At 41.6% G+C, this 123,977-nt stretch overlaps 4 protein-coding genes across 14 annotated transcripts; 3 read left to right on the forward strand and 1 right to left on the reverse strand.

Moving 5' to 3' along the window:
• The first annotated feature begins 31,941 nt into the window (after positions 1-31,941).
• Positions 31,942-45,298, forward strand: LOC311262389 (uncharacterized protein). 6 transcript variants are annotated; one of them, XR_014623244.1, is made up of 14 exons: positions 31,942-32,004; positions 35,942-37,807; positions 38,830-38,952; positions 39,305-39,515; positions 39,599-39,724; positions 40,585-40,626; positions 40,728-40,793; positions 40,933-41,038; positions 41,205-41,279; positions 41,424-41,693; positions 41,772-41,944; positions 44,307-44,371; positions 44,896-44,990; positions 45,131-45,298. XR_014623244.1 is itself a non-coding variant. In XM_084361728.1 (12 exons), the coding sequence occupies exons 8-12, from the start codon at positions 41,681-41,683 to the stop codon at positions 45,262-45,264; spliced, it is 480 nt and encodes a 159-aa protein (XP_084217854.1). In that variant the 5' UTR covers positions 31,942-32,004; positions 35,942-37,807; positions 38,830-38,952; positions 39,305-39,515; positions 39,599-39,724; positions 40,585-40,626; positions 40,728-40,793; positions 40,933-41,680; the 3' UTR covers positions 45,265-45,298. The 6 variants fall into 6 exon arrangements, 2 of the variants coding, with proteins under 2 accessions (XP_084217854.1, XP_084217855.1); XR_014623245.1 differs by having other exon boundaries at positions 41,532-41,693; XR_014623246.1 differs by having other exon boundaries at positions 41,205-41,270; positions 41,532-41,693.
• Positions 45,299-46,546: 1,248 nt separating this feature from the next.
• On the forward strand, positions 46,547-87,090 carry mmadhcb (metabolism of cobalamin associated Db). 2 transcript variants are annotated; one of them, XM_084361441.1, is made up of 8 exons: positions 46,547-46,771; positions 47,239-47,288; positions 56,023-56,167; positions 57,452-57,669; positions 58,884-58,989; positions 66,847-66,977; positions 79,810-79,896; positions 86,463-87,090. In XM_084361441.1, exons 2-8 carry the CDS (start codon positions 47,280-47,282, stop codon positions 86,655-86,657), a joined length of 891 nt encoding a protein of 296 aa, XP_084217567.1. In that variant the 5' UTR covers positions 46,547-46,771; positions 47,239-47,279; the 3' UTR covers positions 86,658-87,090. The 2 variants fall into 2 exon arrangements, with proteins under 2 accessions (XP_084217567.1, XP_084217568.1); XM_084361442.1 differs by lacking the exon at positions 46,547-46,771 and adding an exon at positions 47,031-47,156.
• A 429-nt stretch (positions 87,091-87,519) lies between these two features.
• On the forward strand, positions 87,520-97,078 carry LOC311262789 (uncharacterized protein). 5 transcript variants are annotated; one of them, XM_084362507.1, is made up of 12 exons: positions 87,520-90,229; positions 91,358-91,446; positions 91,550-91,630; positions 91,761-91,934; positions 92,056-92,681; positions 92,878-93,205; positions 93,389-94,160; positions 94,323-94,532; positions 94,654-94,943; positions 95,028-95,168; positions 95,270-95,428; positions 95,515-97,078. In XM_084362507.1, the coding sequence occupies exons 4-9, from the start codon at positions 91,839-91,841 to the stop codon at positions 94,938-94,940; spliced, it is 2,319 nt and encodes a 772-aa protein (XP_084218633.1). In that variant the 5' UTR covers positions 87,520-90,229; positions 91,358-91,446; positions 91,550-91,630; positions 91,761-91,838; the 3' UTR covers positions 94,941-94,943; positions 95,028-95,168; positions 95,270-95,428; positions 95,515-97,078. The 5 variants fall into 5 exon arrangements, with proteins under 5 accessions (XP_084218633.1, XP_084218630.1, XP_084218629.1 ...); XM_084362504.1 differs by having other exon boundaries at positions 87,520-88,493; positions 89,981-90,229; positions 91,358-91,630; XM_084362503.1 differs by having other exon boundaries at positions 91,358-91,630.
• A 10,430-nt stretch (positions 97,079-107,508) lies between these two features.
• LOC311262710 (uncharacterized protein) lies at positions 107,509-109,401 on the reverse strand. Its single transcript, XM_084362309.1, has 7 exons — positions 109,305-109,401; positions 109,165-109,212; positions 108,993-109,073; positions 108,826-108,903; positions 108,618-108,687; positions 108,059-108,119; positions 107,509-107,559 (listed from the first exon to the last, which is right to left on the reverse strand). The coding sequence occupies exons 1-7, from the start codon at positions 109,314-109,316 to the stop codon at positions 107,544-107,546; spliced, it is 366 nt and encodes a 121-aa protein (XP_084218435.1). The 5' UTR covers positions 109,317-109,401; the 3' UTR covers positions 107,509-107,543.
• Between the last annotated feature and the right edge of the window lie 14,576 nt (positions 109,402-123,977).

Below are 123,977 nucleotides of genomic sequence, written 5' to 3' on the forward strand. Positions count from 1 at the left end.
CCCTATTAAAGAAAAAGTGACTTACAACTTAGGCATTGTTATTTGCAAGAATGTTGAACAAAGGTGTATATTTAACTTTATATTATTATATTATTGAAAATACAAAACTGAAACTAAACTTGCTGTTTATGAGAGATATTTCTCTATATGGCAGGGTCCTATTATCAAAAGCAGAAGGGATATCTAGATCAGTCTAAGTCTCTTTGTCTGTCAGTATCCCAACAAATGTGACTAAGAAGTTGGATATGATATATGATTAAATCTGGAGGAAAAAAAAACATTATCTCAAAAAAGGAGGTATTAGATGTAATAGAGAAAAGGGTGGTCTTGAGGTCTTGGATTTCAGTATCTTGAATAATCCTTTTACGTGGGTTATAGAATTTTTTTTTTGTAATTATCTTTTTATTGATATCAAAATACATAATTCCTTCCACAAATTACATCCTGTATAATGTCTTCTAGACATACAATGCAGTACAAGAACTCCGTACAGGAGATGCAAACCCTAAACATACACAATCTCATTTATAGTCATCCATACAGCAGGATTACACAAAGACAAGTACAGGTTTGTTTTCTTTTTTTCCAGTGCTTTCTCATTTCCATTCCCTTTTAACAGAGTCATTTTCCTCTTAATGGAGGACACTGAAACACAATCATGTGAACAAATGAACAATTTAAAGTCTGTAGCAAGAACCAAGGGGTCTATAGGATACAGTACTTCTCCTTGACAAAGTCTGATCTCAGTGGTGATTGTAAGGGAAATTCTCCTTGTTGAAGTAGAGAGTTGCTAATTCTCTGAAGAACTTCAGAATCAGTATCATGAATCAGACCTCTTTAATACATGCTACATGGAGAGAAGACCCAAAGTGTTCTCTCCCGTCTTCCAAATGTTTCTGACTTAAATACAAACAGAGTGGGGGGTTACAACATTTCTTCCCAGAACAATGACCCCTTGATGTTTGGTGGATCGTCTCTTTCCCAGGACAGTGACCCTTTGATGCTTCATTAGAATGTAAATGTCATCTACCATCTATCTTCCTGTAACACCTCAGACGAGAGGCAATTGTCTCTCGTCTGACTTTATGACACTTACAGCAAGTGACATCCTGATATGGTGTTTACAGTATATGTCTTACTGAATGGAAAACTATTTAATTTCTCACATTCCTCCCTTTTGACACAAAGTGTCAACACAACATTTCTGGGAATTAAATTCAAAATTCAAATAAAACAAAACCATTAACAACAACCAGCAACAACAAACAACGACAAAAAATCACTTAATTTGACCTCAAAAATTCTCTTCGTTACAGTACATAGAAAATACAACAACACACAATCAATTAGTTCATCAGCATTGAACTCCAAAAATCTGTAATCATTTTTTTCAAACTAGTGCTGCTTTTTTGTTGTATTTCTTGATCAGCTGGGCTACTGTGGTTGTTCTGATGTCATCTTCTTCTGGGGTCATTTGCCTCTGTGTAGTCGGCATGCCAATGTCACTTTTGTCCTCTGTGTCTTCTCGCACCCTCGTTGATAACAGTCCACTGCCATCCTTCTGTGATGGATGGGTGTCTAAGTATCAGTATAATGACATCAGTTTGACTGGTGATTGCAAGTGAATCAGCGGTGGTGTGATACGTATGAATATATGAGGACGTTTGGAGTCCAATTGTTGCAAGCTTGTGAATTTGCAGGAACAGCTCTCATCTTGCTGTTAGGCTGAAGACCAGGATTGGTCTACAACGCTTGTGGTGACCAACCCAACGATGAAACTGTAGCCACGATCGTCCACCAGAAGTCCTCATCACTTTCCCCACAAGTTAAATTGTCTTCTTCTCAGAAGAATAATCACTGGAGAAGGTTTGCACTCGGATTCCTGGATCTGGATTCACGTCTCTCCCTCAGCTATCCAGACACAGTTGGAGTCATTCACAGGTCTCCCGGCTAGATGTGGAGTCAGGCTCAGATGGGGCAGCTTTTACCTGAGGGAAGAAAAGCTTCAAGACATAGTTAAGCTCACAACAATATTTTAACATGTCATCATCCATTCCTGTCAGAGTTAACCTGTTTTGAGGAAACAGGCTGTTCATCATTCTCATAGGACGGCCAGTCAGTACCTCATAAGGAGACAATCGAGTTGTCTTATGTGGGCGGTCTCTCATAAACATTAATGCAAGAGGTAAAACCTCAACTATTAATAAATTTGTTTCTGCCACTAACTTTGTTAGTTTTGTTTTTAGGGTCTGGTTAGCCTGCTCTACTGCACCTCCACTAGCTGGATGGTAGGCACAATGTGTTTTCAGGTTTATCTGCAGGCTTTTGGAGAGGCTTTGAATCACACTATTTACAAAATGAGACCCATTATCGCTTGTTAATTTTGAGGGAAGACCCCAACGTGGAATTATTTCTCTCAACAATGCTTTTGCTACTGCGACAGCTGTAGCATGTTTACATGGGAAACATTCGATCCATTTTGAAAACATGTCAACAATAACAAGGCAATATTTATATCCCCTACATGGAGTAAGTTCAATAAAATCCATCATTAAATGCTCAAAGGGACCTTCAGGTTTAGGATGGGCTGACAGGGGCATTGCTACACCTCTGCCAACATTGTTAGTTGCACAAATTACACAATTTTTACAAAACTTTTCAGCAAAAGTTAAAAATCCTGGCGCATACCACAATCTATTTACAATATCCAACATTCCCCCTTTTGATACATGGTCATGATCATGTGTCAATTTTGCCAGAAAAGGGAATATGGATTTTGGCCGTTCGCGCCAACCCAGAGGCCAAATGCGAGTTCATTACACTTTTTCTTTTTCCATAGTTTTTCAGCTCCTATTTGAAGTAAAGAGACATCATTAAGGGAAAACACATCATGTTGGACATACAAAGGCATTTGCAATGTGGGGGAGACAGGTGAAAGAGCAGCTGTCTTTGCAGCTGCATTGCCCTGTGATACTGGATCAACAGCACCTGTATGAGCTTGACATTTGCATACCACTACAGAGACAGGTAGAAGTAATGCAGACAAGAGGTTACTGATGAGACTTCTATGTGCTATAAGTTCGCTGTAGAAGTAAAGAAACCTTGATTTTCACATAAAGAGTAGAAGTTATGACACACATTAAATGCATATTGAAAATCAGTGTAAACTGTGAGGTCCTGTCCTGTTCCTAGAATGAAAAACATGATTTATTGCAAAATATTCAGCTGCCTGAGCAGACAGGAAGTTTAGCATTTTCAACTATGGCATTTTCAGTACATATTGCATATGAGACACAAGGGGATCCATCGGTTGGATTTCTCATAGCAGAACCATCTACAAAGAAGACAAAGTTAGGGTTAATAAGGGGTGTGTCAAATAATGCATCCTGTGGTTTTGACACAGACATGGATGTGGTTCTCCATCTTGAGCTGTAGGGAGCAAAGTTGATGGGTTAAGGCCAGTACAATGTTTTAGGGTGACATGAGACATTGTTAGTAGCACATTTGTTAGTGCAATACTCATGCTTTGATTAGGTGAGTAGTTTTTCTCCGTGTTAAAAAAGCAGACAGCATGCAGAACATTAACAGTTAGAGGACAGATAACTTCTTTAGTAGCAACTGCTACAGCTCTTACACAATCTTACTATAGCTCTCTCTGTGGTGTAAAGTTATTCTAATTAATGACCTATTAAGCCCTGTTTGCCACCATGGGCTCAGTAAGGGTTTTGGCATAAACCACCACATTCAGAAAGAGTAGTGTTTTTTTCTTTTTTCAAATTTGTGATCCTTACGCAAATTCTAGGGTTTGATAGGCCTAAACAAAAACAAAAAATTGTTTCAAGCTTGATTTAAGTCAGTAGAGGCTGTCTCTGCCTCAAAAGTCAGTCAAAGTCAGTCTTGGTCAAATGTTTTCACCCATGTGTGATGTCATACAAGGGTTGGGAGATCTCCACAAAATTAAGAATCTATAGACAACAATAGCCTGCTAAATCCAATAAGGCAATCGTTTGTTTTTCCCGTTCGCAGTTTTGAAACATCCAAGATTGTCTGGATGTGGTCAGGACCCAATTTTCGACCCTGCAGAGTATAATAGCGCATTAAATTTTGTGAAATAAGTTGCAACTTCGTCCTTCTAAACTTCAGGACCGTTTTCTGCCAGAAAACAAAGTGGAGACACTGTCTCAGTTCTTGACAATATCCCTGTATCGTAAAACACATATACAAAGTATCAATATACTAAACAAGAGCACTACCACACAATGGCTGTTAATGCAACAAGTTCTCAGCTCCATAGCAAACAGAGTTGGACTGGAGAAGAAACCCTATGGCATCTTCATCCAAGAATAAAGCTTACCATTGAAAGAGAAAGCAACCCAGAACTGTGAGTCAGGATGAACAGGAATGCTAAAATCTGCATTTGTTAAATCAATAACTGAACCCCCACCATCTGATAGAAATTTTGACATGAGTGTTATAACATCTGCTGGATGCTCAACAACTTCACACCTATAGTGTTTTACTGCTCTCCACCCCCCATTTGGTTTCTTTACAGGCAAGATGGGGGAGTTACATGGTGAAATTAGGGATTTCAACAATGGCACCTTGAATTATAATATACTTTTTTGACAGGAGCAATGTCTTTAAAAGCTTTAGGCTGAGTGGATATTGTCTTTTATCTAGTCTAAAAGTTGATTTTGACTGGACAATAATTATAATAATAATAATTTGTATCTTTTATATTCCCAAAAATCCAAACATGCTTAGAGCCCTCAAACTATCAGATACTGTTTGAAGCAATGCTTAGTCTTTAGTAGTCAATCAGTGTTTCTCTCTGTCTCTTTGTCTATGTGTGTGTGTGTGTGTGTGTGTGTGTGTGTGTGTGTGTGTGTGTGTGTGTGTCATCATTATTTGTGTCTAAATGTTTTTCTCTATGTGTTGCTCAATACTCTGACCTTCCTCCACTGTCTCCTTTTGCTGTGTCACGGGGAATCCTGGAGAATGAAACAGACACCTTTAGGTGGTGCATGTGGCCAGGATTCTTCTGGATCTCGTTCCTCTTGCTGATTAAGCTCAGGGGTAGCACCATCATATGATGTATGCCCATAGCCTTCTTATCTGCAGCATCTGTCTTTTTGTCAGTTCTGTTGCACTCTCCTTGACGCGTTGGATGTGAACCCAGTCTGCTTCTCCTCTTGCTGTTCTGTTGAGACTGCCATCTTTGTCCAGGACTCTGTGGTCCACCCATCTCCAGTCTTTTGGGTGCCAGATAGTTCCTGCAACCTCCTTGAATTTGTTCGGCTGACATAGGGAACATCATCCCCTCTATGATCTTGACTCCGCAACCAGTAGTCAACAGAAGCTGCTATTGGAGAAAACAGTCTTTTTTGGAGAAGAAGGGTTAATTTGTGTCTCTTTAGGAGATAGGGAGAGGGCTGACAGGTCAGGGTGTATTGGTGCCCCTCCCCCTCCCTTGCAGAGTCTTCCTGGGGTTCTTGACCTCATGTGGAGAAGGTGTCGTTGAAGGAAGTGCTGTAGGTGTGGAGACAGTATATGGAGGAGGCCCATTCCTAATTCTGGCCCTACATTCTTGTTTCTCCTTCTTCCTCTTGCTCAAACTTTCTTTTCCAATTATTTCAATCCTGCTACTGATTTTGCAAAAAAAATCATCTGTCTATCTTTTCCTACATTCCTTTTACCTTTTCTTCTAACATACTCTACACCATCTTAACATTCTGTAATTTGCCTTTCACTGAAAACACCCAATGGGTGACATAGTGCCAAAGTTTAACATCCTCAACCACATTATTTCCCCATTTGTCTGCCCTTATTTCAGCAGGGCCTGTAAGACAGTCAGCTAGAGTTTTTAATTTCCCAGTTTTGTTCCTCCTGTTTTCAATTGACTCACTGGGAAAGATGTGCTTAAACTTCCAATGGGCTTATCATTCACACAAAACTTCACAATCACACTGATCTTCCCATACAATTGTATGGTTGGATCTCATCAAGTAGACACTAACTTTGGGTAAACTTATTCAGTCAGGTGGTTTGTATGACACATCTGTTCTGAGCAACGCACCCTTGTAGCATACAAGCTGTATACTAGTCACAGAATGTCACCACAAAGTTTATTCTTTACATTCTTATTTCGTATATATATATATTTTCACTCATACGCCCATTTTATTGTAGTGGGGCCTATCATATCATATACTGTATAATATCATTATATCACAGTATTTCAAATAGGATCATATTATTATTATATTATATTATTATATTACGTGTTATCAGGTTTGCACCCAACACTCCTATTCAATTTCTTAGTTGCCTATAAGGATTAGCTAGAACTCCTTCAGCCTCTTGAAATTACAATATATATATATTATAATCAATTATTTTGCAAGCTTTACTTAGTAGATTACAACAGCCTCTTGCTGTGTTGTTACTTTAGTTTCTTTAGTTCTCTTTTTTTGTTCTTTCTCTTTTTCTAGTCCAATACCCCAGGGTCTTACATGGAACAAAACACACAAATAGCCAATACCCCCAGGGACTTATATGGCAAAAGGCGACCCCCAGGATCCCTTACACATGTGAACTCACTACCTATGTGAGCAACCTAGGTTTAAAATTAGAGCAAATGATTCATAACACCGTACTCACTTATGAGATGGAGCGTCCGCTGTCCGCCACCCGTGCCTGACTTCAGGTGCGATCCAGTCCTCCGTTTGTCGGAGCGGAACTTTCCCTGAGTCTCCTTGAAACTCCTGCCGACAGTTTAACCTTCAGTCCAGGCTCAGGCGTCAATCAGCAGAGCGTCCATCCCATCCTCGTCGCCAAATTGTAAGGGAAATTCTCCTTGTTGAAGTAGAGAGTTGCTAATTCTCTGAAGAACTTCAGAATCAGTATTATGAATCAGATCTCTTTAATACATGCTACATGGAGAGAAGACCCAAAGTGTTCTCTCCCGTCTTCCAAATGTTTCTGACTTAAATACAAACAGAGTGGGGGGTTACAACATTTCTTCCCAGAACAATGACCCCTTGATGTTTGGTGGATCGTCTCTTTCCCAGGACAGTGACCCTTTGATGCTTCATTAGAATGTAAATGTCATCTACCATCTATCTTCAGATAGATTCACCTCAGACAAGAGGCAATTGTCTCTCATCTGACTTTATGACACTTACAGCAAAAGGGGTTTCTCCCCTTTTGCTCTCACATCCTGATATGGTGTTTACAGTATATTTCTTACTGAATGGAAAACTATTTAATTTCTCAAATGATACAAAGTCAACCCAGTTTTTCCAGAAATTCTTAAATTTACCAGATTCTGATCTGACCGAAAAAGTCAGCCTTTCCATCATATAAATATTATGCATTACCTCAACCCAATCTTTCCCGTTAGGTGTCTGTCTTCAGCCATTAGCAACCAACATGATCCTAAACATATATTTGTCTACTGAATTTGTAAGTCTTTCGTTCCCTTTTCCCAGGTATAATATGTCAAATGTACACAAAAATTCCACCCTCAAGATTTTCTCCTTACAATTCTTCAAAATCCTGCCAGTAAGGTATAACAGAGGGGCATTCCCAAAAAACATGGAAATGATTGTCATTATCTTCTCCACATAATCTCCAACATTTTGTATCCTGATATTTTTTTTGTGCTGGTGTAATAAAATATCTCACTATGTTCTTCCAGCCTATTCTCTCCATGAAAGTGAACAAGTTGTTTTCCACTGTTGCTCATTGATCTCCTCCCATTCCTCCTCTGATAACATCCTTCCAGCCTCTTTTTCCCACTTGTCTTTTATATATGCTGTATCGTTACCTTTTAAATTTTCCACTCCTTTGTATAATTTTGAGATTAACTTTTTACCCAAATCTGATTCATATGCTAAAATACACAATTTAATAATTCACGATTCTAGCTCATCTAAATGAATCTTTCTTATTATTTGCTCTAAATAATGCCTCATTTGTAAATATCTGTAGAAATCCTGATTGTTTAAGCCATATTGGTTCTTTAAATCCTGAAAGCTTTTAATAACCTTTAAAACCTTTTAAATCTTGTTAGTCCCATTTCCCATCTACTAAACCTCTTTATCTGTTGTATTAGGTATGAAATCTGAATCATGTGCAATCCATCTCAATAACTAACTCTGTTCTGTCAGGCCATTCTTTGATATAATCTGAGACCAATATATTAAGGGATAAACCCAGCCATGGATTCAGCTCCTCTTTAAGATGTTTCCTTAATTAAGTATCATTTATTATGGCCTGTAATGGAATAGTGGCCGACGTGCAACATTCAATGTCCTTCCATCTCGCCACATATGAGGGATTGCACAGGTTCTACAGAGTTTTTATCAGTGCAGCATGATAATAGCTCTTAACCTACCTTTAACCCTTGGTAACTGTAAAGTTCTGAATCTAATCCATGGTCTTTTCGCTTGCCAAATGTAACTTGAGATAAATGTATCCCATTCTATGAAATCTTTGTCTTTCAATTCTGCTGGAAGAGTTTGGAATAAATATAGCAACCTTGGAAGAACATTCATTTTCATCACTTCTATTCTTGAAGCTAAAAAAGGATCATAATTTATAGACTTCAATTGAGATAGGTCTTGAGGCAGAGTTACTCCCAAATATTTCATAGATTTTGAATCTCAATTGAATTTGAAACTTTCTCTGATGGTTTGATCTGACGTATAGTTAAAGGCGAGAACCTGTGTTTTTCTCACATTTGATTTATAGCCAGATAATAAACCAAAATGTTCAAGTGTTGCCATGAGTACTGGAAGAGACAGGGTGGGTTGCGATAGATATATTAATACATCATCCGCAAATAATGCTATTTTCTGTTTGCCTCCCTCCATGTGTATACCTTTTATATTTTAATTTTGTTTTATCCATTGACTCAGAGGCTCTAAATAAATAGCAAAAAGGAGAGGGCTAATTGAGCAGCCTTGATGGCACCCACATTCTAATGTGAGAGAATTTGAGAGATTGCCATTGATTTTGATCCTAGCTGTGGGTTTACTATAAAGTGATTGTATGGTTTTGATAAATGTTTCATGAAAGCCAAACTGCTTCAGCACCTTATATAGCTTCCTATATAAGCTCACCTGACAGAGTCAGATGCCTTTTCTGCGTCCAATCCCCATACTACTGCCCAATACTATGCTAATCTTTTTCTCATAATGTTTTGCATTACATGTAATGTGCGTCTAATATTGTCCTGTCTCTGTCTCTGTTTTATAAAACCAGTTTGGTCTTAATCAAATCAAATCAAATCAAATCAAATTTTATTTGTATAGCCCAAATTCACAAATCACAGTTTGCCTCAGAGGGCTTTACAATCTGTACAGAGACGACACCCTCTGTCCTTCGACCCTCGATTCGAGTGAGGAAAAACTTGCCCCCCAAAAAAAGCCCTTTTAACAGGGAAAAAAAATGCGGAAGAAACCTCAGGAAGAGCCACAGAGGAGGGATCCCTCTCCCAGGACGGACAGACGTGCAATAGATGTCGTATGTACAGAGCAGATCAACGAGATCACAATGTATACAATTATAATAGATGGTTGACAGGAATGAAAGTACATAAAGAGGTATTACAGCAATAATAATGAAATGCACATAATGGAAATGTGACTACTAGTAATAACAGTAGTAGTGGTTAACGGTAAGGATAGTATGTAGTAATGCATTACAATAATAGTAGTGAAACGTATGTAACAGAGATATGACTAATATTAGCAACATTAGTGGTGGGTGTCAGGCAGGGCCATGGCAGTAGGCGCATCCACGATCCACGACCCGGGCGCGGCCAGGATCCATGAGAGCCTGTAGGACTAGAAAGCACAAGGACTCCGGGGAAGAAGTGAAATCAGTGACATGCAGAGATGGGGCTGTATACAGGCATTATGTATACAGATGGAGAGGAGAGGAGGAGAGAGAAGCTCAGTGTATCATTTGTCCCCCGGACTGGGCCTATAGCAGCATAACTAAGAGCTGGTCCAAGGCGGGCCTGGGCCAGCCCTAACTATAAGCTATATCGAAAAGGAAGGTCTTCAGTCTACTCTTAAAGGTAGAGAGGGTGTCCACCTCCCGGACCAAAACAGGAAGATGGTTCCACAGAAGAGGAGCTTGATAACTGAAGGCTCTGGCTCCCATTCTGCTTTTGGAGACTTTAGGAACTACAAGTAATCCTGCGTTCTGGGAGCGTAATGCTCTAGTTGGGTAATAGGGTAGTATGAGCTCCTGGAGATATGATGGTGCCTGACCATTAACAGCTTTGTAGGTGAGGAGAAGGATTTTAAACTCTATTCTTGATTTTACAGGGAGCCAGTGCAGAGAGGCCAATACAGGAGTAATATGATCTCTTTTCTTAGTTCCTGTCAGTACACGTGCTGCAGCATTCTGGACCAGCTGGAGACTCTTTAGAGACTTGTTAGGGCAGCCTAATAATAGAGAATTACAATAGTCCAGCCTGGAAGTACCAAATGCATGGACTAGCTTTTCTGCGTCTTTTTGAGAGGATGGGCCTGATGTTTGCAATGTTACGTAGATGAAAAAATGCAGACCTTGAAATTTGTTTTATGTGGGAGTTGAAGGACATATCTTGATGAAAGATAACTCCCAGATTCCTGACGGTGGTGCTGGAGGCCAAGTTAATGCCATCGAAACTAGCTATATCATTAGATAATGCATCTCTAAAGGTGTTTAGGACCAAGTACTATAACTTCGGTATTATCTGAAACAGCAGAAAAATGCAGGTCATCCAGGTCTTAATGTCCTTGAGACATGCATGGAGTTTAGTTAGCTGATTAGTTTCATCTGGCTTTATTGATAAGTATAACTGGGTATCATCTGCATAACAATGAAAGTTTATGGAGTGTTTCCGAATTTTATTTCCTAGAGGGAGCATATATAAGGTGAATGGTATGGGTCCAAGCACGGAGCCTTGAGGAACACCATGACTAACCTTGGTATACAGGGATGACTCATCATTAATATGTACAAACTGAAATCGATCCGATAAATAGGACTTAAACCAGTTTAATGCGGATCCTTTAATGCCAATTAAGTGTTCCAGTCTCTGTAGTAGAATGTGATGATCAATGGTATCAAATGCAGCACTAAGATCTAGCAAGACCAGGACAGAGACAAGTCCTTTGTCAGAAGCGATTAGGAGGTCATTTGTAACTTTCACCAGTGCCGTCTCTGTGCTATGATGTGCTCTAAAACCTGATTGAAAATCCTCATATAAACTATTGTTATGAAGAAAGTCACATAGCTGGTTGGCGACTGCTTTCTCAAGGATCTTGGAGAGGAAAGGGAGGTTGGATATAGGTCTATAGTTGGCTAAAGCTTCTGGATCAAGATTAGGCTTTTTAAGAAGTGGTCTAATTACAGCTAGTTTAAAGGACTGTGGTACGTATCCTGTTAATAGAGACAGGTTGATCATTTCTAGTAGAGATGAGCTTATTAAAGGTAAAGTTTCTTTCAGCAACCTAGTTGGGATGGGGTCTAGGAGACAAGTTGTTGGTCTAGATGAAGAAATCATCGAAGTTAGTTGGTGGAGGTCAATGGGAGAGAAGCAGTCTAAATATAAGTCAGAATTTGCAACTGTTTCTGAGGGGTCTGTGTTTAAAGATACAATAGTGCCAGTTGAGGGTGATGATGGATTTTGTCTCTAATAGTTAAAATTTTATCATTAAAGAAGCTCATGAAGTCATTACTACTGAGCGTTGTAGGAATACATGGTTCAGTAGAGCTGTGACTTTCTGTCAGCCTGGCTACAGTGCTGAAAAGAAACCTGGTGTTGTTTTTATTTTCCTCTATTAATGACGAGTAATAGTTTGCTCTGGCATTGCGGAGGGCCTTCCTATATATTTTAAGGCTATCTTTCCAGGCTAAGCGAGATTCTTCCAAATTGGTGGAACGCCATTTCCTTTCAAATTTCCGTGATGTTTGCTTCAATTTGCGGGTATCTGAGTTATACCAAGGTGCTAACCTCCTGTGTTTTATAGGTTTCTTTTTCAGAGGGGCAATAGAGTCCAGTGTTGTTCGCAATGAGCCTGCAGTGCTATCAACAGGATGATCGATTTGTGAGGAACTGAGGTTAGCGGAGGAGTCCTCTATTATATTAAGACATGGCATTGAATTAAGTGCCAGCGGTATAATTTCCTTAAATTTAGCTACAGCACTATCAGATAGACATCTAGTGAAGGAGTTTTTGCCTAATGGTGTGTAGTCCAGTAATAGAACTTCAAAAGTTATTAAGTGATGGTCTGATAAAAGAGGATTCTGTGGAGAAACTGTTAGATTTTCAATCTCGATACCATAAGCTAGAACAAGGTCAAGGGTGTGGTCAAAACAGTGAGTTGGTTTATGTACACACTGAGAGAAGCCAAAAGAGTCTAATAATGAGATAAGAGAATTCAGATAAAAATTCTGAGTAAGGACCAGGTGCTAGATACACTACAACAAATAGAACTGGCTGTAAAGTTTTCCACGTTGGATGTGAAAGACTAAAAACTAGGCTTTCAAATGAGTTATAATTTAATTTAGGTTTAGGATTGATTGACAGACTTAAGTCATAAATAGCTGCAACACCACCTCCTCGGCCGGAGCCTCGAGGAATGTGAGTATTAATATGACTAGGGGGAGTGGATTCATTCAGGCTGACATATTCTTCAGGATGCAGCCAGGTTTCAGTAAGACAGAATAAATCAATATTACAATCTGAAATTAAGTCATTTACTAATACAGCTTTCGATGACAGGGATCTGATGTTTAGGAGTCCACATTTAATTCTCTTGTCTTGTTTTGAAATTGCAGAGTTGCTGTTAATTTTTATTAGATTTTCATGCACAACTCCTCTTCTGCTGACTTTTGATTTGATTAATTTAGGTGGTCGGGGGGCAGACACAGTCTCAATAAAGTTTTGGGTGTGCAACTGATCTAGTGGAAGCTCAGAGAAGCGTGTAAGACTGCAGCTCGGCCTCCTGGTCTCAACTCTGGGTTGTCAGGCTGGTGGTTGGCTAATAAAATGGGTCAGATTCCTAGAGATGAGAGCCGCTCCGTCCAAAGTGGGATGGATGCCGACTCTCCTAATCAGACCGGGTTTTCCCCAGAAAGTCCGCCAATTATCAACAAAGCCCACATCGTTTGCTGGACACCACCTCGACAGCCAGCGGTTGAATGATGACATGGGGCTAAACATGTCATCACTGGTCAGGTTTGGCAGGGGCCCAGAGAAAACTACGGAGTCCGACATTGTTTTGGCATAGGTACACACGACTCAACATTAATCTTAGTGACTTCCGACTGGCGTAGCCGGGAGTCATTACCGCCGACATGTATTATGATCTTACTATATTTACGTTTAGCTTTAGCCAGCAGTTTCAAATTTGATTCAATGTCGTCTCTGGCCCCTGGGATGCATTTCACTATGGTCGCTGGTGCCGCTAACTTCACGTTTCGTACTATGGAGCTGCCAATAACCAGAGTTGGTTTCTCAGCGGGTGTGTCGCTGAGTGGAGAAAATCTGTTAGAAACGTGAAGCTGCAGATGGTGTACCGTGGGCTTTGCCTTGGTACTATGCTTCTTTCGACTAGCCAGCCAGCCGCCCTGCTCTCCCGGCTGCTTGGGAGTTGCCGAGGGACGGCTAACTGAAGCTACGTTAACTGAAGCTACGGTTGCTCGGTCCGCACTACCTAAGGGGGCCTGGCTAACTGCAGCAGTTACAGTCGGAGTTTCCATGCTGTGGAGCCTAGCCTCCAACTCACTGAGCCTCGCCTCCAACACTACAAATAAACTACACTTAGTACATGTACCAGTATCACTAAGGGAGGCAGAGGTGTAACTCAACATCTGGCACACCAAGCAAGAGAAAAGAGGAGAGAGAGAGGGAGAGAGAGAAGCCATCGCTACCTGATAGCGGCTAAGCTAGGATACAATAGATTAGCTAGCAGAGCTAAGAGAGCTACAAACAGCAGTAAGTTTAGCGACTAAGCTATAAACACAGAGTACTGTTGAATGCTTTAGTGGACTAGTACGTGCTTAATTGTAAGCGGGAATTCGGCCCGCTGCAGTAAGGAATATAACAATAATCTGCTCGGACAAGCCGGAGCAGCACAGGTACGCTATCACTATCAGTAACACAACAACAGGAAATGACGCAGTGACGCAATGACGCCACACGCTTACCGTGCTTAAGCAGCATATGAATTATGTCTGGCAGAATTGTTTCTAGACGTCTGGCCAGGATAGCATCTCATCTCATCTCATCTTCTTCCGCTTTGTCTGGGGTCGGGTCGCGGTGGCAGCAGGCTCAGTAGGGAGCTCCAGACCTCCTTCTCACCAGCAACACTTTCCAGCTCCTCCGGGAGGATCCCGAGGTGTTCCCAGGCCAGATGAGATATGTAGACTCTCCAGCGAGTTCTGGGTCTGCCCTGTGGTCTCCTCCCAGTTGGACATGCCCAGAAAACCTCCATGGGGAGGCGCCCAGGAGGCATCCTAATCAGATGCCCGAACCACCTCAACTGGCTCCTCTCGACGTGAAGGAGCAGCAGCTCTACTCCGAGCTCCCTCCGGATGTCTGAGCTCCTTATCCTGTCCATGAATATCACAAACAGGATTGGAGACAAGGGGCAGTCCTGGCGGAGTCCAACACCCACTGTAAACGTATTCGACTTTGTGCCGAGTATACGGACACAAGTCTCACTTTGGTCATACAAGGACCGGATAGCTCGTACCAATGGCCCCGGTACCCTATACTCCCTCAGTACCCCCCACAGAACTCCCCGGGGGACCCGGTCGAAGGCCTTCTCCAAGTCTACAAAACACATGAAGACTGGATGGGCAAGCTCCCATGACCCTGCAGCAAGCCTGCAAGGGTTAAGAGCTGATCCACTGTTCCATGGCCAGGACGGAATCTGCATTGTTCCTCCTGAGTCAGAGGTTCGACGATCGGACGAACCCTCCTTTCCAGCACCCTGGAATAAACTTTCCCAGGGAGGCTGAGCAGTGTGATACCCCGATAATTGGCACACACTCTCTGGTCCCCCTTTTTAAAAATGGGAACCACCACTCCGGTCTGCCACTCCAGAGGTACCTCCACGCGACACTGCAAAGACGTGTCAGCCATGACAGCCCAACAATGTCCAGAGCCTTCAGCATCTCGGGGCGAATCCCATCCACCCCTGGTGCCTTGCCACTGGGGAGCTTTTTGACTACCTCAGTCACCTCTGCCAGGGACTTCCCCCGAGTCTTCAGACTCTGCCTCAGTTACAGAGGACGTGTTAGTCGGGTTCAGGAGGTCCTCAAAGTGTTCCTTCCACCGCCTGACGATATCCCCAGTTCCCCGGTTCAACAGGTCCCCTCCCCGACTGAAAACAGTCTGGGCTGAGGCCCGCTTCCCTTTTCTGAGCTGCCGGATGGTTTGCCAGAACTTCCTTGAGGCTGACCAAAAGTCCTTCTCCATAGCCTCACCGAACTCCTCCCACACCCGGGTTTTTGCTTTAGCGACCGCCGAAGCTGCAGCCCTCCTGGCCACCCGGTACCAGTCTGCTGTTTCAGGAGACCCCTGGGCCAGCCAAGCCTGAAAGGCCTCCTTTTCCAGCTTGACGGCCTCCTTTACCGCTGGTGTCCACCAGCGGGTCCTTGGTTTGCCGCCCCGACTGGCACGGATGACAGTCTGACCACAGCTCTTAGCGGCCGCCTTTACAATGGAGGCTCTGAACATGGTCCATTCGGATTCCATGTCCCCAGTCTCCCCGGGGATGAGCGAAAAGTTCTTCCGGAGGTGGGAGTTGAAGACCTGACGGACCGGGGCCTCCGCCAGACGTTCCCAGTTCACCCTCACTACCCGTTTGGGTTTCCCAGGTCTGTCTGGCAGCCTCCCCCGCCACCTGATCCAACTCACCACCAGGTGGTGATCAGTTGACAGCTCCACTCCCCTCTTCACCTGAGTGTCCAAGACATACGGCCGCAGGTCCGATGACACGACCACAAAGTCTATCATCGATCTTTGGCCTAAGGTGGCCTGGTACCAGGTACACTTATGAGCCACCCTATGCTCGAACATGGTGTTCGTTATGGCCAATCCATGACTAGCACAGAAGTCCAATAACAGAACACCCTTCGGATTCAGATCGGGCAGGCCGTACATGGGATCTTTTTGAACCACTCTTAGTCTGGTCCCTCCCCTGAGACCAAGTTGCCTTGGGAGACCCTACCAGGAGCTAATGCCCCGGACAACATAGCTCCCAGGATCACAGGGACACACAAACCCCTCCACCACGGTAAGGTGGCGATTCATCGGAGGAGACAGGCTAGCAGAGAATAGTCTATAGTCTTGGTTAAGAATGCTAACCGGTCTGTATTTAGAGCAATCCAACTTATCCTTTCCTTCTTTGGGAACAACAGAAATAAAGGCTTCCCTCCATGAATTTGGAATTTCTCCTTCCTTTAGCACCCAATTAAATGAATTTTTTAACAGTGGGATTGTCTTGAAATTGCTGATTTTATTTCTTCTGCTGTGATTTCTTATGTCAGAGGCAAGTTTTGGTCCTCTGTTACTGCTGCTGTATCTGCTTGGGCGCAGACGCTTTTCTGCTTGCTCTCGCTTCTGCTTGCCTTTTTTCCACTATTATTCTCTTTTTTTCTTCACTGAGAGATTACAGGCAGTGACTCCTGGATATTTAGAAACCACTGGGAGCAAAATTAATTGGAGATAAAGTACATTGCTGGCTCATTTCAACATTTTTTCCGAACTCTTCAACACTTTCTGAACGAGGCCTAAGAGGTAGCACAAGCCTGTTAGCAGCTAACTGGCAACAGGATGCCACCCTTCACCACTGACGATTTCCGTCAGTGCGGTGAAAACATGAAGGTTCTCGATTTTCCAAAGGATATGGTTCCTGACATGACAGCGAGAATCCCTGGTATTGTTGCAGCAATCCAACTGTCAAAAAGATCATTTTGCATACGGGGATGAATGATATTGTGAAGCAGCAGTCTGAAATGCTCAAACAAGATTTTACTGATCTGTTGAGCACAGTCAGCTCCCTGGATGTTGAGGTTTTAATCAGTGGCCCCCTTCCACCAGTCAGAAGAGGTGCTGAGAGATTCAGCAGATTGATGGCACTGAACACATGGCTTTCCAAAGCATGTAATGTCCATTCTATGCATTTTTGGGACAACTTCAATTTCTTTTGGGACCGCATACATCTTTTTAAGCAAGATGGACTCTTCCTAAATAGGTCAGGAGTCAAATTGTTTATGTCCAACATATCTTTCTGCCTGCGTCACCAATCTCTTCCCTCCACCAAGGACAAGAGGCAAGACAGGCCGAAACAAACAGGAGATAATCACGAAGGAAACCGAGCACAGCCCCCAGCTGAAGTGAGCTCCACTCATGAGAGACGTCAGGGTGAACAGGAAGAGGATTCTCTCTGTGAGGTTCAACTGTCTACACCACCCCAAACCCCACCCAGTTCACCATCTACTGTGGGCATGTTGTCGCCTTCGTCCCCCCTCATGGAGTTCACTGACCAAATGAACAAGCTGGTCATCGCTGGGACACAGTTTACCCCACGCCCTACTGCAATTTTCTCTCCTCTCATTCCCCTGAAACACCCTCGGCCTTCAGTAAGGTTAGGAGTTAGAGTTAAAGTTAGGACACGCACCACCCCCACCCATTCCATACAGGCATCATCCTCCCCAAGCTGATTAGAGCTCAGCACACTTAGATCTTTCTGTCTCTTACTGCTGATGTTTTATGGGTCCAGGCTCTAAAGATGTCACTCCTGACTATTTCCAGCAAAAGTCGGGGCCCAGTGTACTAGAAGCTTCTTCAGTTCATGTTATGACCGGTAATAGAAAAAGAATGTTTAAATTGCCAAGAAACAGGGTAATGTCAAATTTAACATTCATTCCATGTCAGCTGCAGTCAGTCCATAGTTGTATAGATACTGCTTCTAGCACATTGAATCTAGCTGTATTAAATGTCAGGTCATTAGCATGTAAATCATTTTTAATTCATGATTATATTGTACAGAACCGTCTTGACTTTATGTTCTTAACTGAAACCTGGTTAGGCCAAGACAACAGTGCAGCAGTTCTTATTGAATCAACGCCTCCTAACTTCAGTATCATAAGTGAAGCTAGAGTGGACAAGAAAGGAGGTGGAGTCGCCATTTTGTTTAATGAAAATTTCCAATGCAGGAAAATATTGTATGGTAACTTCAACTCCTTTGAATACATTGCTGTTCAGTTGAGAGCCTCCTGTCGTGCAGTATTACTAACCATTTACAGGCCCCCGAGATATAATGCACTGTTTTTTGACGATTTTTTCCAAATTACTGCATTGAGTTTGACTGTGTGGTTATAGTGGGTGATTTTAACATTCATATTGATAATGTGAAAGATGGATGTGCAAAGGAACTCTTGAATACTCTGGATATCTTTGGACTTTCTCAGCATGTGACAGATCCAACACATAACAAGGGCCACATTTTAGATCTAATTATTTCCAAGGGTCTAAACATTTCTGATGTTGTGGTGAGTGATGTTGCTCTTTCTGATCATTACTGTCTTCAGTTTAAAATGACCATCCCTGCTAATTGCAGCAAAGGAGAAGCAGAGGTGATAAGAAAGCGGTCTATTAACAATAGCACCGGTGCATTATTCACTCAGTCTTTTACGTCATCACCAACTCTGCCCTAAGACTCGAAAAACCAAACTCCAGGTACATCATGACATTTATAAAGAGAGTCTTCACATCTATAACCAAGAATTGAAAAAGGCAAGGCAGTTTTTTTTCTCTGAGATTATTAAAAATAATACCAACAATGCCCGCACCTTATTCACTGTTGTCGACAGACTGACAAATCCCTCAGTATATGTTCCTCCTGAACTGCTGTCCAACAAATCATGCAATGACTTTGCAGCCTTTTTTACAGATAAAATTCAGAGGATAAGACAAACAGTAAGTGGCTCCTTCTCAGGAAACTTGGTTATGTCACCAGTTCCTCCTCAATCTTCTAGACATCTAGAACATTTTCAACTCGTAGACCATGCATCTCTGAAACTAACGGTTAAGAATTTAAAATTTATGACCTGCTGCCTTGATATGCTGCCTACAAATTTGTTGAAAAATGTTTTTAACTGTGTTGCACCAGACATGTTGAGGATAGTAAATATTTTTCTTTTATCAGGACTATTTCCCAAGGCCTTGAAAACTGCAGTAATTAAACCTCTTTTAAAAAAGCCTAACCTGGATGCTTCAGTATTAAGTAACTACAGACCCATATCAAACCTTGCATTTTTGTCAAAGATAATTGAGAGAGTTGTTTATCAACAAATTCACTCTTTCTTGACCCAAAACAATCTCTTCAACGCTTTCCAGTCTGGTTTTCGACCACACCACAGCACTGGAACTGCACTTATTAAGGTGTTAAATGACATACGCCTTAATACTGATGCATCAAAAAATTCAGTGTTGGTATTACTGGATCTTAGTGCTGAATTGGCTCAAATCTTATTTAGAAGATCAAGACTTCTTTGTGTCGCTAGGTAATTGTGAATCTGAGCGAACAAAGATGACATGTGGAGTCCCCCAAGGCTCTATTCTCAGGCCACTTTTGTTTAATATCTACATGCTCCCACTGGCCCAGATCATGGAGTATCATAACATCTCTTACCACTCATATGCTGATGACACACAGCTCTACATCACAGTGTCACCATACAGTAGTAGCGACTCAAAAGTTCCCCTGTTTCCATGATGGGACCTTGGCTGGCCCTTGGCTGGTACTTGGCTGGTCCTATCCTGGTAGCCTACAGCAGTGATTCTCAACCAGGGGTCCGCGGACCCTTAGTGGTCCGTGGTGTAATTGCAAGGGGTCCGTGAAAATAAAATATCTCTTAAACAAGATCCTATGACATTTATAATACAAACTTAACAGGATCTGCATCCTTTTCCAATTATGAGCCCCCTAGTGTTTCACTACACCATTCATTTCTTAACAATGCTTTTATTGTGAAATATTTGCAGGAAGCTGATGTGGTAAAACTCATTAGCTTGTAAGGTTCAGGTTAGCGCTTGAAATTAAGCTAATGTTACAAACAAATTAAGGAGATGATAAGCACAGTTATACAAAGAAGAAGAAGAAAAAGAAGAAGACGACTTGACAACATGGAGAGATGGCTCAAATTAAAAGAAAGACCGCTTGTTTCGGACTAAGCAGACTCTGGGCCACCGGAAAAGAAAAAGAAAACAGATAGCAAAAAGAGACTTCATAAAGAAGAATACATCAGGTTGGGATTTACAGTAACTGATTCGGACCCTCAGCAGCCTCTGTGTTTTTTATGTGGAGAGGTACTTTCAAACCATGCCATGAAACCAGCACACATGCAGCGGCATCTGAGCTACAGGCATCAATCGTCAGTGGGCAAGACTGCTGACATTTTCACGTGGAAAAATTGTCCGAGTTCAGGGGGGCGCAAAATCACATGCAAGTCAGACTTCAGCAACTTCCCTTCAAGCTTCTTACCATGTAGCTTTGCTTGTAAATGTTTTGTTACATATTTCTGGAAACGGCATAACTATGCTGTTGTGTTACTTCATGCCAAGAAGCTGCATGGGTATGATTTTTTTGTTCTGGAAGTTGCTACTGACTGCTCATATTTGCCTCAAAGAGTGAATAAATGCCAAAATGCAAGTTTCTGCTGTTTCTATCAAATTGCACCCCCAATTTGAGGAGGGGGGGGGGGGGGGTCCTCAGGGTCGATCTAAAATATGCAGGGGTTAGGGTTAGGGTTAGTGTTAGGGGGTTAGGGTTAGGGTTAGGGTTAGAGAACCACTGGCCTACAGGTCCATGGGGGTAGTGTAATCCCCCGCGATGACGTCATCAGTGAGGCTCCGGCCCTAAGCAGCCTGAGTGAAAACCAGCTGCAATGCCTCTTTTGTCCACGGGGAGGAGCAGCGATTTTAATGCTCTGCTCTCAGTAGTCTAAACCAGTGGTCAATAATCAGATGGACAATAAGTATTTCACTTTGATGTGACCAAGAATAAACTATTTTCAAGGTCTTTGTTGTCTTTGTACAGAGAGAATATGAGATTTACTTATAGTAGTGGTGTGTGTGTGTACACCGAGGGGCCGACAGAGGTTTACTGTATCTTCAACAATTTCTACTGGCACTGTCCCACATGAAAACCTGCACGGTCTTGTCTTATAACAGAGCGCTGTACGGCCCGAGTCAGACGAGCCGCTGTCTCCGATGTAAAAGAAAAAAAAAAAAAAAAACTTATGAACTTTTGAAAAGCTGCCGAAAAATCTAATGACAATGGCTAAATTAAAGTAAGGCTAAATAGTTGCTGCTCTGCTCTGCTCATGCCGCTCTCACGCTCTCTCTCCCTCTGCACCGAGCAAAACTTCACTTCCCTGCCTGCCACTTCTTTCTGTAATTTTGATGCACATTTGTTTTTACAAGTTTCCATCGTATTTGTATCACAATAAATCCTAAGCAAATGTTTATTATAGCAGCAAAAGGAAATGCTATTTTTTTTAGTTAATTTTCATTTCTTTCAGTGGAGTTTCCACTAATCTCGCTCTCACAAATTGTTTGTGTATCTTTTTTTACATAACATTGGTCATTGCTAATGACATACACAATAATTAATCTAGCATACTTTCATTAAATACATCAATTCAAGCTAAAATTTAAGAGTCTATAATTAGGCTATTCTGAGCCTGATCTATTTATACCAGAGATTTTCTAATGAAGTTAATACTTTTTTTAAAAATGTCACCTGGGGTAAAACTCCCCCTGCCACTTTTTGCATTTGTATAGCTCACAGCATTTTCATTTAGATCACTAAATCAAAGTGATGTTGCAGGACCAAAAATTGGGAAATTGTTTGACTTATTAATTTTGCAACAGTGGGTCTTACAGGGTTATAATCATTTTTCCAGAGTAATTTGCCCAACACTGTGGCTGCTGATGAAATGGTAACAGGAGATAGCCTAGCTCAGTAGAAGTTCAGGCCCACAGCCTTCCAATAACCTCCCCCTCATAGCCAGCTGCATTTTGGCTCTCTGATTTGTGTGACAATGGGAGACCAAATGCCCACTCAGTGCAAACAAAAGGTTGAGCAATTATAATGCTAATTCAGCTTGCTTACTAGATACTTTCAACTTGTAGTACAGCACACCACACATCACACATCCTAACACACATAAAATCCTGTTTAGTAGATAAAAACATGAGCATCAGCAACATCCCTAACTGATATTGCTAATTCCCTGGCCTAAGTCATAAGGCATGTACTGAATACCTGCACAGCTGCAAACATCTTCCAAAATTCTTTTCATCACCTGAAATTATTCCTCTTTAAATGGAGATTCACAATGATTACATTGTGATCAAATAGGCTATTTGACAGGAGGTATTACTAGCATTCATTTCCGAATAAAACAGTGGCCAGCACATAGGCCTGTTATAATGTCATGGCTCAAATCTAATGATGATTATGTATGTAATTGCGGTTTCATGAATTTTGACTGACCACCAGAGGTGCTTTAAGTGCCGCCTCTTGCGGTCAGTGGAAATTCAGATAACATCAGAATGACTGTGGGCGATGAGAATTTTGTGAGAGAAGCGCCATCTCCTGGTCATACCCTGTATTTCAATGAATGGGAGGAGTTACAGTAAAACATTGACACTCCCATGAGAAAGAGGGGGGCCACCCCAGCGGCAGGGATTTGAAGGGGATTTGGAGGGAAGTTGGCTGGAAGACGTAGGCCATTTGGCTGGCTTTCAGCCTGAAGGGGAACTTTTAAACCGCTACTACTGTATGACTACAGTCCATTACAGTCGCTGAGTGAATGTATCCAACAAGTCACTCAGTGGATGGGCCAGAACTTTCTTCAGCTCAATGCTGAAAAGACAGAAGTCATTGTTTTTGGTCCCAAAAACGCAAGGCTTGAGGTCAGTGGCCAACTTCACTCAATTACACTAAAAACCACTGACCAAGCCAGAAATCTGGGTGTAGTTATGGACTCAGACCTGAATTTTAACAGCCACATAAAGACTATCACTAAATCAGCCTATTATCATCTCAAAAGCATTGCACGAATTAAAGGACTTCTGTCTAAACAAGACATGGAAAAACTAGTTCATGCATTTATTCTTAGTAGGTTAGATTATTTGTAATGGTGTCTTTATGGGTCTCAGTAAAAAATCAATCAAGAAGCTGCAGCTCATCCAGAATGCTGCTGCTAGAGTCCTGACCAACAGCAGGAAAATGGACCATATCACACCTGTCCTTAAATCCCTGCACTGGCTCCCTGTGAGCCAAAGGATAGAGTTTAAAATCCTGTTACTGGTCTACAAATCACTAAATGGTCTTGGACCTAAATACATGTCAGAGCTGCTGGTGGGATATGAAGCATCCAGAGCCCTCAGGTCATCAGGGACAGGTCTACTCAGTGTCCCCAGGGTCAGAACCAAGCAGGGTGAAGCTGCATTTAGCTTCCATGGTCCTCACCTGTGGAACAAACTCCCTGAACGCCTGAGGTGTGCAGAAACTGTCAGCTCATTTAAATCAGGGCTGAAAACATTACTGTTTACTGCAGCTTTTGTATAGTGTAAGACCTTTCTGTTTGCCACTGCCTTTCACCAAAGCAAATTTAAGGCTTTGAACTGCACTGTAACTCTTATTTTCTCTGTGACTTTTGTTTTCTATTATTGTGTGTAGGAAATCTATTCTATTTTAGCCTACTTTCCTATTTCTTAACTTGTTTTAATGTTTTGTTTTAATGTCTTCTTCTTAACTTGTTTTAATGTTTTGTTTTAATGTCTATTTCTTAACTTGTTTTAATGTTTTGTTTTAATATATTTTAAATGTTTTTAATGTAATTGTATGCGCCTGTAAAGCACTTTGAGTTGCCTTGTGTCTGAATTGTGCTATACAAATAAACTTGCCTTGCCTTGCCTTGGTAAATGTATGGACTCTTATAATAAAAGTATCTGGTCCTTATTATTGATCTTTGATTGAGAATATAATTTTTTATAATATGCTTCGAACCATTTATGGATGTTATCGGTCTTATATTTTATTGAATTAGTAGAGGAATCCCTAATTTTGTAAATATTATTATTTGCCTCTTGCTTTTTCAACCTATAGGCCAAAAGCTTAGCAGATTTCATCCTTCTTTGTAAAATCGTTGTTTCTTTATGTTCTTTTTCTAGTCTTTTCAGATCCAATTGTAATTTTTTGAGTTTTTCCTGTTTTTGCTTTTTTAAATATATTGACTTGGCAATTAATTTCCCTCTAATTACAGCTTTACACGCATCCCACAGCTGTCAGGTGGGTCTCCTGCAACAAGCCACCCCCACCCCATCTTTTCTCATCTTACCTCGTATCTTAGACCTTTTAATTGGGTTAAGTATCCCATTCACGTTGTATGAGGCTATCTTTAATGATTTTTTCTGAGTCACCATATTCACTATTTTTTTCACCCATTTCTTGTCCCCCCATCCACTCACTCCCTGGATACCCCTTATGCTACAGAAACGGCAAACTGCCCTGAACAGAATAAAACACAAATCAAAAACCTCTTCTAATGAAATAGTGATGAATATGTATCCCTTGCGTGGGGTCTGCATTTCGACCCTTACTAAGCCCTGATGACTAATTAGCTCCAAGGGATGACCTCTCCCTCCTGGGTGGAGTGGGCCCTCTTTACAGCAGTTAGCTTTGTCCATATGTATTTGACATCTCCAAAAACGGAGTAGCCCAGACCTTTATAAAATACGTCGAGGAAATCACCATGTCAAATTGGAGAGACTGTGAAGAGCACAGTCCAAATGAACAAAAGCTGATCAGTCCTCATCTTTAAGCCCTGTGTCCATTAATCCTTGTACTGATTTCTCCTGAAAGTTTGCAGTCTTTGTTTATAGACTGTCTCCTTGGATGTTTGTCCCTTCTTTGCACAGCTGGCCTGCCAGGTTAGGGGTTTGATCCTCTCCAGTCCAGTCACCTGAAGACCCCTCTTCGCCATGTCCTTAATCACCTCTTCTGCCGTATTGTAGAGACAGTTTCCCCCTCGTAAAACATCTGCAGTCACGCTGGAAATGGCACCTGGAAGCGTATTTTCTTCTCTTTAAAAATGTTTTTTGCCTCTGTGTATTCCTTCCATTTTCTCAGTACCTCCGGAGCGTAATCGTGGTTTAGAATAGAAACACATTCTTCCTCTCGTACATGAAGCCTTTTTTCTGCCATGCTGTCTTTATTATCTCTTCTTTATTTTTGAAACTCATAAACTTCACCACGACTGATCTCGGGGGGGAACCTGGGGAGGGATGTAACACCAGAGCCCGGTGAGCCCTCTCAATCTGGAGGTGAAAGGACTGAGGCAACTCCAGCTTTTCTCTCAGAACGGTCTCAAAAAAGTCAGTCATCGACAGAGCGTTGTCTTCCACTCCCTCCTTGACCCCATGAATCCTTACATTCTCCCTCTTCGTGCGTCCCTCTTGATCCACCAGCCTCGCTTCAAACTGTTTCTGTGGCTCTATGAGTGTATCATCCTCAATGTACAGTAGACGCTCCTCTGCTTCCACTATCCGTCTTTCGGCGTTATCAATCCTGTTGTTTGCCACCCTGATATCTTCTTTAATTATATTATTATATTTAAATGGCTTTTAACATCTTGCCAGAGGACTACAGTTGGAAATTAGCCTCTGGCTAACACTGGCACTTTTACGGTTACGTTCATTAATGTGCACTGTCCTCCTTAAATAAAAAAAAATTCTTTAGGGGGGTGTGAGTTTTCACATGAAAATCTCGCAGCTCTTAAGTATTATTTCCAGGTTCGCCATACCTTGAGTGGACTGTGCCTCTTCGTTTTGGCTACTCAGGCTCACTTCTTTCACACCTGTTGACTGGGTTAGCTCTTCATCCTGATCCGTTAGCTCTGATGCTAACGTATCTTGTTTGTTGTCCCCTCCGACGTCTAACTCAGGTTTTTGAGACTTTCTTCTATATATCATAATGCTCTTTCTGGAAAATATTTACCATTCTGTTGTTTGCCTATTGACACATAAATGGGGCTTTTAAAACTCAAAGTCGGGGAGCTCACTTTTTATGCTGCTGCCATGATGGAGGTGCACCGGAAGTATCGGGTTATAGAATTTTTAAAGAATCCCAACAGTATTTGGAATGATTTTCCTCATATTTATTATTTATTTATTTTAGGGCCAGGACTCGATTAAAAAAATTAATCTAATTAATTAGAGGCTTTGTAATTAATTAATCGAAATTAATCGCATTTTTAATCGCATATAAATATTTGACCTGAGAACAGTGAGAAGCACTTTTTTTCATATGGGTTTTAGTATACCATTGAATAATGACTGAATACATGAGCTTAAGCAACAAAACATTGTTTATTTTTTTTTCAAGGTGGTACTTAACCAAGACCAACAGACTAGGGATTCAGCAGCGGCAAGGATTGCTCGGTAAAGTTTTAACTTTCACTTTCACTTTCAAGGCCGGCCTGAGAGAGGAGCTGGACAGCGTGCTGTGGTTGGTGTAACGCGTTGAAAGTCCAGCTGTCTTGCTTATGTTGCTATATGTTGCCAGGGCGGATCAGAGCGCCGTCCCTAGCTGCTCTCATGTGTCCAGTCACAGACATGATCTGACGACTTTCAAGGCCGGCCTGAGAGAGGAGCTGGACAGCGGTGCTGTCTTGCTTATGTTGCTATTGCCAGGGCGCCAGTGTCGGCGGCTTTTTAACTCGTTAAATAATTGTGCTCCAGTATAATCGGTACGCCTGAAACTCAGTGAGAAACGTTCCGCGGTGCAAAAATAAGTGCGATTAAAATGCGTTAATTTTTGTGTAATTAATTAATCTTAATTAACGCGTTAAAGTCTCGGCCCTAATTTATTTATTTGGTATATATCCCAGCGGGCACCTTGACGTCAATTTGATGTTGAGGATTAGTCAAGATTTTGACTACCATCATAAATAGCCTACAGGAGCTTTGACATCCTTATGGTTGTAAAGAGGTTCAACAAAGGGATCAATCCCACATCGGGTTACTGCGCTATATATCGTAAGTCAATATCTGGAAGCATGGCATTGAATTGATGTCAAATTGATGTCCCAATAAAACTGCTGTGAGGGTATGTTTTTGTTTTGTTTTGTTTTTTTGCTTAGGGATGATAACAGACTGTCAATCAGCAGCTATTAAACTTTCAATCTATATATTCAATGGACAAAATACGTCTAAATTGACATCAGCTGAAGTCACACACATTCCGGTGAGCCCCATACGAAAAAAAAAAAATGAATGGGTTTCAATTTTCTGGTCCCAGTCGTTGGATTCCAGATGTTGTTTGTGGATTTATTAATTTTTTTCTTTGCACGAAAAAATTGCATTTAAATTCACAAACAAATCGATATATTGAGATTTATTGAATTTCTTGAGTATGATGATAACTTCATCAGATGAAACAAAACAAACTGGAACACTGGCTTAACTTTGTGTAAAAAAACACTTTTAGGGTATTAATCTTATTATTAATATCAATTAATTCATAATAACATTTTGATTAATGTATTATATTATAATCCATTAATTAAATAAATAATTATAAATAAAAATACAAATAATATAAGAAAAAATAAACAAGCATATATTATTTTATGTTATTTATTTAATAATATAATAGTTCAATATATACAATTGATTAATTAAGTGTTCTAATTATTATTATTATTTTTTAATTTATTATATTATCATACATTCATAAAAAAATATATAAATAATGAAATGCAGCGAGGTATCATCTGGAGTCGCGAACAGCGCATACAGTAGGTACTACTTCGTTGTGGCCGAGTTCACGCCTTTTTTCAACACCTTTTTAGTGGAGGATCAATTGTGTTTTCATGAGAAGCGGCAATGTGCCCAAACAACCACCAGGTGGCATCTGTGAGCAGGAGGACGACAACATGCAGCAGCAGGGAGCAGTGACCATGAACGGGGAATGGACAGAGTTGCCTGATTTATGTTTCTGTTCGTTGTTGCTTAAATACAAGAATGTAGCTAATAATACCTCACCCACTCCACACCTCATTCCAACTCCTTCCTTCAGCCTGTCGCTACAGGGTCCCTCTAGCAAGGACAAACTTAGTGAGTTGTTGATGATGTTGATGGCGGATGAGATGAATGATTTTTTTCACTATGAAGCCTTTTAAAGTACGCACAGCCTACAGAAGTTTCAACGTCCATACAAGCATTTAAGAAATGATTCTTATCAGTTCCATAATTCAGCGAGAATTTTTACTCAAAGAAAAAATGTATAAAGATCAGTTTTTAGGTTGAAGACACGACAGCAGCACGTATGTCCAGACGCTGGTGTGTCAGCTGGGGCAGCGGGTCGGTGATAAATAAGACACATGAAATAATTGTGACTGACGTATAGCTCCCCTGGTACCGAATATCAATAGATGATAACCAGAAAAAAACAAAACAACGTTCTATTGATCTGATTCACCGGCTTCATGGACGTCGGAACTATTTTCTGAGATGGCGGGATTTTTGTTGGGAGGGGCGGGGGAAGCACGCACTTTTATCAATGATTAAGGATTTGATTTGAAGTTATTTTATAATGGCGTGCAGTTATAACAGAACTAGAATGGATGAACACGGCATCTTTATTGTTAAGAAAATGAAACTTTGATCACTAAATCAAGCCATTTAAGGAACATAACAGCATTATTTGTACCCTTGAATGAAAAAAAGAAAAGTCTGCGCTCCTGACTCAGGGCTTTCATGCATATCCAAAAGTGGACCTTCTCTCAGTTGACCCACTGATGAAGGTTTTAAGCAGGGTCGAGACATCGCTCTCACCCATAAGGTCACTGTGAACGTTCATAACGGTCAAATGTGTTAGTCTCTCCTGCGTCATGGTGCGCAGCCAGGTATTCAGCCTGCGCAGGGCTGAGAAAGAGCGCTCGGATGCCGCGACAGATATTGGCAGGGCCAGGCACAGCTTAATGAGCTTCTCCACCTCTCTCGTGGAAAGGGGGTCAGTTCCGAGGAGCCCACATCCACTCGTTTCCCCTGAGCCGCCTCAAGAACTGCCTGCTCTCGCCCTGCAGCTATGCGGAGTCCTTCCTGATCAAAACGCCGCTCCGCCTCGGAGCGCACCAGGTCCATATGCACATCCTGGATGGTGCTTACTTCTCGTATCTTCCCGTGGGTAGGGAGGCTGATGGGGTGCGTGAGTTCCGACGTCTATGACCGGCTTTCTTTCTTTCAGTTGTGGTGTCAGAATTTAACACAAATATTTGTGCTTTCTATTCCTTATATTTTCTACAACAGGCTTATAGAAAGAAGAACGACGCCACGTCATGTCAGACAGTTTTCTCTAGCTTTATTAAAATACATAATCAGCAGCTTCACAGTAGTCGGATATACAGAAGGTTATTTAAAGCGGAGTGAGTCCCTGAAGCAGTCTCCCTGCAGGAGGAGATCCCTTGGCCAAGTGATCAATGTATTTGTTGCAGACCTCTTTGCTGTCCTCAGCGCGCGGGTTAGGGGGTGGGGGCGCTGGCGTAGCAAGCTTTTCAAAAGTGTGGGGGATGGATGTGGTCTTTCCAGTTAAGCAACTTGTTCCAGATGCCTTAACATTTGCATTCCCCCATACTGAGGAATGTGTGTAGGGGACGAGAAGTAAGCACCATCCAGGATGTGTCCATCCTGCATTCGGAGGTGGAGAAGCTCATTAAGCTGTGTCTGGCCCTGCCAATGGCCGCGTTTCTCAGATTCGTTAAGAAGCTCTTAAGTGCTAAGATATTTCTTTTTTAGGAGCGCTCTTAAGAACGCTGTGAAAGAAGGATGTGTTTCCCAGAGTCGCTCTTAGCTTAAGAAGATCTTTCACTATGAATGAAATGTAAGATCGAGCTGACCCACTCTTAACAGCCTTCTTAGCGACCAAATGCTCAGTGATCAAGCCGCCTCAGGGAAATTTATATCCTCCACTTTTCGAAATAATAAAACAATGCTCAATGTTGAAATGCGCTCATAGCTGCGGGCCACTGGCGCAAGAAACATTGGTTAATAGAAGGAAAAAAAACTTTTTATTGAATTACACGTTTTCCACAGCTTTCCACACACATCTGCATATGAGTTTATAGTACTACACATAAAAATACAACAACCCTGTGGCATTTCACAGATATCAAGGAAACAGATGTATTAAACTCAGCTGAACCTCATCCAGAGAGGCTTCACCTGCTACTCTATATAAATGCGTTGCCAAAGTCCGCACGTGTGAGAAACCATGGCTGCAATACAGCACATTCTCGCTGCGAACCAACAGCGTCGCCGTGCGCGAAGCCAGACGGTTTACATAAATGCATACGTGCGTCAGCACTTCTCCCCACTGGACGTGCTGTCAGACCGGGCTGTCCAGGCAAAGTACCGGCTGCCCCGTGCGGAGATCCAACGGCTGATCACTCGGTGTCTCCACACATCCAGAGAGCAACCCGCTGCAATTTTGCCCTCAGCCCGGAGGTGCAGCTCCTGGCTGCGCTGCGTTTTTACGCAGTGGGGAGCTCCCTGGAGTTTCATTTTCTTAACAATAAAGATGCCGTGTTCATCCATCTAGTTCTGTTATAACTGCACGCCATTATAAAATAACTTTAAATCAAATCCTTAATCATTGATAAAAGTGCGTGCTTCCCCCGCCCCCCCTCTCAGAAAATAGTTCCGACGTCCATGAAGCCGGTGAATCAGATCAATAGAACGTTTTTGTTTTTTTTCTGGTTATCATCTATTGATATTCGGTACGCTACAGTTGTGGTGTCAGAATTTAATGTATTTTATGTACACAAGCAGGAAAGCTGGTGAGAATTAATGCTCATTTGCTCATTTATTTGCTCAAACTTGGAGCTATATGTGATCATAATGATGACGAGAAAAGAAAACACATTAACTAAGGGTAGTGCCTTTACAGAGATTCGAACTCATACTAGCAGAAGATTCTGCTTACTTAGGGAGCTGCTCTACCGGGGGAGCCATACGTCTGTTATAACACACATCCGCGTCTGGACATACGTGCTGCTGTCGTGTCTTCAACCTAAGAACTGATCTTTATACATTTTTTCGTTGAGTAAAAATCCTCTCTGAATTGTGGAACTGATAAGAATAATTTCTTAAATGCTTATATGGACGTAGAAACTTCTGTAGGCTGTGCGTAATTGTTTCTGCCTCCGCTTATTAGCCGTGGCTGCAGCGAGCAAGCAAAATCACAACCTCAGATGTCTTTAGGGTATCAGATTTTATTATAGGCTATTCTTATATTTAAGCAACATCCAGTCAGGCCGTGATATAGGCTCACGGGGGCGGACTGGGACAATAATTCAGGTCGGCAATTTTACCAGTAAACAAATGTTCCTTAAAAAACGACTAATGTAGTTTAGCTCTACTGTAAAACAAAGAAAGCACAAGTGATTATCCAAGGTCACCCAGATAATTGAGGTGTCCCACCGCTGTGAAACAATCAGTCTGAATCAATCTGATACGGTTTAGCAGTCCCCCTCTCCATTCACTCTACCTGTAGCCTAAAACAGCGCCACTCTCCATTGCAGCTACATTGTGGTCAAATGTGGAATTGTCCCAAAATCGTTTGAGCTGCAATTCAGTACTATGCTTCCACCTAGTGGCTACAGTTGTCACTGACATTTCACGCGTTGCGTGAATCTCGCTCCCCGCGAGTGAAATGGCCACTTTGAAGTAGTACCTACTGTAGGTATCTGTGTCAAGTGCACAGTGCACAGATATCAGCCATCTCATTTGACAAATCACCTCGGATACAGATGACAGGCACACAGGAGGACTCTGATTGGACAGTTGTGTGTGCATCTATTTTTGGCCTCCATATAAAGCCACTGGTGCTGCTACCCTTGGACCTCATCTAGGTAAGTACCTGTCATATCTACATTAGCATACTGAAATTGTTAATAAAAGTGGATTTTAATGAAGCTAGGTATTACTTTCTCTCTTATGATCACCATTACGAAAAATAAATGTAATTGTTTATGGTCCGTCTGTTTCAGCAATATTAATCCGGAGGCACTTGGCCGCGGATTATGGAGTAACGTTAGTGGAGCCAACAGTTAACGAGTAGCCAAGCTAACTGCTAACAGAGGTCCGTTAGCTGTTAGCGGCAATGCTATAGGGGTCCATGGGTATAGAATATGTCTGTCTAGCTAACAGTAACAATATATAATATAGTGTTCTTATAATATATAAGAACACTCAGCTAATGGCTCAAACGTTAGGCCGAGCGAGATGCTAACTGTCGAACCTTGGCCTTTTGTTCGGTCGCGGCGCGAACGGTAGCCATTTTGTCTCCCGGTGCGAGCTAAAGGAACATTAGGCTGCGCTCTATAAGCTAACAGCAGTGACTTTGCTTTTTTGGCCTTTTGTTCTGTCACGGCGCGAACGGTAGCCATTCTGTCTCCCGGTGTGAGCTAACGGCACTACGCAGCTCTGGTATATAAAACATTAGGCTGCTCTCTAAGCTAACAGCAGTGACTTTGCTTTTTTGGCCTTTTGTTCTGTCACGGTGCGAACGGTAGCCATTTTGTCTCCCGGTGGCGAGCTAACGGCACTACTCCACTCTGGTATATAAAACATTAGGCTGCGCTCTAAGCTAACAGCAGTGACTTTGCTTTTTTGGCCTTTTGTTCTGTCACGGCGCAAATGGTAGCCATTTTGTCTCCCGGTGCGAGCTAACGGCACTACTCAGCTCTGGTATATAAAACATTAGGCTGCGCTCTAAGCTAACAGCAGTGACTTTGCTTTTTTGGCCTTTTGTTCTGTAACGGCGCGAACGGTAGCCATTTTGTCTCCCGGTGCGAGCTAATGGAACTACTCAGCTCTGGTATATAAAACATTAGGCTGGGCTCTAAGCTAACAGCAGTGACTTTGCTTTTTTGGCCTTTTGTTCAGTCACGGCGCGAACGGTAGCCATTTTGTCTCCCGGTGCGAACTCTACTGTCATGTATGGATCCTTGACACAGGTCAGATTTTTAATAGGAGACATTGGCCGCGTTTCCCAGATTCGTTAAGAAGCTCTTAAGTGCTAAGATCTTCTTAGGAGCGCTCTTAAGAACGCTGTGAAAGAAGGATGCGTTTCCCAGAGTCGCTCTTAGCTTAAGAAGATCTTTCACTAAGAAGGAAATGTAAGATCGAGCTGACCCACTCTTAACAGCCTTCTTAGCGACCAAATGCTCAGTGATCAAGCCGCGTCAGGGAAATTTATATCATCCACTTTGCGAAATAATAAAACAATGCTCAATGTTGAAATGCGCTCATAGCTGCGGACCACTGGCGCAAGAAAAAAAAATAGAAAATGGTAGATGAAAAAAAAACCCTTTTTATTGAATTACACGTTTAAGTTTTCCGCAACATCTGCATATATGAGTTTATAGTACTACACATAAAAAACAACAACCCTGTGGCATTTCACAGATATCAAGGGAACAGATGTATTAAACTCAGCTGAACCTCATCCAGAGAGGCTCCACCTGCTACTCTATATAAATGCGTTGCCAAAGTCCGCGCGTGTGAGAAACCATGGCTGCAATACAGCACATTCTCGCTGCGAACCAACAGCGTCGCCGTGCGCGAAGCTAGACGGTTTACATAAATGTATACGTGCGTCAGCACTTCTCCCCACTGGACGCGCTGTCAGACCGGGCTGTCCAGGCAAAGTACCGGCTGCCTCGTGCGGAGATCCAACGGCTGATCACTCTGTGCTGCACCTCCGGGCTGAAAATTGCAGCGGGTTGCTCTCTGGATGTGTGGAGACACCAGAGTGATCAGCCGTTGGATCTCTTTGCCTGGACAGCCCGGTCTGACAGCACACACACACACACACACACACACACACACACATAAAGAGGTGGGTGATCGATCTGCCTGGCATCGATTGATTCAGCACAGCAGCAGCGCGGTGGACAGCTCCCACTAAGAGCTTCTTAAGAGGCTTCTTTGGCTTGATCTTAAGGTTCTCCTAAGAAGGCAGTTAAGAACGCGTCTGGGAAACACCCGTATCTTAGCGCTCCTTCTTAGCCGAACCCTTCTTAAGAGCCTTCTTAAGTCCTTAAGAACGATCAAATCTGGGAAACGCGGCCATTAACGTTACACTCGCGATTTGGGGATTTAAAAAAAGTGTAAGAACACATTCTGTACAAGTACATTAACACAAGCTGAAAGCTTTATTTCTTATCTGTCTACTTGTTCAGTTTGTGACTAGTATTTAATACTCCCTTCTGTCTGCCATATAAACAGTTTCTCCTTGTGTTTGTCTGTGATAAAATGTGATTACATGTTTTTTTTTATGTAGTTAAAAAAATATACTTTTATGATACACGTTTACAACCTGCCTTAATTAAATGGAAAAGGAAGCATTTTCATACATGACTATTTTTTGCTTTTGGTAATAAATGTGCATTCAGATGTTAAAATCCTGTACATTGATGATGAAGTTAATGTCATTTTTACTTGTGTGGTATATTTATTGTCATATGCTATTTAGTTTGTCAGAATATTAATTTTTTGCGTCGTAAGATGCGAATAACTGTGAAATTTCCTACACATACCTGCAAACTTGTCACTTTTCTGCAACAATTGCCATTTTCTTGGTCAATTGGGTCATTCATGAGAACTGCGTAGAACCAGAGTTTTTTTTGGGGGGGGGGGGCTGCCCTGAAGGCTAGAATTGTGAAACATTATTGGATTATTCTTATAATTGACATTTCTCTGGGGCAATCGGAATCTCAGCACTTGCTTCATAATCTTGAAGCACACAGCGCCAACTGAGGTCGTCTTTGGATGAGACGCCTGGCCAGTGTTGGCAACTTTCTCGCTAGATTTATCGACTTTTCAGACTCTCTTGGCGACTTTATTTCTAAAAAGCGACTAGCGACAAATTTGGTGACTTATGCAGATCATCAGGGGAAAAGCGAGAAATATTATATTGTAATTCTCATGCTGCTCAGAGTCATCGCAGTCCGCGGCTCCTCTGCAGCAGCGCCAGGGCAGGAGCAGACACCGCCACCACCCTCTGTGGATTTGAGACCGGATAGTTGCCGTTTAATCTGTTTTGATCTGTTAATTCTCTGACTTCATAGTCTTAGTCTAGTCGCAGTTCCACTGGTACTTCATCAGTGACAACCCGAAGCTGCTGAGTCTAGATCTTCTCTCTCACTCTTTCTCTCCAGATTGGGATGTTCCTCTATCTTGTGACAGTGCACATAGTTCGTTTGATCTTCTCCCTCCCTTTACCGTTTTTACGTCAAATATATTTGTCTCTGTAGTGAGTCTGAGATTATTTGGTAAAGTATGCGTATTTTTGTTAAGTCACGCTCAAATCTCCTGCTCTGGCATACATTCACCTAGAAACACCATTTGAACTTTTAAAATGTAGGCAAAAGTCCTGTGTATGAGAGGTGTCTTCAACTTTTTTCCTACGATGTGGAGTTTTTGAAAGCTGACCCTTTTAAATTCAATGAGAACAGGTGAAAAGTTTGAAAAAAATATTTCAAAAATGGACATCTCTGGTAGGGCTGAATGATATGGACAAAGTTTCATATCTCGATATTCATGCCAGATATCTCAATACGGGTTCGGTGAAAACCAAGCATTTTTCAGAAAAATAGAGACGATTTTAAGCCAGAAATTTTGTTGCAAATGTCTCAAAATAGCAACACTTTACGCACAAATGCATAAAATAGGAATTTGTCAAAGGTGGAAACAGTGTTTGCTGCACAAGACATTATGAGCTTGTTGATCTATTTTCAAAACAATTTTGAAACTGTTCAATTTTGATTTTTATATCTCCTGCAGCTCCTGGTCAGCTTACTGGTATGATGGCATATTTTCGGAACTGGAGGAAGCGTAATGCTGAAGTAGCTGCTTTGGCTGAAGAGTCCCCTGATTGTGAGGATGCTCTGTCTGGAATGTTAGAAAGTGGTTCAAGTGTGGTTGAGGATGGAGCCTATCTGCATAATGATGATGGCGATGATGGCGATGATGATGATGTGTCAGATTTTGAGCAGTTGTCTGACACAGAATCTGACATTCAGTTTGAGCCCTCTGCTGAAGAAACCCGTCCTGATCTGGGTGAGGAACTTGCTGCCTGGGCCACCAGAAACCGCTGCAAGCGATTGGCCTTGAATGAAATGCTGGATATACTGAGACGTCAAGGACATCGGCTACCCAAAGATGCCCGAACGCTGCTGAATACGCCAAAACAAGTGGCAACAGTTGAAAAATGTGGTGGACACTATGCGCATTTCGGTATTGCTTCTGGCATTTTGAAACTGCTATCTCAGAATCCTGTCATATGTGAGGACAACATAGATCTGTGCTTCAACATCGATGGTGTACCTCTTTTAAGTAATCCAACACACAAATGTGGCCTATACTCTGCAGGTTTTGGGACTTTTCACCTTTCATTGTAGCCCTCTATTGTGGAAAATCAAAACCAAATAATGTTGAGGAGTACTTGTCTGACTTTATCCTTGAGATTCAACAGTTGCAGCAAGAAGGCATAGTACATAGTGGCACAACACATCAAGTGTCTGTAAGAGCATTCATATGTGATGCACCTGCCAGGGCATTTTTGAAGTGCATAAAAAACCACAACAGTTACAATGCCTGTGAGCGATGCACAACAAGAGGCACTTACGAAGGAAGGGTTGTACTTGGTCCCAAAGAGCCAGGTGCCATAGAAAGGACTGAAGAGGAGTTCTGTCAGTTTGCATACAAAGATCATCAAATTAAAAAATCCCCACTGACTATAGGAGGAATCTCATGTATCCATCAGTTTCCACTGGACTATATGCACTTGGTGTGTTTGGGTGTGGTAAGGAGAATGCTTAATTTCATGAGGCAAGGACCTAAAACATGCAGGTTGTCATTGCAACAAAGGAACATTATTTCAAATCATCTGGACTCCTATAAGGGACAACTGCCAAGAGAGTTTGCACGACAGCCCAGGGGTTTGCAAGAACTTGACAGATGGAAGGCCACAGAGTTGAGACAGTTCCTCCTTTACACAGGACCACTTGTTTTGAGGAAAGTTGTTTCCCCTGCTCTCTACACACATTTTCTTTCACTGATGGTTATCATGTCAATTTTGTTAAACTCTGATGTGCGCAACCACTATCTAGGGTATGCAAGAGAAGGATTTATGGAACAACCTTCACTGTGTACAATGTGCATTCGCTGATTCACCTGCCAGATGATGTCGAACATTTCCAGTGTCCTCTGGATGATGTCTCAAGCTTTCCCTTTAAAAATTACCTCCAAACACTGAAGAAAATGGTCAGGCAATCAAAAAATCCAATTGCTCTGAAAAATGCAGACGTGTGAACAAAGAAAAGTTCACTTGTGTATCTGACACGTCAAGGGATGGCTGTTTCCTTCTTGAGAATGGGGACTTTGTGTTTATAAAGGAAAAATGTGCAGATGGCTCCTTCGTCTGTGATGTCATACACCTTGATGATACAGAGAGCTTCTTTGATGATCCCTGTGATTCCAAGCTTCTTAACATTGCTCGTGTTAGAGATAGAAGCAGAGCGAAGCGTCAACGGATCCTGAGGCAGCAGCTGCATCGTAAAGTTGTTTGCCTGCCGGTTAACCATGAAACCAACTCCGGATGTGTTCTATTTCCGATGCTGCATGATCTGGAGCGATGCTGAATATTATGTGAGTTTAATCTAGTGTATTGTTGCTATATCGCTAATATTGCCAATACTAAACTAACATATTCAGGGTTTGTACTGGTGCTTGCATCATGCAAGGTCTACAAAAAAGATTTGCAGTTTTGTGCAATGGGAGAGTCTGCACTCTCCAGTCACATGAAATGTAAGTTAAGACTTTTTGAGTACTTTGGCCAACTCTGCATGTTAACACTGTGTTTATCCTAACAGCTAATGTTAGCTAAATTAGCAGTTTTATAGACTAAATTATATAAAATGTAGGGTTGTCAAAATTAACGTGTTCACCAAAGACTGTAGAAAAAACGTACGCGTTTACACACGTAATTAATATGGAAACCATAACACGCTAAAGAATAATCAACGCACAATTAGTCACGTTAAGTGACCTAGTTAAGTTAGCGCCTGACTGTCTGTGTCGTCACACATGCAGCCGGGTAGCAATAGAGAAGGATGGCCGAGGAGAAGGCCGAATTTGATGCAATTTGGACTGATGTCAGCAGACGAGTCACTCACACTGGTTAACACCAGAGCTGAAAGTGCCAGAGTCAGAAACGGGACTGTTCAGTTTGTCTCTGTAACGTCACACCAGGCACTGACATCTGTAAGAGCTTAGTATGAAAGTATGAAAAGGGAATATTCACTTTTCTCCACTTTTTATTACTTACTTCTAATAAAGTAAGATTAGATGGCAAGCCAAGACTTCTTACAGATGGGTGACACATTTTGAAACATAAAAAATGTATATCAAAGAACATTACAGGGTGTTCTCAGGTCTCTCTTTGTCTCAGTGTGAGTGTGCCTGAAGAATGCCAAGTGGCTTCCCTTTTTTTTTGGATAAAACTTTGTGTTCTCCTTTTAATTTCTAAACTTTTTTGCTATTATGAAACATAATTTTAGATGTTTATAGCATAATACAATGTACATAAGTGTGATTAAAAAGTAAGTAAGTAGTGCTTGAATTTGAGCTTGAAAAATGTGTACGAACCCTGCATATTGTATGTGTTGCAGACCAGTGGGACCTGGGTACTGTGACTTTGCCATCCAAGAGTCTCGAGTTGGTGTCGGCTAATCCTCCACCCTTGCATTGTTACTGCCTGTTCTGGTGTTTTTTGGCCTCTTTGTTGTACAGTGGTAAGTCTCTGTTTTTGTGTGCATTCTCTTGTATAAAGCTAATTCCCAAGTTTCTCAAGAATTTCTGATGCTGAGACACCTCAGATTACTCCATTATTGATGTGTAAACAGACAAACTCATCAATAGCGACTTACAAAGTGCAATGGTGGAGAAGGTGACATGAATACACAAACGGGGCAAATGGTTGATGCTAGAAGAACAAGGATATGTTTGTAACTTGCAAAACAAGTAAGCAACATAGCATCTAAATCGTGAACGAGAAGACTCAAAGGCACTGTAGCATGTAAGACCCAGACAGGGTAGTTTGAGGGACAGACTAAAAATACATATATGTATGTGTGTTGTATGTAGTTCTTAACTGTACAGGTTCCCAATATGTGGGCCCGAGCTGTGTGGAAGGAGAGAGGTCGGGAGGAGGAGGGAGTCATCCCCCTGTCTTGGATCAAGGACAGTACAGTTTCCTGGCCACCTGGAACTGATGCAACCAAAGCCATTCAGAGGATGGACAAACCAGACAAAAGCTGGAGGAAATTTGTGCTCTCGAAAGTCAAATTCACTTCAAGTATGTTCATATCAGTTGGTACTTACTTTATATTTCACCTTTCATGAATATTAATGCTGATGTATCACTTTCATTTATACCAGTGGGAAAAGAAGAGTGTGAGAGGTATGAACTTACTACGGCTGCTGAGGTCAGTGATGATGAGGAGCTAGGTCTTTCCCGGCCCAAGCGGGTAGTCAAGAAGAAGACCCTTGAAGACTTTGTTGAAGGTATAAATATGAAACATCTGTAAAGCATGTCATATTTAGATGATGTTTGACCAGTGTTGGGAACATTACTTTAAAAAAAGTAATTGGTTACTCAACACTTGTTCCAGAAAGTTAATGAGTTAGTAACTGAATTACTCTGTCATAAAAGTAACCCGTTACCAGGGAAAGTAGCTATTTGTGTTTATAATATAAAAAAAAGTTGCTATATGTCAAAGAATTTGGATTTTTCTGAGCAGTTTTCTCAAATCAGTTGAAAAGAGTTAAACAGGGAGTAGAAAGGTAGTTCAACATAACACACCCCCTCCCCTCCGCTTGGTGGCGAAGTTTAACAACTTCTTTTAGTGGCGGCTCAACCACATAAAGCACACAAACCCATGCTATCGATCAGTGAACACACTGAACATGACAGCCCAAAATAATAGAGCACCGAGTGCTCGATCAAATACATCACAACCAGCTAGCTCTACAGCTAACAATGGCAGCAGCACCGGTCTCCGGCACCGACCGGTGCTGGTCTCCACTCCTCACTGCTGCTTCTGTCGGTGGGGGTGGAGACGCAGACCAACTTAACTCCGACCCCATTTGGATGAGCAGAAGCAAACACTGTTCATGAAAAGTAGGCTAGTGCGCCATTCAGCGAGTCTGAACGCAACTGAAGCCTTGCATAGTTCAGTCAATCAATTCTTGGTATCCCACCGCATTTAATGTTCAGTAACGGTAATTGGAGTTATTGGATTACTCCGTTACTGAAGAAATAACGGTGTTACCTTTATTCCCAAAACTGTATTTGACACTGTGACTTGAAAGCAGGAACATAGCATTGTGAGTGAGTTTATGTGGCTTTTCAATGTGTTATGCAGATGATGAAGAGGGAACTTCTGAGACATCTTGCCATGGACGTAGTAAGTGACTACAAGATCTATAACCAGAACCCTATTTGCAAACTAGAATGTACATGTTGAGAGTCTAACTGCACGTGGTGTGACTGATTGCAATTCTACAGATTTTTCAGTGAGTAAATCACAGAGCTCAATTTCCTGTGGTGAGGCAGATTCATCTTCAGAACGTAGTAAGTATACAGTATATACTATCTATATATCTTAACGAGTACCAAAATAATCTGAGTTTAGTTATGCCAATTGTCTGAGTAGAGATTGGGTAGTGTTTTTTTTTTTTTTAATGTAGCATCATTATTTACAATCCAACAGGCCCTCTCCTGCCAACAGTACCAAAGAAATTGATCAGATCCTTGTCCAGTGTCCAGGACAATCGGAAATCTCTGGAAACCATGGAAACACCATTGAGTCACAGCAGGTTCAGTTACATGTCACTAGTGCCACTGGAGTGGTTAGGGTTAGCTAAGTTTATACTTCCGTTCATGTAAATTGAGTTTTTTCTTTTCTTGTTTTTTTCTCTTGCTGTTTATTTTTATTATTTTGTTGTCTATTTTGTTTTTAAGTATAAATCTATCAATCAACAGATCCAGGTCCAGCAATCGGGGATCTCGCCAGGGTGAAACCATAGAAACACCAACACATCGCAACAGGTCCAGATCGTACGGGTGCTTTAAATCCTTGAAAGTGCTTGAATTTCAATGTTGCTGAGAAGTGCTTGGATTTTAGTTTAAGTGCTTGAAAGTGCTTGACATTATAACTCTGTCAAAATAATCAAGATTTGTATTTTTTCCATAATTGCACAGCCCTAACCATCGGAGATATCATCAAGAAAGTTACAGATCCAGGTCCAGCAATCAGAGATCTCGCCATCAATCAAAATAATACTGATTATTTCTGCCATAATTGTATAGCTCTACTTATCAGAGATCTCGCCAGGAGAGGACCATGTCAATACGTGTCAATACGTGACAGCAGGTCCAGATCAACATCAGTGCATCACTACAGATCCAGGTCATGCGATCAAGGGTTGGCAAGATCCCAGAGGGGAAATGCCTTCCCAATGGAACCGGAGAGTAAGTATGTACTAAACAGAAAATACTGCATGTTGTACAGAATATGAAGTGATAATCACTCTTTGGTCTGACATTCAGAGTTCCAAAAGAGAGTGCTCTTTTTGCTCACGGACATTAGAGCAAAACTCTCTGAAGTTGGCCAGCAATCTGTGTCTCAGGACTCACTGTTTCACCTGGAAGTCATTGACTCCATGGATGACCTTTATGAGCTCAACAGAAAGCTGAAATCTGATGAGACAAGAAAACCGATGGTAAGTTGGTTAAAAAAATATAAAATTCTTTGCAAATCCATATTGTTTTTTTTTTTGCATATATATGTGTTGAAGTATCTATCAGCTATCCATCATCTGTCATCGATCTGTCAGCTGTCATCTATCAGCTATCTATCAGCTATCTATCAGCTAGATGATAGATGATAGCCATCTGTCATCTATCGGCTATCTGTCATCTATCGGCTATCTGTCATCTATCAGCTATCTGTCATCTATCATCAATCATCTATCAGCTATCAGCTATCTATCAGCTATCTGTCATCAATCTATCATCTATCAGCTATCTATCAGCTATCTGTCTAGATCGATGACAGATGATAGCTGATAGATGATTGATGATAGATAGCTGATAGATAGCTGATAGATGATAGATCGATGACAGATAGCTGATAGATAGCTGATAGATGACAGATAGCTGATAGCTGATAGATAGCTGATAAATGATAGATAGCTGATAGATCGATGACAGATAGCTAATAGATGATAGCCATCTACAGGTATTAGCCATGAGGACGTGTACATATTCACGTTCATGACAATCGGAATGCTCTCCCTGGGATATGGAATGTTCATGCAACTTCGGAAGCTGAGAAAGATCGCTGCCGAGCAGACCAGTGTGAGGGCTGACAACGCCAAAACTCGGAGTGCTGTGGTGGAGATGCGATCTGGCATCTCCACAATTTGCGAGTACATGGGAAAGATGCGAGCAGACGTGGCTTCTAATCGAGAGGTCTTGGTGAAGCTAAGCGCGGCGAAAGCTCCAGAAGAGATGGATGAATAAAGACGGCAATACGGGCTCTCACACCATCCCAGTTAACAACCAAATAACTGAAACTAACCTATATCGATTGGACCACCCTATGACCGTGTTACACTCCAGGCAACAAGTAGAGACTGTCGTTCACTCATGATGGACTAATATAGACACTGTGCAGACACACACGTAGTCTGTTGACTGTCTAGAGCTGGACTGCAGCTCTGTTCACTGCATGCTGCTGTAACATGAATGTCAAAATACAAAAGAAATATAATTTGTGGAAATAATGTATTCTGTGGGTAACGGGGGCGGGACTAGATAAGCATCTGCTTCTCCCGCTTTCCCTTTCGGTCATGTGTACTACCTGATTTTAACTAAGATGATGTGTGATGATGACTGTCTAATAACATGCCGAAATAAATAAATAAATAAATCTGTCATCTATCGGCTATCTGTCATCTATCGGCTATCTGTCATCTATCAGCTATCTATCATCAATCATCTATCAGCTATCTATCAGCTATCTATCAGCTATCTGTCATCTATCAGCTATCAGCTATCTGTCATCTATCAGCTATCTATCATCAATCAGCTATCTGTCATCGATCTATCATCTATCAGCTATCTGTCATTGATCTATCATCTATCAGCTATCTGTCTAGATAGATGACAGATGATAGCTGATAGATGATTGATGATAGATAGCTGATAGATAGATGATAGATCGTTGACAGATAGCTGATAGATGACAGATAGCTGAAAGATAGCTGATAGCTGATAGATCGATGACAGATAGCTAATAGATGATAGCTATCTGTCATCTATCGGCTATCTGTCATCTATCGGCTATCTGTCATCTATCAGCTATCTGTCATCTATCAGCTATCTATCATCAATCATCTATCAGCTATCTATCAGCTATCTGTCATTGATCTATCATCTATCAGCTATCTATCAGCTATCTGTCATCTATCAGCTATCTATCATCAATCATCTATCAGCTATCTGTCATCGATCTATCTATCAGCTATCTGTCTAGATCGATGACAGATGATAGCTGATAGATCTTGATAATAGATAGCTGATAGATAGCTGATAGATCGATGACAGATAGATGATAGCCATCTGTCATCTATCGGCTATCAGCTATCTGTCATCTATCAGCTATCTATCATCAATCAGCTATCTGTCATCGATCTATCATCTATCAGTCATTGATCTATCATCTATCAGCTATCTGTCTAGATCGATGACAGATGATAGCTGATAGATAGCTGATAGATAGATGATAGATCGATGACAGATAGCTGATAGCTGATAGATCGATGACAGATAGCTAATAGATGATAGCCATCTGTCATCTATCAGCTATCTGTCATCGATCTATCATCTGATAGATGATAGATCGATGACAGATGATGGATAGCTGATAGACGACAGATGTCAGCTGATAGCTGACAGATCGATGACAGATAGCTATCATCTGTCACCGATCTATCATCTGATAGATTTCAAAATAACCCCTGTAAGTGTATGTGTATTTATACATATTTAAATATAATGTATGGAAAATTATGTCTTCAGACCACTCAAATGACAAAGATTGGTGGGGCGGACATTCGCGAAAACGTCGGCAACATCATGAAGAGGTCAGTCCTGTTTATCTATTAATCCTGGAAGACTGGTCAACAGCCAATAGTGTGCCACCCCCTAAGTCCCAAAAGTAGAACTATCACAGCCCTTGATTTTAAATGATTTAAGCATTCCCAAATTTTACCTTGTTTCTGTTTGTCTGTGGATTTATATTTCATCATTTGATGTAGTTTAATGTGGTTAAATGTGTGAAAATGTCTGTCTGGTGTGTTTTGGTGGTTCATTTGTGAAAGATACAAGGAGCACAGTGAAGAGTTACGCTTCCTTGTTTTTGACATTCCACTCACAGCAACAAAAACCTTTTGTATGAATAAGTCAAAAGTTTGTATACTTCCACGTAACCTGGCCTGACCTTTATGTTTCTTCTTTTTTTTTGTTTATTTTTTCTTCTGTATGTTTTTGGTAAAACTTTTATACTATCTGACCCCAGGAATAATGGCAGCAGTGAAACTGCAGTTAATGGGGATCACAATAAACAATAACCTCGATTTAATAGCATTTGTGTGTATGTGTTTGACAGAGTCCTGACAAATAAAATAATGGCAGGACTAAATATGGACGGTGGTGGTGGCAAGGGTGCCTTCAGAAAAATGGCCCTTTGCAAGGTCATGATTGGTAAGTAGAATTTCTTTTTGTGCACGACCTAGGATTTTGACATTTGCCACATGATGTTGAAATAAGTTATTTTGATAAATGTTTGATCCTCAATCAAAAAACTGACTGTCCTCAACACTTGTAAAATGTCCTTTTTTAAGATGCCATTAAGAAGTCACAGCCTGAAGCTAGTGAGGCGGCCATTGTGTTGAGGATGGGGACCTATCTGCGGTCAGCGCCTGACCGAAAAGGTGGTGGTGGGCGCAAGACCACTGCAGCTGAACCTGATGAGTAGGCTGCAGCTGAGATTAAAGTTGTTTGATTTGTTACTGTGTTGATATTATTTGTTTGTTGTTGTTGTTGTTGTTGTTGTTGTTGTTGTTGTTGTTGTTGTTAGGGGTGCCATTTAGCTCAGTGGGTAGAGGAGGTGTCCCATGTACAAAGGCCTCGTCCTCGCTGCAGTGGACGCGGGTTGGACTCCCGGCCTAGGTCCTTTTGCTGCGTGTCACTCCCCATCTCTCTCTCATCCTGTTTCCTTTCACATATTCAGCTGTGCTATCAATAAAGCCATAAAAGGCCAAAAAAAAACTTTAAAAAAAAAAAAAATTTGTTGTTAAATGAAAAAACAATAAAATGTTTTGTTCATACATATGCTTGATCATTGAGCTACTATTGTAGCAAAAACAAATACATGTAGCACAACTCAGTATAGACAAGGTCCAAGGTCTTGTGCATGAAATACTGCATAAATGCAAAGATCTCGCATAGTCTTGTATTGCTTTGTTTTGGACTCACAGGATCTTCATCAGTTTTTAATCCTGATGAAGATCCTGTCAGACCAAGTCTAGATTAAGCCAATTCTAGCAATACAAGATGGTGTGTGGGATCTTTCCATCTGTGCATTTTCATTTTCTTTTTTTTCCACAAAAGCTTGACATTGAAATGATGTCAAAATAACATCAATATCATTATTTGGCTGAAAGCTTAAAGAACCTTAACATTGAAACGATGTCAAAATAACATCAATATCATCATTATTTGACGCAAATTTGACATCAATCAAATTGATGTCAAAGTTTGACATCATGTTGATTTACGTTTTTGACCAAATCAGGATGCAATTTTGATATCAAGGTTTGATGTCATCTTGATGTTGCATTGACATCACATGCCCGCTGGGATGTGTATATATATATATATATATACACACATATACATACACGTGTGTGTGTGTGTGTGTATAATATATATACCTATCAGCCACAACATTAAAACTACTGACAGGTGACATGAATAACATTGATCATCTCATCACAATGCGATGTTCAGCTGGGAAACCTTGGGTGCTTGACACGCACCACCCATCCAAACACTGTTGTGGACCAAGTACACCCCCTCATTACAACAACATTCCCAGATGGCAGTGGCCCCCCAGCAGGACAATGTGCAGTAAGGACTCAAGAACAATTACACGACATCAATGATGATAATGTTCCTCCTGACCGGTGGGTGGCGGTAATGTGCATCGAAATCGTTTGTCAACCGCCAAAGGAGACCAATCTCTCAACAGCGCATGCGCGAATTCAAGGTGACTCGAGCGTTGGAAGAATGGTGGATTTTCAGTTGTGCTAATCCTAGTTTTTAATGAATTCTCTCTATAAAAGCGTCAGTACGTGTAATAAAAATATCACATAACGCTATCAGATAGAAGTGGGACGTCTTTTTACTTAAGACTCCTAACGCTGTATCTGGCCGCTGATTAACACTGTCAATTACAAGTTAGTTTGAACTTAGAAGTTAAGGTAAGTTCAGGTTTTTTCCCCTCATTCGTTAGCTCCCAGTAATCGGTAGCGTTAGCAACGTTACTATTGAAATATTTCGATTGTTACACCGAAATCTGTGTCCCGACAGATTCAATGATGCAAGAGGATAAACTGTAGTAGATGGATCGAGACGTTGACCAAATATTGTCAGATGGCGTTGTCTTTATTAGAAAAAGCACGATCTTTAGTAGCAGCTGTCTTAATATAGTATGTGGCAGGAAACGTATACAGCGTTAACGTTGTTAGCATGGCGAGCAGGAATTCTATTGATGTCTCTGAAGCTGATGTATCTCACAGAATGTTTAGTGACACGGTTTAATGGACGCTGAAGGCTAAAGCGTCCACGCGTTTTATCTTTCCCTAGGTGAGGTTCTGACATTAGTTGTGTTAAAAGAATAGTCGTTTTTGGAATTGGCTCCTGACTGTTTAATCATCTACTCTTACAGAAACGTAAGTGGACACTGCAAGAGAACGGAGGCAGACAAGGATGGCCAGTGTAAGTCAAGTGTGTAAGACAGAAATGTATTTGGCTCTGAGAGAAATAGAAATAGCTATTTGGGGCGATATGGCGCCCCACATTTTTCGACACCCTGTCGTAAATACAAATCTCGTATTTTCAGATGTAATGTAAGTGTTACCCTCAAACTTCTGCAATGTCGTAACAATGAAATGTCTTGAAAACATGTCTTGCAGTAAACATGCATGCAAAGACGTTTTTTTTTTTTTTTTTTTGCCGTGCGGTTTTGCACAGGCCTGCACTCAGCTCAGAGCAGTAGCATGTCAAGTAAACCAGAACTACAATGTAACTGTGCATATGGCTCGTCAAATTGGTAAAGGTTTTTCCTTGGTGTGTTTTCACCTTCTGTACAATTGTTTCGTACTGTGTGCAGTGTCCCAGATTATGATTAACCCCTCTCGCGAGTTGGTATGACATGGGCATAACTGTGTTTGTTTGAGTGAGTAAAACAGGAGGGCAGAAGATGGCTACGAGTAGGTCAGAACTAACTATGTACAATCGTTGGCCAATGATTGGTACAATCTAATAAAATCCAAATGTTCAAAGTCCACTTTTATGATGCCTATAATGTTCAGTTCAGTCACAGAGGTGTTAAATCAACATCATGTTTTAGCATGGAGTCAAAAGGCAGTAAACATGTTGTTTTTAATGGTCATCCTCTCTCAGGGTTCTTATGGTCATGAAAAACCTGGAAAAGTCATGGAATTTTAAAATGCAATTTCCAGGCCCTGGAAAAGTTATGGAAAACAATATTTTTAATTTTTTTAAACAAAATCGACGTGTCGTAATAAAACGTAAATTGCCACGGACTGTCATGATATTTTGGTGCTGTGTAAAGTTTATTCAATCTGGCTCAGTCTGTGTTACCGGGCATGTGGCGTGCAAGCGCGTAGGACCTGCAGGCCCACCCACTAGCCTGGAGTTGCTTCTGCTAGCAAACGGACAATGCCGACAAAATGCCAGGGAAGTGCAGCTTCAATAATACATGGCTTTTTAAGGATAAATACCAATTATGGCTGGCAAAAGACACTGACCCATGACGTACTGATTACTTTAGTGTCGGACACGGTTTGGAATGAAAGGGAGAAAATATGACAGAGTAACAGGGCGAATATCGGTAGTATATAGATTTTTTTTTGTTTTGAAGAAGTTAGTTTTGGTGGCAGCCCTTTGTTGTTAAGGCGGCCGCCTTAACAGGAAAGCACTGCGGGAAACCCTGCTCTTGTACTAAATGGGAAGGGGAAAAAATGCAATCAGAAAGGCAATAGGCCTACAATAAAATGTAGTCCAGATCAATACAACCTCTAACTCTGACTTCTATAATAAATAGAGTTGAATTTACACATATATGACATTGGCAACAAAAAAATATACATTATAAACTCTGTAAAGGTAGGTTGTTTTATTTCCTCATTGATTCAGGCTGTATCAAAGCGCAATATTTATTAAATGTTTACTGAGGATTGTCTAAAATTACTTTTTATGCTCCATCAATCATTTCTTTGAACAGCCGTGTTTGCCCTCACAGTCAGATATTGCATGTCATTTTTTTTGTGAGTGAAAGTTATTTTTCTTTAGAATACTGTAACTGTGCACACAAGACAATGGGTGTCACAATTTTGATATTAAATCGAAAATTGATCAAAATGAGCCCTCAATTTCGACAATCAAAATCAAATGCAGGATCGAAACAGAGTCTAGCAAGTGCAAAATGGTGTTCATCGTGCATTCAGGTGCATGTCTGAAAGCTATATTGCTTCTTACGGCAAAGGATATGCGCCCACATGTGAGACATCATGGTGTGTTCAAGTGCACCTCATAAAAAATGTAAAGGACAGTTGTTAGGGCATAAAAGTCTAAGTCTATAGCATAGCTGTCAGTGCTGAAAAAAATTAAATTATATCAACAATCGAATAGAATTGTGACCTTAAAATCACGGATTTGGAGAATGGTGACACCCCTACACAAAAGACAGCTGTCACTTTGTTTAAAGCACTTCTCCTAAAATATTTATTGCAAATTCTGGGGTTGACCTGGGCTGATATTGAGCATTTTTCCAGCATCGATATCATTGAATTTTCTGTCAGATTGCCGGAAAAAATAAAAGTTTTTAAAAATGTGCTACATTGGCTCTGTTGCATCATCCTCTCACACACTGTCCTGGCCACAAAACTATCTAATTGTACTCAAATAAAGTTCCTTGAAAATTCTACTTTAAAAACAGTACTTGAGTACTGCACTGTAACATAATTCCAATAATATTAGAGATTATATGTTAAAATTTCTGAGTGAGCAGGATCCTGGGATTACTAGAAAGTATTTGAAATGAAGCTACTGAGCGTTTTAAGTGATTCTAGTTTGAAGGTGCAGAAAGGTGCTAGGGTCACAGTAGTTTTTAAACAAGAAAATGGAGGAAAAGCTTGTTCTGGCTGTGTGTGTTTATCCTGCGCTTTATCAGCCAGAACCTCTCATAACAGAGTCCATTTGTGGGTGCAAATTGTTTGAACACTGAATGTTGATTGTGAGTGTTGTGCTTTTATCACCCTACATGTTGTAAACTTATTATTAGCTGTCGTCAATCTAAACCAACGTGCAGCACTTTTTCTCTCAGCACACAAGCGCTTCATCCCAGGGCTCCCAAGCGCACTGCCAGCATTTTTCTTCCCAAAAATTACATGATTGGTTGCCTGAGAAAAAGCAGTGGTGACAACACAGATGCTTTTCTGTAAACTAAAGAGATTTCCAACTTGAAGCATCCAGAGTGGATGCACAGAAAAACACAAAGCGCTCAGAAAAAAGACCCTGGGAGCAGTGTGTATTCTCTTGGTGGCTACATGCAGCTGCATATGCTGGTTCCTCATTAGAAACAATTCTAAAACGATGCGTGAACTCAGAAAAAAACATTATGTGGACACAGACCCTAACTCAGGCTCCTTTTTTAAAGATATAGACGGTATGTGCACATTCTGCGTATACATTGTGGCTGCAGCAGCTCTTTGACTAGAAATGCATCATCTTGCCTATTCTTTTTCCTCTCTCATGCCATTCTCAGCAAAAATAGACAATGAAAATTATCAGTTGAAACATCAGGTGACATTGATCACTGAAAAAGAGTCAGACATGACAAAAAAATCATTTTGAAAAACAGATCAGCATAAAAAAATAACAAAATAAAATTAATGGCTGTTTTGTTTCTCTGTAGAACTCTGTAGGTTTTTTGATGTGGGGTTGTATTAGGTACTTATCCCTAGTCAGTGTATTACCTGCAGTAGATGACTGTCCGCTCATCCCCTCTGTGGAGAAGCAGTGCGAATCACCAGCAGGGAAGCAGAGCATTGTACTGCTGTAAATGGTATCGGCAGCAAGACATGTGTTAACCACTTAAAAGAAGACCCGCTAAAATAAAGATATGTATCCGATTAAGTGTACTCTATATTTAACATTTTTGCTGCTTTACATTGCCGTCAGACGGTTTTCCATTGGCACTACATTCCCTCAACTGTACAACACATGTATTCCTACGAACAAGCACAGCTGTGCCTGCCTCATATCAACTGTTTGGGTCAGAAAGTGCTCTTGTGAAGTTATACTGATAAAACTTTATCCAAAGATTTCAAAGATGGTGTATACTTGTGTTTCTCTGGGCTGTTTCAACACATCTGTATACTGGGGTCTCATTTACAAAACTCTGGAGAATCCACACTAAATGTTTGCGTACATACAAATGAGGAAATGTACCCCAAAATATATTCTTTTTTTTATTTATTTTTTTATACTTTTTTAAAATGTATTTATTTACATGCACAAAGAACGTGAGATCATCATGGGTGTTACAGTTAAAATGAAAGTGTTCTTTTACACATACATCATGGTATAATGTCATACTATTCAAGGTGCATACACAGTATATTTCTCCAACTGAAGTCTTAAAACAAAAGTTAGTCTCTCCATACAGTAAATTTCTGTAACAAAAGAGAAATCTAAATCCACCCCAATTATTTTACTTATCTCGATAGCCTCCTCTCTCCAGAATGACTGGATTTTCGGACAGGACCAAAAAACATGAAAGTGATTAGCCTTAGAGGTTCCACATTGTCTCCAACAGAAGCCTCGGCTCTGTGTGCCTGTTTGCAGTGCTGTTATTTTAGGAGTTATAAAAAATCTCACTACATTCTTCCAGCCGAACTCTCAGTGATCTTGAGTTTGCAGTGGTCGCTTGTGTCTCACATATTTCCATCCAAATCTCTTCTGATATTTGTGTTTCTGTCTCCCTCTCCCATTTTTGTTTAATGGATAATGTAGAATGATTTTTAGAGGCTTGTATACTTCCGTATATTCTTGTCTTTTTTTTGGTATGCATCATGAAATATAGAAATCAAATTCTGTTCCTTCTCCTCTTTGACCTGTAATTTTTTATTATAATAGTCTCTGACTTGCAGGTATCTATAGAAGTCCTGGTTTTCCAGTCCAAATGTGTCTGAAATTAACTCATAACTCTGACATTTTCTGTTTTGAGGTGAGGGAACAGAGAGACGTGATACCTCTCCTAACCCATTGTTTAAAGCCCCCGTCCAATCTAGCAGGTTCAAATTCTGGATTGTATGCTACCCAATTCAAGACCCTAGCCTGTTTCTCTATTCCTCAAAACCTTAAACCATAGCTTAAGAGTGAATAAAGTTCATCGATTCAAGCTGTTATAATGTCTTTCAGCTTGGCTTTTATTTCCTATTATAGCTTGTATTGGAATTTTAATCTGTGTAATTTCCAAGCTTTTCCACTTGGATTCATAATTTGGAGCGCATCAGTATACTAAGGGTTTCAATTGCGCAGCATAATAACAATCCTGTAAGCATGGTAAACATTGCACTGATGTTTTCTGATGTAATATGACTCACCACTTGTAGTGTTCTCCTTAAATTATCCTGTGTCTGTCTATTTATTACAAAGCCTGTTTGATCTAAATCTACCAGCTTTGGGACAATGAATTCCAGTCTCTTAGATAGGATTGAAGCAAATAATTTATAGTCTACATTCAAGACTGATATTGGTCTGTATGAGCTGCATTCCTTTTTATCTTTTCCTTCTTTCGGGATGATCGAGATAACTGCTTCCTTCCATGATTAGGGGGCTTCCCCTGTTCTCATTGTATGATTAATACAGTTAAGCAGAACAGGTGTTATTTGAAGTTTAAATGTTTTATACCACTGGGGCGGATATCCATCTGAACCCGGAGCCTTTCAATCTTGAAATGCTCAAACGGCTGCAATTTTTTGTTGTGTTTTTCGCTCTATTTGGCTGCAAATGCAAACATCAAAAGCAGGCTAGGCTATAATACAGCCACGTGGAAACGTTAAACGCAATTAGCCTTGATAAGAAAACATTACGCCTATCAAAATAATGTTCAGACGCATTGCGCGATTCAGAGGCATTCGGACGCATAGGCCCATTTTATTTTTATTATTTTAATACGTTGTGCAGAGAAGGGAGACTAGTGTCGGACACGGTTTGGAATGAAAGGGAGAAAACATGACAGAGTAACACGGTGAATATCGCTAGTATATAGATTTTTTTGTTTTTTTTTGTTTTGAAGACGTTAGTTTAGGCGGCAGCCCTTAATTGTTGAGGCGGCCGCCTTAACAGGAAAGCGCTGCGGGAAACCCTGCCATCTAATATTACCTTTGTTTGGTAAATTGAAGTTGTTTTTCAATTTCCTCATCATACATGCCATTTATATCTTGTTTAATTTTGTTTATTCTAGTTAAAATCTGAGGATCTTTTTGTTCAGTGTGTCTGATTTCTAATGACCTTATTTCCTCTTGTAATTCAACAAGTCTTCTGTTTTTCCTTTTTCCGAAAAGCCGTGAGGGCAATAATTTTACCTCAAATGACTGCCTTTGCTGCATCCCATAAAGTATTTGGAGACACCTCTCCATTACCATTATTTTGTAAATATGTTTCAAATTCCTGTTGAATCTGTTTCTGCACTGTTTTATCATTAATTAAAATGCTCGTATTAAGTCTCCAAAGTGTATTTTTCCGTTGATTAGTTAGGTGCAGGGTTAGGTACATCCCTGAGTGATCAGACACGTCCCTAATCCCTATTTTACAGTCCCTGACTCTGTGCCAGTCTGATTTATATATAAATAAATAATCCATTCGTGAATATACAGAGTGACATGGGGATTTATAGGTGAATTGTTTTTCTCCTGGATTGGACTCTCCATACGTCAATCAGACCCAGCTCTGCAAGCATCCGCTGGACTAAAATGGCATTTGGACTTTTCTTTTGGCGATGATAAGATGTATCTAATTTAGGTTGAAGTTGGACATTAAGATCACCACCATAAATTAGAATTCCCTGTGTTTCCAAGACTATCAATTCAAATAATTTCTTGAAAAACATTTTTTTGCTCCCTGGGGGGCATACACATTAAGTAAAGTTACTTCTTCATTGTCTAATTTGTCCTTTTCTAAAACAAATCTTCCTTTCTTCTCTTTCACTTCTGAAATAAATTCAAAATGTACTGCATTATGGATCAGTATAGCCACTCCCCTCCTAAGGCCTGATTTATGAGATGAGTAATAGGTATTTTGAAATCAAAGTTTTTTTTTTATTTTTTATGTTCTAAAGAAGACAGATGAGTCTCTTGCCAAAAAACTACCTGCAGCTTTTCTTATTTCATTTTAGCTATAATTTTACTCCTTTTAATCGGATTATGCAGCCTATTGACATTTAGCGTGACTATCTAATATTCCTGATGATGCATTTACTCTTTTCAGACTGTGTACACCTGTGTAACATTACCCATGATATCCCAAACAAGAACAATGAACAACAAAATAGAAAAACACAAACCAAAAACTTCCAAGTCCGAAGGTCAAATAAAACCCCAGGTTGAGAGGACATCCTTGCGTCCGTCGAGGGCCTCTCGTCGGTATCAAAGAAGATACTAGTCTGCACCAGTAACATTTTCAAGTCAGTTTCCCCATAAGCGGTATGAAGTTCCATCTTATCAAGCTCAGTAAATAATAATATTAAGTCTCTTTGTAAATTGGCAGAGATTTGAGAAACAAGTATTGTCTTCTCAGGTATAAGGAGGGGAATAAGCACTTTTAGGAAAGAAAAATTAAGTTCCTTTGTAGACTGAAAATTAAACTGCAAAAGAGAATCTCCGCTGCATCAACGCTGCAAAGTCTGGCTCCTTAACGTTTTCCATAGGGAATCCTCTCTTCAGGTCTTTAGCCGCCTATGCCGCACTCTCGTAGACCTGGGTGCTGCTGTCAAAAAGCACCTTCAGCTTAACTGGATGTGGCATTTGGAAGCAGATTCCTTTGGCTTTCATCTCTTACAGTATCCCCACATATGCTTTTCTTTTCTTCAAAATCTTGGGAGGGTAATCTTGATAAAAAAAAATCCTTTTCCCCTCGTAGCAAACATCTTTCTTTCTCCACGCAGTATGCAATACCTGTTCTTTCACTCTGAACTCGAGGAAGCAAATCACCAGTGATCTAGGCGGTGCGTCTTGGGGAGGCTTTGGGGCAAGTGCCCAGTGGCAGCGCTGTATTCCGAGGTCCATGTCCATGACCGGCAGGCCGACTCCTGATTTTATTAGCTTCGTTACGAACTCTGATAGATTGGACCCCTCTGATTCCTCCGATACTCCGTATATACGGAGATTGTTCTGGCGTATGCGTGCTTCTAGCTCTGCTAGCTTAGCCTGCGGGGCCTCTTGGCTCTCTAGCGCCTGGGTGAGAGCCTCCTTCGCTGCCGTGTCCCATTCTTCAATGTCGGCTATACGCTCCTGGAGTTTCCGTTTGATTTCTCCTCTAAACTCGTTCAACTCCTTCATGTCGTTAAGAAAGGAAAGTCGGAATTCACTCATTTCACTTTTTAGATCCGACCTGAGAGCACGAATCTCGTTAGATGGCCTGCATGCTGGGGCTAGCTATTTCTTCGTCAGCGTCGCCATTGTTCTCATAGTTTTCCTCCTCGCTGTATGTTTCTTCGACTGTCTCTCCTTTATCATGTCTTGAGCCTTGTTAACATTTAGTCTTTTTTTGTTTATCCCCTTCCATGCTAAGTTTCAGTACAGTTTTTTTTTATCTTAATGTTCTTCAAAGGGGATAAATATTTGACCGGTTGGGAGCGGGGTTTTTAGGCTGCCATTCGATTCAGCGCCACCGAAGTCCCCCACGCCAAAATATATTCTGATTGATCAAACCTGCCGTACTGCTCATCGATGGTTCTTTACAGTGAATCATAGCCATAGTGAAGCAGGTGAGCAGCAGAGTCCTGCGGTGTGCTGTGGCATTGTGGCTGCGCATAGAGAAACTTTCTTTTGTTTATCTGATTGGCTCTACTGATTGGGCCTTATAGAGACCACTGATCAAACTTTTTACAATGCAAATTGGATGATATGTTTGTTTAACAATTAGATCACCCTTACTGTTGGCAATTAATTTTAGAGTAAATCCTGGAATCACTGGAATATCATTTGCTTTCACCTGTACTGGCCTGTACGGGCTGCACTCAGAAGAGTAGCACTGCTGTGCATGGGGTATCTTCTGTTGTTTGGCATTTAAATATAGATTTCATTGAGATCTTTGTTTTTTTTCATTATGAATGCAGTACACACTCGAAAAATAAATACTATGTAGGTGTGATGTGTGACAAAGAGATTAGCATTGATGTGTTTGCATGTGATGTGTTCAGGTGCTGTGCAGCAGAGCCAGGCTGGTCACTTACCTCCCAGGTCTTCATGTCTTGGTGCATCGTGTGGCTGGAGCCAGAACCTTTTCTACTGCTGGATCCTCGGGCTCTGATGAACCACACGTAGCCATCACTACTTCTGACATGGGTATGCCATTGATTTGCATATATTTTCCATGTTATCTGTCCATCCATCCGTCCTATTTTTGTGAACGCATTATCTCATGAAAACCCTGACAGAATTTCTTCTAATTTGGCACAAAGATCCGCTTTGACTCAAGTTTGACCCAAATACATTTCTTTGGTCAAAGGTCAAGATCAGTGTGACCTCAATAAACACGTTTTGCCGTAACTCAAGAGTTCATACCCTAATTAAAATTTCACAAAACTGTCTACTAGGATAACATGATAAAGCTTGTTGGTTTTGCTGACACTGAGCTTCAGTTGATTGTTGTTGTTGCAGCATGTGATTAGGCTCTCTATCAATTTCCTGTAAAGACAGCATATTTCTCACTGGAAATTATTCACTGGAATCATACATGGCAATGTAGTGATAACTCCCATCACAGTGCAATAGAAAGACACAGAAATGTTGAAATTGATGCTACATGACCAGAGAAAACAGAGAAAAAAGGGCTGTGGTAGTCCCTTTTGCCCAGAAGGTAGAAAACCTACAACAACCAGAATGCATTGTGCCGCACATGACCAACTAACACCTCCGCTGATGGGTGACATACTGCAAGTTGGGTGGGGCTTGGTTTTAGCTTGTCATACATTTTGAAACAAGGAAAAGTAAGGCTGCTATCTAGTAAACAATATTGTATTACATTGAAACAGTCCACTAAAATATGTTTCTGAAAACATTTGAGGAGAGAAATAGACAATGAACAGGATCATTGTTCGTATATGATCAGCACTGGCTTGTTTTATAGTTTGATCACAGTGGTTTAGACAGTTTGATCAGAGTTTGGTGAGACATCCCTCACTTGATCCAAGAAAGGGATAGAGAGATGCCCCTCTCTCTGGAGGTCTGACTACACTGTTCGTGTCCATGGATGTGGACATAGAAAATGCACATCGACAATCTGTAGTTGATACAACAGCCCTAACGTTTTGCTGGCAAAAAAGTGGGGAGTGCAGGCAAAAGATTAACATTGTTCATTTGCATATACGACTGAATTTGTACTGATACAATCTTGATTAAAATCGGCAGACTTCTCATTTAATAGCCTTTATTAAGGCATTGCTTAATATGTTATGAGTGTGGACGGACACGGATGTAAACTGCAACTTGACAGAATGGCAGAGGCATACAAACCTGAAGTGGTAATTCTAGTTTTGTTTTACACCAAACATTTTTTGACATGTATTCGCTGTGAAAGCAACTTTATCATGCACTGTGTACTTTTGCTCACATTTCTCCCTCGTTAAGGACTGCGGACAGTGTGGCCTGATGAGGGCATGGGGCCTTTTGGAGCTCAAGACCAGCGCTTCCAGCTACCTGGTAATGTGGGTTTTGACTGCCACCTGGAAGAACGAGCAGAGCAGAAGAAAAACCTAGAATACAATATGGTCCCTGATGTGCTGTGTCCCCTGTCCAGCAGTGAGAGACATGAGTTCATACTGACTCAGTTCATCGGAGACTTCTTTGTAAGTGAAATAATGTTGAAATCAGGAAAAACTGCTAGGCAGGCACCACAAATATCTTTCCATCTTTCCAGTTTAACCACTGTTGGTGTTACGGAATATAGTTGATATGTGATCCATATTCACGTATACACAAGGTTCATCACACGTGAACCTAAGGTTTAACCATCACATTGGGTAATACAATGTATGATGACCTCATGCAGATATCCTGAGAAAAACATTAGACTTAAAAAAGATTAACATTATACTGTATATTTGCAAGACAGAAAACTCAGATATTCTCTAAAACTAAAGTAAATTTATGGGGGAAAAAACTCAGTCACCACATGGACGCGATGTGGTAATTGCTCGACATAGCACCACCAGGAGGATCTTGGTCTCTGCACGTTCACAAGCTTGGATTCTGAGGGGGCTGGAGCATCCCCCAAAATTTGGCATGATGGAAACCATCACTGCATTCAAAACATTAAAAGTGTTTAATTTACCGGTGAGATATATACATATACACACACACACACACACACACACTGATCAGGCATAACATTATGACTACCTGCCTAATATTGTGAAGGTATCCCTTGTGCAGCCATAACATCTCTGACCTGTCAAGACATGGACTTAAGACCTCTGAGGGTGTCCTGTGGTGTCTGGCACCAGGGCGTTTTTTAGTGGATCCTCTGGGTCCTGTATGATGGGGGGTGGGGCCTCAATGGATCAGACCTGCTCCAGCACATCTTCCAGATGCTCGATCAGATTGGGATCTGGGGAATTTGGAGGCCCGGTCAACACCTTGGGCCCTTTATTGTGTTCCTCGAGCTATCCCTGAGCAGTGTTTGCAGTGAGTCAGGACACATTGTCCTGCTGGGGGGCCACTGCCATTGGGTAGTGTTGTTGTGATGAGGGGGTGTACTTGGTCAACAACAGTATTTGGATGGGTGGTGCGTGTCGAGTGGCATTCACATAAATGCCAGCACCCAAGGTTTCCCAGCAGAACATCGCATTGTGATTCGATGATCAATGTTATTCATGTCACCTGTCTTACCTGTTTTAATGTTGTGGCTGATCGGTGTATACACACACACACACATACACATACACACACTATATATACAGTATATGCACTGGCTTTTCTGACACCTCTTTTTGTGTGTGTGTGTGTGTGTGTGTGTGTGTGTGTGTGTGTGCGTGTGCGCGTGTGCGCGCACTCATTGCAGGAAAAAGATGATCCAGCCATGTCTCTGAATGTCAGTAGAGCTGAAGAGTACTTTAAATCCAGTGTGGAGTGTGCCATACAGTATTGCCCGGAACTACTAAAGAAAGGTACTGCCATGATACTGCACACTGCATAAATGGCCTCGTAATAATAGTAGTAGTAGTAATAATGATAATAGTAATACATTTTATTTATATAGCACTTTTCATGATACTCAATTACACTTTTATAACATTTTTTACTACACTACATTTTTTGCTACATCACAATTTAAAAGGAACAACGCATTAAGAGGTGCCTTTCTAGTCAACCCACTACTCAAAGCACTTGCAGTGCTTTTCAAATTCACCCATTCACACACACATTTATACACTGATGGCAGAGCCTGCCATGCAAAGTGCTGACCTGCTCATGAGGAGCGATACAGAGCTTCCTGTCTGAAGCGCCTCACAATATATTTCTGCGCCGACACGGTATAATTACTCACATAATGATGGAACAGCCATTTGGTGCAATTTCGGGATCAGTATCTTACCCAAGGATACTTATACATGCAGCTAGGGGGAAAAACTGACCACTCGTCTGATGAGAATACGACCCTCTCTACCTCCTGAACCACAGCTGCTCCTCTGTCCATCCTACCTTTGAGGTGGTGTGACTGCATGTCAGTAATCAGAATCAGAAATACTTAATTGATCTAGCTGCTCCCATTCAAAGTTCAGAATAAGCCAAAAATAATTATTATAATGATAATAAGAATAAGAATAAGAATGAATGAATGAATAAATGGTGTAAACAAGAACAACAAAAACAAAACAAAAATACAGAAAATGTACACTCCACTAGAATCAATATAAATATATACAGAGCAATAAATAATGCCAAAGTTGAAAACACATTTGCCATTGCACACTGTTTGTCTTAAATTGCAAATTAGAGAGAAACAAAGCGTCCAGAGTCCTCCTATTGACTCAGAGTGTCTGACACTCGGAGCGAGGAGTTGAACAGTTTGATGGCCACAGGTAGGAATGATTTCCTGTGGCGCTCTGTGGTGCATCTTGGTGGGATTGGTCCAGTTTATTATCAGTGTGGACTCCCACATACTTATAATCCTCCACAATGTCCACACTGACCCCCTAGATGGAAACAGGTCAATGGCACCTTGGTCCTCCTCAGGTCCACAACCAGTTCCTTGGTCTTTGTCACATTGAGCTGTAGATGGTTCCGCTCACACCATGTGACAAAGTTGTCCACAGTAATCCTGTACTCATCCTCTCCTCCGCTGCTCCAAGACGAGTCTCTCCAGGGTCTTCATGATGTGGGAGGTCAGTGCAACAGGTCTGTAGTCCTTGAAGCCACAGGGACACGTCCCCGTCTGCACAGGGACAAGGCAGGACATCCTCCACATCACAGGGACCCTCTGTAGACTCAGGCTCATGCTGACGACATGGTGAAGTACTCCACATAGCTGGGGGGCACAGGCTTTGAGTACCTTGGGGCTGACACCATCAGGACCCACAGCCTTGCCCGAGTGGGAGTCTCACCAGCTGTCTCCTAACATGGTCAGCTGTGATGCTCACTGTAGAGGTGACAGGTAGGGGAGGGGGAGGGGGAGAGTCAATTGATTGTAGTGTGTAGTGAGTCTGGAGACCAGGGGAGGAGGAGTGGGGAGGGATCTCACGGGAGGATGAAAGGCTGTTAGGAGGAGGAGGGATTGGAGAAGGTGGTAGTTGGTAGCAGTAGGATTGATGGTGGTGTTATCGGGGGGTACAGGAGCCTCGGTATCAAATCTGTTAAAAAACAGATTAAGTTTGTTGCTCGTGTTGTTCTGCTGAAGTTTCTGCTCCAGCTTCCTCCTGTAGTTTTCTTTACCCTCCCTGATCGTCACCTTTAGATGTCCCTGTATTGTTCTCACCTCCTCCCTGTTGCCGCTTACCGCTCCCGGTGCAGTCCCTGTCAGCCCTAACAGTCTCATAGCCCTCGATGGAAACGTTGTTGTCAGGAATGTCCTGGCGCAGCCATGTCTCCGTAAAGCACATTAAACTACACTCCCGGTACTCCCTCTGACTCCTGGCTAGTGCTGTTAGCTCCTCCATCTTGTAAGTTAGCAATCTCACGTTACCCATGAGAGCCGCCTTTATTCCTACCCTGCAGCCTCTGTGTGTCCTTCTCCATATCTCTTGAAGGATGTCTGTTGATCTGGACGTCATGCCGGCCGGCTTTATAGCGAAGAGCTGATCCCTTGTATAAACAATGCGGCTGTGTAGTTGCTGTGCAACAATGGCTCCGCTGAATGAAAGAAGTACTTTCAGAGCAAAAATAAAGGCCAAAACTCTCTCAACCAGCATGTTTGGAGAGGGCACAGCTTAAGTAAAAAGCTAAAAACAAAAAGAGTCAAAATGATATATTAAATACAAGCATAAAAGCATAAGAAGAGTAAGTATGAAAGTATAAAAGTATGAAAACAAACAGGAGCGCCCGCAACAGGCTGCATGCAGGGTAGCGCATGCACACTAACACTAGTATATCTTTGGGAAGAAGATACTGAAACCAAAATCACTCCCGATAGCTGTTTGATTGGAGTGTGTATGAATAGCTGAGCACAGACATATTGAGTGCCTAGTGTGAATTAGTCCTAAAACCCTGAATTTTGAATAGGTTTTTGGTTAATTGCCTTAAATAAGGTCTGTGGTTAACTTAAGCTGAAAACATTTTCACGTTTTGCTCTGCGAAATAAAATATTTCATTTCATACACCACATTTGAATTATAAAGCATTTATGTATCTTTGAAAAGGCGGTTGCTAACAAGTGGCTAAATTAGACTACAGAAGTTGTCGTGGACTTTATACGCCACTATGCTGAAAACACGAGAGACTCATCTACTACTACTTAGTTGCAAACTAGTTTAACTCTAACTTTAGAACTTGTAGATTGATCAGTTTATAGTGAAGGACTTTTTACCTCTGGGGATCTTATTTATGCTTCAAAAATAATAAAAGTGGTATCATCAGTATCATAAACTTCCAATTTACACAAGTTCCAATTTTGTTGGAATTTGTTGATTCTTTTTAATAACTATAATTGACAGCATACACAATTTTTTTTGTATAATTTTTTTAATGGAAATTTCAATGGTATGTTGTTAGTAAAACATTAAATATTAAAAAAATATATGCCCACCTTGCCTGCGGGAGGTGGGAATAGGAATGGGGTCATTTATTTAGACTCGCTAATTTTGATGGAAAAGCGTTGTAACTAAAATTTTCTCCAAAACTGCACCAGGTTACAGGAACCTTTTCCAGTGTCACTCAAACAAATCTCAAAATAGAGTGCTCCATTACTGCACAATTTATGTACAAATGAATTCCAGTATCCACTTAACATGTTATAAGCTGTTATATTGAGTGACCTGTTGGTGAAATGAAGATGCTGTAATTTCAGGTTCCTCCTGTTAAGCATTTATTCAGTGTATACTGTTGTATCCGGGGCTCTTAACTGTGATAGGTATAAAAACAAGAAGTCTGCAATTTGCTGCAATCGACGTGTAACAGAAATAACAATTGGCTGCTCTGGTTCAGAAAACAGAGCCCCTGTGTTGTTATTTGTAAATTTTAACCCCCTGCTATAATGTTTTACTTTTCCAAAAGGAAAAGATACGGTCGTGGTCAAAAGTTTACACACTTGTAAAGAACATGTACAGTATATCGTGGCAATCTTGAAAATGCTTTGATAAACTCTAATTTTTCTGTGATGGAAAGAGTGGAATACTTTGTCACAAAAAACATTCATGAAGTTTGGTTCAGTTATGAATTTATCATAGGTTTTCTGAAAATATGACCAAATCTGCTGGGTCAAAAATATACATATGGTAATACTAATATTTGGTTAAATATCCCTTGGCTATTTTCACCTCTATTAGATGCTTTTGATAGCCATCAACAAGCTGAATTTTTAACCACTCCTCTTGACAGGATTGGTGAAGTTCAACTAAATTTGTTGGCTTCTTGGCACAGACTTGTTTTTTCAGCACAGTCCACCTGTTCTCAAAGGGGTTCAATTCAGGACTTGCAAAGATTGTTCCAAAACCTCAGTTCTAGCCTGATTGATCCATTCCTTTACCATTTCTGGTGTGTGTTTGGAATCATTGTCCCATTGGAACACCCAACTGCACTGAAGACCCAATCTTCTGCTGATGATTTTATGTTTTCCTGAAGAATTTTGAGTTAATCCTCCTTCTTAATTACTCCATTCACTTTCGTGACAGCAACAGATCCACTGGCAGCAAAACAGCACGTTACACTACCAGCACCATGCTTGACAGTAGGTATAGTGTTCTTGGGGTTAAAGGCCTCACCTTCTCGCCTCCAGACATATTGCTGCTCATTGTGGCCAAACAACTACATTTTTGTTTCATCTGACCACAGAGTTTTTCTCCAGAAGGATTTTTCTTTGTCCATGTGATCAGCAGCAAACTTTAGTCAAGCTTTAAGGTGCCGTGTCTGGAGCAAGGGATTCTTTCTTGCACGGCTGCCGCTCAGCCTACGTTGATGCAAAACACCTGTCTTCCAGCAGCTCCTAATTCAATTGCAGAATTGCTCTTCTGTGATTTTTGGTTGACTCTTGACCATCCTGACCAATTTTGTCTCAGCAGCAGGTGATAGTTTATGTTTTCTTCCTGACTGTGGCAGTGACATAACTGTGCCATGCACTTTATACTTACAGTTGTTTGTACAGTTGATCTTGGGACCTGTAACTGCTTTGAAATGGTTCCAAGTGACTTCCCTGACCTGTTCAAATCAATAACGTGCTCTTTCAGATCAATGCTGAGCTCCTTAGACTTTCCTATTGTAGTGTTCGTGGCTGTGTCTATCAATCGAGCCCTATTAAAATGGGCCCAGAAAAGCCATCAGCTGTTATCAATCAGAATCACTCAGAAGAAGTTAAGAGGCCATGCTACAAAGAAAATGTGATTCACACAGCTTTCTAAAATCACCAAAATTGATTGTTAATGTTACTGTTTGTGTATTTTGAGCCAGCAGATTTTTTCACAAAAACATTCATAAAGTCTGCTTTTACAGAAGTCTTCTGAAAAAAGTAGTATGTGTTCCTCTCATTCCATCACAGACAAATGAGAGCTGTAGAAATCATTGACACTGAAGACTGCCATGATATACAGGTGCATATCAAAAAATGAGAATATCATGGAAATTAAATTTAATTCAAAAAGTGAAACTTTAATATATTCTATATTCATTACACATAAAATGAAATATTTCAAGCCTTTTTTTTTGTTCTAATTTAGATGATTACGGCTTACAGCTCGTGATCGAAAATCCACTGTCCATGAAATATTACAAAATTACATTAAACCAAATTTAGAATAAAAGGGATTTATAATACAGAAATGACAACCTTCTGAAAAGTATGTGCATTTATGTATTCAATACTTGGTCGGGGCTCTGTGTTTCAAATTACTGCATCAATGTGGCGTGGCATGGAGGCGATCAGCCTGTGGCACTGCTGAGGTGTTATAGAAGCCCAGGTTTAGTAGCGGCCTTCAGCTCATCTGTATTGTTGGGTCTGGTCTCTCTCATCTTCCTCCAGTACGGTTCAGGTCAGGCAAGTTGGCTGGCCAATCAAGTACAGTAAATTACTATTATTAATTCAAGTGTATGTAAACTTTTGACCACAACTTTCAAAAGCTAAAGCCTTATCGTCAACTGGAGTGATGTCTCTGTCTTTGCTCAGTTTGTGCCTGCTTGTGCCTGTGTGGACTCAGACAGAGAGGCCCAACCAGTCTAGGCAGATGGCCGCTCACCATTGAGTCTGGTTTGGCGTCAAGGTTTCTGCCTGTTAAAAGAAAGTTTTTCTCCCAACTAGGGTTGTCACGATACCAGAATTTCAGTAGTCGATACCAATACCTGTGAATTTCCACGATTCTCGATACTAATTCGATACCACAATTTAAAAAAAAACAAAAGAACCCATGTACTTTTAAATTCACTAATTTATTGAAAACTGCTTCAAACTGTCAAGTATTTAACACCACTGTGCTTCAACATCTTTTTGCACAGAATTTAAATTGCAGTACCAGCTGCCAACTGCCAAAAGGTACTTTTAGTTTAAATAACATAAGGTAAGAGACTGTCAGACAGTATCTCATCATGTCACCTTACGTATAATGACGCAGACCGTACCGTTACATTACGTTAAACATCTACATGAGTGAGCAACTGAGCGAGAGTAGAAGCCTGCGTCCCAGCTGACTCTCATGCCCAAATGACAGAACGTAGGCATATTCGGGTTTACGTATGACGTGACACAACACTGATAGTAAACGGAAACTCACTCGAAACTCACTTGAATTCTCTAAACAAGTCGGGGTGCCTGTCTTTGAGGTGTTTGGCCATGTTTGACGTGCTTCCTCCTTTCGTTTGAAAACTTCTGAGGCACTGTTTGCATGTCGGCTTGTTTGAGTCTAGAATTGCTCCGTATTCATCCGCCTCGAATGCAAAATATTTCCACGCGCGACTCTTAGTACCTGTCTTGTCGACGAGCCGATGTGTTGTGCTTTCACTCTCACTTGCTGAAGCCATTTTTTCTAAGACGGCAGGTTTCCTTCTTCAGCACCGCTGACTGCTCTGTGCTGCTCACACGCGTATACTGCCCCCGTCAGTTCTGCCAAGAATCGACACGGCACGCCGAGTGAAAAATTGTATATTCGGTTCTGACGTTATCAGAAAAAAGCAAGTATCGTATTATTTTTTTCGTGTCGGCATCGAATTGGTACCGAAGTATCGGTTCTTGTGACAACCCTACTCCCAACTGTTGGGTCTCTATACAAATACTAATTAAAGAGTATGGTCTACCCTGCTTCATTTGGAAAGTATCCTTAGTAAGGGGGTCACGATTTCGTTTTTATATCGTAATTGATCGAAATTAATTCACAATCTCGAACTTCGAATTAAAAAATAGAATCGTCATGCGGCCACGCCCCCATGTCACGTCCGGTCGGCTTGCCAAGGGGAAAAAACACAGCCAGTCAAATGATAGCATAGTGTTACACTATTCCTGTTCGGCTCCCGGACCTTGGTTGGGAAGCACAGGGGAGATGATTTCCTCCAGGGCCGAAGTTTATGTTTACCTTCGGGGTGAACCCCCCTTTCACATGTTAAGCTGGTCGGGAAATAATACCAGGGAGCTTTGCTGTATCTTGAGGAGCCGTCGCCTTTATTCACAGCCAAACTGCAGCCTATACTGTACACTTTATTGCTGTCGCTACTACTGCTACTCCTTTCGCTTCTCCTTCCTCTCCCATTCATTCACTGTTCGCACGTACGCACGCTCCCTCACTCTCGCTCGCCCACTTACACCTTACGCACCTTATGTCCAACTGTTCAGAAATAGTTTAAGACACTTAGTTATTGTTACAGTATGTTGTTAATAAATGTTTCAAATTTGACAATGTAGTGTGGTACATTGCTAACAAAGGTCAGATATTATATTGCATAAAAGTCTAGTCTAAAAATGGCATAGCAACCTGTGCTTTAAAAAAACTAAATGTAAAAATCGAGAATCGAATCGAACCGTGACCTTAGAATCGAAAATTGAATCGAATCAAGGATTTGGAGAATCATGACACCCCTAATCCTTAGATAACTTTTGTTGTGAATTGGTGCTATACAAATATAGATTAACTCACTAAGGAAGAGTGAAAGCTCTCAGAAAGCATGGCCGTAAAGGACAGAAAAACTCAGTAAAACTCTCACACTGAGTTGAATTCAAACAAGTGCATTAGGTAAATAGGAGAAAATATTTAGTTCTTTCTTTCAGTTCGGGCTGGTGTCCCGTCCCGTGATCAGGCTTAAAACCAGCCAATTCTTGCATCTGTAATGGCTCTTATTGCTGGTAAGAAGCAGTGTTTCTGTCTGATGTGTATGTCTCCTGATAATGTGATGAACAGATTTCCAGTCCATGTTTCCTGATGCTCCAACTTCTGAAATGACGGTCGTCACAGTGACTCAAAAGACACAGAATGATATGACATCGTGGTGTGCTGATGTTGAGCAGGAGAGAGAGCAGATGCTTGACAAGGTGAGCTGCTAGAATATATCAAGTAGTAATGATGCTGCTGTAGAAAAGCTTTTTTTCCTTGTCTGGCAGTTCATACTGCTTGGTCAAAGTTATGCTTATATATACTGCATACAGGTGGGGTGGGGGTTGGTGGGCTCAGAGTAGGTTGTGTTAATAATACTTAAGATGATACTCAAAGGGATAAGAGGATAATGATGATATCAAGAAGAATAGCTGGACCTACAAGCAGATAATAGTTCAAGCACCTGATGCAACACTGTATAAAAGGTGCACCATCAGGAGGCCATCTCTGAGTAGGGCTTAGACACCTCATTTGATATCTGGTATAGCGGTATCATGCAAAATCTGCTCAACCCTGGAGTACAAGTACCATGGAGTCCAACCTTGCTCTAAAACTAATCTTAACAAATTATTTGGCACCTCATTCACAACTATTGAAGTGTAGGAGCTGTTCTCTGCAATAGACACCTTAAAGGTTAAAATAAAATTGTACCTATACAATTATGTTTCCTGTTAATGTTCACATTAGAAAGAACATAGTAGATACTTGGGTGTAACTCCAGTTCTGTGAGTGTGCACGTAGCCCTTGGACAGACTCCGCTTTTGGTTTACCCTCCTTGATGCTCCACCTCAGCACTTGAGAAAAAAATTTATGCGCTCATTACCCTGTCAGGGCATACCATCCGCTCCCTATAACACCCCAGTGCCAAGCTGGAGTGTTGCACAGGACACAAAGTGTGCAGATGTTCCTCTGTACAAAGAAAGAAACCTTCTAACAAATGACCATGAACCTCAGCCTGCTTACCATAAAAATACCTTGACAAGTGGGTAACTCGAACCTGTCTAAGCCATCATGATCTGCCGCAATTGTGGCTGCAATAACCCCCAGAGTGGATGCAGCCTGACCTTTCTTGAACAGCTCCTGTAGGAAATCCAGGATACACTGTAGGTAGCACAAATGTGGATTGAGGTCCTTGGCCTCACATCAGCCAGCAAAAAACCTGCCAACATTTAGAGTAAGTCGTGGAAGTGGATGGGGTACCCTGAATGGTCAGTACGACTGTGGGTGGAAGACACAGACTGCTAAAACCACATTCACATTACAGGATTTTAGTCTTGATTTTGCTGTTGTAGACGGTTTTTGGAGATAGCCGACAAAAAGATCACATCAGAGGCAGATCGTCTGAGCTCAGGAACAGCTTGCAGGTGTGCTGCTGACGTCTGCTTCTGATTCGCTGACAGGTCAGAGAGCCAGGAACGAGCTGCTGTCATCTGTAGTAGCTCTCTGAACATAATCAGAATACAGAATGAATGCACATGTACGATTTCTGAATTCACAATACATACACACAAGCATTCATTTTATTAAACCACTATACGGTCAGGCAGTCATATGTTTGTTAGTGCAAAAATAAACCTTGCTGCCCGCACATCCTAATCCACTCTGTCACCCATATTATTTTATTTTTCTTTCTGTTTTTTTTTTCGTTGCAAATCAGCACACAAACAACTTCGACTGTTTGGACCACGTCATTCCTGTGTCACGTCTTGCATGTTTGAGCTTGTAGTGTGTTACCCCATGTATCTGATAAGTCATGTAGTGTGAAAGTGGCAGTGTATGGAATCTTTAATTTTCTATATTACTCCACACAGCTACTCTTTTATCAATTAATACAAGCAGTAAGATGAATCTTAATTCCCCTTTTATTTAGAAAGTCCTCATGTGTTTTTGTGAAGGCTACAGTTATTTTCTGTACAAGTTCTAAAGTTGCATTTTCATACAGTCATTCCCCAGGCCCAGCACCAGAGAAATACTCTGTCACTCTCTGTCTTCTCTTTATACATCCATGGCAGTGTCCTAAAAATTATGAAAGCGCTTATTGGATGAAAAAATTAGTATGCGTCCCAGAGTGCAGGATGAGTCATCAACATTTTTTTATTGTTTTCTAGGGAATTACTAACTCCAAAATACTGTTAAGTGTCCTCAAAGTTACTTTTTTAAAGTAGAAAAACACAATAGACTAATAATATTAAATGTAAAAGCACTAAATGCTGACAAATGCCTAATAGATTAACAATAAAAATAAAATCTTTATTTCTTTCTTTCAAACCATCTGTCTTCTCTGGCCAAGATGTTTACACTGTTGTCCTCAAAGGAATGATTTTTCTCCTTCAGATGTAAGAGTTTCTCAGATGTTCCTGCGACAAAGGGGAATGACGATGTTGTTACGTTTTCTCGTCTCCTCCTCTCTGTGTCCTCTGGATCATTTAGTGGTTTTGTCAAAGGTCCAGTTTGAGTAACCACAGGTTTTAGGTGCTCCCCTGATGTGCTTCTGTTCCTTCTCCTTCCCCTCTGTCTTAGTGGGCACGGTCTCAGCCAGATAGTTTAAGGTTCTGATGAGCCCCAGCTTGTGCACCAGTGGCTAATGAGAGTTGAACAGCAAGAACTGATCTGTGTGTGTAGGTTTTCTGTACACCTCAATGTTGAGGCTTCTGTCTTCTTCTATGTGTACTGCACAGTCCAAGGGCAGACTGTCTCCTCTGACATCTTCCCGTGTTAACTTGATGTTGTTGTCCACAGCATTTACACTACTGTTCAAAAGTGTGGGGTCACCCAGACAATTTTATGTTTTCCATGAAACTCTTTTTTCATTATCTTTTTATTTATTTTGAACATTTCAGTAACATAACAGACAATCAAGGAAATAAGGAAAGAAAAAACAAACAGAACAAAACAACAAAACAAAACAGCAAATTAAATCAAATCAGTCCATGGTCACAGTTCACAGTTCATCCTTTGTGAATGTTATGTAAACATGCCAAACCCTATTATGATATGGTAGTGTCAGAGGTCCATAAGCGGTTCCCATATCCTTCGGAAAGCATCCCTCTTATTCTTTAGGGCGTATGTGGATTGTTCCAGTCTTAAAGTTTCATTTAAGATTTGTTTAAACAGATTAAATGATGGGGGCCTTTGTTGATTCCAATGGAGCAAGATGCATTTCTTTGCTATATAGGACATTATGATAATCCTCTTCCTGCGTGTGGCGTCCAGTGTCTTGTCCAATTCTGTACCAAAGAGGTACAGTGTTGGTGTAATGTCCAGCGGGGTTTTCACAACCTTAACAGTTAGATGATGTACCGCCTTCCAGAAATGTTTTAATTTCCTGCATTCCCAAAAAACATGCATAATTGACCCTTTATATGTTTTACAACGATGACATCTGGGTGATGAGTTAGGAAACATTTTACTTAAAAGAACTTGGGGCAGGATCAAGAAATAAGACTCAATAGTGACACGGCCGTTGCGGCCGTTAGGGTAACTGCAGCCATCAGCCAAGCCGACGAGGGAGCGCGCATGAACTCTTCACAGCAGTGCAGCTGATGCCTTATCCTCTACACACACAAGGCAGCCGGAAGGCCGGCTCACTGTGTGTAGCGACACACAAGTGCGGCAATTTACCGTTACGGTTGATGCCATCTGAAAGGCACAGGCGAAAGCAAAGACGGCATATTGGGGGACAGAAATATCGTCTAACAAACAAACCGTTAGCCTGTGGCTACAGCCAGCCGCTAACGTCACCTCCCGGATAACAGGTTGGGCTTTTGGTCCCATATATAAAGGGACATATTTCTAACTATTCGGTTTCAGACTAAAGGACCGTGGAAAATGTGCAGTCTCTAACTATTCAGTGTTACACAGCGGTGTAACATGTAACTTAGCGGTAAACATGTAACTTAGCGGCTAAGTTACATGTTTGCAGCTAACTCTACTTTGCAGGTAAGGTGACTCCCGAGTCCCCGGTGATCTCATATGATTTTCAAATCAAGCTCTAAACATGACCTGTAATGTTTTCTTACCTGGTTACTAGGAAATGAGCCATGAGCATCTGTTTTCAGTCCCAATTCAAGTTGAAGCTGCCTCCATGAGCCGAACGCGTATCCGATGTGTATTCAGGTGCCAGCCCAGTTTTGGTCGTAATTTCGTTTCGACTCACGACATGCCGCTGATAAAATCTTCTTTTTCTTCCTAGTATTAATTTTTAGTGGACTTTGTGTGGTAGTGGGTCGTTTGCTGGCCGTAGCAGAATCCATTACTACCCAAACATTAGCTTGATAGAGATAAAAGAGGTTAACATTTTGTTTATAGATTTAAAGAATGTTTTATCCAAGTAACAGGGCAGTGACTGAAATAAATAACTAAAACGGGGCAGAACATTCATTTTAATTACATTAATTTGTCCAAGAAATGAGATGGGGAGCATTTTCCAATGTTCTAATTCTTCCTTAACCTTTTTAAGCAATGGAATGTAATTTATGAGGTAAAGATCTTTAAGTTTTAGAGCCACATTCACCCCAAGATATTTAAAGCTGTTTTAAGCCCAGGTGAACAGTTAGATGGCCCTGAGTCTATTAGAAACTGATGAATTAATAAATAAAGCATTGGATTTTGTCAGATTGATTTTATAGCCTGATGTTGTTCCAAATTTAGTGTAAAGGTCTAATACTGCTGGGATTGATCACTCGGGGCTGGTTAAGTATAGGATTATATCATCAGCATATAGTGAAATTTTGTTCTTTGTTTATATATATTATATTATAATATATGGTATATTGATACCAGCAATCTCTTCATTAGCCCGTATGGCTTCTGCGAGTGGTTCAATTGCCAAGTTAAATAAAAATGGAGATAAAGGGCACCCCTGCCGGCAGCCTCTAAACAAATCAAATTTTTCAGTGAGTGTACCATTTATACATATTTGGGCTTGTGGATTGCTATACATAGTTCTGACCCACCCAATACATATTTCTTCAAGGTTAAATTTCTTGGCAAGAACTCCCCGAGAACGGCAAACAAATATGACCACTCGACCCTATCAAACGCTTTTTCTGCGTCAAGCGAAAGTAGTAGGGCTGTTCTGTTGTGTAGGGCCGGTCAATTATATTTAATAGCCTCCGGATATTGTCAGATGCATAGCGTGCCTTCACAAAGCCGGACTGGTCGGGATTAATAATCTGGGGCAACAGGTCTTCCAGCCTGCGTGCAATTAATTTTGATAATATCTCAAAGTCAACTGGAAGTAATGAAATTGGGCAAAATGATGCGCATTCAGCAGCATCCTTGTCCTTATTGTGTATTAATGATATTATTGCTGTCTTCATAGTGTCAGTAAGAGCGCCATTTTCAAAAAAATCTGTAACCATGGGCATAAAAAGTGGCTTGATTTGCACCCAGAAAGCCTTATAGAATTCTACAGAATATCCGTCTAAACCTGGAGTTTTTCCGGAGGGCATTGACTTGATTGCTTGTAGCACCTCCTCTGGGGTGAATGGAGAACTCAGCTGCTCCTTTTCGTGCTCTGAGATAGCAGGTAGGGATACTCTTTCCAAAAATCTGTGGATATCCGTTTCGGAGGGATTTTCTGACGCGTAAAGCTGTGTATAAAAATCAAGAAATGAGGACTTAATTGATTGTGTATCATATTTCAACTGGCCTGCCACATTATGTGTACACTTTATTGTGTTTCCTGCATGTTCTTTTTTGAGTTGATAGGCTAGAAGTCTACTTGGCTTGTTACCATATTCATGATATTGCTGTCTGGTAAAGAACAAAAGTTTTTTCATATGCTCTGTTTGAATGAGATTAAGATTAGTTCTGGCTGCATTTAGTTTTCTCAAGTGTTCCTCTGTAGGAGATTGTTTATGGCATTGTTCCAAATTGATTAACTCTTTCTTAAGTTGTTCTGTTTGTTTAAAAATAGATTTTTTGCAGATGTGTAAGAGATCAACTGGCCCTTAATTACTGCTTTAGCTGCATCCCACATCACTGCCGGAGTAACAGGGGAGGACGCATTATCTTGTCTGTACTGCTCTAACCATTTTCTAATATTATTACAAGCTTCAAAGTCTGTGAGGAGTGAGGCATTAAATCTCCATTGTTTGGTTTGATTTGTCTGCTGGGGAAGGGATAACCGCAGGTAGACTGGGGAGTGGTCTGATATAAGAATGGGCCCTATATCATATGAAACTATGGATGAGAGATGATCCTGAGGTAAAAAAATAAAAATTAAAAAAAAAGTCTAATCGTGAGTATGATTTGCCGAATAGAAAGTGTACTCTGTCCTTGTAGGATTAAGTTCTCTCCAGACATCGACCAGGCCTACATCAGCCGAGGCTAACCTCACAGTCTTCGAAGCATTGGGGTAAGACAGTGTGGTTGAGGATTTTTCTAAGTTACTTTCCATATAACAATTGAAATCTCCGGCAACTATTCCAAAGTCTGTACTATATTGATTAAATAGGGTGATCATATCCATCATGAATTTAGGGTTATCCTCGTTTGGTGCATATACGTTCAGCGATGTCAGTTCTTGTCCATATAGCATCCCCCGAATTAGTGTCCGCCCTCATAGTCGCTATTTTGCTCCTTAAATATAAAAGGCAATTTTTTATAAATAACTATTGCTGTTCCCCTTTTATTGCTGGAAATAAGCCTGCCCGACCCAATCTCTAAAGTTTTTTGTGCTCCTCATTGGACAAATGAGTTTCCTGAAGGAAAGCTATGCCTGCTTTTTCCTTTTTTAAGAATGTAAGAACTTTCTTCTGCTTAATTGGGTGGCCAAGGCCTCTGACATTAAAAGTTATTACATTAAGTGTACTAGACGTACTGAGTTTTGCATGTTGTATTGGTTTCGTGTGACCATGATACAGTAAAAGTAAAGGGAAAAACAATATAAGACTAACAGACTAATAAAAAAAATTTTAACATAAGTAGAGCATCAAAAACGAAAGTATTCAGCCATTAGTATTATTTAAAACACAACTTGAAACAGATTTTGATTAATAACAAGGTTCGTAGAGCCTATACACCTGCTGCTCGCATCCCATCTTAATACCATTGCTCTCTTCTATTTACCATGCTAAAAAAGTATCATGTCCAAAATGAAGGGACAGTCATATACAGAGACTGCAAGTGTTGACGGAAAATAAATAAATAAAATAGAATAAAATAAAAATAAAACAAGTTTTGCACTGTCTGTTTGATAGTAACCAGTATGTGCCTGCTGTTAATTGTTCATATTTCCCACTGTCGTTGAGCAAATTGGCTTAAGTGGCCACCACTAAGCCCGGTGATGAGCCTATTTGCCTGCACACAAGTTAGTGCACTCACCCCTCTCCATGTATGAGAAGCGATTCAAACCTGGTCATGTGTAGGCTATTTGGCGTAGATTTTATGGTAGAATTCCTCAGCCTCTTGTGGGGAGGAAAACATCTGGATCTTCCCGTTGTGTAGCACTCTCAGCCTGCACGGTTGGAGGTAAAATCCTCGGAAGGTCCCTATGTCATATCGGGCCGATATTTGCGTTTTTTACGCGTATCTGCATCGGCCGATTCGCGCGTGGGTCCGACGATGTTTTTTTCCGCGGCATGATTTACAGACAGGCATCCACGGGCAGCTCTGTGTTGCCGGAAGACTCTGCAGCACATGCAGACGCGTTACCCCTCCCCCACTGGAAGAGTGGTGAAAGCAGCATTGCTGCTGCTTCAGAACAACGGTAAGTTTTAAACTTTCAATTAGCCTCTAACTGTTAAACTTAGTTGAAATATTAGTAATGAAGTAATATTAGTAGTAATGTCAAAGTTGTCAATTCAGTTCCATGGTGTTTGTAGGAGTTTAAATCAGCGAACGCCGGGCTGAGATGCGTGTCGTGTGTGTGTGTGTCTGTGTGTCTCCCTCAGCAGAGCAGAGTGGAGCAGCCATTGCGGGGCTATCAGAGGTCTTTAGCGTGTGCTAGAAGAACTTTAATGATGAGAGAAATGTTTTATATGTAGTACTAGTTTGTGTCAGTGTTTCGTGAAAACGTGTTTAGAGCCGTTTGCTGCCGTTATCAATCCAGCGGTGGAGTTTTCAGTCAGCGTCAGCTCAGCTGACGTGTGTGTGTGTGTGTGTTGAGGGGGCGCGTCTCACTGGGGAGGAGCAGCCATCACATCGATGAGAGATTTAACTGAAACTATGAGAGAAATGTTTTGTACATGGTTGAATATTTATTCCTTTTAAAGTTGATAATACCGTTTAAAACTTAACTGACATCACACTTATTTTCCTGCTGATTTATGTTCTGGTGTTGCCAAACCTGACAGCATAGTAGCCTAAGACATGATCACTATTTTGTGCAGAAAAAATGAATTATACCTGTCTTATCAGCAAGCAATGCATCATCAAGGCTGTGTTGTAGATATTGATGAAAGGGTGATGATATGGGTGATATGACTGTAAGATGATGCCAAAAATATTGATACTAATCTGTGTTTTTATTTATTCTTCATACAGATGGCTGAACGCAAGAGCTCAGTGTGGCAACATTTTATTGAGCCCACTTCAGGGAAGGCTAGGTGTGTCATCTGTAATTCATTGGTGAGCATGGGGGCTGAAAAAGGAAAGGCTAAAAATACCTCAAATATGTGGAGCCACCTGAAACGTCACCACCTTGAGGCCTACAATGAAGCAGTTAAAGAAAGGGACGAAAGAGCAGCAACTTCTGCTTCTGCTTCTTCTTCTTCAGCCAGTTCCACACAGCCTACTGTTGTACAGATGTTTGATGCCCAAAGGAAATGGCCTAATTCTGACACCAGGTCCAAAAAAGTGGATCTTGCCATAGTTGAGATGATTGCCACAGACAATCAGCCATTTACAGTTGTCTCTGGTGTTGGTTTTAAAAGGTTGGTGGCACTGCTGGAGCCCAGATACTCCCTTAAAACTGAAAAGTATTATCGCACTGACCTTTTTGAAGATGTACACACTAAGGTAGAGAACAAAATCAAGGAGTTGGTCACGTTGGACAGTCCTTATTTGGCATTTACAACGGACTGTTGGTCTGGGGAGACGGAATCCCTAATGAGCCTGACCTGTCATTTCATTGACAAAGATTGGCAACGGAAACAAATTGTCCTCAATGTAAAAGCCATGTATTGCTCTCACACAGGTGAATACATTAGCGATATGTTCCTCAGTCTGCTGAAACATTGGGACATCGACACAGAGAGAGTTGTGCTTGTGCTTCGTGATAGTGGTGCCAACATGATCAAAGGGATGAGGCTTGCCGAAGTACCTGATCTCAGCTGCAGTGCTCACACACTTCAGCTGGTGGTTAATGATGGGATCAACAGCCAGCGAGCAGTGGCAGACATCATTGCCAAATTGAAATCTTCAGCTACCCACTTTAACCATTCAGTGCTGGCCAAACAGCGTTTGCGGAAAATTCAAAAAGAGCTTGACCTCCCCCAGCACAGAATAATCCAGTCGGTGCCAACACGCTGGAACTCCACACTTCACATGCTGGAGCAGAAGCGAGCACTTAATGTATATTCAGGGGAACATGGAAAAATGTCTGTCTTAACAGCAGATCAGTGGGCTCTTGTGGACAATCTGATTGCCACACTGCTAGGTCCTTGCAACACTGCTAGATCCTCGTTACAAAGGTCATGCCTTGGCTCCTGGCACCCTGAGCAGCGCAAAGGACTGGATAAAGGAAGAGCATGCCACTCTGTCTGAGGCTGAAAAACAGAAAACGGCAGAAGATCAAGGAGGCCAAGATCCAAAACGGAGAAGGGCAGAGGAACAAGAGGAGGAAGTCACTGGTCCATCTGACATGCTAGAACAGATGTATGGCAAACTTCTTGGGGCACATGAACCAACCCCAGAGGAGACTGATGAGGAGGAGCAGCAGTTCACGCTGCAGCTTGATCAATACTTGAGGGAGCCACTGATGGCAGACAGGTCACTGTGGCAGACAGGCCAGTCACTTGAATGGTGGAGGCAGAATGCATCCAGATTGTACCTTCTTGCTCCACTTGCCAGAAAATTTCTCAGTCCACCCCCCTCCTCTGTTCCCAGTGAGAGGGTATTCAGTGAGGTCAGCCAGATATATGAGAAGAAGAGGTCCAGGCTGACAGGAGAAAATGCAGAGCGCCTCTGTTTCCTCCATTATGACCTACAGCTCCTAAACTGGGATTATTAAGAACTTTCAGTGAGGGGTGTGTGGAGTAACTAAAGAGTATTAGAAGTGGACCAAAGTGCATATTATGCACAATTCTTTTTACATTGTTTTTTTTTTTTTGTTGTATTGCTGTTTACACTTTCCTTATCTTAGGAGAGCCATTTGCACTTTAACATTAAGTATTGTGCAGTGTGCACACTATGCTGCTTGTTCGTTACTGTGTGCAATACTTCAGTTGTTTTAATTATGCTTAAATATTTGTTTTATTTTATTTCATACTTGAGTAATTGAGTTCATGTGAAAGTTTGTGTGGTTAACTTGAACAAAGCTGTTGAATTCTGTGGACAATAGGTGTTTTATTTATCCTTAAGTTAAAATATTTGTTTTATTTTATTTTACTATTTATCTATTTAATTTTACTGTTCAATAAATGTTTGTTTAAACTTGAGACCTGTTATCATTGTGTCATTTTTTTTAATGTAAATTGAGGGAGCAAAAGCAGTATCGGCCCCAAAAATAGGCCTAAGAAAATCGGCAGTCCATAATCGGTCATCGGCTAAGGGTGATGGAAAGAAATCAGTATCGGCATCGGCCCTAAAAAAAACCATATCGTTCGATCCCTAGTGCCCAGCCACTGGGGTATCGTATCGTTTATAAAGTCCAAAAGAGGATGCTTACCCTCAGCTCCCTCCTTAAGACCAAACGGCCGGATATTTTTCCACCTCCCACGGTTTTCCAAGTCCTCTTTTTTAGTATGTATTTCTGATTAATTCAATGTTATCTTCATTGAAAAAAACAGAAATGTCCCTATTTTTGAAAGAAAAGCACTAAGTGACCCCAAACTTGAATGGCAGTGTATATGTTCTGTGAAGGCTTCCACTTCCCTTGCTTGATTTTGACCCAGGTGTCGTCCACATACCTGAACCAGTGGCTTGGAGCAGTTCCTGTGAAGGTAATCAAGGCTCTGCTCTCAACTTCTTCCATGTAGAGGTTGTCCACTATTGGGGACACCGGTGAGCCCATGACACAGCCATGCTTCTGTCTGTAAAAGCCTTCACTGTACTGGAAGTAGGTGGTCATCAGACAGAGGTCAAGTAATTAACATGCAGCTTCCACAGTCTAGCAAAGCCTGGAAACAAAGGAAAAGTGTGCCTACCCCAGCAGTCAAGCAAGGCACACCTGGTTGTTACATTTCTCTGGATTAAAAACTTTTTTTTCCCATTGGCTGAAAGTGTACTTGAACGCACGCTGTAGTTCCAGCGCGAAAATCATGATGTCTGGAGACTTTTAAGTACAGCTGCATGCCTGCAACTCGCCACATTGCTGGAAGCACTAGCTTTCTCCTGTGCAGCAGTTACTCAAAGGGAGCACCCAAACATCTGGATTTTACCTTCGCTTAAGCCACAGGTTTCAACATCTCTGGACGAGCTTTGTGTTTACTAAATACGTTCCGAAGCCAGAGGAGATGTGGCGTAATCCAGCCTCTTATCCCTGCAGAAGTGACAATTCTCCCTCAAGAAAAAACAGACTGGTGCCGAACCCCCTTTTCCTCGTCCATGTCAAATCTGCTGTTTCTGCGGACGGACACACTCAAATCGAATGCAATCAAAAGTGAGGTTTAATTAAATGCCTGGGCAGATCCTATATATTGCTACATGCTTGTAGCTATTGTACATGCTTGAAAGCTGCATGTATTTGAGTTTTGTGGACAGCCGAGTCCACTTTGCTGCTGTTTTATGCTGTGAAACATTGTAATTGCTGTTTGCCTTGTCTTTGTGCTCATATGATTTTAAGGGCACGTGGTAAGATGACAGGTGCGGTTCAACCATTGTTTCATTCGAGTCTTGCGGTCACCTTCTGACCAGCCCCTGGTGTGACGTACACGTCCCCCATCTTGAGCTCTTGGATGATGTGATCTTGCTCACGTCTGCCCTCTCTCTGTCTCTCTCTCTCTGTCTCTCTCTATCGCTCTCTGTCTCTCTCTCATATTCACACGCACATTGAAGTATTATTGATCAATTTTGCTAATGATAAATAAATTCTGTTATTGTACAGAACACTTTCCTGTCATTATTTGTGCATGTGTATTGTGGTAACAACTGGTTGTGAAGGTCAGTGCTTGGATTAATTTCCTTCACTGTTCCTTTAATGTTAAATATTATATAAATATTTTACATTTTAACATGAACATCTTTCATTTCAGACTGTTTTCTTGTTTGGTTATTGGTCCTTGATTCCAAGGTCGTTCCCTATAATTATTAATTTATATTCATAGATATTTTAATTAATTACTAATTGTAATTATTCATTGCCAATAACCAAACCTGCCCTACCAGTGTACCCAACAGCTTGCTACTCCCTCACAATGAAGGGGGGCCCAATAATGGCTTAACCAAATATTGACTTGCTTTCTTGTCTCCACAATAGTGGAAAGAGCAGGAGAGCAGAATTAATGTTATTCAATGTATTCCCATAATTTCATCAGAAATGCATTAAATAAAGCTAATGAGATACTAATAATGCCATGTCTCCCTATTGTCAGTGGTGAGAGTGTGCAGGTATTGTGTGTGTGTGTACGTGTGTCTGTGTGTGTGTGCGCGTGTGTGTAGTAAGGAAGGTGGGAGGGACGGGCTTTCTTTGTTATTGTTTGATCTTTTATGTGTAAAACACTTTGTGCTGCACGCCTGTGTATGAAAAGTGCTATATAAATAAAGTTTTGATTTGATTTGAATAAGAGGACTTGTTGACAATATCAAATCAGTAAATCATCAGTGAAACACAATTACTAATAGTGAAGACACTGACTAAGACTAAGTTGTTCCCCTGCTGTACAGTTTGTTGATGGAGCCAAGGAGGTCTGCTACGCCCTGCAGAAAGAAGGATTCTGGGCTGACTTTATTGAACCATCTTCAGGCTTGGGGGTAAGATACCACAATCATTACTGTAGGGGTGACATATAGTTAAGGAAGGGGTTTGATAGCGTTTTATTGAATCTGAATCCAGTTCCAAATACGTTTATCAAATTTGATCCCCTCATCTATTCTTTTTAGGTAGTTTGTTTGGTGGAATTAAGACCTCTTTAAGACAGTTAAAAATAATTGTTTTTATGTTCACTCAGATCAAACCTAAACTACAGAGATCTCACCACATATTTAGTCACTGACATGCACTAACCACCATTAGAAACTGAACTCTAACTTTAGCTATGAGGGAAAAAGGTGATCCTCAATTATTGTCTTTTATATGTTTCTGTGACTTGTGTATCCACAAGGTTTAAATGAAGGCAGTCAGCCATGTTGAGTCAATCAGTCTTGTTTACACCTGTGTTGCTGAATCAGCACAATGTTTGTCAGTCCATCCAGGAATTTATTGGCTTTTTATGGGATTGTTCCAGCAGGAGAAGCTGGAAATGCAGTTCTACCAAGGGTTAGGCTTAGGAACAATCACAGTCGGTCTGCGCCGCTGTTCTGTGTAGTTGCATATCTGGGCAGTAGCACATCAGGCTACGGTATAGACTAGTAAGGCATGCATCTATGCAGAGCCTATACTGTAGATAGACGCAGAAACATGAATCAAGCTTTACTTGACAATGCAACAAATTGCATTTTAATGAGGGGACAAGCTACAGACTACAGTCCAATTCCAATGTCCCATTTAAGGTCTTGAGGCTTGAACCCTCAGACATAGTTGACGTCACCTAATAAGTGTTTTAGTGAAGTTGCAAGGGCCTGAAATGGTATAAATATAAATGGGACAGTATTTTGCAACATTTCACTTTAACTTGTGGACATTTTATTTTACATATTGAAATATATACAGTAATGTTTATAAATCTGAAACCGCTAGTCAAAATAATATTTTTAATTTGTTTCAAATGTAATACTATTTTTTCATTATAAATGATAATACCAGCATTACAGTTTGAGTGAAAAGTTGAATCTTTCAAAAATGTCAATGAATTTCTAAATATCGTTGTATTTGGTATGCCCCCCTTTGGCTTTAATCACAACATGCGCTCGAGCTGGCGTGGAGTCCACAAGTTTTTGCAACAAAAAAAACAAAAAAGGTCTGGAAGGAGCCTTCATGCACTTGATGGTTTTCCCAGTGGGACAGCCCAAATCCCTTACACTCCATGATGCACCTTAAAGTCAGTTTGTGTGGACATTGGGATGAGGCATTCAAAGTCTACATGTCTTCCAGATCTACCTTAATCTAGAGGTGGCATGGATGCATTGAGAACCCTTTGAAAAATGTGAACAGATGCAACTCGATGTTAAGAGCCATGTTTCCGTGGTAATTTCCACCAACCAGGGGGTTCAGTTTTTCTGGTTTTGTTTCACACCCGAACAGGTATTTTTGCTTTTCCACCAGCAAAAGTTCCAGATAGTACATTACCCTTCTGTTGATGTACCAACACGCTTTATGATACTAAAGGGGCGGTTAAAACACTGCTGACCATTGATTGTTCAATTGGATCAACCAGCGTCATCTTGTTGTTTACACTAGGATTTGCATGTAGGATTTCCCAAACTCTGGGGCACTCTGGTAGCTCACCTGGTGGCGCTTGCGCCCCATGTACGGAGGCTGTAGTCCTCAGTAGCGACACAGGTTTAATTCCAGCCTGTGGCCCTTTGCTGCATGTCATCCCCCTTTGTCTCTCTCCCCCATTCCCCATCACACTCGCTGTTCTATCTCAACAAGGCGAAAAGCCAAAAAATAAAGTAAAAAAAGGATTTCCCAAAGTCTTGTCTATTTTTTTTAATTTTGGTCTTGCTGTCAGCAGCCTTTTCTCAGAAAAGCTTGTTTACTTGTTGTAATGAACAATCACAGGTTTGTGCTGTGTGCAGAGTGCAGCGAATGTGTGGTCGAGCAATAGGAAGAAAGCAGAAGGACAAATAAATGGATGCGAGTGGGCAGTGAGTCAGTTAATAAATTAGTGTCTCAAGAATCAAGACCATTCTCTCCCGTTGTTTCCCAAGTGCTGGAAAAGGGAAAGGGGTCACATCCAAAAATCAGCCAGTAACGACCCCACCTGCATTTAGGAGGACTTTCGGCAGTGGAAACGCAAAACGCATCTTGTGTTTATGTGCAGTTATCATGGGCTATGTGCAGGTTCAAAGGGCTCTTTCCCAAAAGTAAAACATGGTTCATAATTGGTGGTTATCTCAACAGTATTGGGAAGTGAGTTTCCAGAGATCAGAAGAGTTAATTTAAATGCTAAACCCTGTTACATTAAGAAGCCACTGCAACACAGCTCTGTGACAGGTGTGGTCTAAGGTAAGATTGTATGCTACTGGAGGCTTTTTAGTACTATAACAGTCCTATCTGAACTTTCACATTAAAATTTCCTTTTAGCTATTGAATTCTAATGGCAGGAATTTTATTCTACAGTGAACACAGCTGAGTGGTATGATATGGTAACGGATGACATCCATCTTAAGTCTGAATATTAGTAAGATCTAAGTCACAGTCAATGTATATTTTTGTATAATCGGTCCTAGGTGATGTGAATAGACATGAAGTCATATATCTGTATGCTAATGTTATAGTGAATAATAAACAGTTATTTAACCTCAATATCTTTTTGATATCAACTAAAATGTCTCTGAAGTACTAAGTACTGAAAGACTGCATAAAGTGTCTGGCCGGATTCACAGTCTTCTTGTATATTTGATCTTTAATCAAATAGTTTTTGATTTAAGTCAAATGTTGCCAGTTTTAGACTGCATTTATTTAGACAAAGTTCTTGTAAAGCTATTTTTGTTTAGACAACATTTAACATTGGATAGCTTTAGCTTCTTTTGTTAAAGTAAAAATATTGTTTAACAGGTAACACTTTTTGATTTCTCAAAGTAAGCTAATAAAAACGTGTATTGGTATTGTTCCTTAAACTGTGGCATCGTATGAGCATTAGTATCAACAAAATGAAATACCCAGAACCAGTGATAGGTACGCGTCCTGCTTCTCTGAAGCATTAAAATGTGAAAGGATGCAGTACACTCATTATCGATTCGACTAGGAAATGCCATACTTGTTCCTTTTGTAATGTGTAATTGTGAACAACAAATCATGTTGAAATAATGATAAAAGAAAAGTTGCCGGTCAAAAAGGATTAAAAATATCCGCTGGTCATCAGTTTCTTCCTTCTGCGCGCTGTATGCATAGTCTCAGTCATCATGACGTCCTACTTTGAGCTACAACAAGGACCAATCCTTGACACACAGATTTCATTTCAACAACTAAAGCTACAGACTTGGTGAATTTATGAATTAACTAACAATAGCCCACTGTCAAGAATGATCAACTTGATTCTGTTTTCACTCATGTCTGCCCTAGCCCTAGATCTGACATTGTTTTGTTTTCAGATTTGTGATTTTATTTGTTACATTTTCAAATGATCCACAGGTGGTCATTTGAGTTGGTCCCGGGGACAAACTACAAGGAAAACTTATCAACATCACTGCAGAACTTCATCTAACTTTAAAGTCTAAAAAGGTATCTCTGCATTATACCTGAGAATTCATGGAAGAGCAAGTACACAACAGAGCATGTGAGCGGTGAAGAGCGGTGAGAATTTCCACTCCTCGCTCACAGTGGTGTTCGTTCTTCCGACTCAAAGCTGCTCCAGGCTGTTCCACTCACTATCGCTCCACACTCCACTCCAATATTCAGCCAGCTACACTGAAATCGCCCACCGCTCAGTCCAAAAACGACAAAAATCTGCAAAATTAAGTGTAGCCTAATTGGCAGCTTAGATGAGGGGATCACCGCCGCGCGTAATGACAGAGGGTAGAAATTAGCATCAATAATCTTCTTTAACTATTAAATATACTAAGTGTGTGTGGAACAGAAATGGGTAAGTCACATCAAATACACAGCTCAACAATTGGGGATGAGGCCAGCCAGCTCCTTTGTTCTCAGGGCAAAGGCCTCACAGGTGAGCTGGCTGCCTATAGACTCCAGACTCAATGGATGTGAGGTGGAGGGAGGTGGGTTTGTTTTTTCTGGGGTTTTTTTACAGAGAGGAATTATGACACTTCCACATGTGTAGTAATTAAACCGTTTAGCACAAAGTATGGATAAAAATTATGAAACTTTTCGGATGAGATGACCTTGAGGGTACGCTCGAGTGCGACACCTGCTGGTGTTTTTTGGTAAATGAACAACATGGATTTTAAAAGGGGAAAATAAAGGTTGTGATTGGATCTCCAGTGTGGAGAGAGGATTTACACTCAATGTCCTGTGAACATCACACTGGAACGAAGTCTGTCACTGACATAATCTTAACAATGATACTATTATGATTTGTATGCTTGCTGGCGATGGAATGAGTTTCGCAATGGGCGGACATACTGTAGGCTAGTGGGATAACTGTAGATTCATTGATAAGACTGTCAGGCACACACAAAGCCAGTAATAGCCTACACTGTTTTCGGCATATAATAATGCTGTGTGACGCTAACACTCAGTTAATGTAGCTACGAACCAACTTCCACTCCATATTTATCCATAAATGGACGAAGACGTCCTGAACCAGCTGTCATATCAATTTGCCGCCTGATCCACCTGTCTGTATACCTCTGTGTAGGTTCCACCATGTCATGAGACAAACATGCAAGAAGTCGCGCAGTTTATTGTGTTTAACCGGCGAAGAGCTGTCATTACGCGCGACTATTACGCACGGCGGAGGTGATCCCCTCATCTAAGCTGCCAATTAGGCTACACTTAACAGTTACCACTACAACTCCTGAGAGTGGTGGGACAAGAAGTCCTCTTGCCCTCTTGCGCCTGGGTGTAGCTGGGATGATCAGGACAGTAGAAAAGAACCATAAAGGGGCCGCTGCCACCTGCCAAATATGCCCGGGGTTGGAGATCTCAGGGTCGGATTGAGTCAGCACAGTCTATGGCTATAATTCAATTCATTGGGCTTTTATTTTGAAGTTCAGTGTTATTTAAGATCAGAAGCGGGAGTGAAGCTGACCTCATCCTCTGCTTCAAAGAGGGACAGCCTGTCGGACAGTCTCTGCTCCGTGTCCGGAGCCCGGTTGGGACCGGAGACGGGCGGCAGAACACGCTGTGAAAATGATCTGACTGAATGGAAGCGAAGCGCTACAGCGTGCGCAGCCGAGACAGAGACCCAGCGCAGCGAGGAGATGAACTAAACGATGAGCTTGTCGCTAATGTGTAAAAATAAACACAGCTTTGAATATGTATTAATGTGCTCAAAACACAACATTTACAAAGAAGATTTTTTTTATAGGCCATTCATCAACTGTCTACGGCTAAAACTTAATTCACTGGGCTTTTATTTTGAAGTCCAGTCACTTCCGGTCTGTCATCGGCCTTAATGTGCTGTTTAAGATCAAAAAACGAAAATACAATCAAAATTTAACTGTAATTTGATTTTGGTTTCCTCGTTTTTTCGTTTTAAAACCAAAAACCAAAAAACGAAAAAACCAGCCTAAATTTTGTTTTTTTGGTTTTTGGTTTGAAACGGAAAACCAAATTACCAGCTTACTTTCGTTTTCTGACAGTTCGGTTTAAAGGAAAAATCAAACTAACGAAACGTACACGGACCGTGAAAGCTTTTTTTATTGTGTTCATTTATCACTCAGTCACTCTTGTCTTTTGTGTTACATGAGCAAAATTCAAAGCCGCTGATAAAATGGATTCAGATTTAATAAAGCGATAAATGTAGTTGTGTAAAGATTTTGCAAATCCTTTTGACCCATATTCAATGGATTTAAATATACAAGATGAGATGTTCACTGTTCACACTGATAAACCTTAATTGTTTTTGTGGGGCATCCAGGTAGCTCAGTTAGTGGAGTGTTCGCCCCATGTACAGAGGCTGTGTCTTTGCTGCAGGGGCAAAAAAAAAAAAAACATAAAACTTGTAATATACTGTATGTACTTGTTCTGAATTTGATACCTGCAGCATGTTCCAAAAAAGTTTGAACATGAGCATGTTAACCAGTCTTTTTGACCACCTTTTCCTTTAACAACACCGAGTCAAGCATATGAGAACCGAGGGCTGTAATTGTTGAAGTTTTGAAAGAGAAATTATTTCTCTATGGATATATGACTTCAGCTGCTTATCAGCCTGGGGTCTCAGTTGTCATAGTTTGTGTTTCATTATGCGGCAAAAATGTTCAATGGAAGGCAGGTCTGGACTGCAAGCACTCTTTATTATGTAGCCACACTTTTGTATTGTGCAGGATGTGACAGAATTGTCTTGCTCAAATAAACAGGCACATCCCTGAAAAAGACATCATCTGGATGGCAAAAAAAATGCTGCTCCAGAACCTGTACATACCTTTCAGCATTATTGGTGCCTTTTTTTTCTTTTCTTTTTTTATTTACCTTTTACACAGCCTCTTGACATTTTTTTAAATCAGGGTTGTAAGCAACTGCTATTTTTCTGGGGATAGATGTGATCAGATAACTATATAATAACTACATGATAAGTGTGTGTGTTCATTTGCAGTTCTTTGGCTCATACACCAACAACACACTGTTTGAGACAGACGACCGATACCGTCAGCTGGGCTTTCAGATCGAGGACCTCGGCTGCTGCAGAGTAATCCGGCACTCTTTGTGGGGGACACATGTTTTTGTGGGTGTAATATTTACCAACGCATCACCCAATAGCCTTATCATGCAGAAGTTACAGGGCAACTAAACAAGCTCAGCGACACTGGGTTGCCAGTTGAACTGAAAACTAAACTAAAAACGTATATGGACTGTCTGTTAAAATGATAAAGCTTTTGTCAAAAACATCATTACTAGATTATTTTGGAGCTTCACAAACTAACACGTTTGTGTTAGTAAAAGTTGATATTGATTGGGGATTGGCATAAGTACTTGAGCACTCAATTGGACAGTACTTATTCAATGTATAGAATCACATTTTTTGCTTGTTTAATAAAAAAATAAACATATACAGCATAAAATGTTATTTTCCCTGTTTTGTATTAAGGTAGGCTAACCTTAACCCCTACTGAGTAGTATGCATCAATGAAAATAAGATGCTCATTCCCAATATTGATAGATATTTATAGATTCCAAGCTACTGAAATGCTGCAGTTATCTCAATAAAGTTTGTCTTAACTGTACTGCAAGTGGTTACTTTTTAATTTCAAATCCCTCTCTGCAAGGTCTTTCTTTCTCTCCTTCAACTCATGCTTAATCAGTAAAACCTTCTAATTCTGACAAGTTATAATACTACCTTCAATAGTGTCATTTCTCTGTGTGTGTGTATATATATATATATATTTCTATATATATATATATATTTCTATCTATATATATATATATAGGTCCGGGGCATATGTGGAGGAGGCAGGCTGAGAAGGGAGCAGGATGGGGCGTTGCCAGGCAGTGGCTGTGTCCAAATTCAGGGGCTGCAGCCCACGAAGTGCGCATTTGAAGACCAATTATGTCACAACGCTGCACGAAGGCTGTCCAAATTCAGAGGCTCCTTCAAACGCAGCCCACAAATGCAGCCTGGCCTTCCCTCTTTTCAGAGGACGCACCGCTACTATCCTTCACGGCCTGTTATATCCCAAGATTCTTTGCGCACCGCTGCTCAGTCCCGAAACAGAAGAGGAAGCAAGAGAAAATGGCGACATCAAGTGGCGCAGACATGACATTCAAATTTAAGTAATGGGTTCATACTCGGTTTTTAGTCATGTAAACATCCAACGCCAGATATGTTAAACTTCAAGGGACTTTAAAACCTCCAAATTTCAACTTTCAGTTAAAATACGTGAAGCTGGTAATGCTATGGTAAATATAGTTACTATTCACCAATGGGTTAATGTTTACTTTGTAATGTTAATGACTCAATTTAGATTTGACACATTTTGTCGTTAATTTTTTTACACACACAAATAAATGTACACGTTTGATAGATTTGAACCAAAACAGACTTGCATCTCTTCATTCACAATCGTGGCGTAACCCGCAGATTCCACTGGATACGGTACAGCTACAGTACGGCTGCGTTACGGCTCTGGTACGATTGTGCTCCGTCGTCCTCGTCCGGCAACCCCCACCAGTTGCGTTTTGAGCAGCTTCGCCGATCAGCTGGAGAAACGAAACCGAGGAATTCCCGCGATAATTACATAATCACACACGACCGCAGTTATATGTATGTGTTATAAACACAACAACACGAAGTGTTCCCGACCGACGGATTAGAAGAAGAGCTCGTATTTGTCTCTTTTTTGAGGTTTTTGTGTTTGTATCAACACGGAGTGTTTTATTTTGAAAATCAACCAGATGTCTTGTTGTTGTTTCGTGTCTGACTTCCTGTCTGCTCTGTGCTAAATTCGGCTGAATTGCTGCGTTGTGTTGCGGCGTCCGCCAGAATAGAAGTCTTGCGTATCTGCTCCGCAGGGCTGCGGACTGCCGGAGCTGGGACGCAGCAGACACGCAGCGCAGCGGACCTGGTGGAAGTTAACACATAGACTAGAGTGCTACGGATCAGTCGTACCGTATCCAGTGGAATCTGTGGGTAAGGGTAAGGGGTGGGAACATCTGGTGAGGCAACCAGGAAATACTCCGAAGGCTAGACCGTCCCATTTAACAATGGTGGACGAGGCTTTCAAAGACCTGTCCAAAAGACCCGGCCCTTGTGGACCGCAAAGGCTAGGTCCTTGAAGGCTGCAGCCCCTGAATTTGGACACAGCCAGAGACTGGTGGAGCAGAGTGGGGTCGGAGAGCAGAGCAGGCAGGCGGGTGCTGAAACAGAGGAAAAAAGGTCAAAAACGTGTTTCTTATCAAGTTCTGGGTTTATGAGCTAGAGTCGAGCTGTATACTGACTGAACAGTGGCTAGGATCTGGCATTGAGTGTGTGGCAGGACTGAGTAGAAGTAGGCTGAGATACAGCTGATGGGGCTCTGCTCTGTCTTGGCACACCTGAAACCACTCTGCTCACCACATACACACACACTCAGCAGATGTAACAGGGGTGTCTTTTTTTCTTTTTTTTAAAAAATGAACAAGAAAGACGAAAGGGCTGTCTTTAAAGGTTATTTCTATCCTGAGCATGAAAAGGATTGACTGTACCATACTTGGCTATTCTGCAACCAGTACTAACCTGGGACTTTATTTATGAAACTTGCATACAATCAGTTTTGATCTTAAGTATGACTTAAATAGAAAACTACACCAATGGTTATTTATGAAAACTGTTCTGAGACATGGAAATAATCGTATCTCTAAGCAAAGTGTAGACTTGACTGATGTAATTTTCCTGCTGGTTATTGCAGTTTGGGATGCATATGCATCGCTGGCTCTGGTGAGCTTTGCATTAGATTATAAAGTGCCCTACATAACTTTGTAGGAAATTCAAAGGTAATATTTACAATATCAATGTGATATCCCCATCTTCAGAGGGGAATAAGGTCCCAGAAAACTGTTTGAAGCTTCACTTTAATATTTTCACACTGTAAATTAACAGCAAAGAACTAGCAGCAGGGTTATTTTACTGTTAATTCCATGTTCTACTACTGTAAACTACTTTAACACACCATATGAATTCTATACATTTAACTAAATAATTAAAATGCAGCAATAAAAATATTCAACGGAAAAGAAGAGAGTGAGAAAATATACATTCAGTTATGGACATTTATTTTAAAAAAGGCAGCCCTGAAATAAATAATTACTTCATACAAACAAATTGTTTTTTTTCCGTTACAGTTGGAAATTTTATGTATGCGTAACAAAACATGGCAGTTATCGATTATTTCAATGGAGGTGATACCACAAAATAAGCTTTTTAAAATAAATTGGAGAATGATTCAACTTGCCACTGAGTGTCACTGCACAATTTGTCAGTGGGATTAAAAAAAAACATCAGTCCCCCAGAAATTTACATGGTAGAAAATCTAGCCAGTCTGCCATTAGTGGTAGACACGACATTTAGGCATTGACAAAATGCATCTTTCCTCAAAACAACTAACAAAAAAGTTTGAACAGTGGTGTCTGTGTCTACAGTAATAATAATAATTAAAACTGCAAGCAGTGATGAACGGGCCCTCGCCCCCACACGTACGTCGGAGGCCTGTGGCGCCGTCGGAGGCCGCGCGCCCAGATGTGTATTCACCCTTTGCCTTTGGAAATTTCCTGCCTAAGTGGGATACGTGTCACACAAAACACAAAGTGATAAGGACTTCCTGCGTGATGGCGAAGGATCACAATTGACCGTACCATCACGCCCACCAGGTGTAAAACAGGCTGTTGAAGGTAGGATGCTACTGAGTGAATGTGAAGTCTGTGGTGTTAAATCTGTAGGACGAGTTAGTGAAAGTATGAGACTTAGAAATTGGGATCGCACAGAATGGGAAAAGCCATAAGGGGGTCATTGAAATTAATCACACTGCCACGCCCACCAGGAATAACGTAGACGAAAGCTTTTCACAACTTTTCATCATCAAGGTATGAAGATGCTTCTGAGTGAATGTGAAGTCTGTGGTGTTAAATCTGTAGGAGGAGTTAGTTAATGTACGAGGCTTAGAAAAGGATTTCTACAGAATGGGAACAGCCATAAGGGGTCATTGCACTGCCACGCCCACCAGGTATATCGGAGGCGAAAGCTTTTCACAAGGTGTCATCATCAAGGTCTGAAGATGATATGTAGTGAGTGTGAAGTCTGTGGCGTTAAATCTGTAGGACAAGTTACATAAAGTACAAGGCGAAAACATGTACTTTATGTACATGGGAAAAGCCATAAGAGGGGCGTTAGGGGGCGCTACTGAGCTGTCGTGCTGCGCATGAGGGCAGTTGTGGTATTGAATTAATGTACTCATGGGTAAGGAGCTACAGGCCAAATTTGGTGAGTCTGCGAACATCCTAAAGTCCCAAAAAATTTGTCGGAAAAAATGAAATTCGCCGCACGCCGTTCAAGATGGCCGACTTCCTGTTGCAGCTAAAATTCTGAAAAAAAGAATTCCTGGCTAAATCCTTAAGACCCATGACACCTGCGTATTTCAAGATGATTGGAGAAAAAGTTCGCGGGGACAAAACAGCGTTAGGTGGTGCTATGGAGTCCCCTGGCGACACCCATCCCCAATCACGTTGAAATCAGATAGCAGCACGCAAATATGATGTATGTTCCAAGTGTGCTGAGTTTTGGGGTATGTTCAGGACTCCAAAAATGCGATCTCGTGGAAGGAAGAATAATAACTAAAACTGCAAGCAGTGATGAACGGGCCCTCGTCCCCGCACATACATCGGGCTGTGGCGCCGTCGGAGGCCTGTGTGCCCAGATGTGTGCTTGCCCATTGCCTGTGGAAATGTTCTACCTACTGTAAATGGGATACGTGTCACACAACAAAAAATTTCGCTTCATATTTTATGTAACTTGTCCTACAGATTGAACACCACATACTTTACACTCACTACATATCATCTTCAGACCTTGATGATGACACCTTGTGAAAAGCTTTTTGACTTTGTCATCGGTAAGTAATGAGGATTTACATGCTGATATTTATATTATTAATATATTCAACTATATTAAAATGTACAGGGCTCCACTTAAGGTTCTCTTTTTCTTTTTGTCAGTTTACAAAGCCACGGTTTGGTGGCTCTCATGGTGTCGCTTTAAAGCCAAACCTGAGTTTGGCTGGGAAGCATGCAACTAAGGTAATGTAAGGAGAGTGACACAGCTTGAATTTGAATTTGCAATATATGCGATCTGATCCTATTACTATAATACCTAATAATGATAGATTGTTTTATTATAATGTTGTAAACTGTGCTCTTATTCTCTCAGCCCGTCAGTAGAACATCTGAGCCATCCAGCACTATCACAAGTGCGATTGCAAGAAGGACGCCTTCCCCTTCCCGCAGGATGTTCATTCAGACTGTCTCTCCTCTTTCACTTCCTCCCTCTCCTGTGCCTTTAACCGCCTCAACTTCCTCCATTCCACCAGCCACTGCCAGAGCTGTAAGAAACTAAATTAAGTTGTTTTCTTCACATTGACATTTTACTAAACTCAAAACAAGTATTCTTCATGAGTGGATTGTAATCATATCTATATATGTACTTTTTAAAAATGATAAATTAGGAAGTGCCATCTGCCGCCTCCTCCTGTATCTCCTCTGGTACCTCCTCTGCTCCTCTCGCCCCTGTGACCTCTGCATCTGCCTCTGCTGGTGTCTCCTCTGCTGCTCCATCTGTGGCTGGTCCTTCAGCTCAGCCTGCACCTGATACTCTGCCACTGGCTGAAAATGTGGAGACTGCTCCTGGGTCAGAGCCTGGCTGGCTGCCCACAAAGCTGATCAAGACCATACCAGTTCAAGATCAGAAATGGATCTCAGCAGCTCTCTGGAAGAACCAGCGGCTGCGCACTGACCTCAGACTGTGGTATGATCCACCAGAGCCAGCCCTCATTTATCATCAGGTCCCCAATCCAGAGCGCTTCTTTGCTCACCGCCTTCTCTTGTGGATGCCATACCACCTATGGAAGGTCAGCCTGAGCTGTCCTGTGTGTGGAAAGCAGCTCACAAGCTATGGAGCCCACAAGAGAGCCCGCCACGTTCTGGATGTCGACAGGTATTACCTGTTGATAACAGAGACTCTCTGGTGCAGTTCGGTTGGTTGCAAAACAACCTACCTTTCCACCAGCAAGACTGTCTTGGATCAGCTGGATTTGGCACACAGGCTGGAGTTCAGACTGATCCTGACTCGAAAGTGAGTACACTGAGATAATTTAGCTTAGGTCACAGATGTTTGTCATTGAACACACAACAGATGAATTGTTTTTTGTGATGAGAATTATTGTTTGAATTTTGAGCTGACTCAGATCTCCTTCCTCCAGTTCTAAATTAACGCAAAATTATTTGAACAGTTTTAATATGTGTCTCTTTCTGTCTCTTTCCCAATACAGATACGCTTGTGATATGCGGGTGATTCGCTTTCTGAGGGAGAGGGCGCTCGGTAACAGTCCCACCCGCTTGGTTAGACAGCTGAGGGAAAACCACAGCGAGGAGTGGCTTAAGCGCCTCTGCCGGTACCTTGGGGCATGCTCGGACTTAGCGGCCCGGCCAAGCCTGCTCCCTGTCAAGTTCCAGGAACCACCTGAGCCAGTGGATATTCCCTCACACAGGTGGATGTTGGCTGTTTACGGACGAGACATCCTCAGCAGGCTGGACCACATCAAAGCCAGCATTACATCCGTCTTTGGCAGTATCCTGAAATTGGACTCTACAAAGAAGGTAAATGTTTTTGACTGTTAACACCGTAAATTACTACATTATAAACAAAAGTAGTCTAAAATACAACATTAGCAGTAGGCCTACATACAATTTAGAAGAGAAACATAGTACTATTATACTAGCGCTCACATATAAATTCAACAATTTATTTAATCGTTCACTGTCTTTTCTGTTTCATTACAGATCACCAAGAAGCTGTCAGGCATTGCCAAGGGGACCGCCCTGTGGCTTACAACCGTGAGCAACGAGAGAGGTCAAATCCTAATCAGTGTCCTGACTGCTCAGGAGGGTTCTGGCTTGGACATCATGGCAAGAGACCTCATCTGCAGGTACAGAAATGCTGGTGTGGCTCCTCCTCAGCTACTCTATGTAGACTGTGACTGTTGTCGGGAGGACAGAGGAGAGACCAAGTTGAAGGAAAGATATGGTGGGTGGCCAGACCTGGTTGTCAAGCTCGACATATACCACTTCATGCGGCGACTGGCATCTGGGTGTACAAAGGATGCACATCCTTTGTACCCTATCTTCATGGCCAAACTGTCGAGCTGCATTTTTGAGTGGGACAGAGGAGATGTTGCCTTGCTGCGTCAAGCCAAGCGGGAGCAGCTGAGACAGGAAGCTATCCCTGGCATCACAGACAGTATAGTGGACCAGCAGATCACCAAGGAGGAACTGGCCCTGCACTGTAGAAGGCAGACAAGAGGAGAGAGGCAGACCATCGTTATGATAGAGCAACTCCTTAACGAGTTGATCGGGGTCAAGGGCAGAGACTTTCTTGGTGTCCCTCTTTTGGACCAGGAGAAGATGCAGCACATCTGGCATGAACCAGGTGTGCTGCTCTATACGCAGACTGGCACCACCACCAAGGCAGGAATTGTCCTGCCAAACTACAGATGTGCAAGGGGGTCCACATCGCTTGAGTCATTTCACCTACATGTGAACAGGTTCATTCCAGGTTAGGATGAATCATTATTCATCAAATATTTACAGTTTAGCATTTTACTTTATTGTTTTCATCACCAGTATCTTGGAAACAGTGACACAATTAATGTTTTCAAATGACCAAACACAACAAATTAACATGCAGTTGTGCTCACATTTGTACTACTACCTTAAGGAACGAGTGCCAACAGCTTGAATTTCCAGCTGTACCTCCTGGAAGGTCTCAATAGATGGAACCAGGACCGTGAAGCTGCATCCCTGGCAGTCAAGCCTCCCTCCCTGCTCAGCTACTCCGGAGACCTTGTTCACTGCGTGAACACGCTCAGTGTCAAGGTGCTTGGAAGGAAGCTCGACCCCTCTTTTCAGCCACCTGCTGTTTACACTGGTTAGTTTTAGCTTTCCATCACGATGAAGCTATTTGTTATATACATTAAATAGAACAATCTTTTTTATGAATTTTGTGAGAGCCAATTTTCCTCTTTCTGTTATTGTCTTGTCTGTCCCAGGGGAGCTAATAGGTATAGATTACCTATTCCGCCAGACAGGAAAGGCCTTACAGAATGCACATGCTGACTCAGAGGAGACCAATCAGATGCTGGAGGATGTCGGCACTGAGGAAGAGCTGCAAGATGAGGGCTTTGAAGACACTGGCTTTGACCCAACAGTTGAAGTTCTGGCCCTGTCCTCTGACCCCTCATCTGTCACCACCAGCTCAGCCCACATTCCTCCGACCCCTCCGCAGGCCTCTGCTGGTCCTACGCAACCCATCACCTTTGCGGCACCTCAACAGTAGCTGGTAAGTGTTTTTTTATGTGACATATCATCTGTTTTACTTGTGGTGTAGTGTGAATTTTTATTTCAATTGTATCGATTGTTTCAGGCTTTCACTTTGCTGACCAAAAGGTCCTCAGCCACCAGCTCAGTCTCTGTCCCTCCTCTCCCCACCACCCTCACAACCACTTGGTCTGCTGCTACAGCTACTGCAGGGTCACAAACTCCAGCAGCACCTGAGCAACAGCTGGTAAGTCTTTTTGTGAAATGTTGTGTCAAAAAGGTGTCAGTGGTCTTATTGTTTTGCTTGTCATTGTATTATTTTGATGATTATTTTATTACATTTAACAGATATTGTATGAGCACACCACGTCCTCTGGCCCATCTGCTGCCCCCAGCACAGCCGCTGCCCCTCCCTACATCACCATCCTACCAAACATTCTGTCCACTCAAACCGCTGCTCCCTCTGGGGCACCTGCCATGACCCGAGCAGCACCTGAGCAACAGCTGGTAAGGCATTTTGTGACTAGTTAGACAGTGACAGATGTGTTACTTTTCTGCCTGTGATATTGATTTTGATGTACCTTATTTTCCAGCAGGCTGTTGATGAGCACGGTATCCCAGGGATGGACCGAGTGGATAGCCTGGCAGAGTACTTGGTGGGGCTTCGGACTGAAACTGGCCAGACACTGAGCAACCAGCAGGCCAGTACAATTGTCGCCCTTTGGCAGAACCTCCTGCCATATGACCAGCAAAGGGTGGTGTATGCTGCGCGGCACCAGGTGCGTCTGACCACAGGACGCTTCAGGTCTTCAAAAAAGAGACCTGAATTTACACCAGGTGTGGAGAGCATGACGCGTTGCTCCTTGGCGTCTTCGGGATCCCCTGCCCAGTGGCCAGACTGTAGTCGGCTAGTAGAATCCATCTGTGTCAAGCTGTGTAGCGTTCACAAGAGCCCAAAAAAACAGGGCAGTTGCTCACTGACAAGATGGACTCTGATCGTAACTGACTACGGGAAGATCAGGCAGCTGGTCCTGGGTAATGCCACGGTTATGCAGGGCACTACTCTGCAGTTGTTTGAGATAAATCAAACAACGCTGGTTCAGTGGCACAACAAGAGACTGAAGAGGCAGGACAGTAGTATTCTGCTCCAAGGGGTCAACTTGCCTGCCTCTATTCCAGTTGCTCCTGCGCCTCTCCCACCTGTACAGGTGCGCCCCACAGCTGCACCCCCACGCCCTGGACCCCAGCATCAGTACCACTTGCCTCGGAGTACAGCAGGACAGGCGGTGGTCAAGAGGAAGTCTGCAGCTCAGAGGCAGTTGTTCCCTCAGCCGGCACCTCCACCTACATCTGCCACTTTGCCTGTTGTCCCGAACCCCAGCCCTGTCATCGCTCCACTTATTGTAATGATCCCACAAGCACCTGGAGCCCAACAGATCGCTCCTTCTGTCCCGCTTCTCTCCCCACCACCTGCCCGCAGGACTTACACCCGGACAGTTGACAAAAATAAGTGTAGTCAGTGCCAACAGCCCCGCAATCGAGAAACTGGTCACAGCCAGTATTATGGCTACATATACTGTCCCCAGAAAGCAAACATGCCAGTCGAGCAATGGATGGAGGAGATGCGGAGAAAAAGGGCAGAAAAAAAATAGATTTGTCTCTGTGTGTACATATTGTAAATAGTTTTAAAAGAAAATAAATGTCTTGTTATATTTTAGTCTTGTTCTGATAGTTTCCTAGCCTTATTTATCTTCTACTTTTAGTTTATTTATTTTATTTTATATACTTGTTTGATTTTTTTCTTAGTATTTCAGGTTAGTCAGGCCTCCAATAATCAACAATGTAGTATTAATCAGTATATACTGTGCACATTCAGTCTCAACAATACAAGGGCTCGACTATATTGACTGAATAAAATCTGTTTTTCTGTAAAAAAGCTAACTGCATTATAGTTAGTAGTTTGCATTATAGTGTGCTATAGTTTTAGGTGTGTACACACACAGAATTAAGGTGTGAAGTTTGTTATTTCTACCAAAAATGTCAAGCAAACTTAAGCTGCAAAAATGAAAATTATTGCAGTACTTGCAATGCTTGTATTCACTGGTCAGAAAGGTTCAATATATTCTAGCCAAAATAAATGCAAAACATGTGTGTCTACCTGTGGTGATTTTTTACAAATGATTCTTACATTGCTATATAAAGTTTATTATTATTTCATTAGTAATAACATTTTGACATTGTGTAAGCATCAAACAACACAATTAACTGCTATTTGGTTGTATGACATTCACAAGAAGCCCCTATCCAATTTGTATCACTTATTAAGTGATATTTGATAGATTTATAACACTTGGCAATTTTGGGTAGCAACATGTTCCAGTCGGGAACCGAACCGGTAACCTCTGGGTCCACAGCTTCCTGCCATACTCCAGTTAAGTGACATGTTTGGTCATATTTCTCAAAATAATAGAGAGAAAACAGTGTCCAATAACTTCTGATGGGCAGAAGAGACACTAATAACTATCAGTTCACTTCATTTCTCTGAATTTCTCAATTTTTCCTCTTTTTCCTTCATTTTTCTTCTTCCCCCTTCTCCCCCTTCTTTCCTTCTTCTTCCCCCCCCTATACAGACTATTGTTCCCCAGCTTTAGCGGAGTGGGTAGAGCAGCAGGCTGGTTCAAAACCCCAGCTCCCCTGGGCGGAACTGAGCTTCAGGCCGAAGTATCCTTGAGCAAGATACTGAACCCCAACATTGCTCCTGGCGTGCAGTTGGCACCCTGTGGGGCAGCCTCTGACACCAGAAGGGCCCTGCAATGAGCCGGCGACCATCCAGCCTGGGATAGGCTCCTGCAACCCGCAACCCCCAAATGGGGGAATATAGCGGCAACATCTCCCACGACCCACATAGGATTAAGCGGCAAAAGAAAATGAGATGAGATGAGACGCTGGAATCAGAGGAAGAATGTTAAACTGGATCAAGAATTTTTTATGTAACCGGACAATTCAAGTGAAGATTGGAAATGAACTATCAGATGAGCTTGAGGTGGAGAATGGAACCCCTCAAGGAAGCGTGATAAGTCCAGTTCTTTTTAATATTCTCGCTAATGGCATGTTTAGTAGAGTGGCGATAGGATTTGGATTTTCATTATTTGCAGATGATGGAGCTATCTGGAAGCGAGGGAGGAACCTCCCCCACCTGTTTAATCAAATTCAAGGTGCTTTAGAGAGAGTGACTGAGTGGGCTAATGATTGGGGTTTTAAAATGTCTACGGATAAAACTAAATATATGGTGTTTGGAAATAAGAAAAGTATGCCGTCACAACAAATACAATTGTACAATAACAATCTTAAAAAGTCAAGTATTTTAAATTTCTAGGAATGTGGTTGGATGAAAGGATGATGGGGAATAAACATATTGAAATGGTTTCGATTAAGTATGGGAAAATAATAAATGTCCTTAGGTGTGTGGCTGGATCTGATAGAGAATCAATGATGAAGATTTACAGAGCAATGATTAGATCAGCTATAGATTATGGATGTATGGTTTATGGATCAGCAGCTTCTTCAGTGATCAGTAAACTTGACAGAGTCCAAGCAAAAGCCCTAAGAGTGTGCTGTGGAGCATTCAGTACAACTCCAGTATCAGCGTTATTAATAGAAATGGGGGAGATGCCATTAGAAATCAGGAGGTATAAACTTGGTTTGAGATATTTAAATGAAGCTCAAAGGACAAAATGAAATGCTATCAACAAAAAACCTTCTGAATGAACACTGGGAGTTTATGGGAATATCAAAAAAGACTAAAACTAATTTTGCAGAAAAATTAAAATGTGTGGCGCGGGAAATTGGAATTATGGGTATTAGCGTATGTCCTCCAGTATGTCGTCCAGTTGTTCCATCATGGTTGATTCCAGATCCCATTGTTGACCTAAAGTTGTTGAATTAAAGCAAATCAAGGATGTCAGAGGCAGGGCCGTAGCCACCATTGAGGACACCGAGGTCATGTCCTCGGTACTTTTTTCCTTAAGTTTCGTTTCATTAAAACCGAAAGTAAACACGGTCGCGACGTGACTGCAGGTCTATTTTTAGAATGGCAATTAAATGAATCGGAGCAAAGATGCAACGTAGTGGTAAGAGGCTGCATCAATCCAAGTTATCATTTGCTGCTGCAAGAAAGGCAGAGGATGATCAGGCAAAGAGGAGGAAAGGTGAGAATTGTAATAAGCTGAGAGAATGAGAAAAGTAGCGAACGAGCCTACAGATGCAACAGACAGCCAATAGAGATGCTAGCCTGAGCAGGATCTCCACTCTCTCTCTCGTTCTCTCTCTCTCTCTCTTTCTCTCTCTGTCTCAAATTCAAATTCGCTTTATTGGCATGAATGTTACGAGAACTATGTTGCCAAAGCATCAAGAATCAAAGAACCAAAACAAATACAACTCACAGAATCAAATATATACAAATAAAATAAAAAAATAAATAATAAAATAAAATAAAAAAGTATATATGCATTTATACTGTATACCCTGTTTGTGTGTGTGCTGATGAAGTGCTGTCTCTCTCTTATACACAGATTGGGTGTCATTAGGCAGTTACAAGTTGTTATATATAATGAAAAATATATATATACAGTTCATATGAAATGATGATGATAATAATAATAATACATAAAATAAAGAAATGAAAAACAACAACAACAATATTATATCATAGCAATAATGGTTGTGTCTGTCTCTCTCTCTCTCTCTCTGTCTCTCTCTTTCTCTCTCTCTCTCTCACTCACTCACTCACTCAATCACTCACCATAGCCTATACCAAACACTTCATGTATACAGTTACAGATCATCTTAGTTGTAGTTTTTTGTGAGGCAGCAACACCACACACACACACACACTCAAATACTTCAGTTATAGTTTTATATATATTTATTTTACGATTACAGCAACGCATTCATACAAAGACACTAAAATAAATGTTTCATCAGCAACATGGTACTGTGTGTTTGTTTTGTTTTTTCCGGGGGGGGGTCAACATTCGGTCCTGCCGAATGTTGACCTCGGTATTTCAAAAATCCTGGCTACGGCCCTGGTCAGCGGTTGTAGTAAAAGAGGTAAAAGTCTGGCAGCAACTATAATGGGGAGATCATCTACAAATTTATACAGATGGATCAAAGGATCACAAAAGTGGGAAAGTGGCAGTTGGTATTAGCATACCTGAAATCGGCTATAAAAAAGGATATAGAATTAAGATGGATTGAGGACAATAAACAGGGAAAATCAATCATATGCAGTGATTCAGCAGCAACTCTAACTACAATAAAAGAAACTAAATCTAAGTCCAGACCGGATGTAGTTGTAGAAATTTTACAGTCTTTGTTCAGAGTTCGCAAGGCAGGATATGAGGTGGGGTTTCTTTGGGTTCCGCCACATATGGGTGTGAAAGGGAATGAGGAGGCGGATGAGGTGGCAAAGAAGGCAGTGAAGGAGGAAAGAGTTCAAATTCATTTACAATATGGGGCACCAGAGTACACAGAAAGAATAAACAGGTCTCTAAAAGAGATGTGGCAAAAATCTTGGGAGAAGGAAAGGAAGGGCAGGGCGTACTTTTCAGTGCAGGAGAGTGTAATAATAGTCAAGTGCACTTTTAGATGCAGTAGGAAAGACGCGGTAGTAATATCAAGATTGAGGTTTGGACACTGTGGGCTGAGGAGTGGGCTGGCTCTGATTGGTAAACATCCTGATGGCAAATGTGAGTGTGGAGATAGTGAGACAGTAAAACATGTACTCCTGTGCAAAATATACTCCAGACAAAGAAAGTCTCTCTTCAGGAAACTTGGAGCAGATGGGGAAACTGTTTTTAATATGCGGACGCTTCTGAATCTGGATACTTGGATTAAAACAAAGAAATTGGTGGACTATCTTCATAAAACAGGGCTGTTCAAAAGGATATGATGTAGGTCTCAATAATAAACAGTAGGGGCAGCAATACACCATAGCTGTGTCTAGTCTGCCTAACTAAAGAAGAAGAAGAACAGATGTTGTTCTGTTGGTCCAACCTGCAGAGCTCACTCTTTAATCGACATTTATTTATTTATTTATTTATTTATTTATTTATTTCGGCATGTTATTAGACAGTCATCATCACACATCATCTTAGTTAAAATCAGGTAGTACACATGGCCGAAAGGGAAAGCGGGAGAAGCAGATGCTTATCTAGTCCCGCCCCCGTTACCCACAGAATACATTATTTCCACAAATTATATTTCTTTTGTATTTTGACGTACATGTTACAGCAGCATGCAGTGAACAGAGCTGCAGTCCAGCTCTAGACAGTCAACAGACTACGTGTGTGTCTGCACAGTGTCTATATTGGTCCATCATGAGTGAACAACAGTCTCTACTTGTTGCCTGGAGTGTAACACAGTCATAAGGTGATCCAATCGATATAGGTTAGTTTCAGTTATTTGGTTGTTAACTGGGATGGTGTGAGAGCCCTTATTGCCGTCTTTATTCATCCATCTCTTCTGCAGCTTTCGCCGCGCTTAGCTTCACCAAGACCTCTTGGTTAGAAGCCACGTCTGCTCGCATCTTTCCCATGTACTCGCACATTGTGGAGATGCCAGATCGCATCTCCACCACAGCACTCCGAGTTTTGGCGTTGTCAGCCCTCACACTGGTCTGCTCGGCAGCAATCTTTCTCAGCTTCCGAAGTTGCATGAACATTCCATATCCCAGGGAGAGCATTCCGATTGTCATGAACGTGAATATGTACACGTCCTCAACGTCCTCTATATCCATTACGGCAAGGCACAAGACTCTCCATTTTCCCCATCCATCCATTGTGTAGCCGGCCATGAAGGTCCCGTCCGGGCATGTAGGCTCACCAGAACCAGTACGCCTTGTTGAGAACACTCTGTCGATTGCATTCAGACAGGTAGACATTCATCTACCTGTCTGTGTCTAGCGATTTAGCAAGGTGAGGAATATGATAGTTTTCGTACATGCTGCTTTGAAAGTACTGCTCCTGAAGTGACTGGGTTACAGTGTGTGAGTGAAGAGTCTTTGACACAGCCTGCATGTTGACTTAATATTTGCTGTGTTTATTTTCAGATGCCGCGTGGAAAGAACTGGAAGCGTTCCTTGGTGGCTAAGCGGAGGGAGCTGAAGTGGAGGGCTGGCCAGATCACCCCGCTACCGGCCACTGAGGATCGGAGTTTATGTAAGTATCTCATGATTGTCTCCTTTCAGTGTCTGTGTGTGTAGTACAGCCAGTACCAATATGTGTGGAAATGTATTCATGTCGTTTCTGAGTGAGAGTTTGTGTGTTTCTGTGGGAGTAATGGCGCTTATTTGTGTTGTCAATAGACGCTTGCACCGGTCTCAGGCATCATGTTCACGCATGGCCCATCTGTCCTGTTACGGGAAAGCAACACAAGTTGGTCATGCCGGCGCGGTCCCCCAATAAGCAGGTAAGAGTGCATGCATGAAGGAATGAATGATAACACAATGGAGAAACGCATCCTCCATGCACGCCTCATGATGGAAATAGAAATCTGACTGTGTGGTGTCGTTGTAGTTGGTGCTGGTGGTTGGTGACTCCCATCTGCGCAGCTGTGTGGATGGCTTTGTGGCGCTTCCAGAGGGCCGGTGTTTCGGATTAACGCGGGGCTATGTTAACTGGCGACCATGAGCCGAATGCGTCAGTGGTTGCCGTAGCCACAGCAGATGTTGAAAACGGGAAGAGAAGATGTAGCTGTCCTCGGATATGCCTCTGTGTTCAGGTTGTCTCTGTGCAAAACTTACCCGATCCGTGGTGGGCTCCTGTTTGAGTAAACGTGCTTAATCCTCAATCGCAAGTTGATCTGGCCAACTCTGCGTCCAAAAGGTGGCTGTGTGTGTGCTGTGAGGAGTGAAATAGGCTGTACTGCCAAACACCTGTGTGGCTTTGTTGGCATGGTGGGCTGATTGACGTGCTCCGGTGTTTAATTTTCCCTCAATCAATGTGAGTTCGAGTCCCACATATTTTTTTTCTTTCTCTTTTTTTCTTTCGTTTAAAAGGGGTTTCATAGTTCTTCTATGTGATGCATGTTTACTCAAATAGGAAGCGAAGACAAGTAAGTGTATTTAATGACGATTTATTAGAGATTAACATTCACAGGAAGAGCAACTCTCCCTTTTCCTGTTTACAACGTCTTCCGTAACAACCAGCAACGTTGATACAGCGATTGAGGATTAAGCACGTTTACTCAAACAGGAGCCCACCATGGATCGGGTTAGTTTTGCACAGAGACAACCTGCACACAGAGGCATATCCGAAGACAGCTACTTCTTCTCTTCCCGTTTTCAACATCTGCTGTGGCTACGGCAACCACTGACGCATTCGGCTCATGGTCAACACCGGGTCGAGTTCGGGTTCATGTCGACGCCAGGCGCCACTGCAGCTGACCTGCGCCTGGAGGCTCAGCAGGCACGTCTGCCTGTGGAGCCCGACGCTGTGTGCGTGCTGGCTCCGGGGAACGACCTGACTGCGTCCCACACCTTCACCCAGGCAGGGTTGGATTTTGCCAGCCTCCTTCATGCCGTCTGCAGTTGGTGGGAAAAGGTAAGCCTTTTCGGTGTCGGCTACATTTGTAGTGAATGCTTGTAGTGAATGCCTCGAAAACATCGTTATATGTGTTGTTTTGGGCGGCGCTGTTGTGTTATGATTAGTATAACCGCTGTTTATGGATGCTCATGAAGTAATACTTTCAGCTGGAATGTCGTGTGTAATAAGTGTCTGTGTTTTGTAGGTTTACGTTGTGGGCTTTCCTCCGCAGCGCACTGTTGATCAGTCGCCGCAGGCTCACCTGAGTGACGCGTATCGCCAGCACGCTTGTGCTTTAGGTATGTGTTTACCACAGCTATCTGTTGCATGTCAATGTAGCTGTTGTTTTAGACAAGCAGCGATGAAGAGCAGCGCTAACTGCTATGCATGTGTTATAGACAGCTGTGATGAAGAGCTGCACTAACTGCTAGGCATTGTTGAGCTATTGTAGACCCAGCAGGTCACCTAATTGGCTGATTGGCTATTGTCACCATACATGAGCTATGTCATGAATATGCTGCTTATCTTGTTTAGGTGTCAAGTACTATGACATCGCTGAAGACTTCCCGTTTAGCCAGCGGGAGCTGTGGGGAGGCGATGGTGTAAGTACAGACATTATATGTGAGGTAATATTGATTATATTACCTCACAGAGGAGGCTGCACTTCACTCAGGTTTGTGAATGAATACTTGTGTTTATGTAGTCTGTGTTATAGTGTTAGGTAGTATATGATTGCTATGTATCCTTGGGATAACCACGCTGACATCACTACAATTAGTGGCTAGACATTGAAATGACATGTCGTTGTTGTTTCAACTTGTGTGTACATCAGGCATGTGATTTTTCCAGAAATCCAGATTGGGGGGGTCGTCAGGGCCACCAGGATGCTCCAAGCACTGGCCCGGTGGGGCCAGCATGGATTAAAGTTCTCCGTCGCTAGGACGGATTTCATTCAAACTTAACAGAGGCGACTTGTGAGATCAATGTAGACCGTCGGAGAACTGTTGGCTGATGTTTATTGACAGATTGTCACACTCTACAGCCAATGGTATCGGTAACAGCGTGTGCGCGCCTGACCAATGACAGTGCAGGGACCCACACGGGACGGGATCTCAACACGGAGTGGTGCTAAAGTTTAGCTGCTTAGCTAGCAAGGACTTGTCGCGCTGCTACTTATCAACTGAGTTTAGTCAGCACGTGAGAACTCGTCTGACACGGAGAGTCTCCTGTTGTGTGCTACATGTGTGAAATAACAACTATAGTCTGGACTTTGTCTGCAGTGTATCTGTGTAAATGGCTTCATTCAGCGTCTCTCCCTCCCCTCGAGGAGGGTATGTCTGCAGACCCGCAGTTCTAGGCCCCTCATGTTTTTGCGACAGTGCCACCTACTGGGAGGAGTATGTGCCTGCAGTACCGGAGGCTGCAGTTTCAGGACCGTTCCGTGACAGCGCCACCTATCGAACTGGATGACAGCAAAATACTACTTCCTGTCTAACTATGGTATTAAAGGGTTATTCCACCCAAATGCCAATGTAATTGTGATTCATTATTAAAGGCTTATTCCACCCAAATGCCAAAATAATTGTGATTCATTATTAAAGGCTTATTCCACCCAAATGCCAAAGTAATTGTGATTCATTATTAAAGGCTTATTCCACCCAAATGCCAAAGTAATTGTGATGCACTATTAAAGGCTTATTCCACCCAAATGCTAAAGTAATTGTGATTCATTATTAAAGGCTTATTCCACCCAAATGCCAAAGTAATTGTGAGTCATTATTAAAGGGTTATTCCACCCAAATGCCAAAGTAATTGTGATTCATTATTAAAGGGTTATTCCACCCAAATGCCAAAGTAATTGTGATTCATTATCACAATGATGTGATCACAATGATTATCACATGATTTTATGCCAATATCAAAAATATCAACTTTCGTGAACATCCTTTTATTAAAACAAATACAAGTTTTGACACATTCGTCACACTTTATCGTCAAAAAAGTTTCAGCATCAGTGTGGAGTACTACATATTTTTTGGTAAACACAAACATTCTAGCTGCCTAGCCTCCATTCCTCACTCCCTGCTCATCTCGCCGAGAAAATAAAGAGGAAAAAAAAAAAAAGTCTTCAATAAAAAAAAAAAAATGAAGACAGAAAAGAAAAAAAAACGTCAACACTGTTGCCTCTGTGGGGAGGAGGGTATGTCTGCAGACCCTGAGGCTGCAGATTCAGACCCACAGTTCTGGGACCGCAGTTCTCGGCCCCTCATGTTTTTGCGACAAACTCCCCGCCTGTAGAATCCCTAGATAGAGAGATGCAAGAAAACAGAGCAGAAATAACATGTAATTACATGTTATTGACATATTCAACCCCCAGATTGTGAAGTAGGTAACAGCCCTACATACCAATTGAATGGTTTCCCTTCTTTCTTTAATTGTCTGTATTCCTCTGTTGAACTCCTCCACTTCACTGAAATAGTAAATGGACAACATAATCACTGCTGGGTTAACAGAAATATTGGAAACACTTAAGGCACATTAATCAACATAACTACTTCTGAAGGTATTAATATTAAATAGTTGATAAAGATTTGTGTAAAAATGTAATTCTTACCTCTGATGATAAAGCTGACCAGTGAGGAAGACCTGCTCAGCCTCCTGCAAGGACAGTTTTTGCAGCACAGACAGGCCATATATGATGGCCTTCCAAAAGAGAATGGTTACTTTAAAAATATATATATAATTTAAAGGTAGGGTGGATGATGTTTTCCTGGAGCATTTTTTAACCCTTTTTACCATATTGCCTAAAATCTCCTTCACACACAGATTGAAATCAATGAACTACATGATATGACACATACACCAAAAAAAATAGTCGCCTGTGGGATGGGCAGGACTGAAAAAACTCCATCCAATCGTCTTGAACGTCACGCTCAAGACAATTGGATGGTGATATGTCTATCAACCTCAACTGCCATTCCCCCCCCCCGCGCGTACTCCTCTTCAGGCACGAACGAATCGCGCGTCCTCAGAGGCTTGGCTACTGGCTAGTTGGCTACATGTCACATAGCACGGGCTGCTCATAGGCCCTATTTCTACTTGATAGGTAAGATAACATTATGTCTTTATGATTTTTGAGAGTAGTCATTGGTTTCTGGCATTATGTTGTAATTTTAACGAGGGATGTCCCGGATCCGATCACGTAATTTTCAATGGATTGTAGTGTTGTAAACACTGCCAGGGATTACAGTTCTCCACCGCTACGTCGGATTTCCATCAATTGAAATGTCAGTTTCCAAATTTCAGTAAATAGTTAAAATGGTTTAGGAAGCAATCAGGCCACTGCATGACAGAGTCAAGTTGAAACGACACTTCTCTATCACCGCTGCACCGGATTACCTGCACCCTGTGATACAGAGAAGAAGATTAGCTAGCTAGTGTTAGCCTCTGTTTGCTGCTCCTCAAATGTCTCTGACTCTGGGGCATAAAATGTGATCGGGACATCCCTAATTTTAACAAATATCCATTCAGTTTGAGGATAAAGCGAATTGGACGAATTGCAATGTTAGTAAATTGTTAGTAAATTGACGCGTGAACCCTCGGGAACAAGCGATGCGCGTTCCGGTACTCTGGAGGCGTGGCTTCGGGGGGGAAGGCTGAGGAAAGGGGTTTGGACTTTTGAATTGTTTTTTTTCTAAATGCTGTGTGCTCGAACCGTTTTTCCAACATCATCCACCCTACCTTTAAATACACCATTATACCAATGCTGAACAGCAAGCCATTATACACGGGTCCATACACAAGTAGCACCATTGTAGCTGAAAGTGCAGGAACACACACACAAATACATTACATGGTTAGACCTACCTCTGGAAATAGAACACTTAAGATGAACTGGACTTCATCCATGAAGCCCAGTTGTGTTGGTGTTTTGTGCAAAACTGCCTTCAGAAAGACAAAAAGGGTGTCCTGTTGTTCCTCACTGTCAAGGTAGACAGGCACCTGCAATGAGGACTTCTGATGAAACCACTTAGAAGGCTTCACTTTGAGTACACCCTATTGGAAAACCAAGGCACAGAAACAATTACTTTGTGGGAATTGGATCTTTGAGTCTATTGTATGATAGTTGTTAATCACTGAACAGACAGTAAATGTCAGTTACATTAAAAGCATGCATACCCCCTGTGTTGGAGGGGTTGCGGTATAACAGGGGACTTTTCCCACATCTTCTGGGATTGCCCTAAATTGCAATAATTCTGGGAGAATGTGAAGCGACAAATATGTGTGATTTTGAATTTAAATAGACCAATTGAACCACAGCAACTAATTTTGGGTACTGTATCTTTAACGGACTTAGGGAGAAATAGTGTGTTTATGCTCAGGGTTCTGAGCGTAAACACAGGCAGGCACTAAAATCAACCAAAAAGACATAAGGTAAGAATAGACATATGACTGATAGAAGCTGTCTTTTTTGGCACATGGTTCTTCTACTTAAAGTGCACACTACAGGCAATGGTTACATTTTTGGTGTAGTTAATTATGCATTTATATTTACTGGAATATCATGCCCGGTCTTCTCAGTCCAGATCCCAGGACAAATTTGCTGAGCAATATTTCTAGAGAGAAAAATACAAACAATGAAAAGATATTGGTACATTTAGCATTAAGTTGCATTTCTATGATATTACAGTGCATAAGTCTACAGTGGCTGCCACATGTTCATGTCAAATTCAGTTCACAGATTAAGGGATCTTAGTGGGGTTGACCAGAAAGAAATTTGAAGGAAAATTTCAAATTGGTCCTAAACACAGAACTTCACCCTAGATGAAAATAGTAGAAGTAATTTGTAAAAGACAAAAGTGACAACCACTGAGGCCTACAACAATAGGAACGTAACCACAACATGCAAGTGCAGGCTATAGGAACGTAGCCAAAATATACCAGTACAAGCTATAGGAACGTAGCCAATATATACCAGTACAGGCTATAGGAACGTAGCCAAAATATACCAGTACAGGCTATAAGAACGTAGCCAAAACATAACAAGCTATATGAACGTGGCACAAAGTATGTCTCATTTGTTGACCTAAATATGGTTCTGTACTCATCATTACCAAACCCAGACTCGTGCATCAAGTACTGCGAGTCTAAAAGGATCATCTCTCTCAGGAGTGGCTTCATGGTCTATAATGTAATAGGTAAAGAGATGCACAAGAGTTTAAAAGTCATTAGGACAGAGCTGGAGTTCACACTGGAATATACATGAATTAAACAACTCAAAGGCACTTAATGTAGAATCTAGTAACTGTAGCATTCCCTTACACAGAGAACAAAGTGTCCAGGTCCGTTTGCATTGGTCCATGCTGGAAAGACTAAGCAGTCCTTCATGTCGACATCCTCCTAACATTTATGAAACAAAACCTTTATGCAGATCTACATTTTGTGACTGTATGTATAACAATTATATACATTTTGTTATTTAAACTCACTGAAAAGTTGGTAGGGATGTCGCCTTCTATACCCTTCCATGTAGGAACAATGTACATGTCCTCTATATAAATGTCTTTTCCCTATAGGGGAAAAATAAAATTAAAAGTAAAACCAAACCATTAATTATATAGAATGCTTTTTTTCTGCGTAATTTAAGCTTTAGTTACATACAAGTTGCTGAGCTGCTTTGTGAATCAGTTTCAGGCAGGCATTCCCAATCTGCAAGAAAAAAATTCAAACTCATCACAAACAAACAAAAGCAAATACATCATGGCGTTGCCCTCCTTTTGTTTACCATCACAGCTACTCACTAGAGAGTCCATGTCTCTTCGCAACCCCAGGCTCCAGAAATCTTCCCGAGTGAGACATATAGGCCCTTCTTTCACAATGATTTCTGTTGTAGGCCGATTCCTGTCCAGCACGTAATTGAGCTGCAAAAGAAAACAAAACAATTAGTCAGTAATAGTGTGTGGCATGACAGAAACTTCACATTTATATTAATTAGCTTGCCAGTTGTTCCTGGATAGGGTCCCAGTCATTTTCCCAGGGCTTTATTGCCGCTAAATAGCCAAGGGCTGTTGTCAAGGTTGGGGGCACACCGCGGGCGACAGTCGGGGTCACACCGCGGGCGGCAGTCGGGGGCACACCGCGGGGGGCAGTCGGGGGTACTGCTTCCACTGAAAGTTAAAAAATAAGAAAATCATAGTAAAGATTAGCAGTCATACGTCAATGCATGTTGAAAAAAGTTGAACCACCAAATGAAAGATGCTTCTGATCCTGATATGAAACTCAAAAAAATAAAAATAAGCTAAGAACTTGACAGAACAAAAGCTCCACTAGCTCCCATAATTACTCACCAGCTGGTGCATCAGAGTCCACTGGAACAGGTTCAGCAGTGCCGGGCGTCCTTGAAGACTCTGGATTCCCTAAACATATGCACACATGTATCAACAATGAAATACAAGTAAAAAATAATGTACTGCACAGCAGTAATAATTGCACCAAAAATCTGCATTTGAAAAGTTACCCAAAACTGCTTGGCCGTAGCTGTTCATTGATATCCCAGTTCCAAAAACCTTTGTCATTTTCTCCAGGCATTGTTTGTTTTTACAAACATTGTAGTGGGTGATGATATTCCTCATGAGGAACAGATGGGTAGATGGTAATGCCATGTTTAGGAAGTAATAGTTTTTTCTCATTTTTGCAAACAGCTGTTCTGCTACTTGACTGTTTACTTTTCCAGCAAGTTGCGGAACTCGCTAGCCCACGTGCAAAGTCATAAATGACTACATTTGGCATGTGTTTCCAGGAAAGTAGGAGATCAGTGTAGTCCCGTGGGCTTTCTGCTCGAATGTTGCACTTTATACTATATACAATGCCGCATGGGCACATAATCACAGCCCAACCACCTGAGATGGAAAAAAAAGACAGATGAAAGGGATTGTTACAGGACAACCTCTCATGTCATTATGGAATTCCATTTCAGATAATCCAATACTATCACCTTTAGAAGTTATTTCCCCTGTTATTATTATTCTAAATACATAAACTATGTAATTTTGCTTACCTGAAGCAGCCCAAATCTTTTGAAACACCTTGTCATACGACTCCCTTGACTTCATTTCGTTTTAAAGTCTGAGGAGAAGGTCACTACGTGATCCGGAGGAATCCAATCCACACTCTCTACATAATGTCCGAATCACTTGAGCCTGTCAAATAAGAAACATTGAACATAAGAGGAAATGTGTGGTTTGGGGAAAATAATGGCCAGCAAATCACACTTCAATGAAAATTACAATAAATGGAGTTTCTTCCTTCTGCTTGTACAGTTGTTCTCTGAGTTGGTCCTCTGACACGGTTATTTCACTTGCCTCAGTCGGCTTTGGTTGATGGATCTTTTGGAATTCTGTGTTAAGGGCATTGTTTGACCTGCGTGTGTTTTTGCCAATCCAAGGGGCCCAAAAGTGGAAAGATGGTGCAACTGCAAATGGATTTTTTTGATGACCTTAGGAAATATCAAAACACACTAAATGTAAGTACATCAGTTTATATTAAGTAACATATTGTTAAATGAAAATCTTATATTTCCATGTATTCATTTGTTTTTAACACAATTCTGCAGTCATTGTTTGTTAAGCTTGTCTTGCATTACTTGGGACAAATCCTCGGCCGATCTTTTCCATAGAAAGTGCCTCCCAAAAGCAGTCCATGTCAACCTCTCTGTTGAAATCCTGCGGAGGTTGTGCTAGATCACTTACTAAAAAAAAAAAAAAAAAATGTGAAAAACATTACACAATAGGTTAATTCTGAGTGTAATTGGGTCTATAAATAACATCTAAATTACTCTAATCTATGAAAGCATTACTACCTGACAAATGAAAGGCACCCTTCTTATGGAGGTCCATGATCACAACTGGTGGGTGATCACCACAGGTGACACAGGAATACTGATATTCATGCTCACAGAGAGCTTCAAAGTGAAGATACCCCTGAAGGACTGTGTCAGCTGAGGGGAACTGGAGCCCAGTATTTAACTCCAAATTTTGCACAACTCTGCTCACTGCAGTATGAACCTAAGAGAGAAACATAAAAATGAAAACAAACTACTGTAAAAAAAAAAAATCTGATGTTTTTTTTTACAAATAAAAATGGTCTCACTGATTATACTTCAGTTAAGGTAGATTTAAAAATGACCTGCAACATGTTCCTTATGGTAAGACATAACTGGATATCAAATATTATTCGATCGTTGAAGTTGTGAAGGCCATCTTTCCACTCTTGGTACCGGTAATGGGTCCCACATTGATGGCACGTTTTACTGTAGGTCGAGACATCTGGAAATCCAAAGATTCAACATGATTAAGAGCGCAGTGTATAATACATGGAATAATTGATAAAAGCAGATCACATCTGTCACATTTGTTATAAGAAATCAAGTGACCTGCCTCACAGTTTGCAACAAAAGAGATTCTACACAAACAATTCAAGGTACAAAGGTGGTTTATTTAACTACACATACTTGATGAGGAAATAAAGCATGTTGTAGCGGTGTGTGTGTGTGTGTGTGTGTGTGTGTGTGTGTGTGTGTGTGTGTGTGTGAAAAACAGAATAAATGGAACCAAGGCAAACCAAACTACACCATGTTGGCCATGTGGCTGTCAGCTGCTCAGTCAGGGGAAGAGAGAGCAGGCTGACAACTGAGGCCTTTTTATAAGGTGAGACCACACCCTCAGGTGTGGCCAGGAAGATTGGATGGCCCGCCTCTCCAGGCACAAGGAAGGAGATAGCTGTGAAGAAACAGACACATTATTATTAACATACATTGACCTACCTTGCACAATGTGTGTGATGCGAGGATCTTTGCTTTATTTGTTATGAGGACTGGGTCACTCAAAGGAACATTGCCCGGGCAGTGCTGGCACAGCATCTCCTCAGGAAAGAGATGCCTTGTGTGGTCTTTGTCCACTGGATGGAGTTCTGGTAGAACTGCAGGTATTTTTTTAAAGTTTAAAATGTACTGGACCATGCGCTTCATCTTTTCTTGATCTTCTGGGGGATATGACACATCCCCCACATCACATTCCTTGCGCCTTTCATCTGCTGTCGATGGTGCTGTGTCCAAGCATTCCTCTACATCTGTGCTCCTTACTTTTCTGAACAGATAAGTGCCATTTGGCAATATATTTGTGTGGGCATGATCTCTTTGTTTTGGCACAAGGACAGTGCCATGAATTCTTTTTGGTGTCGTACAAAACTATGACTGGGAAGCCCAGCCAACTGTAGTAGGAAATGGTGGGCTCGTAAATGGATATACATTTCTTGGACTCAGGTGTTCCTGTTTTGGTTAGTATGGAAAGGGGCTTCTGGTTGGTTGTGGCAAGATTTTGTTGATCAAGGCATAACTTCTTTTTGTCTTCGCCAAACCACTTGGTTTTTACCATCTCCGTTAGTGTTTCTTCATGTAGTGTAGGACAGGTGACATATGATGAACAGTATGCAATTGATTTTAGATGAACACACTGATAAGCTTTTAAGCCACTCCTCCATGCCAACTCCATGTTTACCTGACAGTCAGTAGACTCACAGAACACATGTTGATTTTCCCCCCATACTTTATTTTGAACATGAAGAGGATTATATCAAGAAATGATTTATGGACAGTAAAGATCCCATTTTCTGGATCGATGCATTCACTGTCGAGGTGGGAAGTAGCGGTTATGTCTTTATGTTTGCTGATGTGCTTTCTTTCAATGTGTCTTTTTAAATTTCTCTTGTTCATCATGACCTGACGTATGGGGCATTTTTTTTGGATCACTGGCTTCACACGGACCCTTTTCATCTGTCCACTTGGGGTAGCTGGTGCAGTGAAGGATGGTGTGGTTATGGTGGAGGATGTCGGTGCCAGTGGGGTGGTGGAGGATGCTGGTGCCAGGGGGGTGGTGGAGGATGTCCGTGCCAGGGGGATGGTGGAGGATGTCCGTGCCAGGGGGGTGGTGGAGGATGTCGGTGACAGGGGGGTGGTGGAGGTTGTCGGTGCCAGTGGGGTGGTGGAAGATGTTGAAGCCAGGGGAGTGGTTGCCAGAGCTGGACGGTTGGCACTGTGCTGCTTCTTGCACAAATCAAGATGTGTAATAAAATCTGGTTTGCGTACCAGTGTTAAACTGCAGTATAAGCAATGATAATGCAGCTGGAGCCGACAACCCAGTCCACATCTGTGAATGGTATATCCTTAAACATAAGAGCATAGAATCAAGTATTATTATATAATCAGTATTTTATTCCAAATTGTCAAGGTTAGCAAAGTGAGGACCCAAATGCAGGACACTCGAGGCAGCAGAAGAATGTTTGCAAACTTTACCTTCATGGCAAACAGCCCGGTTCAAATGCAGGTCCAGATGTTTTTTACACTTGCTCAACTTTGTTGGGTTGAACAATGTTGGGCTGCAGAACGGACAATGGAACTTCTGACAACATGTCATACATTTGTTGAGTTGGGGCAAGGTCCGACCTTCCTGGATTGTTATGTGCACCTTAAAAAGAGAGTGCCTAATTAGTCAAATTTAATATTTTTAACAGTTTTACAGACATAGACTAGGCCTAATAATGGACAAAAATACATTAAATGTAAACCCGGCTATTACAATCGAATCTTAACTGCTCCTGGAGCCCCGCCCGGAATCAAGGCATTTTTTGAATTTCCAGCCTAGATGCACCTCAGCCAAAACCTAGGGGTTTAGTTACTCTTTAAGCATTACTAAAGTAAGTGTAAAAAACAGAATAACAGTACTATTAGCAAAAGGTATGCCCACATTGAATAAGATTGGCTGTGTGTGTGTGGGGGGGGGGGGGGTGGTGTGTGTGTCTCTGTGTGTGTGTGTGGGGTGGGGTGTGTGTGTGTGTGTGTGTGTGTGTGTGTGTGTGTGTGTTTGGTGGTTGGGGGGGGGGGGGGGGGGTTCTTAACTGCTCCTGGAGCCCCGCCCGGAATCAAGGCATTTTTTTCATTTCCAGCCTAGATGCATCTCACCCAAAACCTAGGGGTTTAGTTACTCTTTAAGCATTACTAAAGTAAGTGTAAAAAACAGAATAACAGTATTATTAGCAAAAGGTATGCCCACATTGAATAAGATTGGCTGTGTATGTATGTGTGTGTGTGTGTGTGTGTGTGTGTGTGTGTGTGTGTAGGCAGTAGACTCTGGTTTGCACCAACAAGGTTTAATTTAATCTAAGATTAGCTCTAATCAGAGATTAGTAAAACTAGGTTTAAAATTAGTTAATCCAGGTTTAAAATTAAGCAGAGCTCTGTTGCACCATTTAAAATTAATCTCAGTTTAGTAAAACTCAGTTTAACTGAATTTAAACTTAGTTTAAACTGATTTAAATCAATAGGGATAATTGTGGATATCGAAATCAAAATTAATAATTAAATATGCAATTAAATATATAGACTACATCGGAAGCGTGCTGTCAGGACCCTGGATTTATATATATAAAAAAAGAGGGAGACTGTTTCAACGGGCTTCAATGTTGGTTATTTCAGATTTTTGATCACACGCCACTTGAACATTGATGGAGCAGTATCCCTTACGGTTGCGGAAAAGCTCTCCATTCACACCACCAGGATTCTGTATCGGGATATGTGTGCAATCAATAGCACCCAGCTCGCCTGTAGAAACCAGCAGCTGTTTCCACTGTTGGAGAGAATCGGATGTACTGGTTCTTCAGAGATGCAATGGACCGAGACAATCTGCTGACAATACGGCAAACAGTTGAGTTGTGTAGACCGAACAGGTCTCCATCCACCCTCTGGAAACAGCCAGTAGCGTAGAACCTCAGGGCAACCAGGAGTTGTAGCATCGGTGGTACAGCTGCATTTATGTCACTGCCATGTTTGACAGTTGGTCCAGTCTTCCTGTTCAGCTCCAAAACTGTTTCCTTGGTAAACCGGTATCTCACCAAAAATTCCTCTTCATCATAAAATTCAAGAGGATTGAGCCTGTCTCTCAGTTTTCTTCGAGGAACTTCATTATTTTGCTCTATCCACCTCAAAAATGCAGTCATTGTTAAAGTTAAACCTTCCCAACTGTCAGTTTAAAATTAATTCTCGATCACAGTTTAAACTGGAGTTTAAAGTTCTGGTGCAACAGAATTAAATTTAAACTTGGTTTAGAGTAAAAATTAAACTGAGGTTTAAAGAGAGGTTTAAATTTAATCTGTCTTAATTTTAAACTAGGTCTAAAGTTTGGTGCAACAGAATTTACTTAAACTTAAACCATGATTTAATCTGATTTTAAAGTTAAACCTTGATAGTGCAATCCAGCCTTAGTTTTACTACTATTGTGGTACAAACATTTACCCGCAAGTGTGGCGGATAACCTCGCCAAACAGAAAATTTACCCGCCATTGGCGCTTGGCAGGTGTTAATTTCGGACCCTGCCTATAGGTGTTTTTCTCATGTCATCCACTTAATTGCTTTAGTCATTTTTTTATGTTTAATTTAATGCACATGCTATAAGTATTCATCATCGCACTTCGGTTTCATTAAACAAAATGTACGGGTCACACATATAATTTCCAACAAGCTAGTATTAGCTACCTATTAGCTTAACCTAGATGAATATTTGACATGCCTTGAAGACTATCATGGTAAATAGAGTCATATCATTTTAAACGTATCACATTAAAATGTACATTTTTCCATAAAATTCAAGTCAAAATAGTATTTTTATGACATTAAACAATGTTACATACTCACACTCTGATCCTGTTCCATTTCTGTTTCGTCACTGAAAAGGGCGCACTGTCTGTCGCTGAGCGGTCCTGAAACTGCAGCCATTGGTATTGCAGGCACATACTCCTCCCAGTAGAGGTTCTGATTGGCTGGTGTTCGTTGCTAGATAAAACGTCAGGGTCAGCAGGGCCAATCAGAGGCAGAGTGCGGGTGGGTCTTCACACTGTTTTTGTGTGTGTTTGTGTGTGTGTGTGTGTGTGTTACGCGCGCGCACGTCCCAAAACGCAGTAGACTCTTAGTTTTACGTACTATTCTGGTACAAACATTTACCCGCCAGTGTGGCGGATAACCTCCACCCAATGATAACCTCCCAGAACTGGCATTATATCATGAATCACAATTATTTTAGCATTTGGGTGGAATAAACCTTTAATCATGAATCACAATTATTTTAGCATTTGGGTGGAATAAACCTTTAATCATGAATAGATAGATAGATAGATAGATAGATAGATAGATAGATCGATAGATAGATAGATAGATAGTCCTCCCTGCCTTTACTGAGAGCTGTTGTACAGGTGACGAAAGAGTTTTTGAGTCTGTTGGTGGAGCTGGACTGGGACAGCAGTCTGCCACTGAACACACTCCTCGGCCTGGTGAAGGTGATGTGCAGAGGGTGGTGGGTGTTGTCCAGTATGGACAGCAGTTTTTCCAGGGTCCTTCTTTCTGCCACTGTCACCAGAGAGTCCAGCTCCGTGCCCACTACTGAGCCAGCTCTCCTCACCAGTCTGTCCAGTCAACCGGTGTCTCTCTTCTTGCTGCTTCAAGCATAAAACAGCATAAAAGAGGACGCTGGCCACCACAGACTGGTAAAACATCTGCAGCAGTTTTTTGCAGATGTTGAAGGACCCCAGCCTTCTCAGGAAGTACAGACGGCTCTGCCCTTTCCTGTGTAAGGTGTCCATATTTGCTGTCCAGTCCAGCTTGTCGTCCAGCTGCAGCCCCAGATATTTATAGGTCCTGACCACCTCCACATCAACCCCCTCGATGGACACGGGTTGGAGATGTGGTTTCTTCCTTCTGAAGTCCACCACCATCTCCTTGGTCACAATTACTTTGGCATTTGGGTGGAATAACCCTTTAATAATGAATCACAATTACTTTGGCATTTGGGTGGAATAAGCCTTTAATAATGAATCACAATTACTTTGGCATTTGGGTGGAATAACCCTTTAATAATGAATCACAATTATTTTGGCATTTGGGTGGAATAACCCTTTAATAATGAATCACAATTACTTTGGCATTTGGGTGGAATAAGCCTTTAATAATGAATCACAATTACTTTGGCATTTGGGTGGAATAACCCTTTAATACCATAGTTAGACAGGAAGTAGTATAGGGAATGGGCGCTGTGACGTCATCCCAGGTGCATTATGGGAACTTGCCGCCATGTTGATGGCTACACTGCTTCATTGATCCGCTCGCAGGCGTTGACTTGATTAAAGTTGTGATTTGTTGTCTATTTCACCACTACTTTTCAACGCATGATCGCAGTGGGAAAAAGATCGTCAACGGATTAACTTTTCATCGCTTTCCTGCTTGGCGACAGAATCACGGAAGCCAAGTTTCCGAGATAACAAAGGCCCGTCGGATCGCTTGGATCGCGGCTGTTAGACGCACCAATATAACATTCAGCAGTATTCCGATGTCGATGAGAGTGTGCTCCCGTCATTTTAATTCTGGTAAGTCAAAGCATTTCTTTTTGTAGACCTACGTTGTTGTTTCTCCCATTCATCCGCAACACCACACACATAGCATACACACAGCGATCACACACACACAAACAAACGCAAAGGCGTTCACACGTTGTAACGTAACGTGTTTGTTGAAATATTATGTTTATATAAGTTTTTCGAGACTTTTGCTTTGGTATGTTAATCTATCTGAACATAACATTAGGTTTTTATTGTGTTACTAGGGAAACCAGCAAATGAAATGTATGACTCTCATCCAGATTGGGCACCATCTCTACACCTGGGCCACACTGAGGTAACAGCCACACAGACTGCGCGCTATGAGAGAAAGGAAAGGAGAAAACGGGCAAGGACTGAAAGGACACCTGATATGGATGAGACAGTGATGGATGAACTTCTTCCACCAGGTAAATGTTATAGAGCCAGCAGATACAAAACATTATGTTGTTGTTGTTGCAGCTGTATCTGGAACTTTTAAACCAAAACAAATTTCCTTCAGGACAATAAATTGTATCTTATTTATCAACAGGAGAGGCGCCAGCATCACTGGCAGATGATTTAATAGAAGCAGAGGATGGAGCTAACATAGGATCGCTTACAGAATGTGACTTCTGTCAGCATCGGCGTGCTGAGATCGACCGCCTGTTGGGAGAGAACAGGGCCCTGAAACATGAGCTTGACCAGAGGAAAATGGATGAACAATTCTTGAAGGATGACAATGTCAAAGTGAAGTACTACACAGGACTTCCACACTTTGAAGTTGTAATGGGTGTTGTGGCCTGTGTTGGACCATACCTGACACAGACTAGTAGAGTACTGTCACCTTTTCAGATGCTTTCCCTGACTCTCATACGCCTTAGACTGAATTTGCCAATACAACACATTGCCCACCTCTTTCACATGGACAGAAAAACTGTTTCCAAAACCTTCAGTGAGACCATAAATGTTTTGCATGCGCGCGTCAGCCCTTTGATTAACTGGCCAGGGCGAGATGCGTTGCATGCCACTATGCCCCATCAGTTTGTGGAGGCCTTTGGGAAGCGTGTTGCTGTGATTCTGGACTGTTTTGAAATATTCACACAGAGACCATCAAACCTTAAAGCTCAAGCTCAGTCGTACTCCCACTACAAACACAACACAACCATGAAGTACCTTATTGGAATTACACCACAGGGCTCAATTTCTTTCATTTCCAAGGGGTGGGGGGGACGCGTTAGTGATAAGCACATAACTGATAACAGTGGGATTCTGGACAAACTGTTACCTAGTGATTTGGTGTTGGCCGATCGTGGCTTTGATATACAGGACAGTGTGGGACTTATGTGTGCCGAGGTAAAGATCCCTGCATTCACTAAAGGACGCTGTCAGCTGGATGCAAGAGATGTGGAGAGCACAAGAAAAATAGCCCACCTCCGAATTCATGTGGAAAGGGTGATTGGAACCGTACACAATCTTGTCAGCAAAAGTACCAATTCGCATGGTGTTGCCATGCAAGGATGAGGACTTGACATTCCTTGACAAGATTGTGTCTGTATGTTGTGCTCTGACAAACATGAGCCCAAGTGTTGTAGTGAAAAGTGAGTGATGCTACCACGTCGCTGAAATAAATGTGTAAATAAATGTGTAAATAAATGTGTAAATATGTGCAAGTTTCTGTCTCATCCATACCCACACTCTTCACTATCAAGTAACTTAACCCTCAGGCCCTGTTTGGCCTTCCTAAAATATCTTTTGCTACTCCTAAAAATGCACAGCCATTGACTTAAATTCATTGAAAAGTTTTATTTAACATTCATGGGAAAACAGACACACATGGGCCTCTGAAAAGAAAGCAAACACAAGATTAAAACTGAACTGTGTTGTAGCTTTACATAAATAAAGGTTAGTACCAATAAAGTTAATATTCCAAAGTGAACTAACTTCACTTTCACCCCATGTGAAGGTGAAAAGAATGAGTGAAATAGGTGGGTGAACAGGTGAAGTCTAAAATGATTCTATACAATCTGTTTTTAACATCATGTGAACTCAAATTTGGAAATGAGTTGATAAAGCTAGAATCAACCAAAGTGATAAGGAAGTGAGACACTGGGAACAGGAAGGAAAAAGGTGAACAAAATAAGAGCTTTACAACAGACATGTTTCAGGGTTCATTTAAAAGTGTTGTACTAGGATAGTAGTACTTTCTTTTGCCTTTTATTGCAAGGTGGCTTAACAGCCATAACTCTGGAGGGCTGCGTTGTGGAGGCACCTTGTGTGTAGTGGCGGCAAACAAGCTCAGGCAGGGAAATCTTCAGGAAAAATTCCTGTGCCTTCTGCAGACAGGTCTCCCAGAACCTGACATCCGGCAGGACTCGGACAACAAAAAGGTCTCTCTGTGTTCACACCACAAAATCACAATAGGCAGACTCTGTCACAAAGATCTGTGTCTGCACCTGTGAGTAGTATCTGTGGCCTTGTTTCAATTCAAATCTGTTGTCAACAAGATGGAGACAGAAGTCCCTGTCACCATCACAAGCCTCCTGGACAGTGTTAGCTTTGTGCTTTGCGGGACACTTTATTTCCAGGCACCCTTTCCTGCAGCAGACACAGTTAACTAAACCATCAGGTGAAGCGCCCACTTGTGGAAACGCGGGATTGATACTGAATCCAGAGAGCTCTATTTTCAGGTCAGTGTGGTGTGGTGCTTGTTTGGCTTGATAAAGACTCCTTGCAGCCTCCTCATGCTCAGTCCCCCATCGCATGTCTGGTGTTGTCAACAGCGCTGTTGGGTAGCATATCTTCTTCACCGTGGACACAGCTGGCTTCTCGATGTTGGTAGCAACAACATCATGTATATTTGAGGCAGTTACTCTCCCTGCCCGTACTCCATACCAGGCAGATGCTTTATGCTGCTGCTTTGTGTGTTCCCTGATCATGTCTGCTTGTTCCTTTGTCACAGCTTGATCAATGTCCGGGTCACGCAGATGGTCTTGAAGAGGTTTTGGCATCACAGCTTGCTGGACACGGTCTGCATAGGAATGGTAGTAGGCATCCATTGTTGACATACAAACTGCCCTGTGTTTATGTAGAACAGGGAGCAGTGACGACAAGTCATCGAGTGTAGCTGTGGGCTTGTGTCTGCTGGCTCGCGTCCGTAAGCCAGGCATGGGACTGTTGTCACTGATCACTCTGTCCAGGGCAGTCCTCTGGGCTGCAGCAGAAGTGAAATCAATTTTGTAGCCGACCTCGCCATGCACTTTGTTAATACCACTCGGGATTTTCCAATATGCAGGCACGTCTGTCACCATCTTTTTTCCACGAATGCGGACTGCTGCCTCGATCTTGAATAATAGAGCCCCAACATGTGTACATGACTCCACAATGCCAGCCATACATGTACAGTGTGCACACTGAACCTGGCCATTATTAGCAAGGATGACCCATGGCTTCAGAGGAGTCTCGTTGATGCGCTGAGAGTGCAAGACCTGAGAGGATACATAAATGAACAAATATTACACATAGGTTCATTTGTCTTACAACTGGAAAAGTAATAATAAAGTAACACTTAACTGGAATGAGTGTGCATATATGACTGACATGATAGTGTCATAATCATGACATGACACCTGTAACTAACATGAATTATTGCACATTACAGGGGAATTGCCGTTTTTTACATCCTGGACCTTATTTCTAGCATAAAATACGATCATTTACTCACCAAGATAACTTTAGTGTCATTTGGAGTCGTTCGGACGAAATTAGATCCAGTGGAGCGCCGCGTATATCCATATAATGGGAGTGATTTGGGCACTGAAGCGCCGCCTCTATGAGCATTATCTGCCGCAAAACTAGTTCATTTCACCAATATTTTGTTATAATACGCTAGTGCTATTCCCCTCTGAGTCCGGGGTTACCTGTTATCAACATCTGGGGTCTGTAGGTTGACCTACTAACCTCTGACCAGGATGATGTCATCTCTGAGCGCCGCGCGCACCCGTGACAGCCGGCTTGTTTACCTTTAGTTTGCCACTGCTAGTTTTTTGCAACATGGCTGAATATTTTTCCGATTCTGAGGTGGTGGACGATGACTTTGTTTATGATGGACGTCCTTACCGTTTTGAGCCAGAGTACACGGATGAGGAGCTCGTTGAAAGGAGGATGTGGAGGCAGAGAGAGGAACAGCTGACCAAAGAACAACAAACGGCTGCACGTCCGCGAGTAGATGGTAGCTGGTGGTGTTCTTGTGGACAATGTTCATCTATGACAACAGAGGAGGAATGCCTCTGTTGCTCAGAGTGGGATTTGAGGCCAGGAGATACGCGTCTGGATGTCTCAATAAATGTCTGTATTACAACACTGAAGGAGTTCCGTTCAGTGATAAACCGGGCTGTGGTAGAGACTTTTTGTGTCCCGAAAGTCAACTGGAAGACCCAGCCAAAGCCTGCAGGACCAAATGGGCAACTTTCGATTGAGTAAGTAGCTCACACACATGCATAGCTTGTTATGTTTATGCTTTTGATAACAGGCAACCCCGGACTCAGGGGGGAATATCACTAGCGTATCATAACAAAATATTGGTGAAATGAACTAGTTTCGCTGCAGATAATGCGTTAAAAAACGGCAATTCCCCTTTAAAGGTGTTTACAGCTCGTCTCTATCAGAAATGGTTCAGAAGCTATTTAATGTTTTGTAAAATACGCACAAGGGTTGCATCGATGCAACGCTCGTCTTTAAGGTAGAGCTCCACGTACCTTTGACCGAATGACGGTGTTCCCACTGTTTGCTGACTTGAAAATCTGAAGCTCCTGTACCCATCCATTTGTGAACTGGACATAAGACTCCAATGATTTATAATTTCGGAACTGCTCCGAAGTGTAGGCACTCACACCGCACACAAGGTAGGCGAAGATGTCTGTTGGACAGAACTGCGGCAGTAGCTCCTCATCGCTGCTCCTTTCTTTATTTGGAATCTCATATGGGTCCAAATCACCTATAGCCTTCATTTTCTCCACATACCGGTCCCTGGCTTCATGTTGTAATGAATCCCGGTAAATTCCTTTTCCTTTTGGCATCTCAGCATTTTAATTTTCGCTTCTCCACTCGACTGTACTTCTCGCTTTCTCCACTGGACTGTGCTGTCAACTGCTCCTCGTTACCCTTGGTTACCATTCTCGTAGCCATCAACATGGCCGACACCTCCCAGAATGCAATGCGGCGCCCATTCCCTATTTTGCTGTCATCCAGTTCGATAGGTGGCGCTGTCGCGGAACGGTCCTGAAACTGCAGCCTCCGGTACTGCAGGCACATACTCCTCCCAGTAGGTGGCACTGTCGCAAAAACATGAGGGGCCTAGAACTGCGGTCCTAGAACTGCGGGTCTGAATCTGCAGCCTCCGGGTCTGCAGAGATATACTATTGCTCCCCTCTGGCACCGTTAGTTACCATGGTTACAGGAACGCCCTGAAACTTTATAATGATGATCAATAAGAAGTTTTTTGGTTAGTTTGACTGTACAGAGTCATGAATGTTGCCTGATTGTAGCTCAATGCTTAAATCTTGTATTATAACATATAGAACAAAGCCTCAGAGCTTCTTTGATTACTAACAGTATGTTAATGATGACAGAAAGGTGATAACTCGCCATCAGACTGACAAGGCTGCAAAAGTTGCTGTTTGTATGATGTATTTTTCTGTTAAACGATAAGAGGCTCACTTTAAACAATATTATTAATAATAATAATTAATGATAATGATGATGAGAAGAAGTAGAAAAATAGCATACTGAAAAGTTCTGTAGATAGTTGATTATTTGAAAGAGTAAAACTTGAGAGAAGCAAAAAACAAAGGCACAGATTGATTTCATAGATTGAAAATTACAATGAAAAGACAATAAACATTTTAAGTGTGACAGCTGTTCAGATCATCCTCCTGTAAAACACTGTTGGTCAAATATTTAAACTTGATGTCTGCATTAGAGAACATGGTGTGGGGTGAGGCTTTAAATCTCATCTTATGTTT

Source organism: Pagrus pagrus, assembly GCF_965226575.1.
Source record: "Pagrus pagrus genome assembly, chromosome: 9".
Taxonomy (NCBI): domain Eukaryota; kingdom Metazoa; phylum Chordata; class Actinopteri; order Spariformes; family Sparidae; genus Pagrus; species Pagrus pagrus.

What these genes read in the sequence shown, in the direction of transcription:
- LOC311262389 (XM_084361728.1), top strand. An exon ending in GTCGGCAACATCATGAAGAG is followed by an intron (nt 44,372 to 44,895) that starts GTCAGTCCTGTT and finishes TGTGTTTGACAG; the next exon opens with AGTCCTGACAAATAAAATAA. An exon ending in CCTTTGCAAGGTCATGATTG is followed by an intron (nt 44,991 to 45,130) that starts GTAAGTAGAATT and finishes TCCTTTTTTAAG; the next exon opens with ATGCCATTAAGAAGTCACAG.
- LOC311262789 (XM_084362503.1), top strand. Translation starts at nt 91,454, where the DNA reads ATGAGGATTTACATGCTGATATTTATATTATTAATATATTCAACTATA. An exon ending in CTGGGAAGCATGCAACTAAG is followed by an intron (nt 91,631 to 91,760) that starts GTAATGTAAGGA and finishes TTATTCTCTCAG; the next exon opens with CCCGTCAGTAGAACATCTGA. An exon ending in CACCAGCCACTGCCAGAGCT is followed by an intron (nt 91,935 to 92,055) that starts GTAAGAAACTAA and finishes ATGATAAATTAG; the next exon opens with GAAGTGCCATCTGCCGCCTC.
- LOC311262710 (XM_084362309.1), bottom strand. An exon ending in ACAAAGCAGCTCAGCAACTT is followed by an intron (nt 109,074 to 109,164) that starts GTATGTAACTAA and finishes TTTCCCCTATAG; the next exon opens with GGAAAAGACATTTATATAGA. An exon ending in CTGGACACTTTGTTCTCTGT is followed by an intron (nt 108,688 to 108,825) that starts GTAAGGGAATGC and finishes ATTACATTATAG; the next exon opens with ACCATGAAGCCACTCCTGAG.
- mmadhcb (XM_084361441.1), top strand. An exon ending in CCCGGAACTACTAAAGAAAG is followed by an intron (nt 58,990 to 66,846) that starts GTACTGCCATGA and finishes TGTGATGAACAG; the next exon opens with ATTTCCAGTCCATGTTTCCT. An exon ending in GAGAGCAGATGCTTGACAAG is followed by an intron (nt 66,978 to 79,809) that starts GTGAGCTGCTAG and finishes CCTGCTGTACAG; the next exon opens with TTTGTTGATGGAGCCAAGGA.